General features: G+C 39.9%; 2 protein-coding genes and 1 pseudogene across 4 annotated transcripts; 2 read left to right on the top strand and 1 right to left on the bottom strand.

Moving 5' to 3' along the window:
• Nucleotides 1-223: 223 nt before the first annotated feature.
• On the top strand, nt 224-85,027 carry RTCA (RNA 3'-terminal phosphate cyclase). Of its 3 annotated transcripts, none has more exons than XM_040232225.1 (11): nt 224-312; nt 55,447-55,547; nt 57,244-57,387; nt 61,966-62,089; nt 65,066-65,124; nt 67,764-67,905; nt 68,264-68,388; nt 69,308-69,366; nt 78,308-78,402; nt 80,648-80,752; nt 84,141-84,514. In XM_040232225.1, the coding sequence occupies exons 1-11, from the start codon at nt 307-309 to the stop codon at nt 84,240-84,242; spliced, it is 1,062 nt and encodes a 353-aa protein (XP_040088159.1). In that variant the 5' UTR covers nt 224-306; the 3' UTR covers nt 84,243-84,514. The 3 variants fall into 3 exon arrangements, with proteins under 3 accessions (XP_040088159.1, XP_040088160.1, XP_040088158.1); XM_040232226.1 differs by lacking the exon at nt 224-312 and adding an exon at nt 55,097-55,351 and having other exon boundaries at nt 57,229-57,387; XM_040232224.1 differs by lacking the exon at nt 224-312 and adding an exon at nt 55,103-55,351 and having other exon boundaries at nt 84,141-85,027.
• On the bottom strand, nt 9,384-51,120 carry DBT (dihydrolipoamide branched chain transacylase E2). The gene is made up of 11 exons (XM_040232223.1): nt 51,033-51,120; nt 44,416-44,539; nt 39,197-39,272; nt 37,654-37,835; nt 28,280-28,401; nt 25,842-26,058; nt 20,948-21,114; nt 17,006-17,083; nt 15,319-15,510; nt 15,109-15,180; nt 9,384-10,921 (listed from the first exon to the last, which is right to left on the bottom strand). The coding sequence occupies exons 1-11, from the start codon at nt 51,081-51,083 to the stop codon at nt 10,754-10,756; spliced, it is 1,449 nt and encodes a 482-aa protein (XP_040088157.1). The 5' UTR covers nt 51,084-51,120; the 3' UTR covers nt 9,384-10,753.
• An 18,207-nt stretch (nt 85,028-103,234) lies between the features above and the next one.
• Nucleotides 103,235-104,223, top strand: LOC120856800 (annotated as a pseudogene).
• The last annotated feature ends 17,673 nt before the right edge of the window (nt 104,224-121,896 follow it).

Raw genomic sequence — 121,896 nt, 5'->3', positions numbered from 1 at the left:
TTGGGAGGATCCCCTGGAGAAGGGAAAGTTTACCCACTCCAGTATTCTGGCCTAGAGAATTCCATGGACTGTGTGGATTCGCAGAGTTGGACATGACTGAGCAACTGTATAGTCAATGGGGTCAGAAAGAGTTGTACATGACTGAGCAACTTTCACTTGGCACCACATATTTAGAAGCTTCTTGCAGCAAACTTCAAGTTACATAGTTAACTGCAAGTTTAACCCTGTCAGATGGCTCCCCGGGAATGCGGGTAGGCAGGAACCCTGTGCGTCCTGAGGGGGGAAGTTGCCCCCTCCTCAGCTGAGATGAAGGTAAGCCTATCTTTAACCGCCCTGACTTTCCCCCTAACTCAAACTTAATTCTTGATCTCCCACCTGTTCTCATTTCTTCTGCCGTCTCATTAGGATCCACAGCAGCTGTCCCCCATGCTTCGCCTTGTAACATTCCACATGGTGCTCAGTAAAAGCCTGATATAGATGGCCTCTTTCTAATAGGACTGCAATTACTCTTGTCATGCTTTGGCTGTTTCTGTGGCTCTCCTCTGGACTGTCTCCAAATTCTTCTGCTCAGTTTTAGCAAGCTGGCAGAGAGTTCTCTGACTTGAATACAAATTAGCTCGTGGTTAGAGCCCTTCTGCTCAGGACTGGGAATGCCTCCTAATGAATTTATTTTTCTTTAATTCTGAGCTTGAGCACAAAGATTCATGTTACCTTCAGTATTTGCCTACATAGGAATGCCTTCTGTCATATGAAAGAGCCTGCGGTTATTTTGATGGGACAACAGTGGTAACGTGACCCATCTCAGGTTCAGCATAAATAGTTCAGAGGTGACCTGGTCTGACTGGTGAGATGTCGCTGAAACGTGTGGTGACCTTGAGTTGCTAAAGAGTGAAAACGAGCTTAGGAGAAAGGTGGATCCAGAGAGAACTATTTAGTAGACACTGGGGAGAGAGATGTGGCTGGACCTCTTGCCAAGCACACCATGATTGCAGGCAAGTAGTGGGGAAGAAAGTCAGACTGCAAGGAGTTCAAGTTCACTGGTTCATCCTAATTAATTGAACTCCAGTGAGGCAAAGGCAGGAAGGAGCAGAATGGGAAGCTTGTCCCTGCAATGGCAGGTAGAGGTAACAATGCAAGAAAGAAGTGTTTCAAGTCACTTTTTCTGGGACTTTAGTTCCCCAACCAGGGATTAAACCCAGGCCCTTAGCAATAAGAGTTCACAGTCTTAACCATATGGACCACTAGGGAATTCCCTGAGTCTTCTTTTAGACAGAGGGAAATTAGCTATTCAAGAGGTAGAGAGGTTTTCTGTTTGTTTTTGTTTTGGTTGGGAGGGGAGTTTATTTTAAAAATAAGTTTTCTCGATAAGTTTACTTTATTAATTAGAGCAGCCCTATCCAACAGAATTTTCTGTGATGATGGACATTTTCTGTACCTACAATGTCCAATATGGTAGCCACTAGCCACAGGTGGCTCTTTAAATTTATTAAAAGTTAAATAAAATTAAAATCAGCTTCTCAGTTATACTCAGTTCAGTTCAGTTCAGTAGACACTGGGGAGAGCCCAGTCGTGTCCGACTCGGCGACCCCATGAATTGCAGCACGCCAGGCCTCCCTGTCCATCACCAACTCCCGGAGTTCACTCAGATTCATGTCCATCGAGTCAGTGATGCCATCCAGCCATCTCATCCTCTGTCGTCCCCTTCTCCTCCTGCCCACAATCCCTCCCAGCATCAAAGTCTTTTCCAATGAGTCAACTCTTCGCATGAGGTGGCCAAAGTACTGGACTTTCAGCTTTAGCATCATTCCTTCCAAAGAAATCCCAGGGTTGATCTCCTTCAGAATGGACTGGTTGGATCTCCTTGCAGTCCAAGGGACTCTCAAGAGTCTTCTCCAACACCACAGTTCAAAAGCATGGATTCTTTGGTGCTCAGCCTTCTTCACAGTCCAACTCTTACATCCATACATGACTACTGGAAAAACCATCGCCTTGACTAGATGGACCTTAGTTGGCAGAGTAATGTCTCTGCTTTTGAATATGCTTATCTAGGTTGGTCATAACTTTTCTTCCAAGGAGTAAGTGTCTTTTAATTTCATGGCTGCAGTCACCATCTGTGGTGATTTTGGAGCCCCCAAAAATAAAGTCCGATACTAGTCACATCTCAATTGCACAATAGCCATAATAATTAAAACTTAAATAGTCATATTTGGCTGGTGGGTAGTGCACTGGACAGCTTAGAGTATTGTTTTGAGATTAGTCTCAAAATAAGGGTCTTCAAACAATACAAGTTTATTTTCAACCAGTCCCTCCTAAAGGAAATCAGTCTAGAATATACATTGGAAGGACTAATGTTGGGGCTGAAGCTCCAATACTTTGGCCACCTGACGTTAAGAGCTGACTCATTTGAAAAGACCCTGAGGCAGGCAAAGATTGAAGGCAGGAGGAAAAGGGGACAATAGAGGACAAGATGGTTGGATGGCATCAAGGGCTCAATGGACATGAGTTTGAGCAAGCTCTGGGAATTGATGATGGACAGGGAAACCTGGTGTGCTGCAGTCCATAGGGTCGCAAAGAGTCGGGCACGACTGAGCGACTGAACTGGACATGTAAACCAATTAGTGCCAGAATATGGGGTGATGGGGGCTTCTCCACCCGTTCTGTGCTTAGTCATGTCCTACTCTTTGTTACCTCGTGAACTGTAGGCTACCAGGCTCCTCTGTCCGTGGGGATTCTCCAGGCAAGAATCCTGAAGTGGGTTGCCATGCCCTCCTCCAGGGGATCCTCCCAACCCCAGGATCGAACCCAGCTCTCCTACATTACAGGCAGATATTTTACCATCTTGAGCCACCAGGGAAGCTCAAGAATACTAAGTGGGTGGCCTATCCTTTCTCCAGGGGATCTTCCTGACCCAGGAATTGAGCTGGGATCTCCTGCATTGCAGGCAGATTCTTTACCAGCTGAGCTACGAGGGAAGCCCTTGCTCCACCTAGTCATTTGGAAGTATTGGTGCTTCCCACCTTGTATGTCTGTCATTTCCAACATGCAGGCTTCAGGGCTGTAGAGAGGAAGGAAAGAGAAGATGGAGGAGCTCTTGGGAGGTTTAATGGGCCACATTTGGAAATGGTCTACATCATCTCTACTCATATTCTAATGGCTAGAAATAATCGCATGGCCCTATCTGTCTGCACGCTAAGCTGTAAATATATAACTGTGTGCCCAGAAGGAAAAGGAAATGGTTCTATGGACATTCAACACTGAACTTCCACATTTATCAACAATACAATTTTTTTAAATTTAGAGAGTTCTGAGTCTCCAATAATTTCACCACGAAGAACTGGAAATTAATCTTAACTAGTGTGCCAAAGGATGGTAAAGAGTCTGCCTGTGATGCAGGAGACCCAGGGTTGGAAAGATCCCTGGGTTGGAAAGATCCCCTGGAGAAGGAAATGGCAACCCACTCCAGTACTCTTGCCTGGAAAATCCCATGGATGAAGGAGCCTGGTAGACTAGAGTCCATGGGGTCGCAAAGAGTCAGACATGACTGAACGACTTCACTTCAGTGTGCCAAGGGAATGTTAACTAGTTCTGGATACAAGGAAGACACTGATTGATCAAAATGGAATTAAGTGTGGAGCAAAGGTCAGGAGAAAGAGCATTTCATCTGGTAATGTTTCAACCCACCTGTTAATCTCTGTTGTTGATTAACCTAAGCCAGAGCACTTGTGCTGTTTAAGAGAGTACAATGCAGCAGCAAGCAGACTTACCTGGGTTGAGCACCAGCTTGCACTTTAGTATATGACATCACTTTACGATTTGTAGTTTTCTCTAACCTGAAATGAAGAAAACATCTTCTATGACACAATCTGGCAATTGTCCCCTAATATCCATTATCTTCACCTGTAGTAACATAATACTTAGCTAAGCATAAAGCCACTTATTTCCCAGCCTCCCTTGCAGCTAGCTGTGGCCCTATGACTAAAAGTTAATAGTCAGTGGGATGTAAGGGTGGTGTCCAGAGCTGTTTCTAGGAATCTTGCCTAAGAGATAACTTCTCTTTCTCCTCCATCCTGCTGTGTGGAATGTAGATGTGATGGCCGAAGGACTGTTCTGGACAGTTGAAGACAAGTATGACAAAGGAATGGCAGGCCAGAAAACTGGAAGAAGTCCGCATCTATACAGACTTAACAGGGAAGAGACACCATTCCAGCTAAGGGCCTTAGAGAGAGAGAAGAATTTTCTTGTTGCTTAAGCCATCATTTCTGGGGTCCCTCTTAAGTACAGCCAAACCTACTTCTGATATACTTTCTGTGAAGTGCTATTATGAAGACTGAGACACAGACAGAGTTGAGCATGGCTCCTGGTGCATAGTAAACATTACATGGGTCTCCTCCCTCCCTTTTTCTATCTGAAGAGGAAACATGGCTGAGTGACTAACACACACTCTGGAGACAGAAACCTCTTCTGGTGTCAGATTTGCTCTATACCACAATGTTAAAGTAAAATTACAGGGACATTTTTTTTCTAGGATAATTGAGATCCGTAGATTTTCTTCCATTTTCCCTTGTCCTGGGCAGCTCAGAAAACAGCCAATTTAATGGAATGACTTTGCTTAAATACCAATTTAGGGAACTGGGAGAGTATACTCCACAGCATTAATCATAGTGGGTTGGGCAGAAGTAGGATGAAGTACTTAAGAGACTGACTTTGCCTTATGAAATGATGGATGCTCACTAAACTTACTGTGGTAATCATTTCATGGTGTATGTAAGCCCAATCATAAAATAAAACTGGGGAGAAAAAAAAGAGCTTGATTTTGAAGACAGGTTTGCTTGTGTCCCCGCTCTCCGCCACTTACTATGGGGACATGGGCAAGTTATCCTTTCTGAGATTTTGCTTCCTCATCATTAAAGTGAAAGGGTGACATTATGTAAGGTCGTTGTTAGGATTACATAAAATAGTGTATTAATATGCTTAATTTAAAATGTTTCATAAAGGTAGCTATGAATGACAATACCACAATGATAACCATAATGTTCTCAAATGTGGTGATTATGACTATGGACACAGTTATTTTCTTAAATTTTTTTCTGAAAGTGGCAGGGCATAAATCAGTAAATCAGTAATTCCCATATAAATAATGTTGGGAAACTTGGCTATATTATTTCCTGCTTGACATTAGATAAATCATTGCTTTGTTTAATCACATGGTATAGTGGCATATGATTAGACAAAGTAATGATTTATCTAATGTCAAGCAGGAAATAACACAGCCAAGTTTCCCAACATTATTTATATGGGAAAACATTACCTACGCTATAGACGCATTTACTGTGTCAAAAAGGAGAAACTACCTAGTTTATTGACTTACTGATTTACTGATTTAATCACATGGTATAGTGACATACGGGCTTCCCTTTGTGGCTCAGCTGGTAAAGAATCTGCCTCCAATGTGGGAGACCTGGGTTCATTCCCTGGGTTGGGAAGATCCCCTGGAGAAGGAAAAGGCTACCCACTCCAGTATTCTGGCCTGGAGAATTCCAGGGACTGTATAGTCCACAGGATCGCAAAGAGTCGGACATGACTGAGCAACTTTCACTTCACTTCATAGTGGCATGCGTGAATTATTTGTAAAAAGGCATTTTAAATAGCAAAATGCTGATCGAAGTTTTATAAAATTTAAAATGAGCTTGAAAGCACTAAACTTCCTGATTAAATGAGGAATTGCAATGAACTATGAAATAAACATACAACACAAAAATTTTAAACAAATGCCTCCTTACCAATTATAAGATTTGAACAGATTCATTTTCCTCTAGATACTTCTTGTAGCAAGACATTCAGAGCCATGCCATAGATACAAGAGTCACTTTGCAGCCATGGTTGCTTCACATTATACTTTTCTGGGTCATTGGTGATCTTTCCGCTACATTAGGACTTCATAAAGAAACATAATCTCATCCAGGACACAGATTTCTTTTTAAGTCAACCAGCATATACTGAGTACCAGACCAACTGAGCCTTTGAGAGGGTTCACAGTTCAGCAGTGAAGACAGATGAACTCATCCAGCCACATCACTGAATGAGTCCTGCTGGGGTTGTGAGGAGAGAGAGAAGAAAAGAGATAGCGATTCAGACCTAGGGAGGCACAGTCAGAGGAGGTCTAAAAGAGGAAGTCACTTTTGTTCTGGATTTTCTTTTCGTGGAGAAATAAGCCGAGCCAAGGCATGGAAAATAAACTGTATGTTGTTTTCAGGGAATGGGACTTATTCATTGTGATGGGACCTTAAGACCACAAAGGGCCAAAGTGTGTGTGCTCAGTTGCTCAGTCATATCGGCTCTTTGCAATCCCATGGGCTGTAGCCCTGCCAGGCCCCTCTAATAAACTGCTACAGAGAATTCCTAATGCCCCAAACCCCTTCCTTTCAGTACCAGAAGCACATAAGGCCTTTGGGCAGCATTTCAAGCTGCTAAAACCCCTAAGACAAACTTTCTTCCTTTTAGCCTAATAATACCAATTGCTCTGTGAAGTGAAGTTGCTCAGTTGTGTCCAACTCTTTGTGACCCCATGGACTGTAGCCTAACAGGCTTCTCTGTCCATGGGATTTTCCAGGCAAGAGTACTGGAGGCGGTTGCCATTTCCTTCTCCAGGGGATCTTCCCGACCCAGGGATCAGACTCGGGTCTCCCGCATTGCAGGCAGACGCTTTACTCTCTGAGCCACCAGGGAAGCCCACAGTTGCTCAAACAGCATAAAATCATGGACCGCCTGGCATTCGGAACATGAAGTGGCATATACTCATTAGTGTGTTACACTTTTAGAGCATGTTAATCCATGCACATTTAAGTACAAAAACACTGTTTCCTCATCTTTCAAACAGGGGAAATCATTGTAGTTAGCTGATGCTTCCCTGGTGGCTCAGTGGTGAAGAATCCGCCTGCAGTGCAGGGGCCACAGGAAACTTGGGTTTGATCCTTAGATCAGGAAGATCCCCTGGAGGAGGGCATGGCAACCCACTCCAGTATTCTTGCCTGGAGAATCCTATGGACAGAGAAGCCTGGGGCTAAGGTCTGTAGGGTCACAAAGAGTCAGACATGACTGAAGTGACTTAGCACGCACATAGTATTGCTGGAGGGATGAAATTAATTAATATATGTAGAGCATTAATGATGCCTGACACCATCATAATTATTGTCTTGAATTTTGCTCAATTTTCCCCTCTCTATCAATATGAGGTGAGTATAGAGGCTAGATGACTCACTGATGGTACTTTAATCAGAAGCTATTTTATATGCTCTGAAAATACAATGCTCAGATGGTACAACTCTCACATATTGCTCCTAAATGAATGTCTAGGGTCATGTAGGTGTCCCCTATGCTGCTTGCCTCATGAAAAGCAACCTTTAAAAAAAATTATTTATTTGGCTGCACTGGGTCTTAGTTGCAACGCACAGGATCTTTAGTTGTGGAATGAAAATTATTCATTGTGGCCTGTGAGATCTAGTTCCCGGACCAGGGATTGAACCCTGTCCCCTGCATCGGGGAGGTTGGAGTCTTAGCCACTGGACCACCAGGGAAGTCCCCCAAACTATAACTTTCTGAAGAGCATGAATGGCCTGTGTGGCCTAAGGATAGAGTCACTATCTTACAATTATGTTGTATGGTTTGTGAGGCAGAACTGATGAGGCATGGCTACTGTGTTAAGGAGACACAATGATCCAATCTTGGTGAGAAAAGTTTATAGGGAAGGAACAGAACCACCACTAAGAACTGACCAAAAATACAACTCAACTCTGGAAACACTGCTCTTCTCCGTGTTACTGGCACAGACCCGCTTCTGGTGAAGACATTAATCGCCAGCCAGAGCTCTTGCTGTGAGGGGAGAAACACCATCTATCTTCTCCATCTTTATCCATAATGTCTATCCCAGGGCCTGGAACTGAATATATATTCAGTAATCAGTGTGTGCAAGGTAGTTAATCGTTTACAGGATGAATGTTGAAGAATTCTGAAGACTTCAAGGGAAGGTTTTATACTTTTAGTGCCGCAGGATAGTGCTAAGCGGGTGCCATCGAATTTCTTAGACTGTAGTTTACTTAGAAATCAGCCAAGAAACCCATCAAGTGATCTTTGGGACCCGCTTTGACTGGAAGCCACAAGAAATGCTGAAAAAGGCCTTTGGGCTCTCCTCTTCCTACATAACCACTTCTTGGAATGTTTCAGGATTTGGTACATTTTGATCTCTAAAATGAAAATTAATACCACTTGAGCTTCTGTCCTGCAAATTTTCCTTCCTTATTGTGCTTCTTTTTCAGAATCAGTGGAATGCGCTACATAATGAATGGAACCTTGATTTTCTTGTTGGGCACCCCCAACACTAATTTGGGGCCAATAACTTTGGCTTCTCCCCCATGGACATCTTGTACCTCCAAACCGCCCAACATGCTAGTGAAGAACTTGAATCTCCAGAATTCTCCCCTTAAATTTCAACCTTTAGGAAAATGGTCAAGGCCCTGTTCTACCTAACTCCCACCCTATGATGAGTGGAGCCCCGTGGATCAGCACTGCTGCTAGGACTGTGCCCCTGGCCCCCTCCTCCCTTCTAGGGGATCCTCTTATCTTAAAGGTCACACACACAATGGGAAGCCAATCCTTGACCGAATTCTCAGAGGATGAGACAAGAGAGAAGGTGGTAATGGCAGGGATTTGTGATACAATAGGTAGCTCAAATATTTATTCTAAGCCAATGATGCTGGACTATTAGGGGAACATATTACATACTCAGGCTTCCCTGATGGCTCAGCGGTAAAGAATCCACTTGCAGTGTAGGAGACGCAGGTTTGATCTCTGGGTTGAGAAGGTCCCATGAAGAAGGGAATGGCTACCCACTCCAGCATTCTTGCCCAGAGAATCCCATGGACCGAGGAGCCTGGCAGGCTACAGTCCATGGGTCACAAAGAGTCGGACACCGCTGAAGTGACTGAGCATGCGTTACATATTCACTTCAAGACTCCTGTTCTCCTAGTTTCCACATTTCCTAAGTGAAGAAGAAATTTTTACTGATTATGCCTTTCTTCACTTAAAGTTCTATAAATGCCATCAATACAGAACTGGTTAACTTACGGTACACCCCCTCCTGAGTTTCCCAGATGAGATCAATAACCTCTACCAGATGCTCTCATAGCACTCTGTTTTCTCTTCCTTAGAGGTTAATTCATCCTGATTTTTATGATTATTAAGTATCTGTCTCCCTCTTGGACTGTAAACCCAGTGAAGGCAAGAAACATGAGGATAGGCATTGTATAACCACTGCTTAGCACCACCGTTAGCATACAGTTAATATTTAGACGTATAACAAATGTAAATAATGGAATACTATGCAGCCATTTAAAAGGATTATAATATGGAATCATTTATTGACTGATAATATAATGTTAAATTAAAAATCAAATTACAAAATAATAGATCCAGCACAATCTCATTTTCATAAAAAGAACAGCTATGTATACAGATACCTTGATCTAACTGTTAATAGTGGTAGGATTATGGATGATTTTATTTTCTTTGCAACTCTTGATATTATCTGAATTTTAAAAAGAATAACATTCATTAGATCCGTTATTTTCTAATTTACACATGATTTCCATTTTGAAAAAAATCAAAAAGACATTAAAACAACTTTTCTGTCACAAAACTTCACTTGAACAACAGGATTCACTTAGACAATATCAGAAACAACCTGACTTTCTGATTCAAGTGGGCTTCTAAAAAAATGATCATGAGGATACCTTTATTTCTGTGCAAAATTTATTATTTTATTTTAATGTCCATAATTACCCATTAATCTTCTCTCTCCCCTAATTCAAATTCCTTCTCAGGATATGGAAAACGGAACAGACTGTAATTTCTTAGTCTATCCTTTTTAGCTGAAGACCAAGAAAGTATAAAAATAAAATTAAAAGGCAATGGATTTCTGAATGTAAGACAATGTCAGTGACTGGTACATTTCAAGTACCTTCCTCACATTGAAGCAAGGTTGTAAGAGTGACATTTCTCCCAATAAAACACTAAAACATTACCAAAATTCTAAAAGTTTATCCACTTTAAACAAATACTTTCAATGGCCTTATAGGTTACAAAACTATAATTGGACATTTTAAGATTAGCTTATAATTTTCACTTTTAAAAGACATTACTTTATACAAATAAGACATTTACAGATGATAATAGCTACAGAACAACAGACTCCTGGATATCTTAAAAGGTAAATATAATTGCACTTACTTTATAAAATAATTTGCTTTATTGTGGGGAAATAGAAAATATATTTGCATATAAATTCCTTTCCCAACTAAGTATAATGACACTCTCTAAGTTTCATTAAGAGTCAGTTTAAAATAAAATTTTAAAAGAGAGAGGAAAAAATAGGGCAAATACTGTATGTGACTGTCTGTCTCTCAGTAATATTCACTGTGTTGTTCCTGCCAGTTTCAATCCACGGACACAAAGGCCTCAGCACCATATTAAGAAGTCATACTGTGACCTATAAAATGTGACAGCCCTGGGAGAACTAGTACACCATTATTCCTTTTCAGTAAAAGCCTAACAGAATAGTTGATCCCCTTCGTGCCTCGGAACCATAAACATACGTTACAAGTCATTTACAATACAAACTGCAATGAGGAACGTGTGCTGCACAGCTGGGCTCCACGCGTTCTTTGGAAGCTCAGAAAGTTCAAGGATGTCTGATCAATCTTCATTTCAGATCTAGTAGCATAAAAGCTGGGTTTTCTAAGTAGGATTTCCACAAATTAGAGAAGCGTGACATTGTAGCACCATCGATAATTCTGTGATCAGCTGACCAGCTCACGTTCATTATCTGGGCCTTACAGACTTCCCCTTTCTCGTTAAATCGGGGAAGGGCCTACAAATAAGGAAAATAACAGAGTCAGCCTTCACTTGCACAAAGTAAGCTCTAGCAATAGCAATGCTGAAAGATTAGGCAAATCTCCCTCCCTGTAACAGAGAAGAAGTGGGCATCCCACGTAACTTTTGAAAATGCTGACTCCTACCCTCATCTTTGTGAGTGTGTGCTTCAAGCTTTCAGCTTCTCCAGGGTATTTCCTGTCCCCCGTATAATTTCTACATGTACGGTAAATTTCATTTCAGATTTCTCAATTATTTAACAGCTATTCACCGAGTACCTACTATGTACCAGGTACTTTCTAGACTCTGGGGAAAAGGCAATGAATAAAACAAATAACAATCCTCACCCTCTTGGGGCGAACATTTTATTATATAGTGTTAAATAGCGAAAAGTGCAAAGGAAAGAAGTAAAGCACTTTGGAACAGAGACAGAGATTGTAGGCAGGAGGTGGGAATAGGGGAGAAGGTGCATTTTTTTTTTGGACAGGCAGGCAGGGAAAGCTTCACCAGGAAGGTGTCCTCAGTGTAGGCATGGGGGAAGCTAGCCATCTGGACACCTGGAAAGACAGAAGGGAAGCTTGGCTGGAGCAGTGGAGGACCAGCAGAATCAGCAAGGCAGCTGCAGTGGAAGGGCTGGGTGAGAGAAGGGAGGTGAGGTCAAAGAGGGAGCAGGCTGAATGTGGGGCATGTTGTAACAACAAGAGTGATGGTTCCCAGTCTGTCTTTGATTTTTTAAAAAACAGATTAAAAAAAAACCTAATTCATTGTAAGTATTTTAAAATATATATATTAAAATGAACTACTAAAATAAATATAAAGGTATACAAAAAACAAGACCCACTTTTTATTGATAGGTTCATTAGACATAAAACCACTCTGTCGAAAGGCAGTGATTTTTTTTTTTTAAATGCTAGGCTATCTACCAGCTAATACAGACTTCTGTGATGGCTGCATACTTCATGGAATATTTAAAATTAAATATTAAAGCTGGAATGTTTAAAAGCTTTCCATCTTTGTCCCATTTTAACATTACCTAATGAGCAGACAACTTTCTTAAAAAAACTGGAGATCATTCTTTCCTGGTCAGTTATTCTTGGCTGTGGTGATGATTAATCCCTGGAAATTTGCCCCATTCCCAAATCACAATTAAAGAAGTGATCTGTTTTTGTAAATAGCTTGTTATTCTTGATAATGTAAGTCTCCACACCTTATTGTTGAAACTGGCATGCTCCATAGAAATAAACCTAAAAAGATGCCTCTGTCACATTTGATGGACCTGAGTATTTAAGACCCACACTGGTGACTTCCTTGGTGGTCCAGCAGTTAAGACTCTGAGCTTCCAATGCAGGGAGTGGGGGTTTGATCTCTGGTCAGGGAACTAAGATCTCATATGCTGCATACCGCAGCCAAAAAAAGACAGACCCACGTTGGAAGAATTCTCCAAAAATAAGCCTATCTTTCCACTGTGATTTGTCAGTGTAATTCTAACATTCCTGACAAAAATATTTAAGAATCTCATGGGCAGAAATACTGTCCATTTATATATTCATGCCTATCATCTGAATTTACTAAAAATGAATCAAATTAATTTATAACCATTCTGCCTTTTCTACCTAAGCTAATAAACTTCTTACTGTGTTTTATTCAGGGAGAAAGGGGAGAGCTGGCAATGAAAATTTCTAAGCCCTACCCTCTTTCTGTAATTAGTGGTGGTTTAGTCACCAAGTCGTACCTGACTCTTGCCACCCCATGGGCTGCAGCCTGCCAGGCTCCTCTGTCCATGGGATTCTCCAGGCAAGAACACTGGACTGGGTTGCCATTCCCTTCTCCAGGGGATTTTCCTGACCCAGGAATTGAACCTGGGTCTCCTGCATTGCATGCAGATTCTTTGCCTGCCCTCTTTCCGTAATTATCTCTTCATAGCCTGGATATGACAGTCACGGCCTGACATGGGTCCCCCTCACATGGAGTGGCAGCAGCCTAGGGCCATGCAGGCCACTGCAGCTACTTTCCCTTCACTTTGGAGTGAGGTGAGAAGCCATTGGAAGTTTCTGAGCACAAGGGCCAGTCACTGAAAGGGGACGACTTCAGGAGGAGCATGTGTGAGGATGGGTGGTAAGGGAAGAAGCAGGAAACTGGAGATGCTTTACTAGACTTCGAAGCAGGAAAATGAGTTTGTCATTCAAAGGAGAGATCTGGTCTGGAGACCTAAACTTGGAAGCCATCAGCATCTAAATGGTATTTAAAGCCACTGAGACTGGATCAGACAAAGAAAAGGGCCGGAACTGAGCCCAGGGGTACTCCAGCGTTTAGAAATTGGGAGATGAGGAGGTATGGGCAAAGGAGACTCAGAGAGAATAGGCATTAGACAGGGAGAAAACAGACCAGCAAGGTTTTCTTCATGTCACAATGAAAAAGGTTTTCCAAGGAGGTGGTATTGATCAACTTAAGTGTAGCTAATAGGTCAAGAAAGATAAGGACTGGGAACTGAGAAATGTGGAGGGTTTCATGTTTTAAGACTATTTAGTGACAGTTTAAAATTTACAATGAAAACAGAAAATAGCAAAGGAGAGATGACACAAAGAGAAAAAAATGAAATATTATTTGTCCCTACCCAACAAAGATTAGTAGCTCTATTAAGTTGCTATGAAGATTTATCCTCTAAGAGATATACTTCATAGCCTGAGAAAACCTTGAGTAAGATGATTCTGAAAAAAATACATCTCACACAGATCACCGTACATCAATGTTCGTAGCAGCATTATTCATAATTGCTGAAAAAATGGCAACAGCCCAAATATTCACCAGAGATGGATAGATTAACAAAATGTAGTATATGCATACAGAGTTTCAGTTTGGGATGAAAAAACTTAGCTCATGTGAATGTGAATGTAACTATTGCTGCGACCATATACTTAAAAATGATTAAAATGGTAAACTTTGTTATGCATAGCTTACCACAAGAATATATCTATGTGTATAGTTCAGAAGAAAACAAATCACTTTCAGAGGAGATGGGAAAACAAAACTTTGTCAAATAGGTATGATGGCTTGTTTACAAACTGAAAAAGGTCAAAAATTAGTGAGAAACAAATACTGAATTCTTGCTGGAGGGAGAATGAGTGACTGAAGTTATCCCTTAGAGAAACTCCTGATTTGGATGGAACAGAGTCATGTATGTGTTCTTATTTTTTTCTCCCCATCTCCTCTGTGTGCCAGAGGGGAAAACAGAGCTAGAAGACGGAGCAACTGAGCAGCCAAAGTACCACCTGCTAGAAAACAAATCAAAGGCTGAGTGCAAGTTTCTGCGAATGCTTTGGATGCCGACATGCAAGTAATAAACTCATGAAAAACAAGTCTAAGAGATGCTCCATGTGGAAGCATTACAGATACAGAGAAGAAAGGTTCTTCTAAAAACATGAAGATCAAAATCAAGGTTAATGTAGTGACAATGACATTTAATAATGGAGGTGTTGAAATGGTATCTACGAGCTTATTTCGTTAACTCTGGTGGTTCTCAACCCTGAGTTAATGGGGATGCCCAAGCCCGAGGCCCCCAAATTCTGGTGCAGTTGGTACAGGGTAAGCTTGGACATTTTTTTCCCACCCTCCAGATGATTCTAATGTGTAACCAGGGTTAAGAATCAGTGCAATTCTTATTCTAAGTTAGTCTCCTATAACAGGGCCATAGTTCACTCATGCTGGAACCACCTGTGTTCTTGTTTAATATGTAAGTTTTGGAGGCTCTGTCCCCAAGGCCAAGAAATCTGCATTCTTAACTAGCATTCCCAGTGATTCTTGAACAGAGCAAAGTTTGAGAAAATTGCTCCCAGTGGTGTCTCACCATTATAAACAATAATTTGGATTGGGTTACTGTTATTCTTTGGCATTCTGAAATTAAGATATTTTGATAGACTCAGACTGGCTACATTTGTGATTACTCATAAACACACACATTTGTGCCTGGCCTAATCCACAATGGTTGATCCATACAGAAATGATCCAGATCATGAGTACTCTACAGAGTAGTGTAGGCCTAGTTCTTCTGAAGAAATAACTGGCTTATTAAGCCCAATACCATACTTGAACCTACAAAGTGAGGGGGAAACCCTCAGAAATAGTTACTCTTTGTTTTCACTCTCTCAATTTGCTTAAACTCTTTTGTCAACTATTTAATAAACATACTTTAATTGTTCCCAGGGCCCCAATCGCCACTTCAGGTAGAAGTATCACTGGTTTGGCATAGGTACCACCAATCTAAAAAAGAAAAAAAGTAAGATAGAGAAATTAAGCTTTTGAGGAACAAATGGCAAATGAAAGTTTCTATTTTTAACTGAGCATATGATCAAAATTCTTAAGTTATGGTTTATGTACTTGAACACTGCTGTTACTCACTGAACCAATGTTGGAAAGAGTGAATGTTCCTCCTATAAGGTCATTGGTGCTGAGCTGACCCGCAGAGCCCAATTTCTGGAGGCGGTTCAATTCAGTGGCGATCTCAAATATGGAGCGGATCTGAACATTTTTCACATTAGGTACAATCAAGCCCTGCTCTGTATCCATCGCTATTCCAATGTTATGAGAAGCCTAAAAACAAGCCAACAATTATATAGTAGCCCTTTCACAGGCTAAGAGAAAAGAAAGGCTCAACCCTCACTGCCTTATGAACTTAACTATCAAAACCTATTTTCACTAGATTGATGGTAATTTTTAAAAACTTTTCATTTACTTTCATTATTCATTTTTGGCTGTGTCAAGTCTTCACTGGCACACGCAGGCTTTCTCTAGCTGCAGTGAGCATGGGAGCTACTCTCTAGCAGTGGTGAATGGGATTCTCGTGGTGGTGGCTTCTCTTGCTGCAGAGCACAGGCTCTAGGGCACGTGGGCTTCGGTAGCTGTTGCTAGTCGGCTCGGGAATGTGAGCTCGACAGTTGTGATGCACGGGCTTAAACTGCCCCATGGCATGTGGAATCAGGGATTGAACCCATGTCTCCTGCATTGGTTCATTGATTTTCAAAACTAAATGAAAAGTTTTTAGAAATTACCGTAAATCTAGTTTTTAGGTGGATTCTTATCCATTGGACCACCAGGGAAGTCCAGTGATGGCTTAAAAGGAATGGTTTTAAAAGGTTTTTTTGAAAAAGATAAACTAGGGCAACAGATTATTTTCATACATTGTTAGTGGAAGTGTAAGCTGGCATAGACCTCCGGGAGAACGTTTAACATTAGGTACCAATATTTAGAAAAATGTGTGCTCAGGGGATAAATGCAGAAGTATGTAGAGATGCACAGAGAAGTTGAGTCAGATTATTTCTAAGACGGAGAAACTGCACACGATCAAAATGTTTGTCAGTAAGTCACTGGCTAAACAGATGATAAAGCTGTATTTATTGACATACAATGATGTCTAAAACATATTATATGGAAAAGAAAATAATTAAAATTTTAACTAAAAAACTATAATATTACATATATATTATATATAGAATTCTATACATTTTTTAACTGTATAAAAATAAAATCCTAGACAGACATACATCTCAGCATAAACAGTTATCTTAGGGTCATGGGACTGAAGGTGAATATCAATATTTTCTGGTTTGAATTATCTGCAACAAGTATATACTTAACGAGAAAACTGTATTAATCATATGGAAAGATTTTAGATTCAACCCCCCTCCCCCAGAATATAAACCTCACTTCTTGGTTGTATATTTCTAATAAGAATAATAAGTAAGAGCCAGCATCCTCAAAACAGTTCTCAGTCTTCATAAACTTTGACTCCAAACAGAAGAGTTCACTCAACGGAATTTAAACTTTCATTAATTGCTCATTTAAATTGGTCTTGCTTTTTAAAACTGCAGGAATTCCACTTCAAGCCCTCTTCTGTTTGAGGGGAGTGTGTGTAGTGTGAAAAATATAACCCACTGCCTCACAGCTGTGTATTTCCAATATTCTAACCAGAAAACCAAAAGGGGTTAAAAATGGAAATCTGCATATCTGAAGAGTGTTGTTAATTATTAACCTACAAGCACATTTGCACTTTTATTTAAACAAAATATTTTCACAACACATAGCCAACCTTGTATGTTATGTTCTGGCAGTTTTCATCCACAGAAGCATTAAGAATAGGAAACTGCAGTAATCCCAAGGAAGCAGCCTGTTTAAGAGGGAGAAAATGCAACATTAACGCTTTTAACTCTGAGAGATAGGTAGGAGATTTGAAGTCTTAAGAGGTGAAAGGATGGCGGGAGAGAACTCTTCTGTAAATTGAGTTTAATCTCAAGTCTACAGGTACCAGGCATATTACTCCTAACTTATCATCCAGAAATGTGGAATTAGGTTACCCTTATCAATTAAGAATAAAAGATAAAGTAGTCAAGGTAGCTTGTACAAGCTAAGGAGATTTTCAAAATAACTATGAAGATTGACCAAAACACTAAAAGAAAAGTCTAAATTCTTGTGTTTTCCTCATTTAGATGTAGAGTGTTAAGATTTCCAAGAGAAGAAAACCTCCAGTTCAAAGAAACATTTTGAATTAAAACCCGAAAAAGCAGTTAATTATTTCCCTGTGTAGAAAGAACAAGTGACAAGGATTTGAGAAGCTAGCGTTGTAGCTGGTGTCCCTGGCCAAGAGAAGGGCAGAGCTGGTGCAAACACTGACTTTAGAGCTCGTCTCCCCAAATTGATGGCATTTCTGTCTTCCCACTCTGTCTTTCCCTGCTTTAATCTCTCTCCTTTTTTCTCTTCTGTCCATATTCAGATTTCCCTTCTCCAAAATGTTCTCTATAGCTGTTTCCCTGCCCATGCGGGATATAATCAAAGTCAGACATTGCATTTGGTTGTCATGCCTTGCAATCAGTTTAAAAACTAAAAAAATAAAAATGCTTAAAATTGACGGTAAAAAGAATTCTTTCCCCAACTACCTTCATCTTGTCCAATTAACGGTCCGTTATATGCGCTGTGTTATTTTTGTCTGTGGGTGGGTGGTCTTGACCGAAAAAAAGAAATCATATCCCAGAACTGGAAAGTTAAGGAGTTTTATAAAGCATTTGATTTGATAACTATAACATTAATCTTCTTTATCTAAAACAATCCATTCAGTTCAGTCAGTTCAGTCACTTGGTCATGTCCGACTCTTTGTGACCCCATGGACTGCAGCATGCCAGGCTTCCCTGTCCATCACCAACTCCCGGAGCTTGCTCAAACTCATGTCCATCGCGTTGGTGATGCCATCTAACCGTCTTATCCTCTGTCGTCCCCTTCTCTTCCTGCCTTCAATCTTTCCCAGCATCAGGGTCTTTTCCAATGAGTTGGTTCTTTGCATCAGGTGGCCAAAGTACTAGAGTTTCAGCTTCAGCATCAGTCCTTTCAATGAATATTCCAGACTGATTTCCTTTAGGATGGACTGGTTGGATCTCTTTCCAGTCCAAAGGACTCTCAAGAGTCTTCTCCAACACCACAGTTCAAAAGCATCAATTCTTTGGTGCTCAGTTTTCTTCATAGTCCAACTCTCACATCCATACATGACCACTGGAAAAACCGTAGCTTTGACTAGACAGACCTTTGTCGGTAAAGTAATGTCTCTGATTTTTAATATGTTGTCTAGGTTGGTCATAACTTTTCTTCCAAGGAGCAAATGTCTTTTAATTTCATGGCTGCAGTCATCATCTGCAGTGATTTTGGAGCCCCCCAAAATAGAATCTCTCAGTTTTCTTTGTTTCCCCATCTACTTGCCATGAAGTGATGGGACCAGATGCCATGATCTTACTTTTCTTAATGTTGAGTTTTAAACCAACTTTTCACTCTCCTCTTTCACTTTCATCAAGAGGCTCTTTAGTTCTTCTTCACTTATACATTACAAACAGTATTTTGAGTACAATCCAAATTTTGTAAAAGGAAAAACAAGGTATGTGTCCACAGATATGAGGTCATTTTTCCCCTGAACAATACTTTAACCATCATTTGTATCCATGCCCTGTCTGCCCTAACATATTTTTTCAGGTTCTCCTCTTCCTCAATTCCTTTCATTCCCCAAACCCAACTAACAGCAACCAAGCTTCAATCTCAGCAATACTTTATTTAGTAAGTTCTGGTTGACCTTTTCTTCTCTCTTGGTGTGGGAGGCTGAATCAAAAGCCCCAATCTTGTGCGCCTCCGTATACAAATCCTTTGGCAGTGCTCTTGCAAGCCGATTCTGAGCTAAGTTATATGACTCACTTTGGTCAGAGAATTAAAAACAAACTAAGTGCAGTGCAGCTTGGGGAAAGTGCTTACATTCTGCTTCCTCTCTTCATCTGTCAGTACTGAGCCCATGTATAGTCTGGTATACTGGGCAGATAGGAGAGACATGGGAAGAGAAATGAGCGAAGCTCACTGAGGTCATCCTACAGCAGCTGGCCCCTTAGGCAACCTACTAGCTGTCCGGAGACATATGAGTGGGCTCTGCCAAGATCAGCAGACTGGCTGTGCTCATGAGAAATAATAAGTGAAGATTGTAGACTACAGAGAAATAGACTATAGCCCCATGAGAAATAATAAATGGCTGTTTCAAACCATCAAATCTGGGGGTGGTTTGTCATTCAGCAATAGACACACTTGGCTTTTAAGTGACTTCTTGGTTCTGCTACTATCAAACCACTGACCCCACTCACCACCTGCCACTGCCTAGGGAACTCAACTTCTATCTACCTCTTAAACACTGATGGAAAACCCTGAGCCTTCTTTTCTTCTCCTTTGCACATCATTTGAGTGATCTCATCCACGAGTTTCAACTGCTGTGCCTCCTCAGAGCTGTAATATAGCCTAGATCCCTCATTATTGGCACCTACTCCATCTCATGTTTATAAAGCATCTCTTTCTTCATTAGGGTAGTTGTTAAAAAGATGGAGATACAGGAGAACAGCTTCTGTCTTACAAGACTCAGCATCAGTAAAGAGACAGCTGAGGATAAATACTTTCAATACACTGAGGTAAGCTGCAATGAGAAACAAAAGGCTTGTTTAACTCAGACTCTGATAACCACCAGCTTTTGTAGGAGGCTACACTGGAACAAAATTTGGTGTTTAGGATGTACACACATTTGATCAAGGGAGGAGGCAGTACTTCAGGTAGAGTTGTATATTCCAGGAGCTATACATAGCTTAATCTGACTATAGCGGGTAGGGGGTGACTGAGAGAGAAGACATGAAAAGTGGGCAGCAAAGGCTCATAGAAATATTCTATTATGCCATAATAAGGCATTTACAAACCATCCTGAAAGGGAACCCCTGAAAAGAACCAGGGGATAATACAGTAATTTGATTTATAGGGGAACAGTCTTGGTGCAGTGCACAAAGCGCTTGTGGGAAGCTGCACTGGAGTTAGAGACAACAGTACACACTTTTTTTAGAAAAATGGACCAGAATGAAAACTTAGCTTCTCCACTTGTTAGAAATAAATCCTTGACAAGTTTGTCAACTTCTCTGAGTGACAATTTCCTTAAATGGAAAGAGGGGATAGCAATTATTTACACATTAGCATTATTCTGATGGTTAAAAGAGATCATATACACAGCATGCTTTGTACAGAGTTGGGCAGAAGGCAGCTGCTTCCTAAATAGTGGTTAGTGAGCTGTGCAAGCTCAGCTGATGGTCTTATTCTTTTTATACTGGTCCCAAGGTCCTAAAAATGATTCCTAGAAGCCTCATATGTTCATTGAAAAGTGAAAAATCAATCCTGAGTCTCATTTTTGTTCAAATCAGGACTTTGCTGGCATGATCCTTTCTGAATTAAAGGCTTTACTTACCTGGCAGGACAATCCCGACCTAGTTCAAAGAGATAAGTAGATAAAAATCTGACACACAAAAATTTCAATTTTATAAACTTCTGTGAAACAAAGAGAGTATATCTGTACATTTTTCTAACTATGTGATATCATGAGAAATATTACTTTTATTCAAACCCATAGTTAACACACTGCATATCTGCAAAACAAAATTTATATGTTTAACTCAAGCCTTGCTAGAAATGAATAAAATCTTACTTTTAAGAAGAAGGGCATAAAGGAAAGTTTAATTCCACGAGCAAAAGCAATGGGTTTTAATTCTTCTCGTAGCTTAACCAGTTCAGTAAGGTCAACCTCATCACAATACCCAAAATGAGGTATCTTCAGGGCTGCAGACATGGTCTTGACCATTGCTTTGTGAAAACCTAGAAAAAACACACATATTTGTTTTTGTTCTTAAAACCCTTGATCCCTTCAACAACTATAATAGAAGGTTCTCGAATGTCACTTCAGTTCAGTCAGTTCAGTCCACTCAATCAGTCCTGTCCGACACTTTGCGACCCCATGAATCGCAGCATGCCAGGCCTCCCTGTCCATCACCAGCTCCTGGAGTTTACTCAAACTCATGTCCATCGAGTTGGTGATGCCATCCAGGCATCTCATCCTCTGTCATCCCCTTCTCCTCCTGCCCACAATCCCTCCCAGCATCAGAGTCTTTTCCAATGAGTCAACTCTTCACGTGAGGTGGCCAAAGTACTGGAGTTTCAGCTTTAGCATCAGTCCTTCCAAACAACACCCAGGGCTGATCTCCTTTGGAATGGACTGGCTGGATTTCCTTGCAGTCCAAGGGACTCTCAAGAGTCTTCTCTAACACCACAGTTCTAAAGTTCGGCACTCAGCTTTCTTCACAGTCCAACTCTCACATCCATACGTGACCACAGGAAAAACCATAGCCTTGACTAGACAGACCTTTGTTGGCAAAGTAATGTCTCTGCTTTTTAACATGCTGTCTAGGTTCGTCATGGAGAAGGCAATGGCACCCCACTCCAGTACTCTTGACTGGAAAATCCCAAGGACGGAGGAGCCTGGAAGGCTGCAGTCCATGGGGTCGCTGAGGGTCAGACTCAACTGAGCAACTTCACTTTCACTTTTCACTTTCATGCACTGGAGAAGGAAATGTCAACCCACTCCAGTGTTCTTGCCTGGAGAATCCCAGGGATGGGGGAGCCTGGTGGGCTGCCGTCTATGGGGTCGCGCAGAGTCAGACACAACTGAAGCAACTTAGCAGCAGCAGCAACAGCAGGTTGGTCATAACTTTCCTGCCAAGGAGTAAGCGTCTTTTAATTTCATGGCTGCAATCACCATCTGCAGTGATTTTGAAGCCCCCCAAAATAAAGTCAGCCACTGTTTTCACTGTTTCCCCATCTATTTGCCATGAAGTGATGGGACCAGATGCCATGATCTTCGTTTTCTGAATGTTGAGCTTTAAGCCAACTTTTTCACTCTCCACTTTTACTTTCATCAAGAGGCTTTTTAGTTCCTCTTCACTTTCTGCAATAAGGGTAGTGTCATCTGCATATCTGAGGTTATTGATATTTCTCCCAGCAATCCTGATTCCAGCTTGTGCTTCTTCCAGTCCAGTGTTTCTCATGATGTACTCTGCATATAAGTTAAATAAGCAGGGTGACAATATACAGCCTTGACTCACTCCTTTTCCAATTTGGAACCAGTCTGTTGTTCCATGTCCAGTTCTAATGGTTGCTTCCTGACCTGCATATAGGTTTCTCAAGAGGCAGGTCAAGTGGTCTGGTATTCCCATCTCTTTAAGAATTTTCCACAGTTTATTGTGATCCACACAGTCAAAGGCTTTGGCATAGTCAATAAAGCAGAAATAGATGTTTTTCTGGAACTCTCTTGCTTTTTCCATGATCCAGCAGATGTTGGCAATTTGATCTCTGATTCCTCTGCCTTTTCTAAAACCAGCTTGAACATCTGGAAGTTCACGGTTCATGTATTGCTGAAGCCTGGCTTGCAAAATTTTGAGCATTACTTTACTAGTGTGTGAAATGAGTGCAACTGTGTGGTAGTTTGAGCATTCTTTGGCATTGCCTTTCTTTGGGATTGGAATGAGAACGGACCTCTTCCAGTCCTGTGGCCACTGCTGAGTTTTCCCAATTTGCTGGCATAGAGCGCAGCACTTTCACAGCATCATCTTTCAGAATTTGAAATAGCTCAACTGGAATTCCATCTCCTCCACCAGCTTTGTTCGTAGTGATGCTTTCTAAGGCCCACTTGACTTCACATTCCAGGGTGTCTGGCTCTAGGTGAGTAATCACACCATTGTGATTATCTGGGTCATGAGGATCTTTTTTGTACAGTTCTTCTATGTATTCCTGCCACCTCTTCCTAATATCTTCTGCTTCTGTTAGGTCCATACCATTTCTGTCCTTTATTGAGCCCATCTTTACATGAAATGTTCCCTTGGTATCTCTAATTTTCATGAAGAGATCTCTAGTCTTTCCCATTCTGTTGTTTTCCTCTATTTCTTTGCATTGATCACTGAGGAAGGCTTTCTTATCTCTCCTTGCTATTCTTTGGAATTCTGCAGTCAGATGCTTATATCTTTCCTTTTTTCCTTTGCTTTTTGCTTCTCTTCTTTTCACAGCTATTTGTAAGGCCTCCCCAGACAGCCATTTTGCTTTTCTGCATTTCTTTTCCATGGGGATGGTCTTGATCCCTGTCTCCTGTACAATGTCACGAACCTCCATCCATAGTTCATCAGGCACTCTATCAGATCTAGTCCCTTAAATCTATTTCTCACTTCCACTGTATAATCATAAGGGATTTAAGTCATACCCGAGTGGTCCAGTGGTTTTCCATACTTTCTTCAATTTAAGTCTGAATTTGGCAATAAGGAGCTCATGATCTGAGCCACAGTCAGCTCCTGGTCTTGTTTTTGCTGACTGTATAGAGCTTCTCCATCTTTGGCTGCAAAGAATAAAATCAATCTGATTTCGGTGTTGACCATCTGGTGATGTACATGTGTAGAGTCTTCTCTTGTGTTGTTGGAAGAGGGTGTTTGCTATGACCAGTGTGTTCTCTTGGCAAAACTCTATTAGCCTTTGCCCTGCTTCATTCCTTATTCCAAGGCCAAATTTGCCTGTTACTGCAGGTGTTTCTTGACTTCCTACTTTTGCATTCCAGTCCCCTATAATGAAAAGGACATCTTTTTTGGGTGTTAGTTCTACAAGGTCTTGTAGGTCTTCACAGAACCATTCAACTTCAGCTTCTTCAGCGTTACTGGTTGGGGCATAGGTTTGGATTACCATGATATTGAATGGTTTGCCTTGGAAATGAACAGAGATCACTCTCGTTTTTGAGACTGCATCCAAGTACTGCATTTTGGACTCTTTTGTTGACCATGATGGCTACTCCATTTCTTCTCAGGGATTCCTGCCCGCAGTAGTAGATGTAATGGTCATCTGAGTTAAATTCACCCATTCCAGTCCATTTTAGTTCACTGATTCCTAGAATGTCAATGTTCACTCTTGCCATCTCCTGTTTGAGCACTTCCAATTTGCCTTGACTCATGGACCTAACATTCCAGGTTCCTATGCAATATTGCTCTTTATAGCATCAGACCTTGCTTCTGTCACCAGTCACATTCACAAGTGGGTATTGTTTTTGCTTTGGCTCCATCCCTTCATTCTTTCTGGAGGTATTTCTCCACTGATCTCCAGTAGCATATTGGGCACTTACTGACCTGGGGAGTTCCTCTTTCAGTATCCTATCATTTTGCTTTTTCATACCATTCATGGGCTACTCTCAATTAAACTCTTTCTCTTGGGCCTACCATCTTCATTACATATATTACATAGCTTGAAAGCCACTAATTTCAATGCTGAAGCATTGACTGTAGCACAACACCAGCGTCAAGTGTAATATATAACAGGTAAGTGTTGCTAAGTCACTTCAGTCACGTCTGACTCTTTGCAACTCTACGGACTGTAGACTGCCAGGCTCCTCTGTTCATGGGATTCTCCAGGCAAGAATGCTGGAGTGCATTGCCATTCCCTCCTCCACGGGATCTTCTCTACCCAGGGATTGAACCTGTGTCTCTTATGTCTCCTGCACTGGTAGATTCTTTACCAATAGCACCACCCAGAGAGACCAATAGAATAGGTAACTGCTTTCCAAGCTGTAGTGTATAAAAAATTCAAAAGGATGCAAGCCACCTATTTACACAATGGCTTTCTTGCAAAGTCACTTCTGGAAGTTAATCATCCTAAGAATTTGTACATAAATCAGAAGTACTTGTTTTGAAATCTAACAAAAACTAATAAATATTTAAAATATCCTGAACAAGTCTTCAAACAGAAAAATTATCTCCAAAATCACTGCAGATGGTGACTGCTGCCATGAAATTAAAAGAACCTTGCTCCTTGAAAGAAAAGCTATAACCAACCTAGACAGCATATTAAAAAGCAGAGACATTACTTTGCCAACAAAGGTCTGTCTCGTCAAAGCTATGGTTTTTCCAGTAGTCATGTGCAGATGTGAGAGTTGGACTATAAAGAAAGCTGAGCACTGAAGAACTGACGCTTTTGAACTATGGTGTTAGAGAAGACTCTTGAGAGTCCTTTGGACTGCAAGGAGATCCAACCAGTCATTCCTAAAGGAAATCAGTCCTGAATATTCATTGGAAGGACTGATACTGAAGCTCAACACTTTGGTCACCTGATGGGAAGAACTGACTCATTGGAAAAGACCCTGACGCTGGGAAAGATTAAAGGCAGGAGGAGAAGGGGATGACAGAGGAAGAGATGGCTGGATGGCACCACCGATTCAAAGGACATGAGTTTGAGCAAGCTCCAGGGGTTGGTGATGGATCGGGAAGCCTGGCACATGCTCCAGTCCATGGGGTCGTGAAGAGTCGGACACAACTGTGCAACTGAACTGAACTGAGCAAGTCTTAAAACAGAGGAATTATCTGCAGCCAAGTTTATATGCTAAGAAACCTGCCAACATATTACTCCTCAAAATTTATCAGTATATATTAAAGCTTTTCCTAGAAAAATTATAATTTCATAATGCTGAAGCCACTTCCCCCCAAATAAACGGCACTATTCCTTTACATTACTGTTATTATTACCTTTCACGGGTTCAGTTCTGTCTTTGCCTGTGGACACTGGAGGCTTTGAAATTGGAATAGGAATAGTTCTGTCTTTTGCTTTTGGTGGAGGTGGCATAATTTCAGCTTTTGGTGAAGGAGGTAGTATAGCTCCTGTTTGCTTTTCCAGATAGTTGAGAATATCTTCTTTAAGTATTCTGCCATCTTTTCCTGAGCCAATAACTTCACTCAGCTTGATCTAAAAGAAGGGACACCTTTTTAATGCTAAAAATAAAACTACCTAAAAATAAATAAATCTGTCATATGGTCTCTAAGTGGAATTAAATGAGCTGAAGGTAAAGTATCTCTGACCAATAAATTAGTATAAGGAAAAAACATTTTCTTTATCCTAACAGAACAGTATAAACTATAACATTTTCATTATCTCAATAGAATACTATAAACTACAGCTACACTGGTCATTTGTTACTTTTCTACATACTGTTCATTTACCCATGTAGTAACAATGTAATATCTACATTGTATATAGCTACTTTTGAAAAAATATTTTTAAACAACTATTTCTAAATGTCTTCATAATTCTTATTGGATTTTTTTTCCCTTTTCCTGAAGACTACATAAGAAGAACTGAGCATTTAAAGAAGAGTTAAACACTGTAACAAATGCAGACCAATGTTACTGACCCTGGCTACCAGTATACACACAATGACTAAAATAATCATCCCACAAAAGCTCTCTGTAACAGCTACACTCTGCTATATTTAAAATGGACAATCAACAAAGACCTACTACATAGCTCAGAGAACTCTGCTCAATGATATATGGAAGCCTGGATGGGAGGGAGTTTGGGGGAGAATGAATACATGTATATGTGTGGCTGACTCCCTTTGCTGTCCACCTATATCTACCATAACATCATTAATTGGTCATACTCCAATATAAAATAAAAAGTTTAATTTAAAACAAAAAACTCTGTCAATTAGTTTTTTCCTGATGGTTGTTTTAGAAAGATCAGTACAAAACACTGAAATGACACAGGAAAGCTACATCATACATTTCTGTGGGTAGTCCTTCTATATAATTTTTTAAAATGGTAAAATGTTTATAGCTTTCAAAGCAATATAAAAGATCATTATTTCATCTAATACCTTAACAATCTAGTATTCCATAATGCCATTTCTATTTCTCTATTTCAACAAATCATCTTCATATCTGAACACATTTAATGGCTAATAAATTTTCTTTAAAGGTATAGAACATAATTTTCCTAAGCATTTCCCTGATTTTGACCACATATGTGCCTTCTAGTTTCTGACTATATAAAACGCTTGGAAGAATATATCCTAGATGACCTTCCCCAGTGGTAGGATAACTAGCTGAAGAGATATGAACATTTTAATGACTCTTACTATATATTCCCAAAATGTACACATTTTTTCCCACTGTAGCTAAACTACTTCTCTCAAAAAGAGACAAACAAAAACCCTGCACTGTGGGGCAGAGTGGAAAGAACTCAGGCTTTGGAACCAGAAAGATCTGTGCTCACATCCCCAGTTGAGCTACTTATTTGATTGTAGGCAACCCAGTCAACTTCTCTTTCCTTTCTCGTCTCATCAGACAGCGGATAATCCAAACCAGCTTGCAGGGTTACTGTGAGGATTAGCTGTAACGTATGTATGGCGTCTGTTTCAGAAGTGCTCAAATGATGGAGGCAACAATTGTTGAGGCAGTATTGATCATTGAGAGCACTGGTTTTAGAGTCATGGAGATTCACTTTGGAATCCCAGTTCTATTTTTGTGTTAGCTATGTGACCTTGGACCAGTTATTTGACCTCTCCAAGTCTTACAAAAGTCTGTTATTTCACAGAGTTGTGAAGATTAAAAATAAGATGACATATAAATTATTAGCACAATGCCCAGGACCCATCTTGCTTTGAAGATTAAGCATCAATGACTGGCAAGTAAGAGGGAACACAAAAGACCAGCCTCTATTACTGAAGTCAATACTATGGTGTTTTCCATCTCCCTGGGATCCAGCAGATCCTTGAGACCATATCCATGCCTGGACCATTTCCCATCCCTTCCCTGCACTGCTTCCATTCTTCCTAGTAAAGATGATCACTCTTTCAATTAATTAATCACATGTTCCCAAACACCTGTCTCAAGCTATGCTTCTAGGGTACCTGATCTAAGACTCAGAATTTACAAGTATTCAATAATCAGTAGCCCTGAGTTTCGTTAGGCTCTCAGGAAAAAAAAAAAAAACACTTCTCACTTAGTATGAATAAGTTCACAATTTTCTTCTCATTTCTCATAAGGACTAACCTTTTAGTAACTTGAGCTGTGTTTCCTTTAATCCCAACTTGAGCCAACTCATTATGGAATATCTGGGCAATTCTTCATAGATACACATGGAGACCTTCTATGTGATCTCACACTTAAATATTAAGAAAACTTACATTGTTTTCCATTGCAAGGCGACGAACTGCAGGAGTTGCTAGTGTTTTCTGGCCCTTTATCTCTTGGTGTGTGTGTTCATCATGGGACACAGCAGGGGTTTCAACAACATCTTCTTCTGAATCTGGAAACAAGGTAAAATATTACTGTTTAGTAGAAAATATTAAAACAAGCTTGTTCAGTCCTTAAGTTGTGTCCGACCCTTTGCAACCCCATGGACTGCAGCACGCCAGCATGTCCTTCACTATCTCCCTGAGTTTGCTCAAACTCATGTCTATCAAATCAGTGATGCCATTCAACATCTCATCCTCTGTTGCCCCCTTCTCCTCTTGTCCTCAATCTTTCCCAGCATCTGGGTCTTTTCCAAAGAATCAGTTCTTCACATCAGGTAGCCAAAGTATTAGAGCTTCAGCTTCAGCATCAGTCCTTCCAATGAATATTCAGGATTGATTTCCTTTAGGATTGACTGGTTGGATCTCCTTGCAGTCCAAGGGACCCTCAAGAGTCTTCTCCAACACCACAGTTTAAAAGCATCAATTCTTGAGCACTCAGCCTTCTTTATGGTCCATCTCTCACATCCATACATGACTACTAGAAAAACCATGGCTTTGACCAGACAGATCTTTGTTGGCAAAGCGACATCTCTGCTTTTTAATACACTGTCTAGGTTTGTCATTTTAGTTGCTCAGTCATACCCAACTCTTTGTGACCCCGTGGACTGCAGCCTCCCAGGCTCCTCTGTCCATGAGATTTTCTAGGCAACAGTACTGGAGTGGGTTGCCGTTTCCTTCTCCAAGGGATCTTCCCAACCCAGAGATCGAACCCAGGTCTCCTGCACTGCAGGCAGATTCTTTACCAACTGAGCTACAACAGAAGCCCAGGTTTGTCATATCTTTTCTTATAAAGAGCAAGTGTCTTTTAATTTCATGGTTGCAGTCACCACCTGCAGTGATTTTGGAGCGTAGTGCTTTATAATATATAAATAAATTCCATTTAAAGTATATATGCAAAACCCATGATAGATGAGCTACTTCAGAATGGAAAAACACAACTTTAAAACAGAAAAACAAACAAGGGAACTAGAGTGAGTGAGAGGGGTGTACTAGTACCAGGTACTGTTTAATGATTATGATTATCTTCTATTCACATCACTTCTGTTAAAATTATGTAGCAGCTACAAGTTCAAAAATGAGTTTCTTTCATAAATTTTAAAACACATGTAAACATTTTCTGAATAAATTTCTCATATTCGTAGATATGTACATTATATATACATTTGCATATATACATATATATGTATATATGACATGAATTAAGAATCAAATGTGAGGTAAATTACATGAATCATGTAAAATCTGAGAATCTTAAATGCTTTCCTAAGATAATTTAGCATTTAAATTTTTTTCTCTGCTTTGAAGGCAACGAAGAATGCTGTGGAAGTTTTTATTTTCATGGCTAGTACTAATTTGGTAGTTTTGGTCTCTGCAAATACTAATTTGGTAGTTTTATTCTCTAACTCTAGAGTAGTGATATAAGAAAAATAATCTTGGGCTATTAGCATGCATTTTTGCAACCAAAAAAGGTTTTGAGAGCATTTAATTGTCAAGGTTGGATGCTAGAAAGTCAATACTGAGTACAGCAGAATCTCTGTGGGAATAAGGAAATTAGAGACAGCCTCTGAACATCAGCAGGCAACTGAGTTATCTTTGACATTCAATTCTAAGCAAATAAATTTCCACTGCTCAAATTGTGGAAAGACATTCTATTCATTCACCCCCCTCACTAATCTATGAACTGGCCCAGTGGAGCTCTCAAAGTTCCCCATATGGGTAAGGAAGAGAAAAAAGAAACAAACAAAAGCTTTGTATTGAACATAAAGGGTAGCAGAAAATGTGACTGTTGGAATTCAGGACATACTGCCCCCAAATATGCCACTCTGGTTGGTTTGAGCTGCATGCAATTGGAAAACATCAAATGCAAGGAGAGGTTAACTCTGAACTCTCATTTACCTGAAGACATCCAAAAGGAACTCAACTGTCATAAGCTCCCTCCCCAGAAGAGAGTCTGACTTCTAGAGAAGATTGACTCTTATCACAGAAGAGACTAGAAATTCATAACACAGACAGACAAACTTTTGTCACAAACTATCTTCAGTCAGTCAGTTCAGTCGCTCAGTTGTGTCCGACTCTTTGTGATCCCATGGACTGCAGCATGCCGGGCTTCCCTGTCCATCACCAACTCCCCGAGTTTACTCAGACTCATGTCCATCCAGTCAGTGATGCCATCCAACCATGATCAAACTATCATGTGAGTGAAAGTGAAGTCGCTCAGTTGTGCCCGACTCTTTGCGACCCCATAGACAGTGGCCTGCACCAAGCTCTGCCGTCCATGGGATTTTCCAGGCAAGAGTACTGGAGTGGGTTGCCATTTCCTTCTCCAGGGAATCTTTCCGACCCAGGGATCGAACCCAGGTCTCCCGCATTGTAGACAGATGCTTTACTGTCTGAGCCACCATACCTCCCACATATTCCACGAAGAGCCAGTTTATCTTTCCTAAAAATGGTTTACTCTCCCTTAAAAGGCTTCCTTCCCTCCTACTCTTTTACTTTAACTCTAAAACACTGTATTGTCCTGGCAAACACCTTTAATACTATAAACTCTAAATGACACCTAACTTGTGTTGTTACCTCACAATGTACGAACAGACATGTTGTTAGAAATGTAATGCCAGTACTCTAGGTGCAGAATGGAACTGATATTCCATCTCTGAAAACAATTTTCAGTGTAAGAAAGTGGTTTGGAACAGAATTAAACATAGCTGGGGTCAAATCATAGTACTACCAATTACCAGCCATGGGGCCATGGGCAACTTACACCTCCATGTGTCTCAATGTTGCATGCACCTGCACGATTTAATGAGTTTATACATATATATATATATGGCACATAAGCACAGAGAAAGCATTCAATCAGTGATAGATGCTCATGTTAAAGGGTGAATGCAATATAATGGCTGAAGTGAAGAAGTGAACTGAAGTTGCTCAGTTGTGTCCAACTCTTTGTGACCCCATGGACTGTAGCCTACCAGGCTCCTCAGTCCATGGAATTTTCTGGGTAAGAGTACTGGAGTGGGTTGCCATTTCCATCTCCAAATGGCAGAACAGTACCAGTTTAACACAGTATTCTGCTACCTCTTCTGTCCCCCTCTCTCTTCTGCATGGTGGCAAGAAGCCTCAATTAAAGCTTATTAGGTACAGAAACTTGCCAATTGTTTGATGGTCAAGCATTTTGGCAACTTAATCTTGTATATAGAGCTGCAGAAACAGAACACCTGAAACAGCTGCCAAGTAGCCTCAACATAAAACCCATGCACTTGCTTCAGAGAAAAGGCATTTAAACTCTCAGTTGGAGCCTATTTGGTTTTCTTGGCATACACGTCTTAACAAACTTGGTTACCTGTGTTCCCAGAAAGTTAGGAAGGATTATAATGGCCTGTCACAATGACAATGCTAAGAGATATGCTGAAAATCAAAAATCAGATGAAGAATTGTGTTTTTGTTTTTCCCAGAACAATGAATGTTTATTGACATATAGCTTTGCATAACCAAAAAAAATGATTTTAGGTTATACTCAATATACTCACTTTGCTGCTGCTGTTAAGTTGCATCAGTCGTGTCTGACTCTGTGTGACCCCATAGACGGCAGCCCACCAGGCTCCCTGTCCCTGGGATTCTCCAGGCAAGAACACTGGAGTGGGTTGCCATTTCCTTCTCCAATGCATGAAAGTGAAAAGTGAAAGTGAAGTCGCTCAGTTGACTCTTAGCAAATCCATGGACTGCAGCCTACCAGGCTCCTTCGTCCGTGGGATTTTCTAGGAAAGAGTACTGGAGTGGGTCACCAGTGCTTTAAGAAAGAGCAAAATACGTAGGATTTTAAAAACTAAAACTAATGAGTCCCATTAAATGAATTGTTTTGAAAAGTTTGTGTTCAAAAAGTTTTAGTTGTTTAGAGAAGTGAGGAGTAATCTTACCTTTTAAAATAGAGGTTAGAGAAAGCCAAGTTAGCTATAAGGAGAACTCACAGCAACAGTCTAAAAATTGAGTTTATAGTAGATGGCACACTGAGGCATGAATCAGCTTTGATATAATCTTGATAATATTAAGTAACTAAATCATCAATTTGTAATTGTAAAGAGTATATGCTTTTTAAATATCACAGATACAAGTTGGCATAAGTGAGTCTAGTGAGGTCTCTTCAAGTAGACGTCTGTCTACAACCAAAGCACTCATAAATAGGACTTGGAGGTCACAAATATATTTTTCCTGATCAAAATTATCATGATACCCCAATCTTAAAAAGCAGGTTGAAACACCATGTTACAAAAGACAGTACCATAGAATATTATTTAAACAAGCATTATGACAGGATTTTGTGTCCAATATTACTACTAAGATTTCTACTCTTGATCCCTTGCACTCTAGATGTAATTATTTTCTACTTGTAAAATGTACAAAATATATCTTATACTCCTAAAAAACTTTTCATTAGGTAATTTTCTTACTCATAGTATAACTGGTTTTCTCGGCACTAAAACAGGGAATAATACAAACAAATTCAGTATTACTATAATTGTTTTTTTGACTGTGCTAGGTTCCAGCTGTGGCATGTGGGATCTAGTTCCCCAAACAGTGAGTAAACTTGGGCCCCCTGCATTGGGAGCATAAAGTCTTAGCTACTGGACCACCAGGGAATATCTTACTATAAATTCTTGTTTAAGACAAGGTACACGAAATATTTAGAAACCTTTTCCACTTCCAGAATTTAAAAAGAGGCATATATAAATTTATTAAAAAACAATCCACTATTCTATAGGCTTGCTTATTTAATATATAGGATTATGCTTCATAGTTATTCTTACAATAAAAGATTTAATACAAATTATAAAAATATAAATATAAAAGCAAAAAGGTACACGCACAAAATAAAACTAGCATGCAAGACAATTATTCAGAATGCACTATGAGCAGCAAATGAAATAGTCAGCAATGATCATTTTTCTATGAGGAAAATTACCAGATACTTTTTACTTTCACAATCTATCCAATCCCATTGTTTTTTACAAATAACACATTGCACATACAAAAATTATAAAATTTGTTGAGTGTTGAAATACATATATATCCATAACCATCACTGCAATCAAGACAATCGATGTATCTATCACCCCTCAGAGTTTCCTTATATTCCCTAATAATTCTTCCCTCCCAAACCTTCCCCCTTCCCTACTCTATCAGCAGGCAACCACCAATTGGTTTGCTGTCATTATAGATTAGTCTGGATTTTCTAAAATTTTATTAATCTCCAAAATATATAAGCAACTCATGCAGCTCAATATAAAAAAAACAACCCAATCAAGAAATGGGCAGAAGACCTAAACAGATATTTCTCCAGAGACATACAGATGGCCAACACACACATGTAAAGATGCTCAACATCACTCGTTATTAGAGAAAATGCACATCAAAGCTACAGTGAGATTTCACCTCATACCGGTTAGAATGGCCATCATCAAAGAAATCTATAAACAATAAATGCTGGAGAGGATGTGGAGAAAAGAGAACTCTCTTGCATTGTTGGTGGGAATGTAAATTGATATAATCATTATGGAGAACAATATGGAGGTTTCTTACTAACTAAAATTAAAACTACCATACGACCCAGAAATCCCACTACTGGGCATATACCATAATTCAAAAAGACACATGTCTCCCAGCATTCATTGCAACACTATTTACAACAGCCTGGACATGGAAGCAGCCTAAATGTCTATCAACAAATGAATGGATAAACAAGATATGGTACATGTATACAATGAAATAATATTATTCAGTCATAAAAAGGACCAAGCTTGGGTAATTCATAGTGATGTGGATGAACCTAGAGTTTGTCATATGGAGTGAATAAGTCAGAAAGAGAAAAATAAATACCATCGGTTAATGCATATATATGGAATCTAGAAAAATGGTACTGATGAACCTATTTGCAGGGCAGGAATCTAGATGCAGATGTAGGGAACAGACGTGTAGACACAGAGGAGGAAGGAGGACAGAAGAATCGAGAAGCTATCACTGATATATGTGTGCACCATCTTGTGTAACACAGCTAGCCAGTGCGAAGCTACTGTATAGCACAAGGAACTCAGCTTGGTAATCTCTGATGATGACCTAAAGGGGAAGGATGGGGGTGGAGGGATGGGAGGGAGGGGAGGTATGTCCACATATAGCTAATCTACTTCACGGTACAGCAGGAACACAACCTTGTAAAGCAGTTATACTCCAATTAAAAACTAAATTAATGTACAAAGAATCACATAGCATGTTCTCTTTATTTCTGGTTTCTTTGACTTAGAATAATTTTTCAAGATTCATCCATGTCATACAGGAAATTCATTTCTGTAAAAAAGTTATGTAGAAAAAACATACCCCTTGCCTGAAAAAGTTTTTGATTTTATAATTTGCTATATCAAGACTTACTAAGTTGGATTCCACTGGGGATACCAAAAGAAACTTTAAAAATAAAAGCAAACAATAAACCCCCGCCTCAAATCCCAATTGCTCACTTGTTCATACACAGTCAGCCCTGGGAATCCACAGGCTCTGGATTCGTGGATTCAACCAAATGTTGATTGAAAATACATAGAAAAAAAAATTCCAGACAGTTCCAAAGAGCAAATCCGAATTTCCTGAATGCCAGCAACTATTTACATAGTATTCCCACTGTATTAGGTATTATAAGTAATCTAGAGATGATTTAAAATGTAGGCTATATGCAACTACTACACCATTTCATATAAGGGAGACAGGCATCTGCAGATTTTGGTGTCTGTTTGTGTGTGTATGTGTCCTGAACCAATCCTTTGCAAATACCAAGAGACTACTATAATCTGCTTTTGTGGATGGCAGAGATAGATACCTAACCTGGTCTACAGCACCTGATTGGTTATTCTAACTTACTGACATCCACAGTAATGTTTAGCATCTTTGCTTGTTTCAGTTTATGTCAAGAATATAATTCTTTCCTTTCAAGGTCTTAACTGAATGATTAAAAAAAAAAAACTATATTATCTTGTTGATGCATCAAAATAATTCTGTACTTATTTCAGGTAATTAAAAAAAAAATATTTGCTTATTTCTGGCTGTGTTGGGTCTTCACTGCTATGCAGGCTCTTCTCTAGTTGCAGCAACCGGGAGCTACTCTCTAGTTGTGGTGTGCAGGTTTCTCATTGCAGTGGCTTCTCTTGTTGCTGAGCACAGGCTCAACAGTTGTGGTGCATGAAGCTAGTTGCTCTGCAGCATGTGGCATCTTTCCAGATCAGGGATTGAACCCGTGTCTCCTGCATTGGCAGGTGGATTCTTTACCGCTGAGACAACAGGGAAGCCCCTATTTCAGGTAATTTTTAAAGATAAAGTCTTTCTTGTTTTTAATATTCCTAAATCATGCCTTTCAATAGAAATCTGAAATCAAGACAATACGAAACACCCCTAGTACCCAGATTATGGTCTCTTATTCATTGCACATTAAAAGAACAAGAGCTCCTGAAGGAAGAGATGATTCTGGGTCTAGGCAGGAAAAGTACAAGATGATGCAAAAGCAAGGAAGTTTTTGAAAATTATCAGGGTCGTGTTAAAAGAACACACAGCAACCACCTTGAAATGGTCATCACTATTAATAATTAGAAATCAAATAAATAATAAGAAAGCTTCAAGAAGTTTTGGAGGTAACATGTTATAGTGGAAAACATTCTGGACAAAAACTCAGGACATCTGAGTTCTAAATTTGGCTTTATGATTTCCATGGGCAAATCACCCAACGATGAACTTGTTAAACTGGATTACCTCATGAATAAGAATAAATAAAATATTAAGCATGAAACATAAACTGTGAGTGTGCCTGTGACATTAGTTATATTATTGTACAGACTGAAGGACTAAGAGTCAGCCAACCACTGTAGTTCAGACTCCTTCTAAACTTTCCAACTTCACTATACTGAAAGGTCTTCATCTCAGCACTTCCAGAGAGATTGCTGGCTTAGGTTTGCATCACAGCATTATGGTCCCCCCACCCCTTCTCCACATCAAAGCTTCCTCGATGACATAACCTTGGTATATCACACCAATGCCAAATGGAACTTCTGATGTAAAGGGTCAGCTATTTGCTACCATAGGGACAGCACACAGCTTTAATTTTCCTCTAATGTTCTCATAATGAATTCCCTATTATCAGAACACCTAATGATTGTAAGTTCCATGGCTGCTGCTGCTTCTGAATGCTAGTTTCTTTGCTTCCCACTCTGGTTTTCCCTCTTTTCTACTTCTCTTTAAAAATTTGGCTTTCATAACCACCACTAATGAGAATGTGTTTTGGTTTTCTTATCAGTGGCAAACAGAACAATCCCATCATGTGAGATTTAATCTTTGCACATTCCAATTTTTATTAGAGACAAGTGTTCAAAGCTTGAATCTTTCATTCCCAAGAGAGTTTGTTGCTTCTTTGAACATAAGGTTTCCAGAAGGCAGGCCTCCAGATAAATAAAGTATTACTATACATGTTTTTATATATAGTAATACTGATGCTTGCTCCTTAGAAGGAAAAGTATGACAGATCTAGACAGTGTATTAAAAAGCATAGACATTACTTTGCCAACAAAGGTCTGGATAGGCAAAGCTATGGTTTTTCCAGTAGTCATGTATGGATGTGAGTTGGACCATAAAGAAGGCTGAGTGCCAAAGAATTGATGCTTTTGAATTGTGGTGCTGGAGAAGACTCTTGAGAGTCCCCTGCACTGCAAGGAGATCAAACGAGTCAATCCTAAAGGAAATCAACTCTGAATATTCATTGGAAGTACTGATGCTGAAGCTGAAACTCCGAATACTTTGGCCACCTGATGCAAAGCGCCAACTCATTTGAAAAGACCCTGATGCTGGGAAAGATTGAAGGCAAAGGAGAAGGAGGTGGCAGAGGATAAGATGGTTAGATAGCATCACTGACTCAATGGACATGAATCTGAGCAAACTCCAGGAGATGGCGAAAGACAAGGAAGCCAGGCGTGCTGCAGTCCATGGGGCTGCAAAGAGTTGACACAACTTAGCTACTGAACAACAACAACAAATACATGTTTTTAACATGGTAACTGGTCAAAAGATAATCATGTATCACAGAATACCTTTCTATTTTCCTCATCTCAGTTCTAAACCCACAAATCAAATCCTGTAAGTTATTCAAAGGAAACATCACTTTCAACTGGTACCCAAGGACAAAAAGAACACCATTAATCAATTTGGCAAGATAGATGAACATATACATATATATACAGTACCTTTTAAAGCTTCCGTTTCTATGTCTACTAATGGCTTTCCCACATAGGCAGTATCATCTAGATTATAATACAGTTTTTTAATGACTCCATCATAACGACTAGTGATAGTAACAGAAGCTTTATCACTTTGAACTTCACAGATGCTATCAAACTGAGACACTGTATCTCCTTCTTTTACAAACCTAAAAGAAAAAGTCATAAGACACTTTTACATGAACCATAGTACAGATCATCTGAAACAATAAAAATGCTACACTGAATTAGATGGGTATCCATGGAGCCCAGTATTGAGTCCCAATATGTTTCAGATGTTTCAGAAGAGACTACAATGGCTTTCAGAGGTTCTTTGATGCTTCTTCAAGGAGTATAAATTTTTAAAAAACAATGAAATATTCATAATTTATAATCCAAAAATTTAATTAATGTATCAGGTTTTTCTGCCTCACCCATTTCTTAGATGAAATATGAAAAATGTATTTTTAAAGTGTTATTTTCTTTTATTGTCTCAGCCTTCATCACATTTTAAGGGATACCTATTATTTCTAGAATTAAACTTTAAAAACTGATGTCCTCAGTATACATCTGCTATACTTTTATAAATTGTAGTTTAAGTTCTTTGTCTTTATCTCTAACATGACTAATTAATTTCAGAGTCAGCCTCTTCTGACCTGAGATCCATCACTCTTTCCTTGATCCCACAATGCCACAGAGACAATTGCAAGGTACATTTCTGTGATTATGGTTCTCTCCTAACCTACAGAGCAATTATAATGAAAACTACAAGGAAAGAATGTTTAGGTGTCTAAACGAGATTCTTAAAAGGATCTGTAACAGTATAAAAGTGTGGGAGAGAATCTATTGACTCACCTTAACTGCTAGTTCTCGAAACCTTTGAAAATTAGTTCAGTACTTGGAGGTGTTTCTGTTTTTCCAGAAAAGGAGAGAAAGAAAAGGGGTAGAAGGATGCCTAAGTAGGGGTCTTTTTAACTTTTGTTTCAAGCCTCTTTCTTTTTTACTTTTTTTTAAAACCTTTGAAACAGTATTCTTTGATTCATGTCTTTTAATATTTTAACCTGTTCTAAAAATATAGGCAAACTCTCAGGTAATGGTGAGTCAAATGTACTTGCATTCTTGCTGAAATCATTTTTAATAAACACAGCTTAGACTACATAACGATTTTAAAACAGTTTGGAAAGAAGCTCTAAGTTCATTCATTAACAACTTTTCAAAACACATGGTCATATCAACTTAGCATCTTTTAGAGACTAATTTATCTTTTTTTAGCTGAAGTGAAGAGTGGGCAGTGAAAAAAAAATTTAAAAAGAGGAAAAGACAAACCTTAATAAATTACAGTGAATAAAATGCCCTGATGTATGATGAACTGTGCCACCAGTATATTGGCAACATAAACTAGATTTACCTTAAAGCTCAAAAAATATATATTTTATGTTATAAAAAAAGGTGCTTCAATTTAAATAGATTCCTATTTATTTGTACTCAAATTACTTTTTTACTTACTTAAAAAAATTTCCAAATAACTTACCATTCTTTAACAGTTACTTCTCTAATCCCTTCTCCAATGTCTGAGAGTTTGAACTGAACAATCTGTCCCTGAAGAGCTTCAAAAACAAATAAGAAATGATGATCATTAAACATACAATGTATTGCTAATAGACAGATGCTTTAACATCTAAAATTAGAAAATATTCTCAAGCAGAGGCAGAAACTGTTCTATTTCATAGATTCAAAAGAGCATTTTATAATGTTTAAAAGCATAACCATCATTCATAACCATCAAAGATTTGCATAAATTACTCAGTGACAAAGACCTGTGATACTGCCACAGAACTATCATTTTCCAATTTCCAAAATAATGTTGTTTTACAAGAGTATAGAAGGCCCTTCCGACAAATGAGATTTTGCACTAATAGCAATGAATAAAAAATAGAACTGGATATTGTACAAAGGGAGATTCAGCTGGATCTCCTTGCTTTATGTTACGAAACTATAATAAACATTAATGACCTGCTCTTAAAATCTCCTGTCTTCATATAACTCTTCTCACTCCCAGTGCCTAAAGATCAGGCAGATCCATATTAAAAGACTTGGAAAAGTCTTAATCTGCCCAAATAATGTTCTGCCAGCTTATTAAATTTTAGTTTTCTATGTCATCTTTCCATTTTTTTTTAAACTCCTTTTTGAAGTTCTGCATCCTTTTTGTAACACATAGATGCCAATGATTCTTCATGGCAATTATTCCCCAAGACAGACATTATTTCTGGTCAACAGAAAGTATGTATGGATTCTCTCGCTTTTCTAAATTAACGAATAGCTCTGAAGTGACTAAAGAATGCTCCTCTCTCTTTTTTTTTGTCAGCCACTCAATCATGTCCAGCTCTTTGGGACTCCATGGACTGCAGCATGCCAGGCTTCCCTATCCTTCACTATCTTCTGGAATTTGCTCAAACTCATGTCTATTGAGTTGGTGATGCCATCCAACCATCTCGTCCTCTTCTCCTCCTGCCCTCAATCTTTCCCAGCATCAGGGTCCTTTCCAATGATTAGAAAACAAAATTGCTTATAAAACACATGTTAAGGTAGGAAACTTTTCTTTAAGAAATTGAGATTAGTACTTAAGAAATACAAAATACATTTTGATAAGAATGGCCTTTTGTTTCCACTCCAGTAAGTTGTGTTCTCACAGCCTGCTGCTCATAGTATACATGCGAACCCGTTTGAAAAACAGTTTTGGCACTAAGTACCAAAAACCTTAAAAAAAAAACCCCAAAAACTCTGTATCTTTGATTCCATAAGTAATTTTACTTTTAAGATTCTTTTCCCCTGAAGAAATAGGTACACAAAGATTTCTGCTCAGGAATAGTTATCATGGAGTTACAATAAAGAACTGGAAACTAACTGAAGTAACCAAAAAATGACTAGTAATTGTACCATGGCACCTCTACAAAAAGCAATATTACATAAGGAACAGCTTGTGCAAGGGCATGGAAACACGATAACGTACAGCATGGTCAGGGAATGACAAACAGTTCTATACAGCTGATGATAGGATATGTGGCAAGAAATCAACCCAGGCTTAAGACTGTGTGCCATGAGGAGGTGAGGTGTTTGGAATTTATCCTAGAGGTAATCAGGAAAGTGAAAATGCAAGTTGCTCAGGCATGTCTGACTCTTTGTGATCCCATGGACTGTATAGTCCATGGAATTCTCCAGGCCACAATCCTGGAGTAGGTAGCCTTTCCCTTCTTCAGGGGATCTTTCCAACCCAGGGATTGAACCCAGGTCTCCCGCATTGTGGGCGGACTCTTTACCAGCTGAGCCACAAGCGAAGCCCAAGAATACTGGAGTGGGTAGCCTATCCCTTCTACAAAGGATCTTCCCAACCCAGGAATCGAACCAGGGTCTCCTGCGTTGCAGGCGGATTTTTTACCAACTGAGCTATCAAGAAAGCCCAGGTAATCAGGAATCAGTGGTAAATAAATGGTCTTTAATTCTTTTGAAGCTATTCCCAAAAATGGTAAAGTTTACTTTATAGTGACAATAGTGAAGTCGCTCAGTCGTGTCCGACTCTTTGTCACCCCATGGACTGTAGCCTACCAGGCTCCTCTGTCCATGCGATTTTCCAGGCAATAGTCCTGGAGTGGATTGCCATTTCCTTCTCCAGGGGATCTTCCCAACCCAGGGATCAAACCTGGATCTCCCGCAATGTAGACAGACACTTTACCATCTGAGCTACCAGGGAAGTAGTGGTAAAGTAAACTTTACCACTATTTAAATCTATGCTATTGGAGAAGGAAATGGCAACCCACTCCAGTAATTCTTGCCTGGAGAATCCCAGGGACGGCGGAGCCTGGTGGGCTGCCATCTATGGGGTCGCACAGAGTCAGACACGACTGAAGCGACTTAGTAGTAGTAGTAGTAGTAGTAGTAGTAAATCTATGCCGGCCCATGACTTGTGCTGACCAATAGAATATAGCAGAAGTAAAGTGTGAGTTCTGAAATTACAAGCCTCCCTATGACCTCTCAGACTCCCTCTTCTTCCTCCTGGGATTTGTCTTGAAATCCCTATATAAGGAAGCTGTTCTAGGTTACTGGAGGATGAGATGCTAAGTGGAGGAGAAAAAAGAGATGCCCCAGCCAAAACACAGCACCAATCGTCAGACATATGAATAAGACCACCTTGGACCTTCTAACCCAGAAGACCTTGTAGCTGAATCTAGTCACACTAGTGAGCCCAGGTGAAACCAGCAGAGGAACTGTGCACCCAACCAACCCCTAAAGTGCTAAGGAACAATAAATCATTGTTCCTGTAAGCCACTAAGTTGTGGGGAAGGTTATTATTTAGCAATAATTAGCTGATAGGGAGTCTCATCTACAATTTCACATCTGTAACTTTGTATCTATAATTTCAGAGAAAAATATCTCTGGCAGGGGTGTGATAGAAAAGGTTGGTAAGGAGTGCAGAGAAAACAGGAGGTTATTGTAGATAAGAAATTGAAGTATAGGATTTAACATATTTATATATTTTAAAAGCTGTCTGAAAAGGAGAAGACAGGTTTAAAATATATATAAGATAGAATATTAATAGATCTTGCTGGACTGGAAGAAACACAAGCTGGAATCAAGATTGCTCGGAGAAATATCAATAACCTCAGATATGCAGATGACACCACCCTTATGGCAGAAAGTGAAGAGGAACTAAAAAGCCTCTTGATGAAAGTGAAAGAGGAGAGTGAAAAAGTTGGCTTAAAGCTCAACATTCAGAAAACGAAGATCATGGCATCCGGTCCCATCACTTCATGGGAAATAGATGGGGTAACAAAGGAAACAGTGTCAGACTTTATTTTTTTGGGGCTCCAAAATCACTGCAGATGGTGACTGCAGCCATGAAATTAAAAGACACTTACTCCTTGGAAGAAAAGTTATGACCAACCTAGATAGCATATTCAAAAGCTGAGACACTACTTTGCCGACTAAAGTCCGTCCAGTCAAGGCTATGGTTTTTCCAGTGGTCATGTATGGATGAGAGTTGGACTGTGAAGAAGGCTGAGTGCCGAAGAATTGATGCTTTTGACCTGTGGTGTTGGAGAAGACTCTTGTGAGTCCCTTGGATGCAGGAGATCCAACCAATCCATTCTGAAGGAGATCAGCCCTGGGATTTCTTTGGAAGGAATGATGCTAAAGCTGAAAGTCCAGTACTTTGGCCACCTCATGCGAAGAGTTGACTCATTGGAAAAGACTCTGATGCTGGGAGGGATTGGGGGAAGGAGAAGAAGGGGACGACCGAGGATGAGATGGCTGGATGGCATCACCGACTTGATGGACGTAAGTCTGAGTGAACTCCGGGAGTTGGTGATGGACAGGGAGGCCTGGCGTGCTGCAATTCATGGGGTCGCAAAGAGTCAGACACGACTGAGCAACTGAACTGAACTGAACTGAGTCAACTCAATGTGCGACAAGAATGAGGATGGCTCCAGGTTTCCAGCTTAACTGTTTACTGAGTTAGGGAATAATAGGAAGAGGATATATCCTAAGTATGTACAGCAATGCCCTTGGCACATAGTAGATGATCAATCAGTTATCTGTGTTGAATGGCTGTACTCTCACAACAATACAAACTTGTATAATACTATGATTACTCTGTTTCCAGATGATTAAACAGACAAATTAAGTTAACTTGCTTATGGTCACACAGCTAGCACCTGGTAGACCAAAGAATCCAAAGTCTCGGTCCCTTCACTATTCACCCAAAACTATCACAACATTGTTAACTGGCTATATTACTCAATACAAAATGTTTTTGGTGTTAAAAGTAAATAAAATTAAAAATAAATAAATAAACCCAAAGCTTGTAAGTGTTCAGAGACTAGAGCAAGAAGTTGGAGTTTCTGCTTGAATTGCCTTTATTTTCTCTGAGAAGAGAAAAGGTCAACTTTTAAAAGTAAAAATCTTTTTCTTAATGGTGAAGATATGGTTTACATATTTTCGGGTGTTGTGGACGATGACATACACAAGGATTAGGAGGACTAATTTATCTCAGGGGTTAGGTTCAGCTGGAATCCCCTTTTACCCCCATCACCAGCACAGACTAAGGCACCAAGTTTCTGTCAAAAGCTTAATGATGGAACAAAGGCCTAGGGTCACCAGGGTTCTAAATAGAACCCTGAATAGAACAGCAGAAAAAAAATGTGTTTTTTTCCCCCTTTTGCCATATCAATACTTAAAGTCTCAAGTTCTTTGCAAGAGTAGAAAAAGTTAAAGAAAGGCAATTAAGTGGTGGAAGCTAGAGAATTTTCTCTTGACGAGCACCTCACATTGCTTTCATCACCCTATCTTAACATGACAGACTGAGTGCCTCATAGAACAAAAATAATAATTCAGTGAGTAGAAGGACACAGTCCACTAAATCAACAATTTAAGTCATATCAGTGCTGACTACTGCATTTAGGTTAAGTCATATGATAAAGAACAGAGGACCCAAGAGAACACTTAGATGTTAAACACAGAGAACACATTCACAGCATTATAGAGGCCCAGTATTAAGGAAAAGTATGTGAAAGGGGAATGGGAGGTGGGAGTGCGAAAAAACAAGAGAAAAGAAAATGAGAATTGGATAGATGTATGGAGAGCAAGGAGGGTCAGACTAAAAGTAAAAGGTCAACTCTTTTACTGTGATAAGTCTTCAATCACTGAATAAATATACAAAACATTATTTTGTATAGGCTATTTTGAGATCATACTTACCAGCAGTTGTTTTTAGCCACTGATGTGGATGACTGTACTTCAATGGAGGATAACCAAAGAAACACACATATTTTGGCTTCAAAACATGAACATTACCACATGTTTTAAAGTAGCGGACACAAATCTAGAGATGAGAAAACAAAAAATTAAGAACTTAAAAAAAAAAAAAGAGCTTTCAGAAATCATCTTAATGGCTTGTCTCTAAATATAAACTGAATTTCAAGTTTATTCTAAAAGTAGAACAATCATTATCACAATGCAAACAATATGAAATAATATAGGCCGAAATGAGACTACTTGGCATCAGTGATGAGTTTAGAAGTATTTCTGGTCAAGAAACCAAAGGAATTCAAACCCTAGCACACAGAATATGTTGTTGCTTGTTTATTTAGTAAAATTATATCCTTAGAGTCTGATTTGCCCATATGCTTATTATCCTTGACTAAAATTCCCTATGAAAGTAAAAAAATTTTAAGTGTATTCTATATAAACACAGCAGTGTAAGTATATTTGAGTCATTAAAGACTTCCTGAAATAAAAAGTGACCGCTACTATTTACAACAGCCAAGACATGGAAGCAACCTAAATGTCTATCAACACATCAATGGATAAAGATGTGGTACCTATATGTAATGGAATATTACTGTCATTAAAAAGAAGGAAATAATGCCATCTGCAGCAACATAGGTGGACCCACAGGCTGTCATAATGAGTGAAGTCCGTCAGGCAGAGAAAGACAAAGATTGTATGATACCACTTATCTGCAGAATCTTAAAAAAAAAAAAAAAAAGATACAAATGTACCTATTTACAGAACAGAAACAGATTCCCAGACTTAGAAAATGAACTTATGGTTAACAGGAAGAGGGGTCAGTGTGGGGATAGGGCCAGACTGACATGTACACACTGCTAAATTTAAAATTAATGACCAACAAGGACCTACGGTATAGCACAGAAGACTCTGCTCAATATTAATGGAACAACCTAAATGGGAAAAGAATTTGAAAAATATATAACTGATTCACTTTGCCGTACACCTGAAACTAACACAACATTGTTAATCAACTATACTCCAACATAAAATAAAAAAGTTAAAAGTGACTGCTAGCATTTAAATACACTGAAAAACACATGTGGTATTGTACCCAAAGGTTTTCTTATTGTAATTCATAGGTTAACTATTTCATATGAAATCTTAGGATAATACAATGTTACAGAAAAAAAAATTAAAGTAGGGCTGAATGTATTTCATTTGTAAATCATATATATATTTGATATATATAATCTAAGTGTGTAAAAGGTACAATTTTTTTTTGAAAGTTAACATTTCAATGATATGAAATGTTATGGCAACACACTATTCCAAGAATATTCCAGTATTCTTGCCCAGGAAATCCCTGATTAACTACATCACACTTTTTATTTATTTTTTTATTTTATATATATATATTTTTTTTTTAATTTTTATTTTTACTTTATTTTACTTTACAATACTGTATTGAATACATTGTGTATACAATAAAAAGTGTGTATACATCACACTTTTTAAAATTTTATACAATTTAAAAATATTACAGTCTGTTTAAAATTATCACAAAGTTTTGGCTATATTCCCCATTTTGTACAATACATCCTTGAACCCATCCTATATCTTCCATATCCCTACCCTACCTTGCCCTCCCTCCCACTGGAAACCACTAGCTTGCTCTCTGTATCTTCAAGTCTGCTTCTTTTTTTGTCCTATTCAGTAGTTTATTGTATTTTTTAGATTCTACACATCGGTTCAGTTCAGTTCAGTTCAGTCGCTCAGTCGCGTCCAACTCTTTGCGACCCCATGAATGGCAGCACGGCAGGCCTCCCTGTCCATCACCAACTCCCAAAGTTCACTCAAACTCATGTCCATCAAGTCGGTGATGCCATCCAGCCATCTCATCCTCTGTCATCCCCTTCTCCTCCTGCCCTCAATCCCTCCCAGCATCAGTCTTTTCCAATGAGTCAATTTTTCACATGAGGTGGCCAAAGTACTGGAGTTTCAGCTTCAACATCAGTCCTTCCAATGAACACCCAGGACTGATCTCCTTTAGAATGGACTGGTTGGATCTCCTGCATCCAAGGGACTCGCAAGAGTCATCTCCAACACCACAGTTCAAAAGCATCAATTCTTCATCACTCAGCTTTCTTCACAGTCCAACTCTCACATCCATACATGACCACTGGAAAAACCACAGCCTTGACTAGACGGACCTTTGTTGACAAAGGAATGTTTCTGCTTTTTAATATGCTGTCTAGGTTGGTTATAACTTTCCTTCCAAGAAGTAAGCGTCTTTTAATTTCATGGCTGCAATCACCACCTACAGTGATTTTGGAGCCCAAAAAATATACATAAAATCTACACATAAGCAATATTATATAGACCTTTTTTTCTCTGACTTATTTCACTTAGCAAAATGCTTTTCAAGTCCATCCACGTTGTTACAAATGGCAAAATTTTCCTTCTTTTCTATAGCTGAGTTGTATCTCGTGTCTTCTTGAACCATTCATCTGTGGACAGACACTTAGGTTGCTTCCATATCTTAGAAATTATAAACAATGTTGCTATGAACATTACAGTATATGTACCTCTTCAAATCAGTGTTTTGTTTTTTCAGATATGTACCCAGGAGTGGCACTGCTGGGTAATATGGTAGTTCTATTTTTAGTTTTTTGACAAACCTCCCTACACAGTGGCTGCACCAATTTACATTCGCACCAACAGTGTATGAGGGTTCCCTTTTCTCCACATCCTTGCCAACATTTGTTTTTTGTGTTCTTTTTGATGATAGCCATTTTGACAGGTGTGAGGTGATATGATATCCCAATGTGGTTTTACTTTGCATTTCCCTGATGATTAGCAATGTTGAGCATCTTTTCATGTGCCTGTTGACCATCTGCATTTCTTCTTTGGAAATATGTCTATTCAATTTTGCCCACTTTTTAATGCTGAGTTATATGATATGGCTTGATCAAATTTATCAAAGGCAGCAATGGAAGGATCTCAAGGACCAAATTGTTGATGACTGGAAATGTCAGGTCAAGGAGTTTGAACTTATACGTTATGGGTTATTGTGAGTATGTATGTGTATATGTGTTTATTAGATTATAACATTAAACCTGGAGGGGCTTCTCTGTTGGCTCAGTGGTACAGAATCCACCTGCTGGTGCAGGAAATGTGGGTTTGATCCCTGGGCTGGAAAGATCCTCTGGAGAAGAAAATGGCAACCCACTCCAGTATTCTTGTCTGGGAAATCCCATGGACAGAGGAGCCTGAGCTACAGTCCATGGGGTCGTAAAAGAATCTTAGTGACTAAACAGTACTAACAACAATGCCTGAAGAGAAAGGACAAAGTAAGAAACTATTATTGTATTTGAGTCATGAAATCACAGGCTCTTGGCTGAGATGATGACTGGAAAAAGAAAGAAAGCAACATATATGCAAAATGATTACTAGCAGTTGGATGTCTATAAACACAGTAGTGAAGCTGCTGACTGAAAGGATCAGAAGGAAGGGAGAAGGAGAAAAAAAATTTTCAAGTAGGAAAGACTTTTTTTTCTACAAACAACACAGCAAAAAATAAAAAGTAATGAAAAGAGGATTTAGCAGACTCTCATAATAAGGAAATAAATTAGTAATAATTCATCAGGCAGTTGTTGAGCACACTGTAAAGACAGGATTATTCTGCACTCATGAATTCAAAGCTAAATAAGAAATAGAATACTCTCTGAATTCAAATTGTTTACACTTTACTGCAGGAAGAAGACAAAATAGATAAATTCAGGATGATAGGGTAAGTAATCAAGAGTCAAAAGCATGATGCCATAGCAAAGTACAAACATATAAGGCTTTCTTAATAACTTACTGTAGGTGATAAGATCTCTTGCTGTTTATGATTTTTTTAATAACACATGGAAAAAAACAGACCTTTTTTACTAAGCAGTTCAACAAAGGTTCATTGAGTACCTACTATGTGCCAAGCACTTAGGATCAGAGAACAAAATTGCTGTGATTCCTTCCCTTATGGAATGTGTAGCCCATACTGTGAAAGATAAAAACAGGACTACTGGTGATTACAATAGTGTCATAATGGGAGAAGGGAAGAAGTAGTGTTAAGAAAAGACAAAGGAGAAAACTTAACTGGAGAAAGTAAAGTAAGACCTAAGGGATGAGTAGGAGTCAGCCAAAGGGGAAAATGTGTTGCAGAGAAGGCTATAGGGAAGTAAGGCAAGAGTCTTTGAAACAGAGGAAATACATGTGCAAAGGTCTAGAGGATAGAGAAGAAGGGAGAACAGTGTGCTTAATTAACTGAAATTGTTCAATATTCTTCTAGCATAGCTTAGTGTGAGCTAAGGGTGACGTTTCAAGAGTGGGTTTTAGGTGGGTTTTAGTAAGGAATGAAGCCTGGAGAGATTGGAAAAATTCAGATCATAAATAGCTTCACAGTCATTTGAATTCTGAATATTTTGCTGAGAGCACTTTTAAGCAAAGAAATGACACTCTCAAATTTATGTCCTACTTTATAAAATTACTCTGGCCACGCTATGGAGAATAGGTTGGAGAAGTACAACATTAGAGGCAGAAAGTCCACCTGAGGAAGGTCCAGGATATCTGCAGCTGGTGACAGGGTGTAGAATAATGACTAGATTTTTGAGAGACTTTTAGGCTAGAAGAAACAGGTTTGAGGGTTTAGTTCTAGAGCCTAGAGTCTGATGTATCTTGGAGGCATTATAGCAATCATTGTGAAACAGCTAAAGGTTAGCCCTTCCAAACTCCCTTGGGCTAGCAGTGGCCAAGTTATATCACTAACCAATGAATCTGGCTGGTACCACCCCTTCCTCCTTCCTGCCCTGAATACAAAGTTGTAGAGCCCTAATAATGATGAGCCACTTAATCAATCCCAGCTGCCATCTAACTTTCATATGCTTTGTATACACAGATAATTTCCCATTTACTGTTTGGGTTTACTACCTACAGATGAAAAATACCTAAAATACATGAAATTTGGAGATTTTCAGGGCAGTAAGATATATGGGTCTGCAGTAGAGCTGGCTGGAAGACTGGGGAATCATCAGCATATAAATGGCAACTAAAATTCAAAGTGGATGAGGTAACCCAGGAAGTGCAAGAAGTACACAGATGGCCAAAGTCACAATCCTGAGAAACACCAGTGATTAAAAGTTGATCAGGGAAAGCGGAGAAGATTGGAATGAAGTGTTCAGAGATGTAGGAAGAATACTGGGAAGCTGGTGTCACAGAAGCCAAGGATGAAGAACTTTCAAAAGAATATCTAGTGAGGTGCTGCAGAGAACTTATTTCTCCTGGCTACCTCCTTTTTGTGTCTGTGCTCAGTCACATCCAGCCCTTTGCAACAACATGGACTGTAGCCCGCCAGGCTCCTCTGTCCATGGGATTCTCCAGGCAAGAGTACTGGAGTGGGTTGCCATTTCCTCCTCCAGGGGATCTTCACCACCCAGGGATCGAACCTTCAAAGTCTCTTGCATTGGCAGGAGGATTTTTTTTTTAAACACGGTGCCACCTGGGAAGCCTTATCTCCTAGTTAGCTGTCACAAATCTCAAATTATATACTATCCATTGGGAAACTCGTTGACCCCCCCAAGACCCCTTCTATGTGTTCCTGTAGTTCTGTGTACTTGCGCCATCTTTTCACGCAGCGCTGTAATTGTTTGTCTAATGTCTCTCTCTCCCCTATGCCCCAACACAAATCTGTAATTAAACTCTGAGAGGGCAGAGATCAGTGTCTTTCTTATACAGATTTCCATCCCCAAGTCCTGGTACCTGGTATAGAGCAAGCTTTTGAAAGGTTTTTGTAAGATCAGGGATCAAACGCTGTAGGAAAATCAGGAACAGGGGACCCAGGAAGAAAAACAAAACAAAACAAAACTCTATGCAAATAGGATGAAACACTACGATCACTGGGATGTTAACTGTTTGGTGCTAAAAGGCTGTATGAAAGGGGAGAAATGAAGGGGAAATGTTGGTGGGTCGTAGCTCAGTGGATGAGGTAACCCAGGAAGTGCAAGAAGTACACTTGGAAAGATACTGGTGCAAATGTGGGAGAAAAGGCTAACTCCAAAGAAGGAAACGAGCCTCCCAGATGCTCGGAGGCAAGGGCCTATGGTGTTACGCTTTTCTTGCCCAGTCTCTCCTTCTAGATTGTAAATTCCTCGAGGAGAGGGGTCAGTTCTGAAACAAAGTGGTGCTCAATAAATGTTTGAAGAATATAGTATATTTCAATATCCCCAGTGCCAAACACAAAGCCCGGTACCCAGATGGTGCTCAGTGAAAAGCTATTGGGCGAAAGACCAGCTGGGCTTTGAGGTGCAGATGAAGCGGGAGGGAGAACGAGTCACGATAGATGGGCGCCTTGGTATATAGATCGAGAGTGGGTTTCCAGACAGGTTGGTTCGCCACCTTCACTGCCCTTCGTTTTGCATACATCCCTCCACCTCTCCACCACGCAAGCCCTGTACGCGAGGCACTCGGAGGAAAAACCAAATCATCTCTCCCAGGCAACTGCAAATAAACCACTCCGTCTCGACCCCAGATGGGCCCAACCTGCTTACCAGCTGCCCCGCAGTCCGGCTCCCGGTCCTCAGCACAAGCGCGGCAGCCATCTTACTCCGGAAATGACAACTGCTCTGAGGTTGGAGGAGTTGCCTCCGCGGAGCACTGATTGGAGGCGGGGAGGCGCGCCCCCACCTGACAGCCAACCAGGGAGCGGGGCGAGGCTGCGATAACCCCCAGGGTGGGTGGAGGGCCCTGCTGAGGGGGAGGGGAGCGAAGTGGGGAGCGGGCCATCCCAAATTTAATTTCAGGGACAAAGTTGGGTGGGGCACTGCTGTGTAAGTACTTATGCGCCAACAACGATCATCTTTTCAGCCCAAGTAATGGGGGAGACACAGTGTGTTAAGGAAACATAAAAGAGTGGCACTACTTGGAGAAATTTAGGTTGAACTAACATCGGAAGAGTTAAGTAGGAAACAAACAAACCTCCCTTCAACTCGCATTGTAACCGCTTGATCACAGAAAACGGGACATTTCTATACATGCAAGACTGTAGAAGGAAGCGTTAGTCGCTCAGTCGTGCCCGACTCTTTGCGATCCCATGGACTGCAGCCCACCAGGCTTCTCTACCTATGGGATTTTCCAAGCAAGGACGCTGGAGTGGTTTGCCATTTCCTTTTCCAGGGGATCTTCCCGACCCAGGATAGAATACAGGTCTCCTGCACTGCAGGCAGGCTCTTTACCGACTGAGCTACCAGGGAAGCTAGTTGAATCAAGTCTATACTAGAATACTTCCTAATAACTGGCCTTTTTCTTACTGGCCTTGACCTCTTGGTTACCGAAAGTGGCTTTTTTTTTTTTTAATGGAAAATGAACAAGGTTATTATATCGAAGATAAACGTCATCAACATTATCTTTCCTTCTTAGGGAATTTGTCAGATATAGCTGCCCAGCATATGCAATATATGTCACAGGCATACTACCTTGAATTATTTGCCTCTGGTAGAAATGTCAAATTGAGCTCAGTGGAAACAGTAAAGACAAGATCAGAGCTTTAATGGTCAATCCTCTTCACAGCAACTAGGAAATCAGTTTCTAGAAATGTCCAGGATGATATTTGTCTTTTCTCCCTCTTACATGGGAAAGAAAATCTGTACAGATGTTTATAGCATTACAGAGAAAAAAGCAGCAGAGAAAAAACCACAACAAAGACAAAATCATAAACCGCAACACTGAAGATTAGTGGCTGTAAAACAAAATCTCAATCTCTAGGTTGGTCATAGCTTTTCTTCCAAGGACCAAGTGACTTTATTTTGGGGGGGTCCAAAATCACTGTCGACTTCACTTTCACTTTTCACTTTCATGCACTGGAGAAGGAAATGGCAACCCACTCCAGTGTTCTTGCCTGGAGAATCCCAGGGATGGGGGAAGCCTGGTGGGCTGCCATCTATGGGGTTGCACAGAGTTGGACATGACTGAAGCGACTTAGCAGCAGCAGCAGCAAAATCACTGCAGATGGTGACTGCAGCCATGAAATTAAAAGACACTTGCTCCTTGGAAGAAAAGTTATGATCAACCTAGACAGCATATTAAAAAGCAGAGACATTCCTTTGCCAGCAAAGGTCCGTCTAGTCAAAGCTATGACTTTTCCAATAGTCATGTATGGCTGTGAGAGTTGGACCATAAAGAAAGCTGAGTGCCAAAGAACTGATGCTTTTGAACTGTGATGTTGGAGAAGACTCTTGAGAGTCCCTTGAACTGTAAGGAAGTCCAACCAGACCATCCTAAAGGAAATCAGTCCTGAATATTCATTGGAAGGACTGATGCTGAAGCTGAAGCTCCAATACTCTGGCTACCTGATGTGAAGAACTGACTCATTGGAAAAGACCCTGATGATGGGAAAGACTGAAAGCAGGAGGAGAAGGGGATGACAGAGGATGAGATGGTTGGATGTCATCACCAACTCGATGGACATAAGTTTGAGCAAGCTTCAGGAGTTGGTGATGGACAGAGAAGTCTGGCGTGCTGCAGTCCATGGGATTGCAGAGTTAGACGTGACTGAGCGACTGCACTGGACTGTCTAACAAAACATTTTATAGACATTAATAATATGTTTCATAATACTCCATGCATGTGTTTGTATAAAAAGATTAAGTAGCTGTGTCTTTAAACTGAATTATTTTTCTTTCTAGAGTCCCTATACTACCTTTTCCCTCTAACTTTCCCTTTATAGAAACTCTGGGTTTTGAGAGGACAAGTACCCTTCACCTCAGTCTTTTTAAGTTATTCTTGCCCTTTTGTACTTCCATAGAAACTTTAGAATTGGCTTGTTAGGCTCTTTAAAAAAGTCCTGGTGGGCATTTGATGGAATTTTATTGAAACTATATTTTCAGTAGTATAGCTAAAGCTTCTTCAGGGTTTCATTTGTAGGTAATCATATCATCTGAGAATAATGATGGTACTGTTTTTGTCTGTTCAGTCTTGTGTCTTTCATTTCTTTCTTGTAGACTCTGGCTAGACTCCCATCATCTGTTGAAATTATGGTTAACAAGCCATAATTGTGGACATTCTTATCTTGTTTTAACTTGAATAGGTGTCTTATGTTTTACTGTTATTTACTGTTACTAAGAAAGAAACTTTCTGTAGGGTTTTCCAGATGTCCTTAATCAAGTTAAGGGAGTTTACATTCATTCCTAGTTTTGTTTGATTTTGTTTTATCATAAATAGGTCTTGATTTTTTTCAAATGCTTTTTCTTCATTTATTAATGTGATCTTAGGTTTTTGATATATTATCATAACATTTTTCTAATGGTAGAATGATAATCAATCTCAATTTGGTCATAATATACAGTATTTTACAAACATTGTCGGATTTATTTGTTAATATTTTGATCAGGATGCATCTAAATTTATAAATAAAATTGACTTATACTTTTTCTTCTTGCTGTCATCTTTGTCCGGTTTTGGTACCAGAGATTGGGTAAAGTATATGCATTCCCAGAGCTTTCCCTGTTACAACAATGATAGAACATTGGGATTAGGAAACAATGATGTTCCCATCAAACCACAGAGGTTCATATCCCAGTATTCCTTAACAACTGTGTAGCCAGCCTTGCAGGAGATTATTTAACACATACAGCTGTAAATCAGAGTAAAAACAGTAAATATTTTAGCAGGTTGTGCATGCATGCAGCAGCCAAGTGCTCAATTAATGTTGGCTGTTATCTGTATGATTTATCATATTCTAATTGCTGCTCCCTCTTATCTGTAAGATAGGTACAGTATATTTTTATCATTAAGAAGATTGACATCATAATTGCTTACTTCTCAGTCTCTCCTATATACTTCCAATATCTTCAGACAGAGAATACCTTACTCTCCTTTGCTTACATAGAAAGGCTTGCACATGATTTGGTACTCAATTAATGTAGGAATTGAACCACAAGCGGAATCAAGAAGCTGGTTGTCCTTTCTTCCTGGCCTGAGGTGAATTACGTTAGTTGCACTGTTCATTGCCGCGATGAGCTTGTACTTTCTCCGACAAAGTGGCGTAACTTTGGCTTTTTGAGAATTATACTGCCGATTCTGATTCTGTCCTTTTCCACTCATCCCCAAAGAACTGATGTCTCACAGGAGAAAAAAAAAAGATGACAATATTTTACACACGCGCGCGCACACAGAAACAGACACCGGTGAAGAACGAGAGGCTCATGGGTATCATCAGTGCGCCAGGGAAACACATTTCAAGGGCCAGGCTGCAGAGAAGGCAAACCCAACCAGAGAGAAGGTGGTCAGCGCATCTCAGGGACCTTTCCTACTCTTCGGTTTTAAGAGTTTCCAGTTTTGGTACGGCAGGATCCCCGAGAAAACAGTGATAAACACAGATATTTGCACAAGCCTGCGAGACAACTGGAAGATGCGACTAGAGCTGAAAGGGCAGCTCTCCGCACGCGTTCTGCTGTGTTCAGAGTGCAAGTCTACCAGGGACAGATTTCCTAAGATGCTCCAGGGCACCTCCCCGGCCACCACCCCTTCTGCTGGAGAGCTTCCGATTTGTCGGAATTTTCTGGGCTCCGCCTCTTTAAGCGGCGCGCCGCGCGCATGCGCACGCGCAGTGGTTGTGGGCTTCTGGGATCTGTGCGTCCGGGTTCGTGTCTGCGGAGTTGGGCGTTCCCCGAACCGGCGAGTGCCCTGCTTTTCCCCGGAGCCCGGCGGCCCTGAGCGGGGAGCGAGGACTCAGGCTCCGGAGCTGCGGGGCAGGAGTCCGCGTATCCTCTTTCTCCAGTTCCGGCCGAGGCTACGTCGCGGGGGGCCGGGCCCCAGCACGCTCCCCATGGCGGGGCCGCGGGTGGAGGTGGACGGCGGCATCATGGAAGGGGTGAGTGCCGAGCAGGAGGCCTGGCGGGGTGCGGCTGCCGCATAGGCTGCGGCGGAGAGCTTGCGGGTCTAATCTCTCTCTTCTCTCGGCACCAGGGCGGGCAGATCCTGAGGGTGTCTACAGCCCTGAGCTGTCTGCTGGGCCTCCCTTTGCGGGTGCAGAAGATCCGAGCCGGCCGCAGCACGCCGGGCCTCAGGTAAGTCGGGGCGCCGGGGAGTCTGGGCATGGGACTAGAGAGGGGGTGGTCCGCCGGGCTGGGGACGGGGGGAGAAGAGGGGACAGGCCGTGGGCTGGAGGGTGGGAGGTTGGCGCCTGGCTAGGGACTGAGGGACAGGAGGGGATAGGCCTAGGGACTGGAGAGTTGAGGGGGTGGTGCGCAGGGCCGGGCACTGGGGGAGTGGAGGGGACAGGCCTTGGGACTGGAGGGTGGGGGGCGGGGCGGGCAGGACGTGGAGCTCACGGTGAGGCTAAGATCCCCGCCCTAGGATTGAGGACTCCGCAGCCTGGGGATGGTGCTGTGGCCTCGGTAACCGGGCTTGGGTGCTTTTGAAAGCCTCAAGGAGCAAGTTCAGGAAATAGGTCCATGTTTTCTCTGTTTAGCTAAAGTTGTCTCGTTTCCTGATGAGTTATATTTAAAATGTTTCCCACCTCATCGGTCATTACAAGTACTCGGAAAGCTCGTACCAGCGGGCAAGGTAGATCAGGGCAGAACAGCCTCTGGGGCCAAACAAAAACTCCACTGTTTTAAACCGGGCCTTTTTCTGCGTTCACACGTTTTAGTCTCATAGAGAGCCTGAGATGCCGTCATTCCGGCTTTCATTCAGACCTCTAGGAAGCTGTGGATAGGACCAGGATTATCCGTTGTGAAGAGGGGAAAATGTTGACAGTTGACTGTGTTTCATCCGTCATCTGGAAGCTAGGCATACCACTAGTTTAAGTCATGGTGAAGCCAAACTAATTTCTTTGTACTTGTACTTTGTATATATTTCATTCTAATGGATCAGCTGTCTCTTAGTTTTTTATTCAGACTCCATGTTGAAATTATTAAAAGGCAGTTACTGATATGTGTGAACAGTAGTTCTCTTTGTCATGGCAGTAGTTTGCAGTAACCCATTTCATCAATAGGGAAATTAATTCATTAAGGCTGTGTTAGGTACTTAATTAGTTTACTAGGGCTGCAATAACAAAATACCACAGACTATGTGGCCTGAACAACCAAAAATTGATTTCTGCAGTTTTGGAGGCTGGAAGTCCAAGATGAAGATGCTGGTAGGGTTGGTTTTCTCTGAGGGACTTAAGGGAAGATTCTGTTCCAGGCCTCTCTCCTTGACTTGAACATAATCAGCCTCTTGCGGCCTCTTCCCTGTGCTCATGCCTCTGTACATATTCCCTGCTGGTGTGTCTTAATCTTCTCTTTTTGTAAGGACACCAGTGAGAATGGGCTGGGGCTCACTCTGACTGCCTCTTTTAACTTAGTCACCTCTTTAAAGGCCCTATTTCCAAATACAGTCACATTGTGAGGTACTTCAGCATATGAAATTTAGAGGAACACAGTTCAGCCCATAACAGGTACGTAGATTACTCAGTGAAGTGCAAGTGAGACTGATGGCACTTGGGTTGTTTTATTAGTTTTACTCTTTTGCATGCTTCTAATTTGCAACAATATTATCAGCATATGTGTTTATAGTTAAAGTAACATGTGGAAGGAACCCTTAAAAAGATACCTACCTGCAGGCAGTCCAGGTACCTAAAATACCAGAAGGACACTCTGGCACTTCCTGTGGTTAGACCTTGCTATTTTCTTGCCATTGCAGTTTTATAAATGTGTCATAAAGTGTGGGGATATAGGCAGTCTGGATGCACACGTTTTGATGCAGTATTATGACCTGAAGGCCTCAACATTTATCTGGACTGGAAATGATTCGAGATTTGTGTGATGGGCAACTGGAGGGGGCAGAAATCGGCTCAACAGAAATAACGTTTACACCAGAGAAGATCAAAGGTGGAGTCCACACAGCAGATACCAAGACAGCAGGGTATGTGTCACTTACATTCCATTTGACTGTGTGTTTTTGAATTAGACCTGATGCAGATATAGATACTACCACTTGCTGGACAAGTTGCTTAACCTCTTTGAAGCTTGGTTTCCTCACTTTTAAAATGGACATAAAACACATTTCAGAGTTACAGATCCTGTGTAAAGTTTCAAATACCTAATGGCTTATTAATTGTAGCTGTTACTGTAGTTATTACTGTACCTATCTAGAATTTTCTCTCATGTATCAGTTCAGTTGCTCAGTCGTGTCTGATGCTTTGCAACCCCATGGACTGCAGCACCCCAGGCTTCCCTGTTCATCACCAATTCCTGGAGTTTACTGAAACAAATGTCCATCAGGTCGGTGATGCCATCCAACCATCTCATCCTCTGTCATCCCCTTCTCCTGCCTTCAGTCTTTTCCAGCATCAGGGCTTTTCCAAGGAGTCAGTTCTTCACATCAGGTGGCCAAAATATTGGAGCTTCAACTTCAGCATTAGTCCTTCCAATGAATATTCAGGACTGATCTCCTTTAGTATTGACTGGTTTGATCTCCTTGCTGTCCAAAGGGACTCTCAAGAGTCTTCTCCAGCACCACAGTTCAAAAGCATCAATTCTTCGGTGCCCAGCTTTCCTTGTAGTCCAACTCTCACATCCATACATGACTACTGGAAACACCATAGCTTTGACTATACAGACCTTTGTTGGGAAAGTGATGTCTCTGCTTTTTAAAATGCTGTCTAGGTTGGTCATAGCTTTTCTTCCAAGGAGCAAGTGACTTTCAGTTTTATGGCTGCAGTCACCATCCACAGTGATTTTGGAGCCCAAGAAAATAAAGTCTGTCACTGACTCCCCATCTATACATCTTCTCTCATGTATAGTATAGCATATTTGCTTCTTTAGTTTTTATTATTTAGAAAATGAATATCTGAAAGCAACTGTATTTTGTGCTTTGTAGTGATAAGTGGTCTTTGTGGTGTAGTCTATTTAGTTCTTGGCTTGCAGCTAACTATTAACCATATTTTACTTTTAGTCTAGGTATTTTTGTCCTCTTTTAATAGATACTTATGCAACTATATATAGAAATTTTTGTATATGATCTTCTTTTTATCCTCATTGAAAAATGGATATTTAACAATTAAGTTGAGCCTTTATTATTTTCCAAAAATATCTCCTTTTATTGATAAAACATGGAGAGCAGTTTTTCTGTTTTCTGTGTTATTGGCTGATGGCTATTGTAAACAGCATCTTTTTACCAAAATCTTATACATTTACTAGGAAATTTGATAAAATAAGTAATAGAGTTGTAAACGTGATGCCACTTTGTTTCAGAAATGACTGTTTCAATAGATTATGATTTTTTTAGCTTAAGGAAATGTTTAGTGACAATTGAGATTTCAGTTATGATGTGAATAGATTTATGTTAAAAAAGGCCTCTCGTAGGCCTCAGGTGAAGTTTGCCAGATGATAACTTTCTTAAGGGGATTGAATCATTTTGAAATATCTTTATTTTGGGGGACTCCAAAATCACTGCAAATGGTGACTGTAGCCATGAAATTAAAAGACACTTAACTCCTTGGCAGGAAAGTTATGACTAAACTTGACAGCATATTAAAAAGCAGAGACATTACTTTGCTAACAAAGGTCCGTCTAGCCAAAGCTATGGTTTTTCCAGTGGTCAGGTATGGATGTGAGAGTTGGACTATAAAGAAAGCTGAGCACTGAAGAATTGATGCTTTTGAACTGTGGTGTTGGAGAAGACTCTTGAGAGTCCCTTAGACTGCAAGGAGGTCCAACCAGTCCATCCAAAAGGAAATCAGTCCTGAGTGTTCATTGGAAGGACTGATGCTGAAGCTGAAACTCCAATTCTTTGGCCATCTGATGTGAAGAGCTGACTTATTTGAAAAGACCCTGATGCTGGGAAATATTGAAGACAAGAAGAGAAGAGGATGACAGAGAATGAGATGGTTAGATGGCATCACCGACTTAATGGACATGAGTTTAGGTAAACTCCGGGAGTTGGTGATGGACAGGAAAGCCTGGCGTGCTGCAGTCCATGGGGTCACAACCAGCTGGACACGACTGAGTAACTGAACTGAACTGAAGTATCTTTCTTATTTCAGGCATTCTCTTGTACAAAAAGAGGGGAAAGTTATAGTTAGCCAACTATCTAAAAATTAACGAACACAGAATCATAGAATTTTGAATCTGTAGGAAAGAAGATAGAAACCATGTATTCCAACCTTTCCTTTACTTTGTGAATGAGAAAATGAAGACCCAGAGGTCATAGAGTCAGGGTCAGAACTAGAATTAGAATCTAGACTTTCTGGCTTCTAATCCACTAGAAAGTATGAGAAATAAGTTTAAAGTTGAAAATCCAGTTCCATTCAACAGACTAAACCAAGTTTATTCCTAGCAACAAAACACATCTTACTTAAGTGAATTGTAGCATTTTCATCCCTAATTGTGATTATAGTACTCTGTTTTTTCACATGTCTACCTTTGTCTTTGCAGTTCCTGTGTGTTTGTGCTTAGTCACTCTTTGGGAACCTGTGGACTATATACCACCAGAGTCCTCTGTCCATGGGATGCTCCAGGCAAGAGTACTGGAGTGGGTTGCCATTTCCTCCTCCAGGGGATCTTCCGTACTTAGAGATTAAACCTTCTAATGTGTCTTCTGCATTGGCAGGTAGATTCCTTAGCACTGAGCCACCTGGGAATCCCTTGCAATTCCATACTTTTTTAAAATTAAGGTTTCTTTACTCTTCTTAGACTCTGATTTTATTGGGTGGAAGATAAACACTTTAACTGTATTGGGTTTCTCAGAGGGTATAAACAGAAGTTCAGCAGTTGTAAACCTATGGTTTATGGTAAACTGAACATTTCCAAGTCTTTTTCACTTGCCCCTAGGCTTAACTCCTAAAAAGAGGGATTATATTGTATGCAGTTTCTCTTACAGTGCCTAACATTACACAGTGTTAAGTATTTACTTAATTAATAAAATAGAATGTCAGTGATAGAGACTGTATAATTCAGTACCCATGTATCATTCCCATAGGACAATTAAATAAAGGCTATCTTTTGGTATGTAGAGGCTGTGTTGGCATTCCCTTTCAAACTATGCAGTCTGTGTATTAATATGATTGTTTTCTCCTGACTTTGGAAAAGGGAGATGACAGCTCGTTTAGGAAATATGACCATTTTATTTCATAAAATGCTACATATTCTGTAATTATTTCTTATGATTTCTCACGTTATTTGACTCTAAGGACCAAACAGTAGCTACCCTGGTGGCTCAGTCGTTAAAGAGTCTGCCTACTATGTGGGAGACCCGGGTTTGATCCTCGGGTCGGGAAGATCCCCTGGAGAAGGAAATGGCAAACCACTCCAATATTCTTGCCTGGAGAATTTCAGAAGTGCCTGGTGGGCTACAGTCCAAAGGGTTGGACATGATGGAGTGATTTTCACTTCACTTTCTAGAACCAGAGAGAGTTGAGTTGTAGCAAGGATAATCTCCTGAGAAGTTTTTTCAGTGAAATATTTGGCTATCAGTCCTTGTAAAATACTACTCTATCTTATCACAAATGCCATGATGGTAGAAACTCTATCTTAATATATGGAATGATGCCTTGTGCATGGTGGAGACTCAGGTACAGTCATTAGAATATTTGCAGACCTTGACAGTTTTGAATGCAATTTCATAAAGTGTTACTTTTAAGAATCCGTTTATAAAAACATTGTAAAGATGCTTTTATTTTTAATTATTTTTAATTTCTTTGTAATATAAACGAAAGTATTAGAACTTAACTTACAATAACACAATGGGCTTCCCTGGTGGCTCAGTGGTAAAGAAACCACCTGCAATGCAGGAGATGCAGGATCAGTCCCTGGGAAGGAAAGATCCCTGGGAGAAGGAACTGGCAACCCGCTCCAGTATTCTTGCCTGGGAAATCTCATGGACAGAAGAACCTGGTGGGCTAACAGTCCATGGAGTTGCAAAAGAGTCGGACATGACTTAGCGACTAAACAACAACAAAGGTCGTATAGCTAATGTATTTAGTATTGGATTCAAACCCAGATTTGCTTATTATTTAAGGCCAGTTCCTTCTATTGTGAACTACCAAGCTTTCTTTAAGATTTAGGATGTTATCATTCAGTCATTGGGAGTGTTTTTTAACTTTAAAGTTGAGGGCATGTCAGTTAAGAAGGCAATAGCACCCCACTCCAGTACTCTTGCCTGGAAAATCCCATGGACGGAGGAGCCTGGTGGGCTGCAGTCCATGGGTTCGCTACGAGTCGGACACGACTGAGCGACTTCACTTCACTTTTCACTTTCATGCATTGGAGAAGGAAATGGCAACCCACTCCAGTGTTCTTGCCTGGAGAATCCCAGGGACGGGGGAGCCTGGTGGGCTGCCGTCTATGGGGTCGCACAGAGTCGGACACGACTGAAGTGACTTAGCAGCAGCAGCAGCAGCATGTCAGTTGTCTGTGCTTCAGCTTATGGTGATATAGTAACGTCTCTTTCTTGAGACTTTAAAATGAAAATGCAGCTAAGCCTGTTCTACCTTCTCCTTAGGAGTGTATGCCTCTTGATGCAGGTCTCAATGCCCTGTGTTCTCTTTGCTGCTTGTCCATCAGAACTCCGTTTGAAAGGTGGGACTAATGCTGAAATGGCACCACAGATTGATTACACAGCCATGGTAAGAGCTTTTGTTGCTACTGACCAACTAAGAGGATCTCATATAGTCTTCTCAAACTCCATTCTCTGTTTAAATACATCCTGAGTGTTTTTGTATACATACCTTTTTATTTCTTAAAGGAGTCTGGTTCTGTTGTGGGAGAAGATAATTATTTTAGATTGTGTGTTATATCTTCGAACAGTGCTCATAGTGAATTCTTTAAAAACCTCATGTACACTAGATTATTTATAATGCATATACCATATATTGCTTATCATATAAGTTATTTTCTGAATACAGGGATTATGATTTGGAAGAAAAACTCAAAATAATAAATGCCATGTTTGACAGGATTGGTGAGGATATGAAGAAATTGGAACCTTTGTACACGGTTGATGGGAATACAAAATGGTGCAGCCATCAGGGAAAACAGCATGGAGGTTCCTCAAAATATTAAAAAGGAAACTACGATATAATCCAGCAGTCCCACTAGATATTATCCAAAAGAGGTGAAATCAGGATCTCCAAGAGATATTAGCATTCCCATGTTCATTGCAACACTATTCATAAAAGCCAAGATGTGGAAACAACCTAAATGTCCATCAACAGATGAAAGAATATAAAAAATGAGGCATACAGAAAACATATTAGAAAAATTTATTTAAAGAAGTAGTGTATGCACACTGTAGGATAGTGTCTGAAGGTCATAGCCACTGGTAAGAGTTTATTTCTTTGAATTTTCTTCAACAGATGTTCTATCTATACATTTACTATTTTTATATATCCATACATATAGCTTTATCCCTATTTGTCTGTCTGGCCCACTACTTGTCCTTGTAAATAAAGTATTATTAGAAATTAAAAAAATGTGTTATATATGTACAATGGATGACTGGCATTAAACAAGAAATTCTAGATTGTGTGACAGCACAGTGGAACCTTGATGATGTTGTGCTATGTGAAATGAGCCAGTCAGATAAAGACAGTTACTGACATGATTCCACTTATATCAGATATCACAAGAAGTTAAGTTATAGACTCAAAAGAATGGAATGGTTACTAGTGGAAGAGGGAGTTAATAATCAACGTGGATAAATTTTCAGTTAAGTAAGATGAATACACTTTAGAGATCTGTTGTACACATTGTAAGTTTTGTCAGCAGTATTATGTTGTACTCTTAAAAATGTGTTGAGAGAGTAAGATCTCAGGTTAAATGTTCTTACCACAATAAATTAAAAAAAAATAACTACCATATTTTGATTATGAATTTTTAGAAAGTAAAATTCAATATTGGCATGCTTATATAACTTGTGGGAGGGAAAGGTGGTATCATCATTTTCCCGTAGGTTTCTTAAGGTGTAGTTATTTACACTAGAACTCACCCTTAGTGTGAGTTTTTTTGATTTCTGATGTATGGTTGTGAACCTGCCACCACGATGATAGAGAATTACTGTAAACAATTCCCGTATCCCTCTTTCTAGTCAGTCCCACCCCCTCTGGCCCTGGCAATCAGTGATCTGTTGTCTCGTAGTTCTGCCTTTTTTCAGAGTGTCATATAAAGGAATAATACTGTATATATAGTCTTTTGAGTCTTTTTTCTTCAGTTATAATAGCATCTGTTTAGGGGGAGGGGAGTGGAGGAGGGATGGATTAGGAGCTTGGGATTAGCAGATACTAATTGTTGTATGTAGAATTGATAAACAACAAGGTTTTACTGTATAGCACAGGGAACTATATCCAATATCCTGTGATATACCGTAGTGGAAAAGAATATGAAAAAGAATGCATATATATATCCATATAATTGAATCACTGCTGTATAATAGGAATTAACACAGCATTGTACTTCAGCTCTACTTCAATAAAATAAATTAAAAAATATATCTGAGAGTTACCCACGTTGCTTGTATCGGCAGTAAAAGCTAGTCTTCTATTATATGGATGTTTGTTTATCTATTCATCAGTTGAAGGACATTTGGACTACTTTCAGTTTTTTGAGGTTACGAGTAAAGTCACTGTAAACACATACAGATTTCTTGTCTAGACATCAGTTTTTGTTTCTCTTGGGTAAATAGCTAGAGAGGATTTGCTCTGTTGTAACAGTGAGTTTATGTCTGACTTTATGAGAAACTACCAAATTGTTTTGGCATCCAAGGTGGCTGCATTGTTTTGTGTTTTCACCAACACTGTAGGGGAGTTGTAGCTCTTCTTCATCCTTTCCAGCGCTTGATATTCTCAGCTTTTAGTTAAATTTTTTTTCCACTTTAATAGATGTTATAGTCTTAAAATTCATTTTGATGGGATATATAGTGAAAATTAATCTATATTCACCTTTCCACTTCAAGGAAATGACCCTAATTAAATATTATAAAATGCAGCAAAAGATAATGTTAAAGATATTAGAGCAGGATGCTATATAATTATTGTTCTATAATATATATAGTTATACAATAATGAAAACTTGGAGAATAGTTAGATAAATTATTCTGGATTGCCATGTAATCATTCAAATCCTTTTTAGGAGGAATATTTTATGATGTTGGGAAATGCTTTTATTTGTAATGTTAATGAGGGAATAAAGGATAAAACATTGTATATGCAGTAAAATTTCAACTGTATAAAAAAATTTGAGAAAACAGAATTGAATGCTTTTCAGCACCCCAGATTTCTTATGGTACGTTATATTAAGATTAGGAAATGGCTTCTGGAGTAAAACTGCAAGGATCAAGAATCCTGAGTTCTGGGGTGGTTTTTTTTTTTTTTTTTTTTCTCATTAGATAGGTTTGCACAGCCCTTATTAGTTAAATGTTAAATTTTTAATTTTAGCTGCGTCTCAGTTATTTTATTTAAAAAATAGAATTAGCCTTCGCATTTTTATATCACTGTTTATCTACTGTGCCTCATTATCACCTCAGTACAGAGCACATTTGTTTACTAAATATACTTGTTGAATAAGCAAATACTGATATTTAAGGTAACAATAAATTGATTTTTCAGGTTTTCAAGCCAATTGTTGAAAAATTTGGTTTCACATTTAATTGTGACATTAAAATAAGGTAAGGTGCTTATTTCTTAACCCTTTGACCTGCTACTTGTGCTGAAAATAGTGGAAAAGTTAGATCCTGGAGAACTGTCTTTTCTGTAATCCTCTTAATACATTTTTTGTAGGAAATAATAATTTATGGCTTAAAACAGTAAACAGCAGGGGTGTGGGTACTTGAAAGCAGATGCATACTATGTTTGATGTTTGTTTTGGCAGAATATTTTTGGAGTGAATGGCTGCACTGAGTGTGGAGTTATCTGTGTCCGGCACAGACTGAATGCCGGACTACTAGAGTGGGGTACTGCAGGATCCTAAAAGGGATTCTCTTCCACAGTGCAACCAGAATTCTTTTCCTAGGAGACACATTGGGCATTCAGGTTATTTCTCTTATAAGGCTTGCCTTCTGCTGCAGAATAACAAGGACACATTTCTTGGTGTGGCATTTAAGTGTTTTGCAGTCTTATTCCAATTTACCTTTTTAGCTATATTCTCCCTCCCCTCCTTTCAGCATACCATGTATTCTAACTACACGATTGCTGCCATTCCCTAAATACACTCTGTACCTTCAGACTCCCCTACCTTTGTTCATGTTTTTCTTCCCCTTCTATCTCTTAAAAATGAAACTTGTAGTTTCTTGTGTGAATTGTCAGTGATTGTGCCTCAGTTGGAATTCATGATTGCACCTCTGTTTTAGTCCTCTTCACAGCCTGACATGTGTTCTAGTTACACGTGAAGCCCCCACCTTACCAGATGGGGAGTTCTTAGTGGATAGAAGTATTGTCATTCTTATCTGTCTGTTCTTAGCATCTTCTAGACAAAGACTAATGTGAGTCAAAATTTTATTCGGAGAAGGCAATGGCAACCCACTCCAGTACTCTTGCCTGGAAAATCCCATGGACGGAGGAGTCTGGTAGGCTGCAGTCCATGGGGTCGCTAAGAGTCGGACACGACTGAGCAACTTCACTTTTCACTTTCATGCATTGGAGAAGGAAATGGCAGCCCACTCCAGTGTTCTTGCCTAGAGAATCCCAGGGATGGGGGAGCCTGGTGGGCTGCCGTCTATGGAGTTGCACAGAGTTGGACATGACTGAAGCGACTTAGCAGCAGTAGCAGCAGCAACAGCAAAATTTTATTAATGGTTCAGCTACTAAATATTCATCATATATTTATTGAGCACCTATAATGTGCCAGACATTGTTTTAGGGCTCTGGAATATAGCAAGAAGAAAATAGACTGAGCTGCTATTATTAAGTAGCTTTTATTCTAAAACAGCACTGGTTGAATAGAACCTTCTTCATTTAGCTGTCCCGGGTCCTAGCTGTGGGATGTGAGATCTTTTAGGTGTGGATGTGGGATTTAGTTCCCCGTCCAAGGACTGAACCCCAGCCCCCTGCATTGAGGGCATGGAGTCTTAGCCACTGGACCACCAGAGAAGTCCCCAGATAGAATTTTCTGCACTAGGAATTGTCCGTGTCTGTCCAGGATGATAATCATTTGCTACATACGACTGTTGAGCACCTGAAATGTGGCTAATTGAACTGGGGAGCTGAGTTTTAAATTTTATTAAATTTAAATAAGAAATTTTCTGGCAGTCCGGTGGTTAGGACTCTGCACTTTAACTGCTGAGGGCACAGTTTCAGTCCTGGATGAGGAACTAAGATCTCCTCAAGCCTTGATATGTGGCAAAGAAAATAAATAAATAATTTTAGCTCATTATTGACCAGGGGGTATTTGTAGAAACCTAACACCTGTGGCTGGCAATTTTTATTTTGGCTGGATAAAAATTAATTTTGTTCTTTTACTAACATTTCGTGGGCTGTTACATTCAGTAGTTACACCTGACACACCTGTGGAGTCTGCCAGTTCTTGTGAAATGTTGTCTGCAATCCACTCTTCTGCAGAAGCAAAGGAGCATTCTCTAGCACCATGAGTTTTATTTTCATTTTCTGTATCAGAATGAATCACTACGATTATTTATTGGCTTTTATCTGGCATTCACATTGTCTGAATCAGAACTATATTCTGAGGAACTATCCTTTTCTGAGACACTAGTGTATATGTCACGTGGACAATCAGAGAAAGTATCTGCATAAAATTTACCAAAACTTTTTTCACTCAAAATTTCATGATATATCATTTTCAAAAATTTTACATTTATAATATTCATAGGTTAGAAACAAAAACTTAATGGAGCAAAGTGTGGATGATAACAATCATCATAAGTTGTATAATGAACCCTTCATCAATTTTAAGCTCTAACAGCTTCACACAGTGGTGTTAATTGTATCACTCTCTAAAATGAATTGATATGCTTCTGGTCAGTACTATTCCGGTAACAAAAGATGGATTAACATATCTCTGGTCAATAATGGGTTAAATAGTCACAGGAACTTGAGTCTTTCTTGCCTGGGAAATCCCATGGACTAAGGAGCCTGGAGGGCTACAGTCCATGGGGTCACAAAGAATTTGACATGACTTAACAAGTAAACAACAACAAGCCCTGAGTCTACCATATGGGAAAGCACAAATCTAAAACATTATTTAGAAATATAAAACATGAATTATATAGTTGGTATTACTCACACGTTATTTTATTGTAAATACTGAGTTTTATTTTTTTGTCATGCAGTCAGTTTATCATACTTTTCACAGGGGCTACTACCCAAAGGGAGGCGGTGAAGTGATTGTCCGAATGTCGCCAGTTAAACAGTTGAGCCCAATAAATTTAACTGACCGTGGCTGTGTGACTAAGATATATGGAAGAGCTTTTGTTGCTGGTGTTTTGCCATTTAAAGTAAGTTGTCTGATTCACTTTACTGTATAAAGTTACACAACATTGCAAATCAACTATACTCCAAAAAAAATTTTTTTTAATAAAATAAGGTATCAAAAAATAAAGTTGTCTAGATGATCTTAGAAGTATGCGTTTGTCTTGATAAGTATTAAATAATCTAAAATTTGAAATTATTGAAAGAATTTTTAAATAAATCTTTTCATTAAAAGTTTTTCTTAAAATTCTGTGCTTACTTTACTCTTTAAAATTGAGTTTTATATGATGCACAGAAAAATTATTAATTCTGTGTCTTTGAAGGCTTGAAAGCAACTGTCAAAATAATTACTAATTTATTCTATTTTTTGTCTTATCAAAATAGGTAGCAAAAGATATGGCGGCAGCAGCCGTAAGATGCATCAGGAAGGAGATTAGGGATCTGTATGTTAACATCCAGCCTGTTCAGGAACCTAAAGACCAAGCTTTTGGCAATGGAAATGGAATAATGTGAGACAATATACTTTTTCCTGGATGTTGGTTGAGGGCACTCTGAAATACTTATCCTATTTTAATTAAATGTTTGTCATTTTTAAATTTGTAGTTTTAAGGCATATTTTTTAAGGGCATTCCTATCTAAAACAACAGTGTGATGAATCATGATAATTTTATTCTGAATTTTTTTCTGAGGATGGTTTACTTTTTACTACACTATAAGAGCCTTTCTGTTTATATAGTGAGCTTAAATGTTTAAGCTCATCAGAAGTTAGCCTTTGAAGATTATCAGATTATCCTATGAGAAATATTACCAGTTGCTTTTCTGTATCTCAAGTGTGAATTCAGTTTACAAGTAAGTATTAGATGTAGCAAAGGTCTACTTAACAAAAGAAATACTGTATATTTTCCCATTAGGAGTTATTGATTGAAGTGCTATAAAAATGCTTTAATATTTTTGAAGAATAAAACTTTCTTTTGTGAATATTTAACTTTTAAACTCTTTTTCATAGCTTCTATTAAGGAGTTTAAATGCATTTTCTTCATATAATACTGTTCTGAAAACTATCGATATAAAAGAAAACCAAACATCTCTGTAGAAAGACATTTACATTTAAGATTATCAGTATACTATGCCTCTGAAATGGTCTCACTTAGTGCTGATGACATGATTTCTGGGAAGACCATTCCTTACCTGTGTGTGAATCAGAATCTGGTGTGACTTCTTGTCAGAAGTGCTAAAAGATACTAATACCTTGATGAAGATGGAGAATGCTAATCATGTTGCTCTCTGTATGAAAAATTTCACTACTGCAATATCCTAGCCAGATCTAATTCTGTGTATTTAACAGTCACTGTTCTCCTGTGTTGTATTTGCATGTAATATTGGACTATTTATAGCATAGATAGTAATACTGTTTTTTCCCTTATACAGCATTATTGCTGAGACATCCACTGGCTGTCTGTTTGCTGGATCATCACTTGGTAAACGAGGTACAGATAAATGAAGGGTACACTGTTCCCAGTTCTAGTGTACAATTCTTTAATCATTCTTTAATTATCTGTCAGGATTAGAATATTATAGAATGATGAATGACAAGTTTAAAAGGATATGGTTCAATTCAGTGCAGGTCAGTCGCTTAGTTGTGTCTGACTCTTTGCGACCCCATGGACTGCAGCATGCCAGGCCTCCCTGTCCATCACCAACTCCCTGAGTTTACTCAAACTCATGAATATTGATGGTGATGCCATCCAACCATCTCATCCTCTGTCATCCCCTTCTCCTCCTGCCTTCAATCTTTCCCAGCGTCAGGGTCTTTTCAGATGAGTCAATTCTTCACATCAGGTGGCCAAACTATTGGAGTTTCAGCTTCAGCATCAGTCCTTCCAATGAACACTCAGGACTGATTTCTTTTAGGATGGACTGGTTAGATCTTACAGTCCAAGGGACTCTCAAGAGTCTTCTCCAACACCAAGTTCAAAAGCATCGATTCTTTGGTGCTCAGCTTTATAGTCCAACTCTCACATCCATACATGACTATTGGAAAAACAATAACCTTGACTAGACAGACCTTTGTTGGCAAAGTAATGTCTCTGCTTTTTAATATGCTGTCTGCTGCTGCTGCTACTAAGTCGCTTCAGTTGTGTCCAACTCTGTGCAACCCCATAGACGGCCTCCTACCAGGCTTCTCTGTCCCTGGGATTCTCCAGGCAAGAACACTGGAGTGGGTTGCCATTTCCTTCTCCAGTACATGAAAGTGAAAAGTGAAAGTGAAGTCGCTCAGTCGTGTCCGACTCTTAGCGACCTCATGGACTGCAGCCTACCAGGCTCCTCTGTCCATGGGATTCTCCAGGCAAGAGTACTGGAGTGGGGTGCCATAATATGCTGTCTATGTTGGTCATAACTTTTCTTCCAAGGAGCAAGCATCTTTTAATTTCATGGCTGCAGTCATCATCTGCAGTGATTTTGGAGCCCAAAAAAATAAAAGACTGATGCTGTTTCTATTGTTTCCTCATCTATTTGCCATGAAGTGATGGGACCAGATGCCATGTTCTTAGTTCTGAATGTTGAGTTTTAAGCCAACTTTTTTACTCTCCTCTTTCACTTTCATCAAGAGGCTCTTTAGTTTTTCTTCACTTTCTGCCATAAGGGTGGTATCATCTGCATATCTGAGGTTATTGATATTTCTCCTGGCAATCTTGATTCCAGCTTGTGCTTCTTCCAGCCCAGCGTTTCTCATGGTGTACTCTGCACATAAGTTAAATAAGCAGGGTGACAATATATAGCCTTGATGGACTCCTTTCCCACTTTTGAACCATCTGTTGTTGCATGTCCAGTTCTAACTGTTGCTTCCTGACCTGCATACAGGTTTCTCAGGAGGTGGGTCAGGTGGTGTGGTATTCCCATCTCTTGAAGAATTTTCCACAGTTTGTTGTGGTCCACACAATCAAAGGCTTTGGCGTAGTCAATAAAAGCAAGGTAGATGTTTTTCTGGAACTCTTTTGCTTTTTTGATGATCCAGCGAATGTTGGCAATTTGCTCTCTGGTTCCTCTGCCTTTTCCTAAACCAGCTTGAACATCTGGAAGTTCACGGTTCACGTATTGTTGAAGCCTGGCGTGGAGAATTTTGAGCATTACTTTACTAGCATGTGAGGTGACTGCAGTTGTGCGATAGTTTGAACATTCCTTGGCATTGCCTTTCTTTGGGATTGGAATGAAAACTGACCTTTTTCAGTCCTGTGGGCACTGCTGAGTTTTCCCAATTTGCTGGCATATTGAGTACAGCCCTTTCACAGCATCATCTTTCAGGATTTGAAATAGCTCAACTGGAATTCCATCACCTCCACAAGCTTTGTTTGTAGTGATGCTTTCTAAGGCCCACTTGACCTCGCATTCCAGGATATCTGGCTCTAGGTTGGTGATCACACCATTGTGATTATCTGGGTCATGAGGATCTTTTTTGTACAGTTCTTCTGTGTATTCTTGCCACCTCTTCTTAATATCTTCTGCTTCTGTTAGGTCCATACCATTTCTGTCCTTTATTGAGCCCATCTTTGCATGAAATCTTCCCTTGGTATCTTCTAATTTTCTTGAAGAGATCTCTAGACTTGACCATTCTATTGTTTTCTTCTATTTCTTTGCCTTGATTGCTGTGAAAGGTTTTCTTATCTCTCCTTGCTATTGTTTGGAACTCTGCATTCAAGTGGGTATATCTTTCCTTTTCTCCTTTGCTTTTCGCTTCTCTTCTTTTCACAGCTATTTGTAAGGCCTCCTCAGACAACCATTTTGCCTTTTTGCATTTCTTTTCTTTGTGGATGGTCTTGATCCCTGCCTCCTGTACAATGTCATGAATCCCTGTCCATAGTTTTTCAGGCACTCTGGATGTGGTTAACTGGTTCTGTTTTAGAGTCAGTTAAATTTTAAGTCTTTCCTCTAGCTTTATACTTTGAAAATTTTCAGTCTTACTGAGAAAAGTTGAATGATTAGTGAATGTCTGTACACTGCTTTCCTAGATACACTGGTTATGAACATTTAGCTGCATGTTGTGTATTTCTGAGCCATGTCTGTGAAAGGTTGCAGGTACCCAGTATCCCCGCTAAATACTGCAGTGTGTTCATCCAAAGAATAATACTTGCATCAACACATATCACTTTTTTTTTTTAATTGTTTGACTGTGCTGTGCTGCGTGTGGGAATCTGAGTTTCCTGAGCCAGGGGTTCAGCCTGCACCCCTTGCTTTGGAAGTGCAAAGTCTTAACCACTGGACCTCCAGGGAAATCCCACATTACCATTTTTATACCTAAAGAATCTGTCTGTTATATTTAGATGCAACCAGTTGCCTCCAAAATATTCTTTAGAGCAATTTGAGATGTTTTGTTTTGCTTGTTTTTGAGCACACACAGCATTGGTTATCATATCTGTTTAGTGTCTTTTTTAACTGCAGAGTGGTTTCTTTGCCTTTTTTTTTTCCCCTTTCATGATATTTACATTTTGAAAACTAATTTCTTATAGGATTTTCCATTATGTGAATTTATCTGATTATCTCATGGTTAGATTTATTCAGGTTAAACATTTTTAGTAAGACTCTTGCACAGGTGATTTTGTGTATATTCTGTTCTATCACATCAGTGAATAAGTGAGTGCTCAGTCATGTCAGACTCTTTGTGACCCCATAGACTCCTCTGTCCATGGAATTTTCCAGGCAAGAATACTAGAGTGGGTTGCCATTTCTTCCTCCTGGGGATCTTCCCAACCCAGGGATCCAACTCATGTCTCCTGGGTCTCCTGCCTTGTGGGCAGTTTCTTTACAGCTGAGTCATTAGGTCACATCAAGGTGCACATAATGTCAGCCTGTCCTTTATCAGTAAAGCGGACTGTGGTCACTTGTTATGGTGGTGTCCTCCAGGTCTGTCTGCTGCAAAGGTTTCTCCCTTTCTTCCTCCCATCCTCCTTTTCATTGTTTCGCCACTACAGTGAAATCGTGGAGTCTTAGCCCCCCTGGACCACCAGGGAATTTCCCCCTTTCTCTTTGTATTATAATTCATAAATACTTTGGGATAATACTTTGAGACTATCTCATTATTCTGTATCAATACAACTTTACAGCTTTCCTCCAGGTGGCTTTAAGATCTGATGGTTCTTCCCTGCCTCTGTTATTACAGTGTTGATTTCAAAATACTGAGTGTTTCAGTGAAAGGGGAATTTCTGTAGTATTTGGCATATTTGGGAGAGGAGATGCATGTATGCATCTGTTAGTATTTAAAGTTACTTTCGCTATTATATGTGTGTGTGTGTGTGTGTTCTGTCGCTCAGTTGTGTCTGACTCTTTGCGACCTCATGGACTGTAGCCCACCAGGCTCCTCTGTCCATCAAGATTTCCCAGGCAGGAATACCGGGGTAGGTTGACATTTCCTTCTATTAATAGTTGAACTCCTCACTATTTGTGTGGTAGTTGATTGCTTTCTTCCTACTTGATAACATCTTTAAAACATGCTTACACTCATGCCATTTAACTACATTATTACTGCTGAATACACAAATTCAGGTAATTTTAATCTGCTCAGTTGGTAGATCTAGACAGTACTTGGGTGTCACATTTAACCAGTGTAATAGAATAGGTAAAATCAACGTATTCGGTTGATCAGATATAAATGAATTGTTTAAAACTGTGCTATTCAGTGTGTGGTTGGCGGACAGGTAGCATATCAGCATCATCTGGGAGTTTGCTGGAAATACTAGTTCTGGGGCCCACCTCATCTGTATGAAACCAGAACTCTTTGGGGCCCAAAAATCTGTTTGAATAAGCTAAGGTATAATAAAATTTGAGAAATAGTGATCAAGACTATATATGTAGTGTATATTCATTACTTGTTAGGTGCAGTGAGGAATCAACATGGATGGTGAGGTATTATATGCAGTATCTTTAACAGTCTTAAGAGGGCAAAGATAATGCAGAATATAAAACAGAGACTAAGAGCCCATATGTCAGAAATTGTACCATGTTTGGCAGGCACTGAGTGAAATGTGAGTTCAGTTTGTATTATCCTTGAGTATCAAGACCTGCTAGGTACTATAAATGAAGGATTCAAAGTGAGAACCACCATTTCTGCTGCCTGGCTTAGTTTGGCAGAGGAGACAGACCAGTGCTGTGATTGTTCTATCTCCAGGGCACCTAGGAACACAGGAGAAGAACAGCTAATTCTTTGGGGACTGATTGATCCCAGATCTATTTTGTGCTGTTCAGTGATCCTCCAGTGAGTTCTATAGAGAAGTAGAAGTTAGCCAGATAGAAAAGTGAGAGCTGGAACTTCCCTGGTGGTCCAGTGGATAAGACTCAATGCTTCCACTGTGGGGGGCATGAGTTCAATTATGAGTTTGATCCCTGGTTGGGAACCAAGATCGCTCATGCTATGTGGAGTGGCCAAAAAAAAAGGCTGGGGAGAGCTAAAGAAGAGGACAAAGGAAAGGGCTGGTGTTGTTTGGGCAACTACAGACATAAGTGATGAGTAGAGGATCTGGGACAGGGAGGAACAGAGATGAGATTAGAGAGGTCAAGATTTTGAAGAGTTTTATAGATCTTAAGGAGTTTGGGTTTCATCCTGAAAACAGATAATTTAAGGAGGGATATAAGACCAGGTCTTTGGAAAGTAAGTAGCTGTGTATCGGATTAGAGGGAAAATAGTAGAGGCAGGAAGACAAGTCTGTTATATCAGTTCAGATCAGAGATGATGAGGGCCTACACCAAGGAATGCAATGACTGAGGCTAGAGAGATGAGTACTGATATAAGGGTATTTAGGAGGGTGAGTAGACTGGTGATCAGCTGGATTTGGAAGGTGAGGGAGGCAGTGAAATGACCTTCATTTCTAGCTTGTGTTCCTGGAAACTTATAACTTTGTGAATATGGGAGGTAGAGAGTTAGTTTGCCAGTGTAGATGATAGTTTTAGATATGTTGCATTGATATCATAAAGGGATCGTTGCTCTGTTATCAGCAATACTTGGAATTAACTCTTCTACCAGCCCAGAAAAATTTTCTTTCCTAATATTTCATCAACATTTTTAAATTTTGTCATATGAGGTAGTTTTGGACAACACGCATCTAGAACGCACAGTTGTTTTTAGACTTACAGTGGTGGGAGGGATATCCGAAGATAGAGTTGCTTACTTGCTGAAGTTGCCTAACTCCTCCTGGTGCCTGCCCTTGTTTCCAATCAGGCACTCAAGTCAAAGGGGATGTAACTAGCAAATGCAGAGGTACCTTGGGGTCTTCTCTCTTAGTGTGTCTGCTCAGTAGCTTCAGTCACGTCCACTCTTTGTGACCCTGTGGACTGTAACCCACTAGGCTCCTATGTCTGTGGGATTCTCTAGGCAAGAATACTGGAGAGGGTTTCCATACCCCCTCCAGAGGGTATTCCCAACCCAGGGATCAAACCTGCATATCCTGTACTGCAGAAGGATTCCTTACCCACTGAGCTACCTGGTGGTGGTGGTTTAGTTGCTGAGTCGTGTCTGACTCTTGCGATCCCATGGACTGTAGACTGCCAGGCTCCTCTGTCCATGGGATTCTCTAGGGGAGAATACTGGAGTGGGTTGCCATTCCCTTCTCCAGAGCCACCTGGTAGGTGGTCGATATATTAAGGGTCTCAAAGGGATGTCATGGCTCCCAATATCCAGATCTCTTTATTTCTGATTTAAATTAACTAGAAAATTACTAGACTCTGAATCTTAATGTTTAAGCATTATAATCAGAAGCAACACTGTCTGGTTGTCCACACCACCATATGTATTACAAACAATAAGTTGTAACAAATCATATTTTTGTCCTTGTCTCAGTTACTAAAACTATTTTGATCTTAGTTTATCTATTGAGTGAGAGAATTAGTCTGAAGAATCTCTGAAATCCTTCCAGCTATAACATTCTTTAATCCTGTTGCAAAGGTGAGATTTGAGAGTTTTTTTTTTTAATGTTAGCAATTTTAGATAGAGGCAGTGTATTATAACAGAGCACTAAATCAAGAGCAAGAAAACCTAAGTTGTTCCTACGTCTGCAATTATGTTACATGGTGACTCTTAACGCTTTCCTTAACTGAAAAATGAGATCAGACCATTATCTACATGCAAGAATTGTTCCCACATTTATTTAATTGTAATATGGACAGAATATATGTTTTCACATTGTTGAATATCTGTGTGATGTGTTGAGCACTCATCTTTCAGTTCTGTACTTTACTATGGGGCAAATCAATCTGCTAAGATGAATTATACCTCTGGCTTATCAATCTTGTTTCTTATGTATGGACACTACTAGCTTATGGTAAGCACTTTCTTTTCCTCCTTCAGTATGTGTAGTAATTCAGAGCATGTCTCTGATGCTGTAATCAGTACTTTGGCTTTCTCTGTTCAGTTTTGTCCTTTTAATAAGCTAGAAGAAACCTCAAATCATTGAATATCTTTTTAATTTGTTATAAGCTGTCAAAATTGAGGCCATTTTAATAAACGTCTAAAATGCCAGAAGAGTATTTGTCAGAAAAACCTTAGGTTTTCCAAAGAAATTAGGATTTTGCTCTTTTATTTAGAACACGGTACTAATAAAAAAAAATTATCATATTTACTTCATTTTGTTCAGTTAACATAGACTGCTACTAATAGCTGGTAATGTTGTAGGTCCATTCATACCATTATTCACTGTCAAGGCAGCTGGGTAGGAAGGAATGTGAATGGCTCTGAGAAATAGTTTGCCACTTGGCAGAGAAACCTTGAGAAACCTTAGTGCAACTACTGTTCTCTAATACTACAAAGCCAGGAATTGCTTCCTTCTTTTCATACTCCATGGAAATTTTAGCTGTTCTTCAAGGACTCAAGTCCTTTAAGTCCTTTCATGCTTCACGAAACATTCTCAAATTATTCTGGAACTTATAATTTCTTTTTCTAAACTCTCATTGGATATATAGTTTATACCATAAGCTTAGCACTTACCTCTACTTTTTTGGTACCTCCTTAGCGAAGGAACCAGTTTGTGTCACTTAGTATGGTACATACATAGTATCATGTGTGTTACCAGTAGTAACTATTCTTATTAATAGCTTATTATGAACTAGTCTTGAAATGAGAAGCTTTATAAATATTATCTCTGGTTTTAACTTTGCAACTTTGCAACTAAGGTATTATCATCTCTATTTACATCTAGAAGAAGATATGAAAGAGGCAGAGTCGTTTACCAGAAAGTCAAGATTCATACATGTTCCAAACCATTTCATTCAGTCATGTAAATGATTGATTAATGTTATAAAGGTAGTTTAATGTATTACATTGTTATAATGACTTCTGTAAGGGAAAAAATGGTTAAAATTTGATTTCTATTTTCTGGGACGTTTTATCAAAACATGTATATAGTTAGGTGAATTTCCAAATATAAAATAAAAATGAACCACATTCTCATTTTTCAAAAGCCATTTTCATTTGCAGCCAAGGGTTAATTTTATTCTTGTTGCTTAGTTGCTAAGTTGTGTCAGACTCTTTTGTGACCCCATGGACTGTAGCCCACCAAACTCCTCTGTTCATAAGATTTCCCAAGAAAGAATACTGGAGTGGGTTGCCATTTCCTTCTCCAGGGGATCTGCCCAGCCCAGGGTTCAAATCCACGTCTCCTGCACTGGCAGGTGGATTCTTTACCACTGAGCCACCAAGGAAGCCCATAGGGTTCTTTTAGTTTAAAGTAAATAAAAAGAATCATCTGACATCCCACTACATTTGATGGATTTATTTTGTATTTAGCATTGTACCAAATATTTGTGGTATGTGTAGAGAAGCAGGAAGTAGAACAATGGAATACATATTCTTATTTTTAAAATAAGGTAATACCAGGGAATTCCCTGGCAGTCCAGTGGTTAGAACTTCCAGGGCCTGTGTTCCATCCCTGGTCAAGGAACTAGGGTCCTACAAGCTGTCAGTGCTGCTAAGAAACAAGGTAGTACTTGTTCAAATCTTAAAAGAATAAAACTTTGTTTATATAACCTGAGAATCTTTATCTGTTCTTCCTCAGGTGAAAATTATCTGAACTTTTAAAAAATCCTTTAATTCTAATAGAATTGTCTGCAGACTAATTGTAATATATATGAATTGTGAATTTAAAACTTTGAAATCAAGGCATAGTATTATAGAGTATTATAGGGTGTCATATAAATTGATTTTATAATTAGTACTTCTTAACAGGGCCAAAGGCTGTTCTCCTTCCCTACCCCCCTCACTGGTCTATTTATTAAAGTATTTGCATATGCTTAGCTCTCAGAAGATTCAGTACATGAAGATCTTATCCTAAAAGTTGCAATGGGTGAGTTCAGAGGCCTAAAAGATGTCATGCCAGTGCCAACTGGGATATGTTAAACTTTTTGTCTCTTAGTAGTTAAATTTTTTTTTTTATATTGTGCCTGTTGTAGGTGTTAATGCAGACAAGGTTGGAATTGAAGCTGCTGAAATGCTGCTAGCAAATCTTAGACATGGTGGTGCTGTGGATGAGTATCTGCAAGACCAGGTAATGACACTTCAGGATAAAAACTCGTAGCCTGTTAGATTTGAATATTGGGCAGTTAGATTGAATATAGATTTTAGTCATTGACTTTCAGTCCATTTTAAAAGTATTATTCTGGAATTTATATACCACAAATTTGAGTTTTCATCTTACTCAACCTGGCTATAGCATTGGGCACACCGAGCACTCCTTTGTTCTTGAAATACTTTCTTCACTTGATTTCTGAAATACTGTTATCTTTCTGTATTGCTAGCCATACATTCTAGTCCCTTTGCTAGTTTATTATTATTGTTGTTTGCCTCTTCTCAACTTCTAAATTTTGGAGAGCCCTTGTGCTTAAGCTCACACCTCTTTTGTTTACCTGTACTTAGTCTCTCGATTGTTTTTTCCAGTCTCACGGCCCGAGTACCGTCCGTATGCTGATGATAGCTTCTAAATTTATATCAATGGCCCAGACCTTTCTCCTTAGCTCCATGTCCATTATACCCCTTACGTCTGTCAGCGTCTCCACTTGGATATGTCACACCTCTCAAACTTAACACACCTACTCACATTAAGAAATGCTAATGAATATTTCCAAGTACAGTCTTTTTATGGTCCACTGTCTTGATAGGTTTTCCTTTCTACCAATTTTTACCCTTAATCACAATCAGATGTCTCTGCTTAGAAAAGTATTCTTCAAGGTTTTTTGACCAGTTTTCTTAAGACAGTTTTCCTATTTCTAGTCTCTTCCTTCTTACTATTCTACAGTCTAGTAATTCTGTATTAGTGTATTCGTTTACCTGTTAAAATGTTGTAATTTTAGAACTTTTAAAGAAACTTGTCAGTTTATATATACTAGCTTGCAGGGACAAGTGGTCTGATAAAATGTATTAATTTTCAACTCTGTATTCTTAAACATTAAGTTTATAAACTTACTAAGCGTTTTTGTGCTATTCCAGACTTTTGGTGACCCAGGTTTTCTACCATCTCAGGATTTTTGTAACCCTAAAGAAACGGAAGTTCTTTTTTAGACTAGGAATAAAGAGTTACAGCGTGAAGTGGTGATGTGCATGTGTGCTAAGTCACTTCACTCAGGTCCAACTCTGCGTGACCCTATGGACTGTAGACCCCTGCAGCTCCTCTGTCTATGGGATTCTCCAGACAAAGAGACTGCAACGGGTTGCTGTGTCCTCCTCCAAGGGGTCTCCTCGACTCAGGGATCGAACCTACGCCTCTTATGTCTCCTGCATTATCAGGCAGGTTCTTTATCACTTAGAGCCATGTATGACCCAGCAATCCCACTACTGGGCATATACCCTGAAAGAAAGTGAAAGTGAAGTTGCTCAGTTGTATCCGACTCTTTGTGACCCCATGGACTGTAGCCTGTCAGGCTCCTCAGTCCATGGAATTTTCCAGGCAAGAGTACTGGAGTGAGTTGCCATTTCCTTCTCCACGGGATCTTACCGACCCAGGGATCGAACCTGGGTCTCCCGCTTTGCGGGCAGATGCTTTACCATCTGAGAAAACCATAATTGAAAAAGACACATATACCCCAGTGTTCATGGCAGCACTATTTACAGTAGCTAGGACATGGAAGCAACTTAGATGTTCATTGACAGATGAATGGATAAACAAAGTGTGGTGTGTGTACATAAACACACACCACACACACTGAACTATTACTCAGCCAGGAAAAGGAATGCGTTTGAGTCTCTTCTGATGAGGATGAACCTGGAGCATGTTAAAGGGTGAAGTAAGTCAGAAAGAGAAAAACAAATATTGTATATTAATGCATATGTATGGAGTCTAGAAGGCTGGTACTGATGAACCTATTTAAATTCAGGGCAGCAGTGGAGACACAAGAGAACAGATTTACAGACACAGTTGGGAAGGAGACGGTGGGACAAATTGGGAGAGTAGCATTGAAACATACTTTACCATATGTAAAATGAATAGCCAGGGGGAGTTTGCTGTGTGACTCAGGCAGCTCAAACCTCATGCTGTGTGACAACCTAGACGGGTGGGATTGGGTGGGAGGTGGGAGGGAGGTTCAAGAAAGAGGATGTGTGTATATGTATGGTTGATTCATGTTGATGCATGCAGAAACCAACACTATTGTAAAGCAGTTATCCTCCAATTAAAAAATAAACTTTTTTAGCTATTTTGATATCTAGTATTATTTTCGTACGGAAAGCAGTAGACTTTTAACTCTAAGTATAAGTAAATGTGTGAGAGTTTCCTTCTTTGTGTTTTTCTTTTTTAATAGCTGATCATTTTTATGGCGTTAGCCAGTGGAATTTCCAGAATAAAAACAGGACCAGTTACACTCCACACCCAAACAGCTATACATTTTGCTGAGCAACTAGCAAAGGTGAGTATTCCATCAGAAAGAGTGATTGATCTTTATTATGGCCAATTTGGAGTCAAATTTTAATAAACAGAAAACTTCAGTAGTAATTGTAGTTGCTGTCATTCAGTGAATATGTCCTGTGTGGTAGATACTGAACTCACTCAGCAGTGAAGCTGAATCATCTTACTCTGCATGACCATTGTGGGTGGCTATTTATTATTAATCTCATTTTATTTATGAGTCATGTGAGGCAGAGGGATTAAATTAATTGCTGAAGACCAGATAGTTTCTTAGGGGCAGGACTGAACTTTGAGCAAACCCGGGAGAGCATCCATTAAAGCCCATATGTGGTAGGTACTGCCTTACAGTAAGTGAAGGCATTTTAATGGGAACTATAAGATCAAATCACAAGGGGGAGAAATATCAATACCCTCAGATATGCAGATGACACCACCCTTATGGCAGAAAGTGAAGAGGAACTAAAAAGCCTCTTGATGAAAGTGAAAAGGAGAGTGAAAAAGTTGGCTTAAAGCTCAACATTCAGAAAACGAAGATCATGGCATCTGGTCCCATCACTTCATGGGAAATAGATGGGGTAACAAAGGAAACAGTGTCAGACTTTATTTTTGGGGCTCCAAAATCACTGCAGATGGTGACTGCAGCCATGAAATTAAAAGACACTTACTCCTTGGAAGAAAAGTTATGACCAACCTAGATAGCATATTCAAAAGCAGAGACATTATTTTGCCGACTAAGGTCCGTCTAGTCAAGGCTATGGTTTTTCCAGTAGTCATGTATGGATGTGAGAGTTGGACTGTGAAGAAGGCTGAGTGCCGAATAATTGATGCTTTTGAACTGTGGTGTTGGAGAAGACTCTTGAGAATCCCTTGGACTGCAAGGAGATCCAACCAGTCCATTCTGAAGGAGATCAGCCCTGGGATTTCTTTGGAAGGAATGATACTAAAGCTGAAACTCTAGTACTTTGGCCACCTCATGCAAAGAGTTGACTCATTGGAAAAGACTTCGATGCTGGGAAGGATTGGGGGCAGGAGGAGAAAGGGACAACCGAGGATGAGATGGCTGGATGGCATCACAGACTCGATGGACGTGAGTCTGAGTGAATCTGGGAGTTGGTGATGAACAGGGAGGCCTGGTGTGCTGCAATTCATGGGGTTGCAAAGAGTCGGACACGACTGAGCAACTGAACTGAACTGAAACTTAAATTATATAAAAATTTTATATATTTTATTTCCTTGTGATTTTATTTTGGTAGAATAGAATATTTGCTGAAATTCTAACGTTTTACCAGTCCTTTCAACTTTGGAAGAGTAGCTGTATATATATGTTAATGTATTTTCAAGTTTGGCCATACAGTGTGGTTTGCAGAATCTTAGTTCCCTGACCAGGCATCTAGCCTGGTCTTTAGCAGTGAAAGCGCCAAGTCCTAACCACTGGACTGCCAGGGAATTCCCTAGATGTATAATTTTTAGTGAAAAAGAACTTAACATGAATAATCTCATATTCATTCCTTGTTTAACAGGATTCTTAAATGACATGTGTATTTCATCTGAAACTAACTTCTTTATAGAAAGTTTAGAAAATAGAGGAAAAATCCTGTCCCTAACTCCCCTTTGCCAGTAGGACCACTGTTGACATTTAGGTATTTTCCTCCTCTTAAAATTGTTTCTCTATTCTTTTTTTTAACAGCTAACGCATACAGCATCATTTCATTCCTTTTTCAGTGATGTGTGACATATTTCTATTTTACTACACTTTTTTTTTTTAATTTTTTTTTACTACAGTCTTTATAATATAATTTTATAAAGTAATACAAAATTTATAACTCAGAATTTTATGAAGGAACATGTTGACCTTAAGCATTTTAAAAGGTTACAAAAATAATGTACGTAGTAATAAGAAATGAAACATAACAAAGGTGTACCAAGCAAAAAACCACTGTTACCCTACTCTTCACATTTTATTTGTATGATTCTTAATATGTACCTTTTTTGTTATTAGACAGGATAGGTAGAGTTTGATTAAATTGTGGGAAAAGGCCAAATAGGAGGCAAAGCAAATTATATTTGATTCAAAAGATAATTAACCGTATTTTTTATTATTCTACTTATGCTTTATTTTGTAACTGTTATTAGTCTGTCTCCCCGTGTAGACTGTGATCTTCTTGATTGCAGAGACAAGGGTATATTCATTTTTTCTACAGTACTTTGCACATAGTAGACACTCATATGTTATTTGAACTGAATGCACAGTGGAAAGTGCCATGAACTGGATTTTTTTGCTCTGGTTTCTCGGTCAGCATTGTTGTGTTGTAACTCAGTGACCTGGGGCAAGCTGCTTCATCATTCTGTGTCTCAGTGCAGGTAATTTATCAGGAAGGTCAGAGACTGTGTCCCTTATGGCTGCTTCCAACTCTAATTTTTTCTAATTTTATATGTAGGCTAGAAATTATTTCCATATTGTTACCTTTTTCATATTTATATAGTGCTTGTAATTTGAAAAAAATGTGTATAATATAACTAGTCTATCTAGCTCATAATTCAGATTCATTGTTTATTCATACAACAATAAATTTCAATGTCCACACACAGCCATCTAATCCTAAAACTGGAATACTTTTTAAATATTGCAGTTCAACAGGACCTTGGAGAAGTAGTTTTCAACTTGTATTTCAAAGGTTTTATGCATACTTCAAATCCCTCTGTCACAGATTCAGTCAGCCTCCTCCGTTATTTTGATTTTAATTCAATTTTCTTAGAATGAATATATTTGCTTTAAAAAAAAAATCATGTTTCCACAGTATAGTGATACAGATCAGGTGTTTCAAAGCTAAACTTTAATTAGTTAACAAGTAAAAAGTACAGTGTCAAACCCAATAATGATGAGGGAAGATGTTGTCACCTCTCTCCACCTGTCTCCTCTGAACTAGATATTTTAAATACTGTATTTAGGGAATTAAATTGGCAAGAAAATTTGAGAGAAATTAAAGGGTAATTTGATATTTGACAAGATAAAAGAAGTTTAAATGCTTCAGTGCCATGTTTCAGAAAAAATTTAGAAAGTAGGTATTGAGATTTAAAAATTGATATTTACTTAAAGCTGCACTTCTGAGAAGTTCTGATTCAGTGGGTAAGAAATGGGAGCCAGGTTACATATATTCTGGCAAAACTCCACAGATTCGTATACCTCTGAATAAGGACCATGCCTCTGGAATAAAGTATTTCATATGTAGGCTATTGAATTTCTCATGAGTCATTTGATCTTTCTGTCTCTAGCTTCTTCAATAAAATGAGTTTGGTATTAACTGCCTACCTGTTTAAGCAGGAGTTATGGGCTCTCCCCTGTGTCTCTCTTCGTATTACTTATATACTAAATGCTCTTCTGGTTTCAGGCTAAATTTACTGTGAAGAAATCAGAAGATGAAGAAGATGCCTCTAAAGACACTTACATTATTGAATGCCAAGGAATTGGGATGACAAATCCAAATCTGTAGGGTATTTGCCTTTTAAATGATACTTCAGTGATGTTATTGCACTAATCATTTCATAAATATTATAGAACAGTGGAATAAGACCTAATTTATTAAAGGACCTAACTTTAATTGAAGTATAGAATGTTCTAGATTTGTTGAGAATGCTTCATCCAATTAATCTCACTTTGACTGTCTTCTGAGATAGACAGGGACAGTGAAAAAGAGTTGGTGGATATGTATAATAGTTGGTTTCGGTATTACAGTATTGCAATAAAATATTCTTTTCATCTAAAGTGGTTTTCTTTTTGATATAATGTGATAAGTTAGGGATGTAGGTTTGATCTGTAATTTGTATATAATTCTAATCACAGCTGGGTTCTCATAAAATTTAATGAGACAACTTTAAACACAAGTACTTGCTGTGTCAACAGTAACATTTCATAACCATTGTCTCATTATGTATATCTTCTCATTATATTTATCTGGGTACTAGGTAAATATTGGCTTTGAATCTGTTGAATATGTTGTGAAAGCTAAACAATGAGAATTGTAAAATTCTATCCCTTGTAAATTTGGTCATATCAATTCCAGGTATGTTTTTTTGTTTGGCTTATAGTTTTACAAATAATTGAGTGCCTTTAGAACAGAATGCTTTTCATTACTGTCTGTTATCTTACACCTAACCTGTTCCACATTTAGATTACTTCCTGGTCCCTGTAGGCAATTGAGGTTGTGACTCAAATGAAACTAGTTTTATGTAATAGTTAAATATGCTGTACTGTAATATAGTGATGAATTCATTGAGACCTAGTTCTTGAAATGTATCCACTAAATGATTAAAACAGTCCAAGATATAGATACAGAGGTTTATATTATAAAACATTCAGAAAGTGGAGAATTAGTCTGTATAAAAAAACATAATTTAAAAATTTACTCCATGTACATAATTGTAATTCTTGTCAGTGATTTCTGTGGCTTTAGACAGTTGGGTTCAATTTGTTTTAAAGATGCTGATGATAGTATTGCTTCCTGTTTGTACTTAAGGAAGTAAATTTTATAAGTTCATTTTTCTAAGAAGACATAAATGTTTCCCCTTTTTTAATTATTTATTTATTTTTGGCTGTGCTGGGTCTTCGTTGCCATGTGGTGTTTTCTCCAGTTGCAGCAAGTGGTGGCTACCCTCTCATTGGAGTGCTCATGCTTCTCACTGCAGGGGCTTCTCTTGTTGCAGGGCACAGACTCTAGGGTGCGTGCAGGCTTCAGTAGTTGGCAGCACATGGGCTCACTAGTCGCAACTCCTGGGCTCTAAAGTGCAGGCTCAGTAGTTGTGATGCATAGATCTTCCTGGATCAGGGATCAAACCTGTGTCTCCTGCTTTGGCAGGCAATTTCTTTACCACTGAGCCACCAGGGGAGCCCTGTTTTCCTATTTTAGAGTAAAACTATGCTGATAGTACAGTTGTTGGAGGGATTGTGATAAATTTGGGGTCTTAAGACTAGTGATGATACTTCTGACGAGCTGGGCAGCAGTGTTACAGAGGTAGGTTGGAATGCAAAGACTGGGAATTTTGGAGCAAGAGATTTAAGGTCAACTTTGTACATGATGAATTTATGATTAATCTTAGCTTTGACTGTTAAGTCAAAACTTGGGTACAATAAAGCTGAGACTACTGCAAAGAAATTTTTATTAGAAGAAGCAGATATATATTTCCCCCCCAAAAAAAATATATTTCTGTTTCTACCCCTATATCTGAAATTGTATTTCAGTATGCTTCTCATTTTTTTTAATAACCACCTAATACAAGGACTAATGTTGATTGTACCCTATATGTGCAATGGTCTTTAAAAATATTCTTTGACTAGTGGCTTTCAAACAGGGGTATTGTTACCACTTGAGTTTCACAAAGCCTTCCCATGAATTTCAAGTTTGCAGATGTCATTAGTTTTTAGAGGATATATTTCCAAATTTCTCTAATTATGTATTTCTTTCTAAAATAGAGTTGCCTGTGGTCAAAGTAGTACTTTGCAATTTCTCCTTTTTAGCTTCTCTTTCACAGTCTCCATTTTTCCTCTTTACAAAAGATAAGTTAACTTTTTACCCAACTTAATTTTACTATAGTGCATTCCCTTGGAATAAAAGAAAATTTCAAAGGCACTAAATAAAGGGACAACTTGAAACAGTCTCTGAGAAGTCTACTCAAACTAAGAGATAAACCAATGCCTTATTTTATATATTTGTGTGATTTCAAGTAAGGAGATGAAATGTTTACTTTCCAAAGATAAACATGACACCTTTAAATAAAATCTACTTTTCTGATTATCAGGAGAAATATTTTCAGTATCTTTGCCAAAAGGCTACTAGAAAATTTAAATTTTATTTCCTTTAAACTTTGGGAGATTACTACTTATTAAGAATTATAAGTTACGTCTCTTCTCTCTATTCATCCCTACCATGTGAAGTGTGTTGTAGCTTCTATAATCTATATTATTAATAATTTATAAATAATATACATGATTATTAATATATATTTTTAAGCCCCACACTTGATAATATTTTTGTTATTGATTTCCATTGAGCTCCATCTAATCCCAATAATTAACATTGTCTGTCCACAGATATGTGATGTTATTTTTTTTAAAGGAACATCAATCTCATTAAAGATATTTCCATAAATTTTACTTTTATATTTAGTAGTACTTGCCTGGAGAATCCCAGGGATGGGGGAGCCTGGTGGCCTGCCGTCTTTGGGGTTGCACAGAGTAGGACATGACTGAAGCAACTTAGCAGCAGCAGTGTATCAAAACATATATTTTTATACTTCATTGTATAGTAATGCTAATTGTAATTAATCAAGCCAGAAGAAATTTTTAAAAATTTGAATTGTGTACACTGAAAATTTTAAAATGGTACAAATTAACATACATATTTTTATTATAGAGAAATGTGACTATGAACTTTTAAGCATAAAATTGTGGGTGAGGTGGAATGTATTTTTTAAATGAGTTGGTGGATATTAAACAGCTATGATTTTTAGAGTCTAGTGGATAAATTTGGAGTGATGGAATAGTTTTATTTTAAAATGACAATATTTATAACATTGATTAAGTTCTTTGCTAGAACTGTTGAAACTTAGGATGAAAAATCTTGACTCTTACATCTGTTTAAACAGTATTTTTGGTGTGTCTGTGAGAGGGTTTCCAGAAGCGATTAACATTTGAATTGGTGAACTGAGTAAGGCAGATTGCCCTCCCTGATGTAGGCATGCTTCATATGATCTGTTGGGGCCCTGAAGGGAACAGAGAGGTAGGGGAAGCTTGAGTTTGCCCTTTCCCTGATCGCTGGAGCTGGGACATCACTGTTTCCCTGCCCTTTATGCTCGTGATGCTTAGGCCTTTGGACAGACCGAAACCTATACCACTGGCTCTGGCTCTGAGGCCTTTGAATGACACTTTCTGGCCTTCCTGGGTCCCCAGTTGGCAGATAGGGGCCTCTCAGGCTCCATAATCACATGAGCCAATATCTGTTGAGTCTCTCTCTGTATGTGTAGGAGAAGGCAATGGCACGCCACTCCAGTACTCTTGCCTGGAAAATCCCATGGGTGGAGGAGCCTGGTAGGCTGCAGTCCATGGGGTTGCAGAGTCGGACACAACTGAGCGGCTTCACTTTCACTTTCTCTGTATGTGTATGTCTTTCTGTTTATCTTTCTTGTATTGGTTCTATTTCTTTGGAGACCCGCTAATACTAATATTGATTTGCAAGCCACTCCAGTACTCTTGCCTGGAGAATCCCATGAATAGAGGAGCCTGGTGGGCTCTAGTCCATAGGGTCTCACAGAGTTGGACACAACTGAAGCGACTTGGCAGCACAGCTTTGAAGGAGAGGCTCTCTGGGACTGATGATCATTTCTCAAGGAGTACATTTCAGCTGATTTTCAGACCTCAGAAGCATTATGGTTGGTACTCAGACTTTTAAAGGAGGGGGATATAACCCGACAGGCGCTTAGATGGTTCAGGTGGCATGGTACAGCCGGTGAGGAAGCACAGTGGATTGAATGTTCTTACTGCCAAGGGAGCACAGCAGGATATGTGGCAGGGCCAGCTGAAAAAGGCTCGAGTCATAGTTGGCAGTGGCAGCAGCTGCTGCTGCTGCTAGAGCAAGCCTGACAGGAACTGAAAGCAGAAGAGTCTTTCTTCCTCTTTCCAGGCTCCACCGTAGGCTTCCGTTCTGCGGAATCTAACCAGAAACTGGTTGGCAAGACATCGGGAAATTTTAGTACATACACCCAGACATCATGAGCAGTCTTGAACGGAGGAGTGCTTGGAGCTGAGAGACAGAATCTGTTTTTTGGGTCATTTAGTGTCTATTTACATGTTTCTGTCTTAGAGCAATGATGTCCTTTGGTTTTGCTAACAAGATGCTGCTGTCGTTTTTACAAAGCTATTTCCATCCTCTCCTTCAAAGAAACCTAAAGGGCTTCCCTAGTGGCTCAGTGACAAAAGAATCTACCTGCCAATGCAGGAGACATTGGATTTGATCCCTGTTTGGGGAAGATGCCACATGCCATGGAGCAGCTAAGCCTATGCCTACGAGCTGAGTCGCTTCAGTAATGTCTGACTTTTTGTGACTGTGGGCTGTAACCCGCCAGGCTCCTCTGTCCATGGGATTCTCCAGGCAAGAATACTGGAGTGGGTTGCCATGCCTTCCTCCAGGGGATCTTCTCAAGCCAGGGATCGAACCTGTGTCTCCTGCATTGGCAGGTGGGTTCTTTACCACTAGTACCACCTGGGAACCCCAACTAAGCCTGTGCTGCACAACTATTGAGTCTGTGCCCTACACCACCTGGGAGCTGCAGCTCCTGAAGCTCCCGTGCTCTAGAGCCTGTGCTACGCATCAGGAGAAGCCACACAGTGAGAAGCCTGTGCACCTCAACTATATAGTCCCCATTTGCCGCAACTAGAGAAAAGCCTGCACAGCAGCAAAGACGCAGCATAGCTAAAAACAACTAAATTTTAAAAGACACCTAAAGTCCCAGTAGTCACCATAACTATTTCTGGATGATGTTATTATCAGCCCTACTCAGTTCAGTCAGTCAGTTCAGTCGCTCAGTCGTGTCCGACTAGGTGACCCCATGGACTGCAGCACGCCAGGCTTCCCTGTCCATCACCAACTCCCGGAGTGTACACAAACTCACGTCCATCGTGTCAGTGATGCCATCCAACCATCTCATCCTCTTCCCCGCCTTCTCCCACCTTCAGTCTTTCCCAGCATCAGGGTCTTTGCCAGTGAGTTGGTTCTTTGCATCAGGTGGCCAGAGTATTGAAGTTTCAGCTTCAGCATCAGTCCTTTCAATTAATATTCAGGACTGATTTCCTATAGAATGGACTGGTTGGATCTCCTTGCAGTCTAAGGGCCTCTCAAGAGTCTTCTCCAACACCACAGTTCAAAAGCTATTCTACTCAATCCCAACTAAGTAAATACTCTGTAACATGCAGATTAAATTGTAAAGTTAATCACCAATAAAAGCCCTTACAGAAAATAAAGAGGGACAATAATAGGGAAGGAAAAAATAAGTAAATATATATCAGTGTGTACATAACAAGAAAGGGAGATCTGCATAGCTGCTGCAGTCATGTGCACTCATTATCTGCTCTGAATTCTCTGTTTCCTTTGCCCTCAACTGGCACCACAGTCAGTCAGGATTCTTTTCATGGTGGAGGCAATCCAAATCTTTACTCCCAAAGGATCTGAATTTTAGTGGTCTGTGTTTTTTTATTTTTTTAATATGGACAAATAATGCTTTATTCTTACTATATATAAAGAGTATTCTAATATAACATTATTTCAGGAGGTAAATCCACATGTTTTTTTGTATTTTCATATCATTGCACAGTATAATTTAAAAACATTGGAAAATCTGTCAGTACCCTAAATGTGTTCTTAGGGTCTATCTTTAATATGTTGTTATAGTTTTGCCTTAATTTGTACAGCCATGTTTGAGAGAACTCAGAGAATGCCTTGGGCTCCAGACAGAGTCTTATAGCAGACACTTGGTTTACCCTTACTGGTTGGGAGCAATTGCCCCAGGAAAAACAATGATCTCTTCTTTGTTATTTCAGTAGCATGAGAAGTTCAACTTAGCCAGTGGAAGTCTTATCTTCCAGTTCACTGGAGCTAGTGTTGTGATCTCTGGTGGGAGCATGCTGCCTTAAATTAAAGCCTCTAAAACCAAGAACAATCAAACTTGGAAAGATGGAAAACAAAATTTGGGGGGATTGTAATGAACTATTGTAGTGGAGGATGCTCTCCCAGATCTACCCCTTATTTAATGTATTCTCACTATGGAAGAGAAGAGTACCCTATATTAGTTTCAGATCCCAAGAATAGCCCACATCCTACAGAGCAGAGCCCTAACCTTTCATTGCGTTGTTCCCTAACAGGTGCTCTGACTGATTATTCACTGGGCTCTTTTATCAGTTCTGCTACTTCTGAGGATGTCTTAACCTGACAGAATCAGTAAACTCAGTGGGCATGAGCTCATTGGCACACTTTTTTAGCTAAGAAATGAGTTCCTTGTTCAGAGGCAATATTGTGGAGAACAACCCATAGATAATCATTATATCTGTCTGTTATGACATAGTAGATTGCGTCAAAAAATTGCAGCTTAAAACAACAAATATTTATTTTTCACAATTCCTGTTGGTCGGGAGTACAGGACCAGCTTAGCTGGTGATTCTGTGCCTGCATGCCCATTCGTGTCTGACTCTTTGTGACCCCATGGAGTGCAGCCCGCCAGGCTCCTCTGTCCATGGGATTTTCCAGGCAAGAATACTGCAGTGGGGTGCCATTTCCTCCTCCAGGGGATCTTCCCAACCCAGGAATTGAACTTGCCTCTCCTGAGTCTCCTGCACTGGTAGGCAGATTCTTTACCACTGAGCCACCTGGGAAGCCTGGCTCATAGCATTTCCTGAAGTTATGATCAAGCCAAGCTACTGGGTGGAGCAACAGTCATTTTAAGACTTGGCTAGAGTTGAAGGATCCACTTCCAACTTCACTCATAGTTGTTAGCACGCTTCATTCCGTTCCTTCTAGGCTGATAAACTGTGGGCCTTTCCATAGGGCTTCTCACAGCAAGACAGCTTGCTTGGTTTCCCTCGTATGAGAAGAGAGAGACAGACATTGGCCTAAAAATGGAAGCCACAGTCTTTTTATAACCTGATCTCACCATGCTATCCCAATCACTTCTGCATATTAATTAGCAAGCCACCAGTGTAGCTCATGGGCTTCCCCAGTGGCTCAGAAGTAAAGAATCCATCTGCCAGTGCAGGAGATGTAGGGGAGCCAGGTTCAGTCCCTGGGTCAGGAAGACCCCCTGGAGAAGGGAATGGCACCCCACTCCAGTGCTCTTGCCTGGGAAGTCCATGGACAGAGGAACCTGGTGGGCTGCAGTCCATGAGGTTGCAAAGAGTCAGACACGACTGAAGCGACTGAGCATGCGTGCATGCAGTCTAGCTCATCCCCAAGGGGATGGGATTAAGGGCCTAAGTAATAGGAGGTGAGGATCATTGGGAACAGTTTTAGAGACTGGCTGCAACAGTCATACTAGCAAAACCACAGAGCACTAGGGTTTTGGAATAGATAACTGTTCTTTTCAGAAACAGGTCTTGGTTTGCTACTGGATCCTGGTAGAGACTGAGCTTCTGATTTAGGACATCTAAGACTTTATGACCTGAACTTCCAGTGATGAACTAGATGTTTTCTTATCCACCAAGATACAAGGTTGGTTGAAGGCATCAGCAATCCACCATCAAGTGGAAATGGTATAAATAAGATGAAGTCCTAGCAGCTCCTGAAGACAGAAGCATTTGACTGAAGAAGAAAAAAAAGATAAGGCCTAGTTTATAGATGGTTTTCACAATGTGTTGCCATTAACTGGCAGCAGATGGCTGCAGCATTATAACCTATTCCGAGGTGGCCCTGCAAGACAGTTGTGATGGAAAATCCTCTCAGTGGGTAGAACTTTGAGAAATAGGTTTGTGTCTGGGTTGAGAGAGGGTCAAAAGTGCAGATACACCAATTCATGGACAGTGACTGGCAGTTTGTTTACACGGTGTAGAACCAGAAAAAAGTTTTGGCAGATTGCTGACAAAGAGGATGGAGAAAGAGTTATGTAGATGAAACTTTCAGAATGAATACAGAGTGTGAAAAAGTTTTATGTCACACATTACTCAGCAAATAGCATCCATGTAGCAGAGACTTTAAATAAAAAGGTGGACAAAATGACCCACTCTGAATGTCAGCCTCTTTCTTCGGTTACTTCAGTGCTTGCTCACCAGCCACAGTGGTGGGAGCAAAGTTTATGGGTGGGCCCAGCAACGTGGTGTTAACCCCATCAAGGCTGGTCTGGCTGAGTGCATAACCTGCCAACAGTAGAGACTGATGCTGGGCCCTTTACACAGTGCTTTTCTCTAAAGATCAGAAGACAGATTGATGACAGCTTCATGACAGGTTGATCATAATGCAGGGGGCAGCAGTTTGTCCTCCCTGGAAAAATGTCAGTCAGGATATAGATTTATCATCCCTGACCACATGGTTCTGAAATGTGTTTCCCAGGGCTCTGAAGAGCTTCAGTATCATGGTTCTTTATGTCTCAGTGCAGAAAAGAATTCAGCAAGAGGTAAAATGATAGATAATGCTACTGCTGCTGCTAAGTCGCTTCAGTCGTGTCTGACTCTGTGCGACCCCATAGACGGCAGCCTACCAGGCTCCACCGTCCCTGGGATTCTCCAGGCAAGAACACTAGAGTGGGCTGCCATTTCCTTCTCCAATGCATGAAAGAGAAAAGTGAAAGTTAAGTCGCTCAGTCGTGTCTGACTCTTCGCGACCCCATGGACTGCAGCCCACCAGCCTCCTCTGTCCATGGATTTTCCAGGCAAGAGTACTGGAGTGGGGTGCCATTGCAAGAAGTGATTTATTAGAACAGGCCTTTTGTGAGGTTTACAAAGCGGGCAGGTGAGAAACGCCACGCTCTGAGAACTTACTTGGCTACAGTTTTATAATCAAAAGAAAAAGTGGGGAGGGGGAAAACTTTTATCTCTCTTGGGCAGACATCATGCTTCTATCATTGGTTCCTCCTCCAGGTTGAGCAGGAGAGGAACTTGTCTCTACATGGTTAAGCTAGGTCCACAAATTACTGTTTTTATGTGTGCAGAAAGCATGTTCTAGAGATCATTAACTACTGAGCTCACTGGGCGGGGTGTAGGTCTTATGCCACTATTGTTTTAGGGCGTGTCCTGTGCTGCTGTGATGTGATTTTGTTGCTAAGCAAGTGTGCCTGATTTTGTGGTTAAGCAAACCTGTTTTCTTGAGAAGTCATTAACTTAAAGGGGTCTCCCATATTTTTTCTACCTACAGGCCCCTAGTGGGATTAACTATTTAATCACCTACTTTGTCCCTTTACTCTGACCCTACCAGTTCTGCCAGTGTGACTATCCTTTACTAAAGGAGGTTTGACAAAATATTGTTTTTGACTAAAGAGTTCATTTTTAAGTCATCCTCAAAGTTACAAAAAGGCTGCTTTCTTGAAAAGAAAAAAGATAATATATCAAAATATTAAAAGTAGCTGTCTAGTGGGAATTGCTGATTCTTTCCACTTTTCAGTATTTTCCAGATTATTGTGTATCTGCAGTAATCCATAAAATAGATTCTGAAGGCAATTCAAGATAGTTTTTAAATTGCATTCTTGAAAAAGTTCAGCTTTGTAACTAAGGAAAGATTTTCCTGGAGGCAACTCTGTTCTAATCGTGATTTCAGTTCTATTATTTTCAGGCAAACTGTTACAGTCTCAGTCAATGACATTTCTGTATTACCTCAGTGACTCAAATTTCAGTGTACATAAGCCTCCAGGGAGACTTAAAAAGATGACAACTCCCAATCCACCCCTCCATCCTAGAAATATGGGGTAATTCTGGGTGGGACGCAGGAATCTGTATATGTTAAAAAGGAGCTCAAGCGCATGATCCTTATTGAGGTGGTCCACATAACATCCTTAAAGAAAGACTGCTCCAGGAAGCTGCAGGGCTGAGGGATAGCTAAGAAGAATTAAATTTAAGACTGTGGGGGAATAAACAGGTGCAAGTTATTATTCTGTTTACAGTAAGAACAGATTCCAGAAACACAAGTAGACAACCCCAAATCCTTTTTGCCTTTGCTTAGCATTGATTCAAAATGTGGCACATCATTGCACTCACATTACCAATCTAGGTATGCAAAATAGTTCTCTATCTGCATGAGAAAGGCTGCACAGCATAACGGGAACTGGTGTCCGATTGCTCTTTTCACAACCGTATCACAGCTGTCTCCAAAGTCAGTGGAGACATATGAATTTGAGTATGAGTGTCATCATTTGTTAGTTTTTGACTTTAGGTGAATTAACTAAGTCTTTAGAGCCTTGGATTTTTCACAGGAATACTATTTTTGAGCTTTTACAGGGTATGACTTCTATTGAAATATTTAATCATTCTAGACTTGGGTTCTTTTATAAAAATAAAGAGCACTAGAGTCTGATGGTCTTTCCAGTTTTAAAATTCTTTGTATATTTTACTAGGATCCTATTTTTATTATAAACTAAGTGGAAACATTCAGATACTTGAAGAGAACAAAAAATGACAATATAGAGATAAAAGCCATTAAACTATTTCTGCTTTCTTGGGCAAAATTTTATTTCTAAGTAATTAGTATATTCTTAAATAAAAATGAAGAATAAGGCAGTGATTTCTTCAGGTGAAATGAGACTACATGGTGAAGCTATAAGGTCTCCTGAATTACAGGCAATCTTTGGACCTACCACCTAAGTGCTATGCCCTCAGTAGACTCTCTGTCATGAAAGAGTGTCCAGTGAAGAGAACTTGGAGTTCTGTCACACTGAGCCTGACGTTACCACCTCCAAAGTGGAGTGTGTGGAAAGTGGATGACGCTGGATTCCTCAGGAGCCTTTGAGCTAAAATAGGGCATGGTGTCTCATTTCATTCCTGATGTGTCTCAGGTTTCTCCCCACTCTCTGTCACCACCGGACAATACAAAAGGGAAAGATTTCCCAACCAAAAACCAGGAGCCCAGAATCCTGCCTTTCCCCATTTTCTCTCATTTTCCTGGCACCCACTTGTCCACTCCAATGCATTGTCTAGGTCCATGTAGACAGCTGACCCCTGCTGCGTAGTGGGGGTTCTGAGGCACGAGCACTCTTTAGTTGAGACTTTTCAAGTGCACTTGATAACATTCAGTTGGTTTACATAGTTATTAGATCGCCTAGATATGCATACTTGCCAAACAACTAAACAGATCTTGGCATTCCACCCATCTCTTAGGTCTCTATGGGGACTTCACGACTGGGAGTATAATTACTCTGATGGCTCTTTCTCCCTTTTCCATAATCAGAGTCTTTCTGTTTCCTGGAGGACTTTGCCTCACCCTGGGGGGGTAGCAGGTGGCATCACTGAATCAAGGAGAAACAAAATAAACCAGGTTCGAGAAAGCCAATGAAAAGGCCAGAATGAAAGTGTTAATCTGTCAACATGTCCGACTCTGCGACCCCATGGTTTGTAGCCCACCAGGTTTTTCTGTCCATGGAATTCTCCAGGTGGAATACTGGAGTGGGTAGCCATTCCTTCTCCAGAAGATCTTCCTGACCCAGGGATCAAACCTGGGTCTCCTGCATTGCAGGCGAATTCTTTACCATCTTGAGTCACCAGGTCCAAGAAAACCAGTGAAAAGGCCAGAGTGAAGCAAAATTTAGAAAAGTCCCCAGTGGGAAAAATTTCGTGAGAGTCCAGGGTCGTGGGGAAGTTATAGGTCAAACCAGGGGAGCACTCAGGAAACCAGAAGCAGATACAGAGAACCACAAACAAGACTTTAAAACTGAGCTCAAGTCTCTGCAGAAAGGAAGCACCATATAGTGTTCTCTTTTGCTGTCTTGCTGAATTCTTGTCGTATGAGGGATGCAAGTCACTTACTTTTCCAGAGAGGCTGGTTCAAGGCAGGGTTGAAAAACTCAACCTTGCCTCCTGTGAATGAACTTGGTTGCATTCTGTATGTGGTTTAGATCTGTACTCTGGCTTTTGCTAAAAGCTGCACTGACTTTCCTTTGTCAGTTTGGCTGGTGTAGCTTCTTTCCTGCCCTGGAGATGCTGCTTTTTCTGTCACTCCTGTATTATCCATAAACACCCTAGATAATCTGTTTTCCCCTGTCTCTTGTTTGTTTGTTTTCTATCAGTGATACTCTTTGGCTTCTTCCTCTTGAGTTTTTCTTATTTTCCTCCTTCGTAGTTGATCTGCTGTCACGCTCACTTTTATACCCTGTGCTTTTTTCTAGCAGGTATTTTGGTTATTCTCATAGAGTTCCCCCACCTTTCTCTTGCAGGTATTTTTTTAGCTCATTGTAACTTCAGTCCCTGGTTCTCCTTATTATCAATCACCTTACATAAAGTAGAGATTATCTTGGAAGAATTTTCTTGGCTCAAATACATCATTAGTCTTTTCAGTGGGGCTACCAACTTGATAGAAGCTTTATTGTCTTGCATTGAATCAGTGCATATCAAACTGCATGTTCTACACAATAATTTAAAATAAAAAAGAATTTGTTTTCTCACTTCAGTGATTATTTGAAAATTAAGGTAAGCATATTGATGGCCATCTGAGTATCCATTTTATTACTAAATACTTTTAGGAAATTTCAGTATCCACAGTTGCACATATAACTCATAGAAGCCAAGGAGAGCGGGAGTAGACTTAACAAAGTGGACGGTGAATGAGATGAATATTTTTCAGTGGTTGAAATACAGAGAACTGATGGGAGAGGTGAGTCACCACAACCAAACTAAAGCAAACTTAGGGTGGAGCAATTAATAACATGTCTTGTTTAAACCAAATCACATCATTAATCACCTTAATGTTACTGATTCTCTTTTGGATTTGATTATAATTTATAAAATTTAAAAACTTTTTAGTTGTATAAGAGTTTTATGTATGAGGGACTTACAACTTTTAAATTTGAGGATATTTATGTAATATAATGAAATTTATCTGGCTTCCACTTGCATCCAACATGGAGTAAATTTACCATTCTGCCTGAGATGACATAAAAAGTGAAAAAAATATATATGGGATGATAATTTTCAAGAAATTAAACATCAAACAATGAAGGATAGTGTTCTTTGAGAGAGAAAAAACAAACAGTGAACCCTGTGATTGCCCCAGATGACTGCCAAGAGAAAGTTTTCAAGCCATGGCAGAGAGAGGGAAGACCCTGGTATAGCCTGGTGAACCCTCTGATTTGAGGATACCAACTGAGAGCTTCAAGTAATCTGGATGACTAGAGTTTTCTGAAGAAGAGACAGAGTGAGCATCACGGAGCAGTCCAGAGACCTGCAGAGGGTTTCCTTCCAATATGCAGAGAGCTGCTGAAGACTGCATGTACATGAGGAAAGTACCTGAGATTTGAAAGAATCACCCAAGAAAATGACACTTAGTGTTCACATGGGGCTATGAAAAGTACCTGTCCACTGCCCATTCTCGTCCCCCGCACCTCCTGCCAAATTGGAAATCCTCATAATTCATAGGACATTGTATAGAGAACTCAGAACAGCCGTGGTTCAGAAGTGAGGAATCATTAGCCCTAGAATAAATATTGAATTGGGCCCACCTAACAATGGCACCCCACTCCAGTACTCTTGCCTGGAAAATCCCATGGATGGAGGAGCCTGGTAGGCTGCAGTCCATGGGGTTGCTAAGAGTCGGACATGACTAAGCAACTTCACTTTCACTTTTCACTTTCATGCATTGGAGAAGGAAATGGCAACCCACTCCAGTGTTCTTGCCTGGAGAATCCCAGGGACGGGGGAGCCTGGTGGGCTGCCGTCTCTGGGGTCACACAGAGTCAGACACAACTGAAGCGACTTAGCAGCAGCAGCAGCAACAATATTGAGGGCTTCCCTGGTGGCTCAGACAGTAAAGAATCCACCTGCAATGTAGGAGACCTGGGTTTGATCCCTGGGTTGGGCAGACCCCCTGGAGGAGGGCATGGCAATCCACTCCAGTATTCTTGCCTGGAGAATTCCATGAACAGAGGAGCCTGGTGGATTGTAGTCCATGGGGTCACAAAGAGTCGGACATGATTGAGTGACTAAGCACACATACAACAATCTTGAAAGACAGGTATAAAAGGGCCAAACTGTCTCCTACTAACTTAACTATGGCCTAGACCAATCTCCAGGCTAATTACAAGAATATATAAATATCCAGCTCCTAACGAGGGAAAGAACAATGTTTGCCATCCAATCAGAAATCACCAGGCAATCAATGTTGCAGGAAAATATGAACTTTAAGTCTAGGAAAAATACATCAGTAGAAACTCAGAACTGATAAATGAAATTATACATAACAACATTAAAACATTATGACTCTTTTCCATATGTTCAAAAAGCTAGGGAAAAGGTTGAATGCTAATTAGAGACATAGTATCTTAAGCTTCCCTGGTGGCTCAGCTGGTAAAGAATCTGCCTGCAATGCGGTAGACCTGGGTTCAATCCCTAGGTTGGGAAGATCCCCTGGAGAAGGGAATGGCTACCCACTGCAGTATTCTGGCCTGGAGAGTTCCATGGACTCTATAGTCCATGGGGTCGCAAAGAGTCCGACACGACTCAGCAGCTTTCACTTTCACTTTCAAGATATCTTAAAAGACAGTGGAACTTTGAGAGATGAAAACAAAGATATCTGACATGTCATAGAGACATACATCCAATGTAATTCCCTTATGAAAACTTCAAAACCATGCAAAACTATTCATTTACTTTATTGGGATACAATAAATCTCAAGATAATGGGAGAATTCAGTATTCGGAAAAGTAATTACCCTGGGGCAGAGGGAGGGAAAGACAAACAGGCAACAAAACGCACAAAGCAGGTTTCCAAAGTGCTGCTGATATTCTATGACTCAAGCTGGTGGTAGGCGTGTGGCATGTTGTTCTAAAAAGCACACACATATCATCTATGCCATTTGGTATGTATAATATATTTATAGTGTACATATCTGTAATATATATATTTCATAATATAATAACAACAACGACAGTAAAGATTACTCTGGTGGCCATGTGGACGAAGGGAGATTAATAGAGTCAGGGAGAAAATTAAAGCAACTTTTGCAGTAGTGATAAAATGGGAAAGGCAACAAAGCTCACAAGTCTTTTGAAATAGAATTTAGGAATGTGAATTGAATGCAGTAGTTTTCCTGAAACTGAAAAAGCTTCTGAGACTCTTAAATTTTTATGAATTAATAGAACATTTCTGGAAGGCTAGCTATAAACGGACAATATTGTTGCTTTCATTGGGCAACTAAAAAGCTCTAGGCCCAGGAGGGAGGGTGTCTTTTTTGAATTCTGAACCATGTTTGTATATTAACTACCCAAAAAATGGAAAGCAAAATTAAAGAGCAGAGATTTTTGTTTAGCTCAGAATTGACCATTCTAATTTAATGAGAGAAAATGTTGGGAGAAGCAAGATAATTATGGAAGTAACCCCCTGTGTTTAGTTTTCTGCCACTGAATTAGGCTAAATAGCAAGTCTTTTGTATTTATCATAGGCTAGGATGGGAGTCAGAGTTGACTGTCTTCTGGTCAGGGCTAACTCTTCATGGGGTAAAGCGTGGGTCCCAGGGTTGCCCCTTCAGGAGGGCAATGGGTGGGGCAGTCACTATGATTGATGTGTTTAGCAACAGCACAAAAACTATAAAGTGTTTCCAGGTGGATCCTTGTGACTGCAGTAGCACCATTTAAAAATGAGGAAGTGAGGTTGATCCTGTCTTACCTACCCTTTCTATATTTTTTTCCTGGTGGACCTGCTCCTGTATAAAATCCTGTGCACATATTAGCTAGTCTTCAATAAGCTGCTAACTTACTGATAATGCCTTAAGGCATTTAACCCTCCAAGAGGGTTCTGCATTTCTGCATTTTTATCAGAAATCCTAAAAAAAATAAGAAAAACTCAATGCTAAAAACAGATGTTGTATGCTGTCTAACATTCTTGCCTTTCATTTATATTTGATAATTACTAAGGCTAACCTTGTCTCTCATTTTACAGTGTCATTTACATAATATAAAATTTTGATCATTGCTTAATTTTTATTCATGTTTTGCCTCATTTCACAAAATATCTTTGGAGACTTGTAATAAACACATACCATAAAGTGGTGAGCTATGAATAAATTAAAAATCAGGCTCAGAGAAATAAAAACTTGAATAGAAAGTTGTCCACAGGTATAAAAGCAGAACACAAATGAACCACTAGAACTGAGTTTCTTTCAAGTATGGTCTAGGATTCCTGGCGAAAGTGATAAAGGAGACATAACATGTTACTAGTTATTCCCTGTCCCCTCCCCATCTCATCTCCTCCCCAAAACCCACTGTTTCCGTAAAGGAAGTATATAGCTTTTCCTACATATGACCCTAGAAGAAGTTTCTCACCTGGATTATAAGCTTTTATTATCACATCCAAATCCACATACCCTTGAAAAGAAAGGACACAGAACCAACGAAAACATAAATTTTAGCTGAATTAAAATGGAGCACTGGGCAAGGAAGGGACAGTAGATATATCTGACATGACTTGAGAGAACTGTGTCTTTGTTTACTAGTTTATATCTCAGTAACAAATAACCAGGGATTTAAGAATCCTCATTGTGTACTTCAGAAATACCATGCAATTGTATTGCATCACTTTGGGGGTTCATATGAAAATAATTGAAGTGATTTCACTTGAAAATTCTGTTTGCTGAACTTTGTGATACATGTTGTTACTCAATAGCATATTTAAGTTGTTCTTTACAGAATTAAACACCTTTATTTAATGGGCCACTGGGGAAATAATAGTTTCTAAGGAAAAGTTTTTTTCAGCATGTTTATTATTGACCTAAAGAGAGAATATATGGATTAAAACTGTACTGGACATGAAGCTGGCAGGGGGACCTGGAACCATGGACGACAGAATCTGGGCTTCATTTCATTTTCAGACCCTAAGTGACCCTTGATGAAAAGAGCCTCTTCATGAAAGCGAAAGAGGAGAGTGAAAAAGTTGGCTTAAAATTCAACATTCATAAAATGAAGATCATGGCATCTAGTCCCATCACTTCATGGCAAATAGATAGGGAAACAATAGAAACAGTGACAGACTTTATTTTCTTGGGCTCCAAAGTCACTGCAGATGATGACTGCAGCCATGAAATTAAAAGACTCTTGCTCCTTGGAATAAAAACTCTGACCAATCTAGACAGCATATTAAAAAGCAAAGACATTTCTTTACCAGCAAAGGTCCATACAGTCAAAGCTATGGTTTTTCCAGTAGTCATGTATGGATGTGAGAGTTGGAGTATAAAGAAAGCTGAGCGCTGAAGAATTGATGCTTTAACTGTGGTATTGGAGAAGACTCTTGAGAGTTCCTTGGACTGCAAGGAGATCAAAGCAGCCAATCTTAAAGAAAATCAGTCCTGAATATTCATTGGAAGGACTGATGCTGAAGCTGAAGCTCCAATACTTTGGCCACCCAATGCAAAGAACTAACTCATTTGAAAAAACCCTGATGCTGGTAAAGATTGAAGGCAGGAGGAGAAAGCGAAGACAGAGGATGAGATGGTTGGATGGCATCACTGACTCGATGGACATGAGTTTGAGCAAGCTCTGGGAGTTGGTGAAGGACAGGGAAGCCTGGCATGGTGTAGTCCATGGGGTCGCAAAGAGTTGGACATGACTGACCGATTGAACGGAGCTGAACTGAAGTGACCCTGTCACAGGTTGTCTGAAACATGTTCACATCCAGCCAAATACACTTCCACCTGTCCATGGGATTTCTCAGATAATTATTCTGAGCTTCTGTTCCTTGCTCTGCTCTGTAACTACACTGGTTCAACCCTCTCATCTCAGGACTTGCTGCAAGTCTTTTGCTCGCTGACCTACTTGGACCCTCTTCTCCAGCTTGACCCTTGGTGCTCTTTTCCGGAGATGGGCTGATGTTCAATTTGACTCCATGCCCTGAAGCTCTGTGGCAAGGGTGTTCCTGCCCTCTCCTGCTCCTGCTTACCTGGCTTGGCTCAGCTTATCCTGTTTCCTCATGGTATGTGAGTGTTTTCAGGGTGTGCTCAGTGTTTAACTCCTTCGTGTTTTGACTGGAGTCAAGGGTGAGGAAACCTGAGCGCTGCTCTGAGTTGTTTAATAAAACAAAAAAGCACAAGGGTATATTCATAATTCATTAATCGTTCATTCATTGTCCACTGTGTGCTGGATACTGAGACCACTGAGGCAGAAATAATAAGACTCTGTGTGTCTTCACAGAATTAACAGCAAAGGAGGAAGTCATTTTAAGGCAGCCTTTTATGTATGTGATTTACTTATCATTGAGTTACCTAGCAGACATAGTTGATGGGACATTTAGGCAAGAGTGATAAGACAAAGATGGAGCGTCAATGCCCTGAATAGCAGCTGTTAATTGCTCTAGCACAGTAGTTGTCAAACTGAGGTGATTTTGCTTCCCTCTCCTGCCCCAGAGACACACAGCAATGTCTAGAGACATTGGATGTTACAACTGAGACAGTGCTCCATAGTGGTTAGATGTCAGGGATGCTGCCAAACATCCTACAATGCTTAGGACAGTCCCCCATAACAAAGAATTACGAGTCTAAAATGCCAACAGTTCTGAACTTGAGAATCCTTGGCTAGTCTATGTGTCAACTGTATGTTTCTGAGAAAGCAACTATCAAGAAAGCTTCCTGTAGCCTGATATTTATTACTGTTAGTTGCAGCTGACATTCACTGAGGGCTTACTATATGCCAGGTATTCATTGTAAATAGTTTAAGTGGATTATCTCATTTAATCATCAAAAACTCTATGCTGGATAGAGACAGTACCAGAACAAGTGAGAGCTGGACAGGCACTTGGCAACTCTCTGTCTCTCCGAGAAAAGATAATTAAAAATGGGCAAAGGAGATCCTAAGAGGCAAAATGTCATCATGTGCATTCTTTGTGCAAACTTACCAGAAGGAGCACAAGAAGAAGCACCCGGATATTTCAGTCAACTTCTCAGTTTTCTAAGAAGTGCTCCGAGAGGTGGAAGACCATGTCTGCTACAGAGAAAGGAACATTTGAAGACATGGCAAAGGCAGACAAGGGCTGTTATGAAAGAGAAATTAAAACTTATATCCCTCCTAAAGGGGAAACAGAAAAGAAGTTCAAGGATCCCAGTACACCCAAGAGGCATCCTTCAGCCTTTTTCTTGTTTTGTTCTGAGTATTGTCCAAAAGTCAAACCTGACCATCCTGGCCTGCCTCTCCACTGGTGTTATTGCAAAGAAACTGGGAGAGACGTGGAATAACACTGCTGCAGATGACAAGCAGCCCTATGAGAAGAAGGCTGCTAAGCTGAAGGAAAGTACGCAAAGGATATTGCTGCATACCGAACTAAAGGGAGCCTTACGCAGCAAAAAGGGAGTCATCAAGGCTGAAGAAAGCAAGGAAAAGAAGGAAGAGGAGAAAGATGAGGAAGATGAAGAGGAGGAAGAAAATGATGATGATGAATAAGTTGGTTCTAGTGCAGTTTTTTTTTTTTCTTGTCTATAGCGTGTTTAACCCCCCTGTGCACAACTCACTCCTTTTAAAGAAAAACATTGAAATATAAGGCTGTGTAAGATTTGTTTCTAAACTGCACAGTGTCTTTTTTTGTATAGTTAACACAGTACCAAATGTGTCTTTAGATAGCCCTGTCCTGATGGTATTTTCAGTAGCCACTAATCTTGCCTGGTGCAGTATGGGGGTTGTAGATAGGCATGGAAATTTGAACCAGGTTCTTGTTGGTGCACAGCATAAATTAGGTATATATGGGGATGGTAGTGTTTCATCTTCAGTTGTCTCTGATGCAGCTTATACGAATAATTGTTGTTCTGTTAACTGAATACCACTCTGTAATTACAGACAAAGAAAAAATTGCAGCTGTTTTGTTGACATTTTGAATTCTTCTAAGTAAACACAATTTTTAAAATTAGTATTGTCTTTTTCATAGGTCTGAAGATTTTTCTTTTTAAGGGGAAGCTAGTCTTTTGCTTTTGCCTATTTTGGATCACACGAATTACTACAGTGTTTATCTTTCATATAGTTAGCTGATAAATAAAAAGCTTTTGTCTACGCACCCTGCATACCCATGATGAGGGTATAAAAGTTGAATTGAGACAGTTTTCATCCATAACTGAAACTTAAGTCTTGACCAGTTAATAGCAGATTTCACATAGCCCAGTTACATTTACAAAGTGAAGAGTAATGGGATTACTCACAGCATGGGATTATTAGAATCATTTTGAAAGTCTGTCCTTGAAGGACTAATAGAAAAGTATGTTCTAATCTTTACATGAAGACTCTTTAACTCCCATTACCATGTAATGGCAGTTTTATTTGCAGTTCCCTTGTTAAAGACCTGAGAATGTATCCCCAAAAGCGTGAGCTTAAAATACAAGGCTGCCATATTGTTTTTTTGTTGTGTGTCCCAGCAAAGGCTCTGGGGGAAAAAGTGCTGGCTATAAATGTCTTCTCCTATTTATCTAAATACAGACTGTTCAGGAAACTCGAGATCCTCGGTTAAAGGTATTTTTAATTAATTAGACTGACTTTTAAAATTGTATACCACATCTAAAGTCAGGTTTGTCTTTCTATATTATGGGTTGTCCCTTTATAAATTGAATAGACATGATGGAAAAAGACATTTTTTATTTCAATATGAACTATCTGATTTATTTGAATTTTACTTTTGTTTACAAAACTCAAGCTCATTCATTAGGGTCATATGTTTATCTGCTTAGCACTTTGGGGAACAATTTGGCAATTTTGTGGCTTTTGAGATTATTGTTCTCTTAAAGTGCCAGTGTTTTAAAATAACATTCTTGTAATTTTACATGCTTTTGTGAGGGAGTGCTGTTTTATTATAGAATTTTGACTTGGGTTCTTTCCATTTGCTTTTGTTTATGTAATTTCAGGAGGAATACTGAACATCTGAGTCTTGGATGATACTAATAATTTCAGAGGTTTAAAAACGAAAAACAAAACTCCATGATGCCGTCCGCAACCTTTTTGGCACCAGGGACAGGTTTCATGGAAGACAGTTTTTCCATGGACAGGGGGCAGGGAGGGGGATGGTTTTAGGATGATTCAAGTTCATTGCATTTATCATGTACTTTTATTTCTATAATTATTACATCAGCTCCAGCTCAGGTCATCAGGCATTAGATCCCAGAGATTGTGTATCCCTGCTATAGAAGTGAAGACGTGAAGTCGCTCAGTCGTGTCCAACTCTTTGCAACCCCATGAACTGTAGCCTTCCAGGCTCCTCCATCCATGGGATTTTCCAGGCAAGAATACTAGAGTGGGTTGCCATTTCATAGAGTAGGTATTATTAGCTCTGCTTTACAAATGAAGAAACAAGTTTATTGAGATTAAGAAACTTGGCCAAGATCTAATTGCTAACAAGTGACAGAACAGGGAGTTGAATCCAGGACGCCTGGCTCTTCTTCATCCTTCACTACCAGAAATGGTTAGCATCTCTAACTTAGAGTCAAGCGCTCCCTTCAGCTGAGCTTTATAGCTCCTGAGAAGTTGCTGGCATGACAGCCTGAGCTAGCTGAGTCCTCCACTGGCTATGGGTCTGGAGGCCTGAAGGGAAAGACAGGTTAATTTAACAGTATGTTAGTCATTCAGTCATGTACGACTGTTTGTGACCCCATGGACTGTAGCCCACCAGGCTCTTCTGTTCATGGAATTCTCCAGGCAAGAATTTAACATTATAATTCAGCCCAAACTTGGGAAAAGAGAATTTAATACTACATTAAACATTAGCATCTGGTTTAGGATGAATGGTTCTCCCACAGGGGTGTGCAGCTAGCTCATTAATCTGACCCGATTAAGCTGGATCAACCCAAACCATTAGTCATATCTAATTTAGCGACGATTGTGTTGATAGAGTGAGCCACAGCACTATAAATAGCAGAATAGCACTAACAGGCTCTGATGCTGTCAGCTTTCATTAGCTTACACTTTAGTTTTACTTTTCATTGCTTTATACTTCTGCTTTACTAAGAGCTTCTGGGCAGTTTGGGGTAAGATTTTTAGGCTCAGCCTGTGCTTTTTGCCAGTTTGGTGTTCTCCGAGGGCAAAGCAGCAGTCCACCGTCATCCGTACCTCTATTAGCATTACGGTGCCTGAATGCTCCGAGACCGTAATTTGATCTAGTTCCTTAACCCTATAATCTAGCTGATAGAAGGTAATTGAACACCACGTTTGCCCATGTGATAGGGCAGAATTCTTCTGTCTTCTCACCTGAGTACATCAGGCTTGTGCCACCCAGAAGAATGAAAAGGTAACTCAGAATATGTGGGGTCCGTATAGCCCAAGCGGATATCCTTATGAAGAAGAGGAAGTATGGGCCCCACAGATAGCAGGTTAGTCTGAAGCGAGTGTGGTTTTGGTCCCAGTAAGTTTCTAAAATGACTTGCTCTGAGAACAGTATATGTGTGTTTCATTTTTAGGTCCTAGGAATTTTTAGGGTAACTTCCGTAGAATTCCTGTTTGGCTGACAGGAAAGACACCTTTGTCTTAGGGCCAGTAACAGCTTCTAAGAGGGGGCTAAATGTGAAGGATATTGATTTTCTTTTTTATTGTGATCACAGTATGAACTGTTATGTAAAGGAAGGTTGGCAGGTGAAGGTTTTTGGTGGGTGAGCGTTGTTTTTTCTCTTATCAAGACTTGTGTGTTACCTCTCTCCCATATCATTCAATAGGTCTCTTAGACATTATTTCATTAATTACCTCTCTGAATTCCTGAGGTCAGTGTCTGGCATTTTTTTTTCCCCTCTTGTCTTTTAAAAAGTTATAGAGACATTGAATATCTTGAACTGAATGACAATGAAGTCCCTATCATTTATTTTTTTTTAATTTTACTTTATTTTACTTTACAATACTGTATTGGTTTTGCCATACATCAACATGAATCCACCACAGGTGTACATGTGTTCCCAATCCTGAACCCCCCTCCCACCTCCCTCCCCATACCATCTCTCTGGGTCATCTCAGTGCACCAGCCCCAAGCATCCTGTATCCTGCATCGAACCTAGACTGGCGATTCATTTCTTATATGATATTATACATGTTTCAATGCCATTCTCCCAAATCATCCCACCCTCTCCCTCTCCCAGAGTCCAAAAGACTGTTCTATACATGTGTGTCTCTTTTGCTGTCTCTCATACAGGGTTATTGTTACCATCTTTCTAAATTCCATATATATGTGTTAGTATACTGTATTGGTGTTTTTCTTGCTGGCTTACTTCACTCTGTATAATAGGCTCCAGTTTCATCCACCTCATTAGAACTGATTCAAATGTATTCTTTTTAATGGCTGAGTAATACTCCATTGTGTATATGTACCACAGCTTTCTTATCCATTCATCTGCTGATGGACATCTAGGTTGTTTCCATGTCCTGGCTATTATAAACGGTGCTGTGAAGATCATTGGGGTACACATGACTCTTTCAATTCTAATTTCCCTATCATTTATTGATGGCAGTGTGCTAAGCACAGTACTGAATGCTTTAAATGTGCTCTCTTTTCATCTGTACAACAACCCTTTTACTTATTCATCCTCATTTTACACAGCAGAAAAGTTTACATTAAGCAATACAAGTTGGGTTAAGGGTGGTAAGAAGGCAGCTGGGTGGCTAGACTGGGATTTGAACACATGTCTGCTGATACAAAGTTTCCTGTGATTAATCACTCTCCTGCACTGGGGATCCTTCTTGGGCTCAGAATTTAGCTGAAGGATTATAGAGCATAGGGAAAAGGAATAAGAAATGAAAGAATAGAGCAGGGTTAAAGGAGTGAAACTTTCCACCAGGAGACAGATAACAGTTTGTTTCCATTTTTTTTCAGCCAGGTTCTGCTTCTGTATTTCACAACACTTCTAAAAAGTGGCAATGTACTCTAGGCAAACTGATGTCACCTTCCAGATATACAGTACAATATTTCATAATCATCACTTTTTAGGGCACACACTTAGAGCATTTTACTAGTGTTACAGATCTCAGGCTTATTTCAGATAGAATTTCTTTCCCTTCTCTTTTTCCTTTAAGAGGTAAATAAAATAAGACTTACCTCAGAAGCTACAGACACGACTGAGCGACTGAACTGAACTGAAGAAGCTACTACAAGTGTAGTAGTTATTTGATCAGAGATATAATATGTTGAGTTGTAATTTCTATCCAAAAGTCTGAATGTTTTTAGACAGATGTTTCCCGATACTTAAGCTTCGCAGTCTTTTCACAGACCATAAATCTTTAGGGGGAAATATGGATGTGAAAGTTGGACTGTGAAGAAAGCTGAGCGCCGAAGAATTGATGCTTTTGCACTGTGGTGTTGGAGAAGACTCTTGAGAGTCCCTTGGACTGCAAGGAGATCCAACCAGTCCATTCTGAAGAAGATCAGTCCTGGGTGTTCTTTGGAAGGACTGATGCTAAAGCAGAAACTCCAATACTTTGGCCACCTCATGCGAAGAGCTGACTCATTGGAAAAGACTTTGATGCTGGGAGGGATTGTGGGCAGGAGGAGAAGGGGACGACAGAGGATGAGATGGCTGGATGGCATCACTGACTCAATGGACGTGAGTCTGAGTGAACTCCGGGAGTTGGTGATGGATAGGGAGGCCTTATGTGCTGTGATTCATGGGGTCGCAAAGAGTCGGATACGACTGAGCTACTGAACTGAACTGAACTGAAGGAAATGTTAGTTCTTCTTGAATGTTTTCCAATACTTCTTGGTTCTTACCTGCTTTTGACTCAGCTGTTAAACCTGCAGAATTTTCACCTGATTCATCTGCAAAAAGAAGGTTGTAGGGCAGTAGTTGAATAAGCTGGTACTTCAGTGTAATGTCTAATAATAGCTACTATTTATTGAGCACTCAACTATCTGGCCCAGTGCTAAAGCTGGGTACTTCACACTTTTTCATTCTCACAACCCAATATGTAGGTACCAGTGTCATCCCTTTTACAGATGATAAAACTGAGGTTCAGCGAGATTTGGAAACTAGCACAGTTAGTGACAGAGCCTATACTCAACCACAGGTCTGACTCCAAAGTCAATGTTTTCAGTTTTGCCTCAGTGGTATCTATGTTGTAACACTCCCAATACCTCAGCTGGTGTTAGAAAGTGCCCATTGTTTTTCTCATATCCTAGAATTTTCTTTCATTTGCCCTTTGCTCCAGTCACATCACATTGGATAGTCATCAATAATGCTTCACGTTTTTTTTTGGCTGTACTGTGTGGCATGTGGAATCTTAGTTCCCTGACCAGGGATTGAACCCATGTCCCCTTCAGTGGAAGTGAGGAGTCTTAACCACTGAACCACCAGGGAAGTCCCTTCTTTACCTTTTTAGGTAACAAATTTGTCTTGGATTTAATAGATACAGGGCATTCCTTAAATATAAGGAAAGTTAAAGAAGAACAGATAGTTCATAGTCAAGCGAAATCCATTTCCTTTCTATAGTTTAAGTATTTCAAATATTCACTCTTCTCCAAAGAATCTCTACTGAATCCCAAACTTGTTAGGTGATCCCAATTTGTAATTCATAAAGACAATAGGAGTAATTAGACAAGTATACCATTAGACAAATATACCATTACGGGACTTCCCTGGTGGCTCAGACAGTGAAGCGTCTACCTACAACGCGGGAGACCTGGGTTCAGTCCCTGGGTTGGGAAGATCTCCTGGAGAAGGAAATGGCAACCCACTCCAGTATTCTTGCCTGGAAAATCCCATGGACAGAGAAGCCTGGTAGGCTTCAGTCTGGGGTCGCAAAGAGTCGGACATGACTGAGCGACTTCACTCACCCACCATTTTTACCACTTGCCAACCCAATTAATAAATGTAGGTACATTTGCTCTTATTCTTACCTCCTCCCCTCTAATCTTAGAGTTGAGGTTGGCAAACTACGGTATCTGGGTCTGCCGAAAGCTTTCATGAATAGAATTTCATTGGAAGGCAACTATGCCCACTTGTTCATGTATTACCTATGGCTTTTTCTGCAGTTTGAAGGTAGAGTTGAGTAGTTACCACAGAGACTCTGTGACACAAAAAACCCTAAAGTATATACTATTTAGCCCTTTAAGAAAAATTTGCTAATCCCTGTCTTAGAAGATGGAATGGTCCTCACATGTCAAGGCTAATCTTTCTCATTCTTAATCTTGTTTTCTTTTCTTTCTTCAGATCATTTAGGCTTTCCCTTTGCCCTCTGCCTCTCCAACTCCCTTGGCCCTTTTCCCTCAGTCTATCAGGATGCTATGCTCAAAATACCAGCCTTAAGACAAAACAGAATAAAGCAAAATGAAACTTTCTTTTGGTCTTTCAAGTCTCATGACCTTGCCTTATTTCTTGTCTTCCCTACTGACCTACTTCTTAAAAGTGTTGCTTTCATGATTGAGCTCACATTCCTCAATTCCTCAAATCACTTCAGCCTTGCTTTTGCCTTCATCATTTGTTGTTAATTAGTTAATTAAACCAATCAGTTTAATTAATCAATTATACTATTTAATCAATTAGAATATTTGTTGGGTTACCACCATGTTCCAGGTTCTGTACTAGGCTCTGAGGACACAATTGGGTGAACCAAATTGGCAGAAATTCTTGGCCATGAGAAATTTATTATATTCCCTGGTGGCTCAGAGGTAAAGCCTCTGCCTGCAATGCGGGAGACCCAGGTTTGATCCCTGGGTCAGGAAGATACCCTGGAGAAGAAAATGGCAACCCACTCCAGAACTCTTGCCTGGAAAATTCTGTGGGCTGCAATCCATGGGGTCGCAAAGAGCCAGACATGACTGAGTGACTTTACTTTCACTTTCATGACATAAAAAGGGGGGCTGTAGTTAGTTGCTTCACTCATGTCCAACTCTTTGTGGTCCAATGGATGGCAGCCTGCCAGGTTCTTCTGTTCATGGGATTTTTCAGGCAAGAATACTGGAGTGGGTTGCCATTCCCTTCTTCAGGGGATCGTCCTGACTCAGGGATTGAACCTGCCTCTCTAACGTCTCCTGCACTGGCACACGAGTTCTTTACTGCTAGTGCCCTAAGAGGGGGGCATCAAGGATAAATCCAAAGTTTTTAAGCTGAGGGACTGGAAAGGTAGAATTGCCATTAATTGAGAAGAAGCTTGTATGTGGAGCAAGTTTGGGGGGAAAGATCAGGAGCTTGTTTGGGACATGCCTTTTACATATTCAAATGAGTATATCTAGTTGAATATGTAAGTCAAGAGATCAGTGGAGATGTCAGGGTTGGAGATAAACTTGTGCAGGTCAGCATATCAATCAGAGTTAAAGCCAAAAATGAGCTATGATTGTAACAGCAGTGGCTGAGATAGAGAAGAGAAGTGTATAGGCTCAGTGTCTTAGGGTACTCCAGTTTTAAGAGATTGAGAAAATGAGGAGGAACAGAGTCCAAAAAAGCAGCAACCAATGAGACAGAATGAGAATCAGGAGACATGGTGTCATGGAAGCCAAGTGAGGAAAGTGATTCTAGGAGGAGGAAGCAAACAGTGGGGTCCAGGATTGCAAATAGGTCAAGTAAGAAGAAGACAGACTTGACTGTTTAACTTAGCACTATGTGGATCAATGGTGACCTTGATAAGAGCAGTTTTGATGGAATGATGGATAGAGATGCCTGACTGGAGTGTGCTCAAGAGAATGAGAAGAAGAACTGGTAACAGGGAGGAAAAAACATTTTGAGTTTTGCCATGAAAGGCAGCAGTGAAACAACTTATAAGGGGCAAATCCAAACACAGGTCCTTTCTGTGTTCTTTATCTGTTATCTTCGACACTGTGGATTCTTCAGTTTAGTTCAGTCACTCAGTCATGTCTGGCACTTTGCAACCCCATGACTGCAGCATGCCAGGCTTCCCTGTCCACCACCAACTCCTGGAGCCTGCTCAAATTCATGCCATCGAGTTGGTGGTGCCATCCAACCGTCTCATCCTCGGTCGTCCCCTTCTCCTCCCGCCTTCAATCTTTTCCAGCATCAGGGTCTTTTCAAATGAGTCAGTTCTTCTCATCACATGGCCAAACTATTGGAGTTTCAGCTTCAGCATCAGTCCTTCAATGAATATTCAGGACTGATTTCCTTTAGGATTGACTGGTTTGATCTCCTTGCAGTCCAAGGGACTCTCAAGAGTCTTCTCCAACATCATAGTTCAAAAGCATCAATTCTTCAGTGCTCAGCTTTCTTTATAGTCCAGCTCTCATATCTGTATATGACTACTGGAAAAACCGTCACTTTGACTAGATGGACCTTTGTTGGCAAAGGAATGTCTCTGCTTTTTAACATGCTAACTAGGTTGGTCATAACTTTTCTTCCAAGGAGCAAGCATTTTTAAATTTCATGGCTGCAATCACCATCAGCAGTGATTTTGGAGCCCAAGAAAGGAGTCTGTCACTGTTTCCATTGTTTCCCCATCTATTTGCCATGAAGTGATGGGACCGGATGCTGTGATCTTAGTTTTTTGAATGTTAAGTTTTAAGCCAGCTTTTTCATTCTCCTCTTTCACTTTCACCAAAGAGCACTTCAGTTCCTTTTCACTTTCTGCCATAAGGGTGGTGTCATCTACGTATCTGAGGTTATTGGTATTTCTTCCAGCAATCTTGATTCCAGCTTGTGCTTTATCCAGCCCAGCATTTTGCATGATGTACTTTCAGTTCAGTTCAGTTCAGTCACTCAGCCATGTCTGACTCTTAGGGACATCATGGACTGCAGCACACCAGGCTTCCCTGTCCATCACCAATTACCAGAGCTTAGTCAAACTCATGTCTATCGAGTCGGTGATGCCATCCAGCCATCTCGTCCTCTGTCGTGCCCTTCTCCTCCTGCCTTCAATCTTTCCTAGCATCAGGGTCTTTTCCAATGAGTCAGTTCTTCGCATCAGGTGGCCAAAGTACTCTGCATATGATGTACTCTGTATATAAGTTAAATAAGCTGGGTGACAATATACAGCCTTGATGTATTCCTTTCCCTATTTGGAACCAGTCTGTTGTTGCATGTCTGGTTTTAACTGTTGCTTTTTGACCTGCATACAGGTTTCTCTGTATACTCTGCATACAGAGTAATTTTTACATTTCTTTTTCTTGGGGATGGTGTGAAAATGCAAAAAGGCAAAATATTTGCCTGAGGAGGCCTTACAAATAGCTGAGAAAAGAAGAGATACTAAAGGCAAAGGGGAAAAGGAAAGATATACTGATTTGAATGCAGAGTTTCAAAGAACAGCAAGGAGAGATAAGAAAGCCTTCCTCAGTGATCAGTGCAAAGAAATAGAGGAAAACAATACAGTGGGAAAGACTAGAAATCTCTTCAAGAAAATTGGAGATAGCAAGGGAACATTTCATGCAAACATGGGCTCAATAAAGGACAGAAATGGTCTGGACCTAACAGAAGCAGAAGATATTAAGAAGAGGTGGCAAGAGTACACAGAAGAACTGTACAAAAAAGATCTTCATGACCCAGATAACCACGATGGTGTGATCACCTTCACTGGTTTCTAAAACTTCCTTCTGTCAATATCTGCATCTCTGTGCCTAAGGAGCCTCTCTGAAACAGGCATATACCAAAGCGAAGTGTCAGAGAATTGACATCCATGGGAGCAGCCCACAACCACTAGATAGTGGGAGGTGGTAGACAAATATCATAACTCCTTTGTGCTTTGGTTGATTTGGGGGTACTCTGGGACAGCTAAGTTTGCACCCTTATCCTGTGGACCCAGTGATAGCTGGCTTTGAAACATACCCTCCATTGGTTGACTTCCTTCTCTGCCCATGTCTTCACTCCCCATGTGAGGTTCCTTGCATCTCTCAAATAAATTACTTGCACTTGAAGCCTTGTTTCAGAATCTACTTCTTGGGGAATATAAACTAAGACATTCCATATATAGATATAATCTAAGAAATAAAGCTCAAATGGGCCCACATTAATAAATACTGATTTTTGGCTTCAGTCAGTCAGTTCAGTCACGTCCAACTCTTTGTGACCCTGTGGACTGCAGCATGCCAGGCTTCCTGGTCCATCAGCAACTCCCAGTGCTTACTCAAATTCATGTCCATCAAAGCAGTGATGCCATCCAACCATCTCATCCTCTGTCATTCCCTTCTCCTCCTGTCTTCAATTGTTCCCAGAATCAGGGTCTTTTCAGATGAGTCAGTTCGTTGCACCACATGGCCAAAGTATTGGAGTTTCAGCTTCAGCATCAGTTGTTCCAATGAATATTCAGGACTGATCTCCTTTAGGATGGACTGGTTGTATCTCCTTGCAGTCCAAGGGACTCAAGAGTCTTCTCCATCACCACAGTTCAAAAGCATCAATTCTTCAGTGCTCAGCTTTCTTTATAGTCCAACTCTCACATCTGAACATGACTACTGGGAAAACAACAGCTTTGACTAGACAGAACTTTGTTGACGAAGGAATGTCTCTGCTTTTTAATATGCTGTTTAGGTTGGCCATAGCTTTTCTTTCAAGGAGCAAGTATCTTTTAATTTCATGGTTTTTAATGTCTTTTAAATTAATGTCTTTTAATCATTTCCAGTGATTTTGGAGCCTCAAAAAATAAAGTCTGTCACTGTTTCCATTGTTTCTCCATCTATTTGCAATGAAGTGCCATGATCTTAGTTTTCTGAATGTTGAGTTTTAAGCCAACTTTTTTGCTCTCCTCTTTCACTCTTATCAAGAGGCTCTTTAGTTTTTCTTCACTTTCTGCCATAAGGGTGGTGTCATCTGCCTATCTGAGGTTACTGATATTTCTCCTGGCAATCTTGATTCCAGCTTGTGCTTCATCCAGCCTGGCATTTCTCATGATGTACTCTGCATGTAAGTTAAATAAACAGGTGACAATATATAGCCTTGACGTACTCCTTTCCTGATTTGGAACCAGTCTGTTGTTCCATGTCCAGTTCTAACTGTTGCTTCTTGACCTGCATACAGATTTCTCAGGAGGCGGGTCAGGTGGTCTGGTATTCCCAACTCTTTCAGAATTTTCCACAGTTTATTGTGATCCACACAGTCAAAGGTTTTGGCATACTCAATAAAGAGGAAGTAGATGCTTTTCTGGAACTCTCTTGCTTTTTCAATGATCCAGCAGATGTTGGCAATTTGATCTCTGGTTCCTCTACCTTTTCTAAATCCAGCTTGAACATCTGGAATTTCATGGTTCATGTATTGCTGAAACCTGGCTTGGAGAATTTTGAGCATTACTTTGCTGGTGTGTGAGATGAGTGCAGTTGGTGCGGTAGTTTGAGCATTCTTTGGCATTGCCTTTCTTTGGGATTGGAGTGAAAACTGACCTTTTCCAGTCCTTTGGCCACTGCTGAGTTTTCCCAATTTGCTGGCATATTGAGTGCAGCACTTTCACAGCATCATCTTTCAGGATTTGAATTAGCTCAACTGGAATTCCATCACCTCCACTAGCTTTGTTCATAGTAATGCTTTCTAAGGCCCACTTGACTTCACATTCCAGGATGTCTGGCTCTAGACGAGTGATCACACCATTGTGGTTATCTGGGTCATGAAGATCTTTTTTGTACAGTTCTTCTGTGTATTCTTGCCACCTCTTCTTCATATCTTCTGCTTCTGTTAGATCCATACCATTTCTGTCCTTTATTGAGCCCATCTTCGCATAAAATATTCCCTTTGTATCTCTAATTTTCTTGAAGAGATCTCTAGTCTTTCCCATTCTATTATTTTTGGCTTATAGTTAACATATTTGCAATTAAAAGCTTCTTCTTAACAAATGGACTTCCCTGGTGGCTCAGAGGTTAAAGCATCTGCCTGCAGTGTGCGAGACCTGGGTTTGATCCCTGGGTTGGGAAGATCCCCTGGAGAAGGAAATGGCAACCCACTCCAGTATTCTTGCCTGGAGAATCCCATGGAAGGAGGAGCCTGGTGGGCTGCAGTCCATGGGGTCGCAAAGAGTTGGACACGACTGAGCAACTTCACTTTCTTTCTTAATAAATAGTTTTGGGCAATGTACCCAGGCACTAGAAAATGAAAAGGCTGAGAAAACCTCCTTTCTGAAATAATGCCTAGGCAGCTTTTCTTTTTCTACCTGTGGTAAGAAATATATATTTAGTCTTTTTTTGTTCCTGACACAGAGCTTGTAAAACCCTTGGAATTTCCTGAGTGAAAGGGTGAGAGGAGAATCTTTTGTTATTCATAACAAATCTTATCTGAGTTTATGCTAATGAGGTGACTCCTGGTGGGCCTACAGATACCTTCTGGTGGGTGTAGGTGTTGGATACCTTGTAATTCAGTCAGTTAAGTAGCTCAGTTAAGTAGCTCAGTTGTGTCTCTTTGTGACTCTGTGACACCATGGACACAGCATGCCAGGCTTCCCTGTCCATCACCAACTCCCATAGCTTGCTCCAGCTCATGTCGTTTCAGTCGGTGATGCCATCCAACCATCTCATCCTCTGTTGTCCCAAGGGGACTTTCAGCCCCACCCCTGGACAGCTGAAAAGGAGATAGAGGCTTGAGATTGAACACCCTATGGCCAGTGGTTAAAAGAAAGGGTTTGGAGAACTTCAGAGTTGGTGAATGGCTTCCCAGGAGGCTCAGTGGTAAAGAAATTGCCTGCCAATGCAGTAGACCTCGGTTCGATCCCTGGGTCGGGAAAATCCCCTGGAGGAGGAAATGGCAACCCATTCCAGTATTCCTAAAGGAGGAAACAGACAGAACAGGCTGCAACTTGAAAGCAGGACTCCATCTTGGGTCAGACTGTGGACTGAGCTATAAGCCCAGTACCTATGGAAACAACATACCAACTGGAAAACCAGACCACCCGGATGCAAGAGCCCCAGGGTTCGTACCTAGACTCTCCGGCTAAAAGAATACTCTAATTATCTGTGTAACTGAACAGAATCATAAATTCTATTATGCTTATTGGGGTATGACCACAGGCCTATTGATAATTGTCCACTGTTAACTACCTAGGCTTAAGGCATATGAATCACGGGTTAACTTTGATTGTATCTTTCTTTTCCTTTGTTCAGACTAGTTTCAGGGAATTTGGGGAGGTGGGTTTGGGCATGTACACTCAGGGTATATAAGGTTTTCAAAAAAAATGGTCGGGGTCCTTGGCTAAGAAGAGACTCTGCCTCGGGCCCACCGGTGTAATAAACTGCACTCCACTATCTGCATTGTCCTTCTGAGTGAGTTTGTTTCCCGGAACACGTGGCTACAACATTCCAATCTGGGAAATAGCATGGACAGAGGACTCTGGCTGACTACAGTTTATGGGGTCATGAAAGAGTCAGACATGACTGAGCAACAAATCACAACAAGAGTTGGTGATGACATCAAGGTGCTGGGAGGGTGACATGCCCAGAGAGGACATGGATGCTCCGAGCCCCTCCCTTCCCTAGACCTTGCCTTATGTATCTCTTCCATTTGGCCCTTCCTGACTGTATCCCTTGTAATTGACTGGCAATAGTAAATCAAATATTTTCCTTACTCTTGTGAGCTATTCTAGCAAATTATTGAACCTAGGAGGGAGTCATGGAAAACCCTGTTTATAGCTGGTTGATTAGAATTACAGGTGGCAACCTGGGACCTCTGACTGGCATCTGATGTAGGGGCAGCCTTGCGGGACACAGCCGTGTGGTCTGTTCTGTCTCTAGGCAGATAGTGTCAGAACTGAATTGAAGTGCAGAACATCTAGTTAATATCCACAGAGAATTGGACAATTGTTTGGTGTGGGGAAAAAAAAACAACAACCATTTATTTGGTGTTAGAAGTATTGTGAGTAGAAATAGTAGAGAACTACCAGAAAGTATTTTTAAAAGGTGCATGTCCTGGACTTCCCTGGTGGTACAGTGGGTAGGAATCCGTCTGCCAATATAGGAGACACGAGTTCCATCCCTGGTTTGGGAAGATCTCACATAGTGGTGATTTATTCGCTAAGGCGTGTCCAAGTCTTGTGACCCCAGGGACAGAAGTAGCCCACCAGGCTCCTCTGTCCATGGAATTTTCCAGGCAAGAATAAGCCCATTCTCCACAACTACTGAAGTCCGTGTGCCTAGAGCCTGTGCTCTGCAACAAGAGAAGCCACTGCAATGAGGCCAGTGTACCACAACAAACAGTAGCCCCTGCTCACCCAAGCTAAAGAAATCCCTCACTAGAAAGCACGTAGCAACCCAGACCCAGTTCATCCAAAAATAAAAATTAATTATAATTAATTTTAAAAAGGTATATTTCCTGCATTTTAAAGGGTCTGGTATCCTTTTCTGGTTATAAAGAAGCCTCACTCACATTTGAAAAGTTTTGAGTTTGCTGCCTTAGAAAAAATCACAGGCTCTCAAGAGGAGTGAAACCACTCTGATCATAAAATAGTGTCTACTTCACAGATTCTAGGTTGAATAATTAATGTTCATAAAGTGTTCCAAAAGGAAAATCACTTAAGGGCACTGAGTTTTACTGTCTAATTTATAGTTTCCTAGACTTTACATGACTAGATACCACAGATACAAAGTTAATTCACCTTGCATGAAATTAGGCTTTACTCTCATTCGTATACTTGGCAATGCTCATAGAGTGCTAATGCCTTTAAAATGCAGGAAATGTACCCTTTTAAATTAATTAATTAATTTTATTTTTAGCAATCCTCTCCTGGAGAATCCCATGGAGAGAAGAACCTGGAAGGCTACAGTTCATAGGGTCGCAGAGTCTGACATGACTTAAGCGACAGCATGCACGCATAGTTGATTTCATATACTCTTTCTTAGAGATAACTTTTGCTTGAAAAACTATGTGTATGAATGTTTACTGTGTGTTATGTACTTTTCTAAAGAAACAAGATGGTTTTATCTTAATGATGTTATGAAGTAGGTACTCATTATTCCCGTTTGATGGACTAGGAAACTGAGGCACAGAGAGGTTAATAATTTGCCTAGGGTCTTACCTCTGGGAAGAAGAAGGCCAGGATTGGACTCAGAGAGTGTCTCTAGAGGCCATACTCTTTCCCTTCACCATGCTTATCCTGCAATTTAGGCTACCGATTCTCTAGTGATTCTTACACCTGTCAGTCAAGCCTATCCACGTCTCCTGAACTTCAGATCTATATATTCAAGTGCTTAATATGTATTTCCATCTCACTTCCCCGCAAATACTTCAAATTCTAGATGACACAGACTGAACTCATTTTATTTCCCGTGAACATCCTATCCAGTCAGTCAGAGTAACAGTCCTGGAAGTTATTCTGGGCTCCTCTTTCCCTCCTCAACTTCTGTGTACGTCTGTTTTACATTACACTTCCTAAATATGCCTTGAATCTGGCCCTGTCTTTATGCCGACTGCCATTTACCCTCATTGTCTTTTACCCAAATTACTGAGTAGTGGGGGTCCCAGTGTGTGGATCAACCATGTTCATCTACAATCAGGATTCATACCTGCTTGGGTATATCTGATGAATTAGTAAAGAAGGCCCTCCAAAAGTCGATTAGTCAAAAGAAAAGAGAGCAGGAAAGTTCAACATAAAGCAGAGGAAACGAGTTTGTTCAGATAAGGCCAGGTTTCATGCATTTGAAGGGAAGAGAATTGCTTGGTGATATGTGATGTTTCTCCCTTGCAACTGGAACTTAGCATCTGGTGCAATGTTCAGTTCAGTCGCTCAATCGTGTCTGACTCTTTGCGACCCCATGAACTACAGCACACCAAGCTTCCCTGTCCATCACCAACCCTGAGAGCTTGCTGAAACTCCTGTCCATCAAGTCGGTGATGCCATCTCATCTTCTGTTGTCCCCTTCTCCTCCTGCCTGCAATCTTTCTTAGCATCAGGGTCTTTTCCAATGAGTCAGCTCTTTGCATCACGTAGCCAAAGTATTGGAGCTTCAGCTTCAGCATCAGTCGTTCCAATGAATATTCAGGACTGATTTCCTTTAGGATTGACTGCTTTGATCTTCTTACTGTCCAAGGGACTCTCAAGAGCCTTCTCCAACACCACAGTTCAAAAGCATCAGTTCTTTGGTGGTCAGCTTTTTTGATGGTCTAACTCTCACATACAATATCCTATTGCTGAAATTTTAAATGACAACAACATAGAATGAAGGATATGAACCTTCATTTGCGGCTGCGTATTAAAAACATTTTTTGCATGTTAGTTTAAATTCTTTTTATTTATTCTTAAAATAATCTTATAAACAACATTAAAAAAATGTAAAAAAATTATGTCTCATAACTCACAGCCCTAACAGAGCAACTATTTTTATAGCTTGGTCAAAATTAATTACTCTTCAAATGAAATGCATGATTTTATTTTTACAGTTATATTTGAAATCACAAGGAAGTTCACAAATGAAATGGGCACGTATATTTTTTTAGTGTGTTATTTTGTCAAGTTTTAGAGTAGGGCCTGATATAAACTGTATAATATATTATATTTTTCTAAAACCAAGGCATTGTTCTTTATAAAACTTTTTAAAAGTCATAAAACAATAATAAAACATTATATATTCTTGCCTGGAGAATCCCAGGGACAGAGGAGCCTGGTGGGCTTCCGTCTATAGGGTCGCGCAGAGTCGAACATGACTGACGCGACTTAGCAGCAGCAGCAGCATATAATATACAAATAACCTGTAATCGTCAATTCCAGGGCCATCCTTGTGATGTATACCCTTTTATTTACCTTTTAAGTGTCTTAATTTTTGTTTCTTAGGAATAGTATTAAAATACAACAATTTTAGTAATATCATAAAATGTAGAACTTGATACAGAATGTCATACTATAATGGTTCAAGGGATGTCCTTTGGGGACAGTCATACCTGGATTCTAGTTGCAGGTGCATTGACTATTCAATTTTGGACACATTTGAACATATCTGAGCCTCAGTGTGACCATCTGAAAATGATTATGTATGACTAATTTTGTGGTTAAATGATAATGTATGTGAAAGGCTTGCCATATAGTCTGGAACATAACGGGTGTTCAAAAATAATAATGAGCATAATCAGTAAAATAACCAATTATCTGCTATATATATGTCTTTACATAACCTTCCTAATCATCACTTTGACTTTTTCATAATAGTTAATTCATTTGATGAGTTATAATCTTATACATTTAACCTTTCCATATTTTTTAATTTATTGTATTAAAGACAGAAAAGGTACATTGCTTCAACTGTGATTGTTGTGATTTCTTATATAGGTTTGTATATGTTTTCTACATAAAACATAACTCTTTATATTCATCTTTTCTGAAAATGTTTTCTCTGATTTGATGCTTATCTTTTCATTGTGATTAAGTTTTTACAGTCAAACCTGTTGATATTTTCCTCTGCAATTTCTTCTATTAAGCCTAAGTTTTTACCTCCTAAAGTGATTGGGTAAATGATTAGTATTGTTTTCAATTATTTGATTTTTAAAATATTTAACTCTTTTACACATGTGAAATCCATTCTAATGTGGGTGAAACAAATATTTCCCCATATATTTCTAACCAATTATCCTAATGTCATTTATAGAACAGTCCTCTATTGTGTTCAGAAATTGCTTTCCACATTTTGAATTTCTTGTATGGTCACTTCAGAACCAATA

This window comes from Oryx dammah, unplaced genomic scaffold, assembly GCF_014754425.2.
Source record: "Oryx dammah isolate SB20612 unplaced genomic scaffold, SCBI_Odam_1.1 HiC_scaffold_28, whole genome shotgun sequence".
Taxonomy (NCBI): domain Eukaryota; kingdom Metazoa; phylum Chordata; class Mammalia; order Artiodactyla; family Bovidae; genus Oryx; species Oryx dammah.
This window is presented reverse-complemented; position numbering and strand designations above follow the sequence as displayed.

Bases quoted from the DNA above. Each gene is read 5' to 3' on its own strand.
- RTCA (XM_040232224.1), top strand. From the start codon at position 55,307: ATGGCGGGGCCGCGGGTGGAGGTGGACGGCGGCATCATGGAAGGG. The intron at 65,125-67,763 runs GTAAGGTGCTTA...TACTTTTCACAG, and splicing joins AATTGTGACATTAAAATAAG to GGGCTACTACCCAAAGGGAG. The intron at 78,403-80,647 runs GTAATGACACTT...CTTTTTTAATAG, and splicing joins ATGAGTATCTGCAAGACCAG to CTGATCATTTTTATGGCGTT.
- DBT (XM_040232223.1), bottom strand. From the start codon at position 51,083: ATGGCTGCCGCGCTTGTGCTGAGGACCGGGAGCCGGACTGCGGGGCAG. The intron at 28,402-37,653 runs GTACTGTATATA...CCTTGTTTCCAG, and splicing joins AGAAACGGAAGCTTTAAAAG to ATTCAGAAGAAGATGTTGTT. The intron at 21,115-25,841 runs GTAATAATAACA...TGTTTTTTCTAG, and splicing joins CAGAACTGAACCCGTGAAAG to GTTTTCACAAAGCAATGGTC.